This window comes from Microtus pennsylvanicus, chromosome 15 (assembly GCF_037038515.1).
Source record: "Microtus pennsylvanicus isolate mMicPen1 chromosome 15, mMicPen1.hap1, whole genome shotgun sequence".
Lineage (NCBI taxonomy): Eukaryota > Metazoa > Chordata > Mammalia > Rodentia > Cricetidae > Microtus > Microtus pennsylvanicus.
The window spans coordinates 1,850,850-1,995,028 of NC_134593.1; the positions used below are offsets into that span (position 1 = coordinate 1,850,850).

Here is a 144,179-nt window from a genome sequence, read left to right on the forward strand (position 1 = left end):
AGTGTTTACCACCTGAGGCTCGGGAAGGGAAGATACTCTGTTTCATAACGTTTGTGGTTCCCATCATATAGATATCCCCACCATTGCTGATCTCAAGTTACTAACTTGATTGCACTGAACAGACTTGTCAGGAAATGCACTAACTACACTCTTTGTGACTCAGCTGTTGTCAGCACACCAAGCTCACCTTGTATGTTCTAATATCATCAAATACCCTGAGGAGCCCGACACATTTGGGTTGTCATCCGACTCTGTACTCCCGTACACTCATTCCGACAGAAGTCCTTCCTAGGACACTGCTAGCGAGAATTTAATCAAGCAGGCACTACCCTGCAGGTTTATATGGGTATTTCCAGCTTATATTGACCATAGTCATTTCAAGGAGACAATATTGTTTTCCTTACTCCATTAAAGAGAAAACAGAGGTCCAGAGAGTTTAAATGATTTGGTGAGAGTCACACAGCATACAAGTGAAGTGTCTCTCACTTCAGCCTCAGAGATGATGAACTTTAGAGAAGGCACTGAGAGGAAATAAAGGACTGGGGAGAAGTAATTTCAGTCAAGTGATAGATGTTGGTTTCCCTATATGATAACAACAAGAAGCACTAGTTCCCTGTATTGGTGACAGCAAACATCAGGATATCTGACTGTGTTTACATTTTCAAAAAATCTGGATTTTCCGTGGGTTTAGTGACGCACACCTTTAATCTTGGCACTCTGGAAGCAGAGGCAGGCAGATCTCTGTGAGTTTGAGGCCACCTGGTCTACACAACAAGATCCAGGACAGCCAGGACTATGTAGAGAGGAATCCCACCCCCGTCTATAAATAATAAATACATAAGACAAAAATCTGTATAGTCTAGTAAAACACTTCTGATAAAGAAACAAAGATCCAGATTTTAGTTCACAGTCAGCTACCAGAAATTTCATCACTAAAACTATGTAGTTTTGAGTTTGGTGGTCTGAAAAGATAACTAAATTTATTATTATTATTTTTTAATTTTGAAATAGGCCTTGACTATGCAACTCTGGCTGTCCTGGAACTCCCTATGTAGACCAGGCTGAGCTCAAATTCACAGAGACCTACTTGCCTCTGCCTCCCAAATACTGGGAGTAAAAGCATGCACCTGTATATCCAGCTTATGATAACTGACTTTTAAAAGTGTTTTTAGACTATTTTATTTTATGTGTATGAATTTTACATATTTGTTTTCTCTCTCTCTCTCCCTCTCTCTCTCTCTCTCTCTCTCTGTGTGTGTGTGTGTGTGTGTTGCCTATGGGAATCCAGAAGCGGGAGTCTGGACTCCTGAAACTGCAGTTAGGGATGGTTATGAACTACCATGAGGATGGTGGGAACTGAATTCAGGTCCTCTGCAAGAGCAACAAGTGTTCTTAACTGTTGAGCCTTCTCTCCAGCCCTTATAACTAAACAATATTCAGAGATCTTAAGAAAAAAAGCACATCTAGGGCACGTCAAACAATCCACCTAGAAAAACAAAAAGAAAGACAGACAAACAGGTGTGATGGCATGTGATTGAAATTCCAACATTGAAAGATAGACCTTAGAGACACTCTGTCAGCCAGCCTGGCCTATGAGCTCTAGACCAGTGAGAGATCCTTTCTCGATAAAAAGAAAAAAGAGGAAAGCCACACCTACAGTCACTGTGCCCACCTCCACCTCCACCTATACATGAAGAAAAGAGAAGGAAAGAAAAGCATGCCTGCAACCTCCAAGAGTGGTGTGGAGGTGTATTCCTGTAACCACACAATTGAGAAGCTAAAAAAAAGAAGATCAAGAGTTTGAGGCTATCTTGGGCTATACAACAGGCCTTATTTGTTTGTAAAAAAAATAAAAAAAGGGGGTGAGGGATGTCCCAACTAGTTGTTCCCACGTCACTGAGAAGATGGGCCTGGCACTCCTGTCCTTCCACAGAGCTTGATCTAGTAATTTCTCCTGTTTCTTAGGCTTTTCTGATTTTTGCTGATTTTAACATTTCAACAGATGAACTAAATATAGCTCAGGCCCCTTTGTGGGGTCCTCATGTAGCATGGAATTGGGAGCATCCATAAACAGGCCTAGGGAAGTTTTTCTCCTTCATAGCTACACAGAAACCACAAGCACTCTTAGGTTAAGAATGTCTGTGCAAGAAATAAAATCCTTCTCATTTTCATCTGACCATAAAGAATGTTGAGAAAGAAGAGCCTGGTTTTGCATCCCTGTGGATGTGACTTGCAAAAGAGCTTAAGTAGTACAACTTGTGTAAGAAGAATTCTTTGGGTGTGCTTACTATAAACAAAGGGTCCTTGGCATGAATAGAGAACTGAACAGCTGCAGCTGCAAGAGATTTGCTTAGACAACCAAAACATTAAATACTCTTGAGACAGGAGACAGGAAGAGAGAGAGAGAGACATTTAGTGATCCAACCCCACATTTTCATTAGAATATACGAGAAGAACAATTGTTATTATTTTAAACCATGGAATTGTCAAAATGTGACTTTTCAACTTAAAAATAGTAAATTTATGTTCTACTAAAAATATAATAAATAGATTATTGAATAAATATTACAAAGTCACCAGAAAAAATAGATTGGATCTACTCATTCTAAAATAAAAATTTATATGAGATTATTATGAAATGATTTTTAAATATTCTCAAGTAATGTATACAGAATGCCATCACTGGAAAAAAAAACTTTTTTAAGGAGTAGATGCTACTGGGGTTAGAGTGATGGTTCAGAGGTTAAGAGCGTTTACTGCTCTTCTGGAGGACCCGAGTTGAATTCCCAGAGCACACATGGCAGCTCACAACTGTCTTACCTCCATTTTCAAGGTATCCAACTTCCTCTTCTGATCTCCAGGCACATGTGTGGTACACAAACATACATGCAAACTAAACAATCATACGCATAAAAGTAAATAAATATATATGCTTAAATATAAACTAGTGTATAAAACACAAGAGAATCTGTTAACCAGTAGCTAGAACCAGAACCTGAAAAAAAGTGGTTATGGGAAACTTGTATGTTCTATAAAATAGTTCTATAGCTTATTATCATTGGGTTATTGTCTTGTTTTTGTTTGTTTTGCTTTCTGTTTGCTTTTCGAGATAGCGTTTCTTTTGTAGCTCTGGTTGTCCTGGAACTCAAGCTATAGAACAAGCTGGCCTTTGCCTTCCAAGTGCTGGAATTGAAGGTGTGCACCACCACCACCCAGCTTTTATTTGTTTATGTAAGAAAGTGTCTCCTGAGCCAGCATGGAACTCACTGTGTAGCTCACACTGAACTCAAATTCCCAGTTCTTGGGGCTCAGCTTCCTGAGTGTTGATATTAAAGGCATAGGTTACTGACTCTAGCAATATGTTATCGTTTAATTTGTATAACAGGTATGTATCACCTTTGAAATAAAATAATCATTTTATTTTAAACATCTGTTTTAAACATCTGGATGTAGAGATAGCAAGTAGTCATATAATAATAGTCTCAACATCAATTCATCTTTAATTATTGCAATTAGAATAGTACAAGTTAAAATCACAATGCAATACTGTTCCATACCTATAATCATGACAGGAGGATAAAGTAGTGAGTACACCCAATGCTGGAGCAGATGCACCAAGAGCAAATCATGTACGCAATACTGGAGGCTGTAAAGGGGGTACAGTTACTCAGGCAAGTTTTGTTAATAATAAACATGTAGTTAGTAAATGACCCAATTCCACTTCTTGGAAAAGAGAGATACTTATTTTTCACACAAAAATCATACATAAATATTTGTAACTGATTTATTCACAAATATTGCCATCTGGGAAGCAGCTCATGTCCTTCACTGATGAACAGATAACTGTAACACATTCATGTAGTACAATACTTGGGGGCAATATAGTAAAATAAGCCACCCTTATTTGCAACCCCATGAATGAAGGACAAAGGATTATGCCAAGTGAAAAAAGCCAGATGTCAAAGACTGTATGCTCCCATTTATATGATGTTCTGGAAAAGAAAAAAACCACTGTGGAGGATTGGAGATCAGAGTCAGGATGGTGGGGTAAAAGGAAAGTTAGATACTAGTCAAATTGTTCAATCATGACTGAAATTGTTCAGTCCTTCAACTTCTTCCACCTACAAACACTCTGAAAAAAAGGCACTTCACAGCCAGAGCAAGGTACTTCTCCTCTGACAGATTTCTGGACTGAACTCAGTGTATTCTGCTTAAGCTCAAACGCATAACTGGGAGAGCCACACCAGAGTCTCTGAGAGTGATCTCCTCGGTTGTTGGCATGTCTGCAGTAAAGTGTTGTTTCGGGTTGCATTTTTCCTTTTATATTCATGTGGAGTATAGAGTGGCAAGAAGAGCAAACCAGAGCAAGGGAAAAGGAGGAAGGGAGCTCTAAATACAAAGGAAGGAAAAGGGAGAAGGAAATAGGGGGTCTCTAATAACAATACAGAGCGAGAAAAGAGAAGAGAAAAGGGGGTCCCTAGTAACAATACAGAGTGAGGAAAGAAGAGAAGAGAAAAGAGGGTCCCTAATAATAATTCAGAAGGAGGAAAAGGGAGAAGGAGGAAGAGATCCCTAGGTAACAATACAAAGGGATCTGCTGGGCCCAAGGCTCAGCATCCTTTTTTCAGACTCTCTACAGAAGAATCACATGACTTATTAAAGATTCATGCCTAAGAAATGAGGTCTTGCAAATAAAAGAGGCAGAAACCGGCTGTTCCATGTAAATATGTCTTCAAAATGGAAGCCTAAGTAATAATTATGGTATACCAGATTTTCTTAATGAATTGGCCATTTCAGACAATTACACACTCAAATTCAAAGCTAATGGAGCTATGGTTCCCAAGTGTCTCCTACCATTGTCTACCCTTGTCATAAACCACTTCTTTCTTCCTGCCAGATACCAGCAGCTGGAAGTTTGTCCTGTGTTCTGTTCCTTTGAGTCTGTAATTGCTTATCATGGTTGCCAAATGTGTCAAGGAGCTGCTGAAAGGAGTCTTTGCAATTTCAAAGAGTCATGGCTCCTATGCATCAACTACAGCCACTGACCAGCTGGGTTGCTCTGAGCATATCACCTGATGTTCCCACTGAGTTACTGATGCATATTGCTCTACAATGTTGGGATGAGTTGTGTGAAACAATACACATCAAAGTGTGCATAAAAATCACTAAGTCGGGGCTGGAGAGAAAATTCAGTAGTTAAGATCACTTACTGCTAAGTGGCCTCCCCCAAGAGACTGGGATTTGTTTTCCAGCATCTGTATGCATTACAGTTCATGATTGTCTGTAACTATAGTTTCAAGGGATCCAACACTATTTTCTGACCTCTGGGAGCACCAGGAACACATGTGGTGCAGGCTAAACACTTACACACATAAAATAAAAAGTAAATAAATCATAGATCACAAACTCCCCTACCAATGCACGAATTGTTATAATTTTATAAAATTTTGAACCAAAATCTTTGGCAGAAGTATTTCTAAAGTGAGACAGCTTGTTGTGGAATATTTGTTTACATTATAAAGATGTATCGTTGCCAATGTGCCTTCTGATTGTTTTAATAAAGACCCGAATAGCCAATAGTTAGGAAGAAAGAAGTTAAGTGGGACTTTCAGCAACAGAGAGGACTCTGGGAAGAAGAAAGGTAGAGTAGCCAGCCAAACTTGGAGAGGAGACAGGAGGTGCAAGATGGAAGAGCGGTAATGCCATGTAGCAGAGCATAGATTTAAAAATATGGGTTAAGTTATAAGAACTAGTTGCGGCAAGACTAAGTAAGCTAAAGGCCAGGCTTTCATAATTAATAAGTCTCTGAGTCATTATTTGTGGGTTGGCAGTCCAGAGATAGCTTGCTACAAGAGCAGCTGTCATGACACACTGAAACACTTTGCCTCTTAGAAGATGACTTGGCGTTGTTTTCATGCATGCCTACTAAATGTGCCCATCTGCGACATTTTGCCCTTTTAACCCTCTTTCATGTACATAACCTCCACTTCTTCCCATACTCTGAAAGCGCACAGGCCATAAACCCCACACTGACCTCGCCCTTTGTTCTTCATAGCTGTCAAAGGCTGGCCTCTGACCTCTTTTCTCCCAGACATATCCTGAATGCTAGAGCAAGGGCACCCTCAAGCAAGGCACAGGCTGAAGATCTGTAGAATGAGTGGTTAGCAGCACATGAACTCACAGAGACGGGGCCATGTGGACTTCAGGCAGACACTGTGCCTTTATGACAGGAAAGGTCCTGAGGACTCCCAGCTGTGCAGTGACAGTGAGATGGAAAGGGGTGAGAACCTTGTGGAAAGTAAGACTGACCATCATTCATTCAACATTTTTTGAGCAGTTTTTGTGTTAGAACTGGGAATGTCTCAGTGAGTAAAATAGGATAAATCTGGGTCTCTGAGTATTTAGGATCTGAAGCCCTTGTAAAGTAACTGAACACCAATGAAATGAAAAGTATGAAGTCATAACACTATTTCCAGTGGGTGCAACAGAAAACAACAAAAGGCAGGTGACGGAAGGGCAGGGAAAGTGGCCCGAACACATCAGTGATCAACACAGTGAATGTGAAGTGCCAATATCTAGTCCAAGTTTTGTTCTCAAATGGAACAAGCTCTATAGTAAACTCCTGTATGATTTATGTCAAGTTCCAGTTTCTCAAAGCCTAATTGAGGGGACACCCATTTGATTGAAACGTTCACCTAGTGCAATCCTTAATGTTTGGGAGATTTTTTCCTTTTACATTAATATGGGAATAGTCATTAAAATAGTAATGTACTTGAATATACCTTTCCAAAAAACTGTGAAATCAGTTTTCCTCATGATCTGTTATAAAGATCGAGGGCCAGCAAGTAAAGGCATTTGCTACTAAGCTTAACAACTTGAGTCGATTCCTGAACCACACATTGTAGAACAAGCCAACACCCACAGTTGTCCTTTGACGTCTTCACCTATACATGTCCACACACACACACACACACACACAAATAATTAATAAATGTAATGGAAATTTAAAATTGAAAGCTGTATTAGTGTGGTGCTTGACATGCCAGTATGAAGTGAGTCCCAACAGAGGTCACTCTGTAGGTCATAGATATGTGCTAACAGTTAAAATATTATTAGCAAAATGAAGAATCTTTTTTATTGACTTCTACAGAATCAGACCTAGGCTGAAAATCATCATATGACATATGACAAAAATCATATTTTCTTTGATCAGAAAATTTCATCAGTTCTGCTCAGATTCTTAAAGAATTAATTTAAATCTTACTGCTTTGCATCCATTATAAACTTTTAAAAAGGACTATCTTGGAAAAAATTTTGAAATTATATTCTATCAATTAATACTTTGACCAAAGAAATCCTCTATATCAGGCTTCAATATAACAGTGGCTCTCAGCTTTGGCTATACTCTGAATCATCTGGAGAATTTGAAAATCAACTGATGTCTGAAGTTCTGATGGAACCAATTTGAGCTTTGGTCTTGATTTTAGGATAAAAGTTTCACTAAATGGTTCTCATTTACACCTCTTGTCCAAGTGCAAATTGTCTTTGAGGTCTTGGTGATGAGGAGCACCTTCAACATAATAGGGAGAGCTCTTCCCCACTCACATTGGCAGTGGGAAGTGAAGCTTCTGTAACTCATAGTCTTTCTCAAGTGCATAGCTCTTTCATTTCCCACCTCAATTAACACCCAGATAATCCCTTACAGTTGACCACAGGCCAACTTAATCTAGATAATTCTTCATTAAGACCACTTTTCTAGGTGATTCTAGGTTGTGTCAAGTTAACAGTTAAAACTAACCACCACAAACTGGGTGTGGTGGTGCACATCTTTAATCCCAGCACTTGGGAGGCAGAGACAAGAGGATCTCTGTGAGTTTAAGACCAGCTTGATCTACAGAGTGAGTTCCATAATAGCCAGGACTGTTATGCAGAGAAACCCTGTTTCAAAACAAAACAAAAAAAACAATAATAAAAAAACCAAAACAAATAACAACAACAAAATTAACCATCACAATCTCCCCCTTGTCAACTTGACACACAAATATATCACCATAACCTTCCTGTATTTGTATGTGTATATGTATGTGTGTGTATTTATGTATGTATATAGTGTGTATGTATGTATTTTTTATTCCAACTCCTGGTACCAATTTCTGTTCTAGTTTCATTTATATTTCTGTGATAAAAATATTCTGACATGAAGCAGTTTAGGGAAGAAGAGATTATGATGAGAATGTCCCCCATAGGCTCATATGTTTGAATGCTCAGTCACTAGGGAGTTGAATATTTGGGAAAAATTAGGAGATGTGGCCTTGTTGGAGTAGGTATAGCCTTCTTGGAGGAAGTGTGGTCACTGGGCTTTGAGGTTTTTTTTTAAAGCCCATAGTAGACCTAGTATCTCTCTCTCCCTGCAGATCAGAAGAGAAAGCTCATAGCTACTGCTCAGTACCATACCCGTCTGATTCTCACCATGATGATCATGGGCTAACTCTCTAAAACTGTGAGCAAGCTCCCAACTGAATACTTTCTTTCACAAGAGTTACTTTTGCCATGGTGTCTCCTCACAGAAATAGAACACTAAGATAGGGTTTATTTGGCATATAATTTCTGGCAATAGTCTACCATTGTAGGAAAATCATAGAGGCAGGAACTTGAGGCACTTGGTGGAAACATATCCATAGTGAAGAGGAGAGAGAGAATATATGCATGAATCCTTGCTTGCTAGCTTTCTTTACTTTTATACAATTTTTCGAGGACCAGCCCCAACATAAAACATTTCTTACCAGTATAGAGGCATGGGAAAAAATGAAGACACAATTCAAACAACAGTATCAGGAGGGAGTTTCGGGGATTATTCAGCTGAAAACACCTCTTCCCCAGGTGACCTCATAATTACAACAGAAGGACCAGAACCACATTAGCATATCCTGACCACTTTCAGGATGGCACTGGGTTTGCTTTGTAATCAAAGGAGCTAGGTGACCACCTCCTGTGTTGGGAGGTGCTGGATGCACCAGTTAGTCTCACAACTATTCTGTCAGATGAATGTGGGAAATGGCCGGCATTCTTGGCTCCCACACAGTCTTGGGAATGATGCTGCCCACAGTGGGCTGGGTCTTCCTACTGAGCATTTAAACATAAGAACCTATGGAGACCGTTCTCATTCAAACCACCACAAGCCCTTCTTCCTTAAGTTGCTTTTGGTCAGGATATTTTATCATAGTGACATAAATGAAGCTAGAGCAGAAATTGAGACCAGGAGCAGGATAATTGTTGGGTATTGGAATAAAAAAATTAATCAAGCTTATCTCCCCCCCCCCAACAATCCTATAGTCCAACATAATCAAACCAATTCCTAACTAAGACTCTCTTTGCTGGTGATTCTCAGTTGTGTCAAAGTAACAGTTAAAACTAGCCAGCACAGTGACCAAAACAAAGAAGAAGAAAAGCAGCCTTAGAACACAGCCCCTTACTATCACTGAGATGGGTGAGAACTCACTACTACCCAGGCTAATCTCGGCAATAGTATTTCAGTAGGAAGAGACATAAAGACTGCATGATGTGACTATTCTACTACCATGGAATCTGTCTACATCAATGGAACCGAGCACCGTGGAGTGTGTGGAGCCTTAAACCACTCCTCATTTATCTATTATTTTAGGGTTTGGTGCTTTGTCAGATGTTAATGCTTGGAGGAATCCTGAGAATTTTGAACTTTGTCATCCTGAGTGGCTTACAAATCAGATTTCTGCTTCCAGATAAATGAAGGATAGCTATGTTTATGTGTGATATGGCTCTTTGTGGCCATTTAGATCCTCATTTAACTACTGCTAGTTTTTGAAGACTCAGCAAGCCATTTAAAATTTCAGAATCTCAATTTTCTTACCTCATAGGTTGTGGTGAGACATTGCAAATGTTTTGCAATGTTTATCGTATAATACATTTTCGATATTTATAACAATACATCAATAAATCTAAATTGCAGGCTTTTATTGTTTTGTTTTTTGAGACAGGGTTTCTCTGTGTAACAGTCCTAGCTGTCCTGGAACTAGCTCTTGTAGATCAGGCTGGCTTTGAACTCACGGAGACCCGCCTGCCTCTGCCTCCCAAGTGCTGGGATTAAAGGAGTGTACCACCACTGCCTGGCTGATTGTAGGCTTTTTTAAAGGACACAGTGCTATATTTCTCAGTCTCAGAATTTAGATAGTTACAGTTTTCTAATGTTTATAAGGTACATCCAGTCAAGAGAGCATAATTCTAACTTCATGACTAATAGGGAACACAAGAACATTCCTTTACAGACCAGCAGAATGAGTGGTTTTGCTGATGCCCATGTTTTTGAGGAAGGTCCCTGGCTGATCACAGCAACACAGTCAGTCTTAGGAAGTTTAGAAGTCTGAATCCTTGGAAGTTTAGACGTCTAGATCCTAGATTCAGATAAATTGGGCTTGAATTTTGCTTTTCACTCTTGCTTTTCTTGATGAAGTCACTTAATCCCTTTCTACTTCATTTCTTTATCTGAAAACTGGGCATGTTCAATGGATGAATAAAACAGCAAATAGCCCTCAGACTGAACCCTGTATATTACTGAAGGCTCAGTTAAAACTTGCTATTGTTATTGTTGGCTTCAGGAGCATAGTTCTGACTCAGGTACCAACTTCAAGAGAAAGTGCCGGTGCCCAGCGGGTCAAGTGCAACAGAAATGAGGTGATCTGATTTGGTGAGAAGTGCAGCATATCTAGGAAAGCAGCACAAAGAATCCAAGGACAATGGGAGACATAGCTGTTCTCACTCCCCAATGCAGGTTGCTCACACTGATGTCACTTTTGGACAATCACTCAACTCATCAGAAGTTGACCAGCCCTTGTTTACAGAATACTTCACAGGGTAGCTGCAAGGTCTTAAAGGAAGTGAAAAGTAAAACCTCCAAGGAACATGGAGTCCAGGACTGGACATGAAATCTATATGGAGGAGATAGAGGCTGATGTAATATGATTATGTATAATTTGTGTGTGTTTGCATATTTTTTCTTTCTTCCACAGTCCTATTTTTTTCCTCCTAATAACAATCAAGAATGTAACAGGAATGCAGAGAATCAGGGAGTGGATTATCCAGGAAAAGCTGTGGGTGTTAAGAAAGCCTTCTTTGTAGTATTTTTTCTATTTACGGCAGTAGAGCTTACTGAACAGCTCTGCTTGGCAGGTTCTGTGCTAAGTCTGTGAAACATAAGACAAAAAGATACTATGTGTCTCTGACTGTATTCCAATGACCGTGCAGCACCATTAAGGAATACATTTATAAGGCGCTTTTCTTATCCTGTAATCAGAAGAAAAAGCATTCTGAAGTAGAGATAGAAGGTAGAGAAGAGCATTAGAGAGAGGACAATGGTATAGCACTATGTGAAAACAATGAGAGAGAAGGGGGAGGAGGTAAGTGGGGGGACAACAAAGGGATATCCTTAGGTGAAAAATACACTCCAGGTCCTGTAGCCTGTGGAAATGAAACATATAACTAGAGAACTGGATATTTTATGTAGGAGGCTGAGGCAGAGATGCCCAAGTATTAGGCATTCAAAAATAGGAGATTTTTCTGTGTAACATCTGGAGGTGGGAATGGCAAAGAAGATCATCCACCAAGGCACACCAGGCCCCGGCTGTTTTGGTGGATGGGCCGAAAAGAACAGGATATGACAGAGGTGATAAATCTCTTCCTAGGACTGAAGGACAGCATCCGTTTTCCCTGAACATGCTGAAGTTTCACCCAAGCATGCAAGACAAAGATACGTCATAGACAGATTTGTTTAAAATTCACATAGAACACAGATTTAGGGGTAGAGTGTGAAAAGTGGAAACTGTTCCATGTAACAGTAGCTTAAGCCAACTGGGTGACAGAGAGTCAGTGCCTGGTTCAGATATTCTGCTTTCTGCATTTTGGCTGTGTTGTGCTCCATTCTCATAGCGACCATCTTACCAATAGAAGATGGTTGGTTGGGCTCAACACATTACATTTGTGTTAGAGCTACAAGAATGGGGAAAGAGCCAACGATTCCTTCATCATCAATTTTAAAGGCCCTTCCACAGACCAACAGACTCTCAGCAGATTTTTGGCAGTTAAATAGATACAATCCCAGATGATCTCCTTTGGCTGTAAAAGAAGCTAGGCAAGCAATAATTCTCCTTCTATGAAAGGTATGGATGTGGAAAGTTGGAAAGAAGCAATGAACAAGTCAAGCTGTCATTTATTCCACCAAAGTTAGCAGGTGAAAGACAATGAGGACCTGCAGTGGGATAATGGTAACCAAATAAATAAATAAATAAATGGCTATCGCCTTTACAGGAAACTCGGAACTTAGACACTCTGATCCAGTTCTTTCTGATGTGGTGATCAGGAGCCATCTCAGAAGACTCGGGACTGGGAGAAAGGGCCATTAGATGAGTCTGGACACTCAAGGATGGCATGAGAAGGGAAGAGTAGTAGGCTACTATAACGACATACTTCTGGACACTGAAGGCAGAAGATGAAAACCTTAAGGGATAATCTATAAGGATAAGTGAAAGAAGTCAAGGGAGCAGAGAATTTCTAGAAAGAGATCCCAGCAGGGCCAGAAATACCAACAAGGCCCCACACCAATTCTCCCTGTATTTAAAATCTACATCTTCAGTAACAGATGACAAGATTGTAAGACTCAGAGTCTTTATACACTGTACATTTACATCAAATACTTTTTTACTCCATGGTATTTCTTAAACCCAACATAATTTCCTTTGATCCCGAGTCTGGGAAAACATGGCACTTTGCCCACTTCTATTTTTTCACAAACTAGCACACCCACCTTGGAATATAATGGGTAGTAAAGTTATGCAAAGAATCCCTGACTGCTACAAGAACTGGGCTATATATAGAGTATGCTCATCTGACCATACATGGAGCATGCTCATCTGGCTATGCAGGAAGCATGCTCATCTGAGTATGCATGGTACGTGCTCATCTGACTATCTATATATAGAACATGTTTGTCTGTCTATGTGTGGAGTATGTTCATCTGACTATGCACAGAGCATGCTCATCTGACTATACATAGAACATGCTTACCTGGCTATGCATTGAGTATGCTCTTGAGTACTTGCATCTATCCGCACATTGAGGAGCGAATGTGCTTTTATTTTCCTGATCAAAATAACAGGAAGTATCATCATTCTCGAGGTCTTGATGTTCATAACAGAAATGCAACCATTAAAAAAAAAACAACTGGAAAAGTTACTGGAGATCTGTAGGGAAAGCATGGTATTAGTACAATCCCTAACTTGAAGCAGACAAAATAATCTCCATTCTTAAACAGTGTTCAGTCTACTGTAAGAATCCAACCCAACAAGGCTAAACATTTCTTTTTTTTTTTTTTTTTTTGGTTTTTCGAGACAGGGTTTCTCTGTGGTTTTAGAGCCTGTCCTGGAACTAGCTCTGTAGACCAGGCTGGTCTTGAACTCACAGAGATCCGTCTGCCTCTGCCTCCCGAGTGCTGGGATTAAAGGCGTGCACCACCACCGCCCGGCTTAAGGCTAAACATTTCTACAGGAGTTCTTTACAACTTCAGTTTGAAGGGGCCTCTACCTCTTCAGCCAGCTGGGGAGGTCATGGAAATTCTACCCTTGCAAAGGGAGTGATACAAGAGAAGCATTTTTCCTTCTTCTCTGACTAGTGAAACACTTTCTCTTTTCCCCACATACAAAGTAACCTTTTAAAAAGGGGAACCCACTCTCTTTCAGTGCCAAAGTTGTTTGAAAAAATAAATTGAATAAAAGTTCTAAGGAATGTCTGTTTAAGCACAGTTGTCCAAAACCTCATATTTTAAGAATTCAGGAAAATAGGGCTGTTCATTTCAGCCATTTCTCTCCTAGATACACTTCCTGGTACTCAGATTGCATTAGATTCAAAGCTAGTGCTATCTTTAATTTCTAAGGTCAGGTTTGCCCATATTGCTGGTGTATGCATGGAATGTTGTACTTGTGCTCTTTTTTCTGAACCTGATAATGATCATGAGCTTGTAGGGTCAAGGGCCAAGTCATGAGTGTTATGGTAAAAACAAAACACTGAGGTTCTCTGAGGAGTGCAGCAGCAGGCCACAAGGGCCAGTGGGTCCCAGGCAGGGAGCCATGTGGCAGGTGAGAGACAGAGACCTATTAGGCATGCCATGAAGAGAAAGTGGGTATTTATTTAGTGAGTTATGGAGGGGAAAGGGGGAAGGGGAGAAGAGCAGAGAAAAGGGCAGAGAGAGGGGGAGAAGAAGGGAAGTAGGAGAAAGGGGAGAAGTAAGGAGAAGGGAGAGAGGCAGAAGCTGCCTCTTCACGAGAGAGACAAAAAGGAAGAAACTCAGGAGGGAAGCAGAAGGAAGATCTACTTGTCTCAGTGCATGGGAGAGGGAGTGGGCAGGGCTTGTCTCTTACAGGGACAGGACAGATCATGACATTCTCATCTCTTTTGTATAATAAAAAGGTGAGAGGTTAGGCACAACAGGTTAAAGAAATTGGGATGGCGGATTCTCAAAACTGCTTCCTGCTTATTTGTGGGCATCATCTTTGGGGGGAACCTGAGAAAGGTGGGTGCTGGCCACAACTTGGGGTAAACCAGAGTATACCTTAGTAAATATGGCGGGACTTGGTCACCTGACCTGGCTCTCAGTTAAGATGGCAGTGAAGTCACCTGACCTCAGTTAAGATGGCAGTAAGTTCACCTGACCATAGTCAAAATAGCAGTGGCCACATGTTATATGGAAAAGCCACATTTTTTTGAGCTGCAGGAGTTGTAAACACAATAACAAGAGAGACCTAGAGGCGTGATCTGCCCTGTTGCTGACCCACCATGCCACAAGCCACGGTGGGGAACAAAGGCTAGAACTGAAAGCAGCTGCCTCATGGATCCGGCTAATCTTGTCAGTTTCTGTGAGACCAGCAGTAGCAGTGGCAGGGATAGTTTGAGGAAAAGCGGAGCCAGTGGAACACTGGCAGAACATTCACAGGTGGGTGGCTGATAGTTTGAGGGTTTATACCGTAGCTGGAAACGAAAACAGCAAACAAACCCAGCAGGGCCTACAGAAGGACATCTCCTCTCTACAGACAGGGTGTGGGTGAAGCCTAAATGGCTCCAGGTCCAGGCGACTCGGAAGCCAGAGGCTAGAGGTCACTCTGAACTGTCTCTCACAGCAGGGACCACTTACAAGTAATCAAAAAGAAGAGAAAAGAAAAAAAGAAAGGAGAAAGAAAAATCCGAGGGACCTGGGCCCCAAATCTAATGCACCACACAGCATGAGCAGTGCTAGCACAGGAGGACCAACCCGCTTAGTCCAGCCATGTTTTTAGCTATGGAAAGCAACCAGAGATGAATGTCAACGAAGGGCTCAACCATAGCTGTGAAGGTTGTGGTTGGGGGCTGGAAGGGGAAAACTCACCACGGAAGCCACTGGTGTGTATAGAGGTTGGTGTTCAGGCAGAGAGAATGCAGAGCTGTTATAAAAGAAACCTGGTTCCTGAGCCCAGGGTTCCAGGCATCCTCAGCTGGCCTGCTTGCAGGCTGGAGGAAATGTGGAAAGAGCCTGACTAAGTCACAAGCACCAAATGTTATGGTAAAAATAAAATACTGCAGGTTCCCCAGTGGCAGCCGTGGGCAGCAGTGGGCAGCAGGCATGAGACCATGGCAGGGCACAAAGGCAGCCAGGTGCCACGCAAGGAGCCAGGCAGCGGGTAAGAGACAGAGACCTATTAGGCATTTAGTGGGTTATAGATGGAAAAAGGAGAAGAGGAGAGAGAGAGAGAGAGAGAGAGAGAGAGAGAGAGAGAGAGAGAGAGAGAGAGAGAGGTGTAAGGGGAGAAGTGGGGAGAAGGGAGAGAGGCAGAAGCTGCCTCTTAAGGAGAGAGAAGGGAAGGAAGGAACTCAGGCTGAAAGCAGAAGGAAAATCTGCTTGCCTCAGTCAATGGGAAAATCTGCTTGCCTCAGTCAATGAGGGAGGAAGTGGGCAGGGCTTGTCTCTTAAAGGGACAGGACAGACCATTACAATGAGAGCCTTCATATCTTACCTGTCATGGTAAGCTCGCAGGCATATTGGATGAATGAATGAAAAAATGAAGAAAACTGGAGAACAGTGGAGCTAAGCAGCCTGGTAAAGAGGATTACAAACTAGACCTGATTAGTAAAAAAGGTGGCAGAGGGGAAAGAAAGTTCTGAGTCAGCAGACCTGGGTCCTGGTCCCAGGATGCCTTGCTTTACTTCACTCACTGTACAAAGACTTCTTGAATTTGTGTTTGTGGAGTGCATTGTTACAAGCTCTGACAAAATCCCTGCTCCCAAAACACACTGACTGTTGCTAAAGGGATCACAGCAGAGATGCATGGGATGAGATGCCACCATGTCAAGCTCAGGGCAGGTGCTATGCAAGAAGGGACCTCTAAATCAGTCTGTGTTTTCCAGGAAAGCTTCTTAAAGGATGCAAAGTGTTATTTAAAGACTGATTGGGAGGCCGGGCGGTGGTGGCGCACACCTTTAATCCCAGCACTTGGGAGGCAGAGGCAGGTGGATCTCTGTGAGTTCGAGACCAGCCTGGTCTACAAGAGCTAGTTCCAGGACAGGCTCCAAAGCCACAGAGAAACCCTGTCTCGAAAAACCAAAAAAAAAAAAAAAAACCAAAAAAACAAAAAAAAAAACTGATTGGGAAAACTCACTGTAGGGAAGGTAACTAGCATGTGAGTTATTCTATATCATGAAATATAGAAGGTGGCTGAAAGACCCTCGACGAGGACCTCTTTTCGGGAGGAGACCTCCCCAACGCCAAGGAACAGGCCGAGACCACACGGATGCAAATCGCAAGAGGTTTATTGAGTAGACACGGGTACCCGTGGGCAGCAAGATCTCTCGGAAGATTTGCGCACCTGCCAACTGGAGGGCGGGCTTTTTATAGGGAAGAGCAAAAAGCAAGTTTACAGAAGCAAAAGCGTGGTTATCGATCGACCGGAATGAGGCGGGGGCATGAATGGTTTCCCCTCTCAGCATGGGTGTCAGCAAGAAGCAAGTTTACAGAAGCAAAAGCGTGGTTATCGGAATGCGGCGGGGGGCATGAAAGGTTTCCTCTCTCAGCATGGATGCCTGGCAACAGTCATCCTGTTCCTATCTTATAACTAACCTGCTTTGTTGACATCCTATCTTATTGACATCTTGCCTTGCAGTCTTCCTATCTCTATCTCCTGCTCTCTCAGGCACCTGGGATGTTCTTACGGGAGCAGGCTGGCTGCTGATCCGGAGATTTGTTTAAAACAAACAGGACGTTCCCCCGGGAGCATGCTAGCTGCGGGTTTTGAGGAGGGGGTCTGTGGGGTCTTTCATTTCCCCCTTTTTCTTTTTTGTTAATGAGTTAAATCTTTTACTCAAAGCAATTACAGAACCTCGGTATCTTGTTGTGGTAACATGTGATACTGATGGGTCAGTACTAGGGCCTGAATGACTGACAGCCTATCTTTTATAAACTGGACCAGGCGGTTTAAGATGCAAGGCCCAAACAGGAGTAGCAGAAGGAGGATAATCAAGGGACCCATCAAAGAAGACAATAGAGTTGTAAACCAGGGAGACTTATTGAACCATCCTTCGAACCATCCTTGTTGTGATTCGAACAGTTTTTGTCTCTGTCTTAACCTTTCTCTAAGCTTTGTCATATTGTCTCTCACCAGCCCAGTGTGATCCGCATAGAAGCAGCATTCCTCTTTGAGCGCCGTACATAACCCTCCCTCTCGCAAAAACAACATGTCTAGCCCCCTCCTGTTTTGTAAGACTACCTCTGAGAGGGAGGTTAAGGACTTTTCGAGTGCGCTAACCGATTCTTCCAGTGCCTTGATATCAGTATGCATGGCTGCCTGAAGTTGTCTAAATTGGCTGGTCTCCATAAGAGCAGTGGTCCCTGTGCCCACCCCTGCCGCTATTCCCCCCATAGTGATGCCTCCCAGCAATAAGGCCAAAGTTAGGGAGGCCGGTTCTCTCCTAAATCGGGGTCTCCCTTCAAAATGACTATAGATGTATTCAGGATCATGGTATGTAACTTTGGGCCATAATTCAATTAGCACGCAGTAATCAGAGGTTTCACTGAGCACAGCAGCTGAAACGCATGGGGTTAATCCAGTACTGCATGCCCAATAGGTCCCGTTGGAGGCAGCTAGGTAATAGGTTCCTCTGGACACCTTTTGGGTAGAGTTACATAAGGCCTGGTGGGTTTTGGGAATAGTCCCTATGCAAAGTCCCTGTCCAGATACTTCAGACAGGGTCAGCTTATGCTGGGGGATGGAAGTGCAGCTGGTGGATGCAGAGGTTTGGTTGGTGTAGTTACCTAGAACGGCCACTCCTTCATAGTAAGGGGGTCTTGAGACCAGACATAGCCAGCAATCTTGGGTCTTGTTCGGATCTGTGAAATTGAGAGCCAGATAGGCCCCTTGTACCAAGTTGAGTAGTCTATCCCCTGTTCCAGGTTGACGGGGAGACAGGGTAGTGGTAGTTGTGGTGGGTGTGCTAGGGGTACTATTGCTGGCTAAGGGGGTCATTGAGGTGTTATGATGTGCTGCTGGGGGTAAGGCTTGTGCAGGCTGAGAAGGGGATTTTTGTTCTGGTAGGACTGGATTTGGCCCTATTGATAGCTGAGGGCCTGCATTCATCACCTGTCGGGTTAATGAAAATATAGTGACAGGATCATATCCAGAACGGTATAGGCGCAATCCCCATGATTTGGGTCCGTCCCAAGAGGCCTTTTTTCCTTGCATGGTGAAATCTAGGACTAAGGGGTTGCATCTACCTCCTGGGGTGGCGCCCTGGACATTGGTAGCGGTAGCAGAATCATAGCAGGGGCCACAAGCTTTTCCTCCGCAAGTCCAGGGCCCCCTTCCCGAGTACCCAGGTGTGGTTCCTCGTCTGAGCGTGATTAGATCCCAGGTGGAGGAGGGTTTCCAGTAGGCCTCCCCCGTCGTTTCGCAACCCCATTGGGCACAGTAACCGTCCCCCGGCCCTCCACACCCCTTTTGTGTGTTTTGTCCTGGACAAACATAGAAGTCTTTGTTCCTGGTCCCATGTCGCCCCCCCGGATGATGGCAGCCGTATCCCGGGAATGGATCTTGATCTGAGGGGTTCCAAGACTCTCCCACCAAATCACAAAGGTCAAAGTACAGGGTTGGGAAAGCGTCTGTCATCGTTCCCAACAGGGAGGTGGCATTGGCTACTTTTCCTGTCATGAGATTTGTAACCCTCCAGGTTACATTGAAAACCTGGTGTGGACTATTTTCTTGTGTCGCCATCCCCAGTCTCAGTAGGGCCCATATAATAGTCAAGGGGCCCCACGGGTAAGCCTTATCTTTAAGGGGTTTTGAGTGCGTTGGATTCTCCATGCTGTCTCCGCTTTCTCAGCTGTATGGGCGGCCTTTACGTGCGAGGCGTGGATCCAGGCTGCGATGCCGTCAACCTTCAGTGCCGTTGGAGTGGTCAGAAGGACAGTGTAAGGGCCTTTCCACCGAGGTTCCAAGTTTTTGGTCTGGTGTCTGCGGACCCAAACAGTATCTCCTATCTGGAAGGGATGCGGTACCACCGGCTGGTTCAGTTGGTCTCGGTAAGCAGCGGCGAGTGGCTTCCAGACCTCTCTTTGCACAATCTGTAACGCCTGTAAATGGGCTTCCAGAGAAGAACTGTGAGCAAATTCGGCAATGTTTGAACCAAAGAAATTTATAAATGGGGGAGGAGCTCCATATAGGATTTCAAAAGGTGTCAGTCCATGAGGCCCCGGAGTGTTGCGGGCTCTGTACAGGGCCAGTGGTAAGAGAAGCACCCAGTCTCTAGTGCCAGTTGCCAGCGTTAATTTGGATAAGGTCTCCTTAATTGTTCTATTCATGCGTTCTACCTGCCCTGAACTTTGGGGTCTATATGCACAATGTAATTTCCATTCGACCCCTAGGAGTTTGGCCACCAACTGACTTACCTGGGAGACGAAGGCAGGGCCATTATCGGTGCCTAAGACTTGAGGCATTCCATACCTGGGAAAGATTTCTTCCAAGAGCTTTTTGGTCACCACCTTTGCGGTTTCGTGTTTGGTGGGAAAGGCTTCCACCCATCCTGAAAAAGTGTCTATGAACACCAAGAGGTATCTGTACCCATAGAGACCTGGCTTAACCTCCGTAAAGTCGATTTCCCAATGTGCTCCGGGGCGATGTCCCCGTACCCTAACTCCTGGACCAAGCTTGGTTCTGCCTGCGTTTACCTGAGCGCAGGCTTGGCATTCATCAGTCACTTTTTGTAGGGCTCCATCCCTGTTCAGGAGGTGTTGGCCTGACTCCTGTCTGTCCAACAAGGTCTTCATCTTCTTTGGCCCCAAATGGGTCAATTTATGTAAGTAGTCTATTATTTTATAAGTATGTTTTGTTGGCATAACAATCTTTCCCTTAAAAACCCAATGTTGCTTTTTGGGGTCATATGTGGCCCCCATTTTCTTTAGGAGATCAATGTCCTCTGTACTATAGGGTAGCGAACTGGAGGCTGGGGCCTCTTTCGGGTTCATCAAGGGGAAAGCTTGGGAGGTCTTGGTTGATTTCATGGCAATCTTTCGAGCAGTGTCATCTGCCAGTCTATTTCCCTTTGCCTCAGGGCTATGGCCTTTTTGATGCCCAGGGCAGTGCATAATACTTAATTTTTGGGGCAAAAATAAGGCCTTTAGGAGTGCCAGTATTTCAAGTTTGTTCTTAATTTCCTTTCCTTCTGAGGTCAGCAGCCCACGTCTTCGATAAATTTCCCCATGTATGTGAGCCGTGGCGAAGGCATATCGGCTATCCGTATAAACATTTAGCCTCTTACCTTCTGCCATCCGGAGTGCCTGGGTCAGAGCGATGAGTTCAGCCCTCTGGGCAGAGGTGCCTGCGGGAAGGGCTTCTGCCCAAATTACCTCAGTCTCCGTTGTCACTGCCGCCCCCGCTCTTCGTTCCCCATTTGCCAGGAAACTGCTGCCATCCGTATACCAAGTATAGTCAGCATCTCGGAGGGGTTGATCCGTCAGGTCCGGCCTGGTCCCGTATATTTCCGCAAGGATCTGGAGGCAATCATGGTGTTGGGCTTCCTCCGGCAGGGGGAGCAAGGTCGCGGGATTAAGAGCGACCACAGGTCCGAAGTGCACCCGGTCCGTATCCAGGAGCATTGCTTGGTAATGAGTCATGCGGGCATTGGAGAGCCAGCGGTCTGGAGGCTGTTTGACCAGGGCCTCCACCGCATGGGGCGCCAGGATAGTCAATGGTTGGCCCAGAGTCAGTTTACCCGCGTCCTTGGTGAGGACTGCAATAGCTGCTACCATTCGCAGGCAGGGCGGCCACCCTGAAGCTACTGGGTCGAGTTTCTTTGAGAGGTAAGCTACAGGACGCCTCCAAGGGCCCAGTTTTTGAGTTAGGACCCCTTTAGCGTAACCCTGTTTTTCATCCACGAACAAATCGAAAGACTTGGTAATGTCAGGGAGGCCTAGAGCAGGGGAGGCTAACAAGGCTTTCTTAATGTTTTCGAAAGCCCTCTGTTGGTCCTCCCCCCAATCAAACATTGTTCCTTGTTTGGTTAATGGATACAAGGGTGCAGCCAGCTCTGCAAACCCTGGGATCCAGAGGCGGCAGTATCCTGCTGTTCCCAGGAACTCTCTTAGCTGGCGGGGGTTCCGGGGGGGCAGGAATGTTAGTGATGGTCTGTTTGCGCGCCTCGGTCAGCCATCTCTGTCCATCTTTTAATTGATAACCTAGGTAAATGACTTGCTTCTGGCATATCTGAGCCTTCCTGGCTGATGCCCGATAGCCTGCTTGTCCCAATGTCTGTAGGAGGGCCTTTGTACCCTCCTGACATTCTTTCTCCGAAGCAGCTGCCAGAAGGAGGTCATCTACGTATTGGAGCAATGTCAGGGCAGGGTACTGGACCCGAAAGTCTGCCAGGTCCCGGTGTAAGGCCTCATCAAAGAGGGTCGGGCTGTTCTTGAACCCCTGGGGAAGCCGTGTCCAGGTCAATTGACCCGAAAGTCCAAGATCTGGGTCCTTCCATTCAAAGGCAAAAAGGGACTGGCTCTCCGGGTGCAGCCGCAAGCAAAAGAAAGCATCCTTTAAATCTAATACGGTATACCAAACGTGGGATGGTGGCAGAGTGCTCAATAGGTTGTAGGGGTTGGGGACCGTGGGGTGTATGTCCTCCACCCTTTTGTTGACCTCCCTCAAATCCTGCACTGGCCGGTAGTCCCCAGTCCCCGGTTTCTTTACTGGTAAAAGGGGGGTATTCCATGGTGACCGGCAGGGAATGAGAATGCCCTGATCCAGCAGTCTTTTTATGTGGGGCCTTATGCCATGATATGCTTCATGGGACATGGGGTACTGCTTGATTGAAACAGGAGTAGCTGTTGCCTTCAATTGAATGATGAGTGGAGGTTGTTGTATAGCCATCCCCATTCCCCCAGTCTCTGCCCATGCCAATGGAAAGTCATTGAGCCAAGGGGCCATGTCAATTGTCTGTTGCCCCGGGGGCTCGTAAAGTCTATATTCATCCTCCAGCTGGAGGGTCAAAATTTGGAGGGGACCTCCATCTGGGCCCGTTATCTTAGCCCCTGTGTCCTCAAAATGAATTTGGGCCCTTAGCTTGGTGAGGAGGTCTCTACCCAACAAGGGATAGGGACAGTCTGGAACATGCAGAAAGGAATGCATCACCTTACCAGTAGCCAGCTGAACCTTCCGATTAGTTGTCCATCGATATCTCTTGCCACCAGTGGCTCCTTGGACCCAAGCAGATCGTTCGCTGAGTGGCCCTGAAGTCTGAGTCAAGACTGAATGCTGGGCCCCGGTGTCTACTAGGAAGGTGACTGGTTGCCCCCCGACATCAAGAGTTATCCTGGGCTCAGGGGGGGGCTCCTGGCCCTGAGTTCCCTAATCCTCTAAGGTGAGGAGGGAGGTTTGGGGCCTGGGCTTCCTAGGTCCTTTGTTCCTCCTGGGGCAATCCTTAATCCAGTGTCCTCGTTCTTTACAATAGACGCATTGGTCTCTGTTCACCTTGGCCCTACGTCGTTCTCCCTCTCTGTCTCCCTCTCTATCCTGTCCCTGAACCACGGTGGCCAACACCCTAGTTAATTCCTTGTTTCTCCTCTTGTCTCTTTCATCCTCCCGATCTTTCATTCTCTGCCATAATCTTTCCTCTTTTTCTTCTGGAGTCTCTCTCTTATTGAAAATCTTCTCCGCCTCTTTTAGTAAGTCTTGTATAGTATATCCCTGGAGACCCTCAAGCCTCTGCAATTTGCTTCTAATATCCGGACTAGACTGCCAGATGAAAGACATGGATACACTTGTAGCTTGCCCTGGATCTTCAGGGTCATAGGGGGTATACATCCTATAAGCGTCCTTGAGCCTTTCTAAGAAGGCTGAGGGCGTCTCTTCCTTTCCCTGTATTACTTGCTTAACCTGGGCCAAATTGGTGGGGCGGCGTGCTGCCCCTCGGAGACCCACGATTAGCAACTGGCGATAGAGGCGTAGGTGTCCCCTACCTGCAGCTGTAGTGAAATCCCAGTCAGGTCGTGTCAGAGGGAAGGCCTTGTCAATTACGTTAGGCAAAAGGGTTGGGCTCCCGTTGTCGCCTGGGACGTTTTTCCGAGCCTCCAAAAAGACTCTTTGCTTTTCCTCTGAGGTCAGCAGGGTTTGCAAGAGTTGCTGGCAATCATCCCAAGTGGGCTGGTGGGTGACTAAAATAGACTCAATCAGGTTAGTCAGCGTTATTGGATCTTTGGAGAATGGGGGGTTATGGTGTTTCCAATAGTATAGATCTGAGGCAGAGAATGGCCAGTATTGCTGTCGGCCGTTTGGGCCCTCTCTCAAGGGTAGGGCATGAGCAGTGGAATCAGGGGGTTGTTCGCGCCTTCCCCGGAGTCTTCCCGCCATGGGTGAAGGGGCTGAGGAGACTTGTGCAGGCTGTCCACCCGCTGCTGCAGTCCCTGGCCCATCCGGACTCTCTGGATCCTCTGGATCTGCATAAGGAGGGGGTTCTTCTGATAGAAGGTCAGTGAGGGGAGAGTCAGGGTTCGGAGGAAGGACGGGAGGGGGCACAGGGGTAGGTTTCGGAGGTTTTTCTTTGGGAACCTTCTCCTTAAGAATGGTGGGGTATAGGGAAGAAGAGGGTGGGGCAGGGGAAGGTGCAGGAGGAAGAGGCACAAGTGGTTGGCTCTCCTGGGGAGGGGGAGCCTTAGGGGCTGTAGGGGTAAGAGAAGGTTGGGGTTTGTTAGAGATGTTAGAGATGACAAAGGGCTGGACCCATAGGGGTGGGTCACGTGCCAAACTTTCCCAGGTAACAATGTAGGCGCGTTGGTCCGGATGTCCATGTGGTCCTGGGCTGAACACTTTTGCCTTAACCTGGGAAATGATATTGAGATTGAAAGTGCCGTCTCTTGGCCATTCTGATTCAACAGTAGGCCACTTGGACGAACAAAAGATCACCCATTTCTTCTTTCGAACATCGACTGACAGGTTGTCGGCTCGGGCGCGGACGTCAGGCCAGTGGTCTAAAGTAAGGCTCAATGGGGTGGTTAGGGTTTGTCCCATCTTCTCGAAGAGAAGGGAACCAAATATAAAAACAAAAAACAAAACAAGACAAACACACAGAGACAGAACAGATACTGACAGAACAGACAGAGACAGAACAGATGCACAGAGACAGAACAGATACTGACAGAACAGACAGAGACAGAACAGATGCGCAGCGCAGCAAAACTCAGACGGAGGCTCTGAGGGTCCGGATCCCTCTCTTCCAACCAGGGCCACGTATCCTTCGGATACGGGCTGAGCTCCGAAGAATCGGGCTCCAGAAGTCCTTGCGGACTGACTCCGATGTCCGTGGAACGTCTTCCACGGACTGCGGGGGAGAAGTACCAGGCTCGTCAGCCCCCTTCCCTCCGCCAGGTACAGCGCACCCAGACCTGAGTGTACAGAATTCGACAAAGAACACAGAAGACAACTAACAAAGAACACAGAAGACAACTAACAGAGCTGGCCAGCTTACCTCCCGCTGGAGTCGGTGATCCCTGGGCAGGGGGGGGTCTCTTTTCCCGGCCAACGCACCAAATGAAAGACCCTCGACGAGGACCTCTTTTCGGGAGGAGACCTCCCCAACGCCAAGGAACAGGCCGAGACCACACGGATGCAAATCGCAAGAGGTTTATTGAGTAGACACGGGTACCCGTGGGCAGCAAGATCTCTCGGAAGATTTGCGCACCTGCCAACTGGAGGGCGGGCTTTTTATAGGGAAGAGCAAAAAGCAAGTTTACAGAAGCAAAAGCGTGGTTATCGATCGACCGGAATGAGGCGGGGGCATGAATGGTTTCCCCTCTCAGCATGGGTGTCAGCAAGAAGCAAGTTTACAGAAGCAAAAGCGTGGTTATCGGAATGCGGCGGGGGGCATGAAAGGTTTCCTCTCTCAGCATGGATGCCTGGCAACAGTCATCCTGTTCCTATCTTATAACTAACCTGCTTTGTTGACATCCTATCTTATTGACATCTTGCCTTGCAGTCTTCCTATCTCTATCTCCTGCTCTCTCAGGCACCTGGGATGTTCTTACGGGAGCAGGCTGGCTGCTGATCCGGAGATTTGTTTAAAACAAACAGGACGTTCCCCCGGGAGCATGCTAGCTGCGGGTTTTGAGGAGGGGGTCTGTGGGGTCTTTCAGTGGCATTTGAGAGGTGGTGGCCATACCCAGAGATGAATCAAGAGAAGTAACCCTAGTTACTTTGCAAAAGTAATAGTGCCATTGCATCCATATGATTAGAGATTAGACAAAACTGGGTTCAAATCTAAGCTCTGATACACACCTGTCAAGTGGTAATAATCACTGTTTAAAACAACTCTCCAAGCTTAGTTTCCTCAGCACAATGTCTAGTTGATTCTGTAATCTAGTGCTGTACAGCAATCTTTCTTAAACGTAAAGGCTTGAAACAATACATATTTAGTAAGTCTCAGAGTTCTTGTGGATCAGGAATCTGGGTCAGCTTAACTGAGGCCTGTGCTTCAGGGTCTCTCACAAGGCTGTACCCAAGGCAGTAGAGGCTGCCCCAAGTTCTTTGCTTTATATTGCCTTCCGAATTCAGTATTTGGCTTCCTCAGAATCAGTGGAGACATCGGTGTTGGCTGGCAAGACAGAAGGGTCACTGAAGTGAATTCTCTCACTATGGCTACATTCTGTTGGTTAGAAGGCACAGGCTAGCCCCCCATTCCAGGAAAGGGCTTGTACAAAAGAGTGAATACTACAAAATCAGCATGTGGGGATTCCTTCTTGGAGTTTGCCTCACCGATAATTTGTAGGACAGACCACCAATCAATGTTAGCTGCTGTTATGCTGAATCAAGAGATCACAGGCCAAAGTAGGAATTTGTGGGGGATGGGAGAGTAACTGAAGGTGACCTTGGAGAAGTCAAATCATCTCACGTCTTTGATACATCATTTTATCCTCAACAAAATGTAAATACTTGATCCCAGAAAAAAATGAGAAAAAAATACGTGCAACAGTAAGTTTTGTTTTGTTTTGTTTTGTTTTGCTAAGAGCAAATATAGTCCCTCTCCAGTTTGGGAAAACAATCCGCTTTGGGGCCTTTTCTGCTGTGTTGATTCTGAGTCTTACAGTCTGTTGTCCTAACGGATTTTAGTATTTGACCCCTTGAGTCTTAAAGAATTACTTAGCTGGGATAAACACAAAAGAGAAAGCTGTTTTCTGAGAGTCCCTTAAAATATTTCTAAGGACCCCCCCCAACCTTTGTCTTTTAAACTACCTTGGCTTTTAAGGGGGCGGGGCAGAGGAGAGAGAGAGAGAGAGAGAGAGAGAGAGAGAGAGAGAGAGAGAGAGAGAGAGAGAGAGAGAGAGAGACAGACTATGTGAGAATTTTCAAGCTCCTGATAATAAAGTGGTAATAAAATCTCACCGGGCTCCCGAGGCTTCCCAGAGAGGATGTTTACAACGGGCGCAGCTGCTTCCCAGGTTTCTAGACCTGCGGTGCAGCTCGGGTTACCTATTCTGTGGCCTCCTGCTAGGACAATTCCTATACTTGGAGCCTTGGGGTGGGAGTGAGGGGACACTTAATTGACCAGCCCTGCCTGGCGCCAGGCCGCTTCACTCCAGGCAACAATTCGAGGGGTTCACAGACACAGTGGGATTTACCGTCTGCCCTGGGCAGTTTTCCCCAGGGAAGGCAAACAACTGGGGAGGACATTTCAGAGGGTGGCAGAGTCATCCCAGCGCTAGGCAGTGCTTGGATGGAACTTGGGAGTCAGCCTTTCACAAAGACACGCTTCTCAGCAGGAAGTTTGGGTGGGGCGGGGCTGTCACGGGATGGAGACAAAGCTCCTTTGAATCTTTATCCGAGGGCCTGACCTCTAGCAAGAGGGGTAACCCGGACCCTAGCACAGGGCGCGAACCCCAGCGTGTAACCCCATCAGGCTCCCTTGCTCTGCCAGTCAAGAGCGCAGAGTCGTTCCAGCCTGCAGCTGCACTAGCACCAGGGGTCCCGCCAGGGCGTGAAGTCACCTCCTGCGGAGTGGTAACCCAAACTGGAGGATGGGAGAAAGCCTAGGAGCAACGGGCCAGCAGCCTCACCTTCCCAGGCCCTCCGCTCCAGCGAACTACCGCAGTCTCAGAAAACCTAATGAGAACCAGATGTAGTGGCAGCTGGCAAACTTTCTCAGAGTTGCTGATTGGCCAATGTTCAAGAGTCATAGCCAATCAGCGCGCTGGGCGGGCCCGCAGTGCGGACTAGAGGTCCAGGTTGGAGACTGGCAAGCAGTGCGGGCCGCAGAGAAGCGGTGAGTGAAGGGCAGAGCCTGGGAGGAGCGAGCATGTCTCAGGACCCCATTGCCCGGCGGCTAGCACCGCCATCGCTGTCGTCGCTGCTGCTCTTGCTCCTGCTGTCGCGAGTCGGGGCTCTGCGTCCCGATGAGCTCTTCCCTTACGGAGAGTCGCGGGGAGACCAGCTGCTACTAGAAGGCGACGACGAAAGCTCAGCCGCCGTGAAGCTGGCAGTACCCCTACACTTCTACGATGCCCAGTTTAACGACCTCTACGTAAGTTCAGCTCCCGGAGGTGCGCGACTGGGTGTGAGTCTTGTAGCTTCTTCCCGGGGTGTCCACGAAGTGGAACAACTAGTCCATGCTCAGCTGTCGTCCCTCTGGGGACCAGACTGTCGTGGTGCTGCAGCTTCGTGACCCCTGCTGTTCATTAATAAGGATCATCTCTCAAGGGGGCGCAACGACGGCACCCTTCTGCTGTGGCATCCCACACAGAAAGGCTTCAGGGGAGTTTGGGTTTAGAGCGGTGGGAGGCTGTGCAGGCCGGTAGAGCTCAAGGACTCTAGTGGAAAGATGGACGGGTTGGAGGCCGCATCTGTTGGTCGTACTACATTGGAGAGGTGGGGTAGGAGCAGGACCGTCGCCGAAGTTGAGCTGGTTGTCCTAACTGTGTTTCCTAATCAGCTAGGAGAGGGAGGCTTCCTGGCTCCAGCAGAGCTTCTCTCCCAGGGACGGTAAGCGTAAATGACTTGAGAATGGTGGCTTTCCTTTGGGTTTGAGCGACCGCCACTATTTTGTCCTTTTTTTTTTTAATATTTATTTATTTATTATGGACACACTATTCTGTGGACACCAGACCTCATTACAGATGGTTGTGAGCCACCATGTGGTTGCTGGGAATTGAACTCGGGTCCTTTGGAAGAGCACGCAATGCTCTTAACCACTGAGCCATCTTTCCAGCCCTATTTTGTCCTTTTAAAAATGTTTATGGGGAGCGAGGCTCACTTGCCACCTCCTGCGTGTGAAGGTTAGAGAACAATCATTTTCCCCCTTCCAGCATGTGGGTTCAGGTCCTGGAACTCAACTCGTCAGGTTTGGAGGCAAGTGCCCTTACCCGGTGAACCACCTCACTTTCCTCGTGGTCCTTTTTGCAGGTGGGCACCAATGGCATCCTCTCCACCCAGGACTTCCCCAGGGAGACTCAATATGTGGATGATGATTTTCCTACTGACTTCCCAGCCATTGCCCCCTTCCTGGCTGACATCGACACAAGTAACGGCAGGGGCCGGATCCTGTACCGTGAGGACACCTCCCCTGCTGTGCTGGGTCTGGCAGCCCACTATGTGCGTACAGGCTTCCCGCTGTCTGCATTCAACTTTACCCCCACCCACGCCTTCCTGGCCACCTGGGAGCACGTGGGCGCTTACGAGGAGGTCAGGCGTGGGGCTGCACCCTCGGAAGAGGTAAGTGAGGGGAAGCCCTGCAGTTGAGCAAATTGAAGGGATGGGCTTGACTTTGAGTGGGAACTAAGGGATTGGCTTGGAGTTTCTTCCCTGCCCATTGAAGCGGATGTAGTCTAGTGGTCTAGCCAGTGCTTAGACGGTTTGGGAGTGAAGTCTGTTGACATCCATAATGTGAATAAATCGGCAAAGAAAACTGTGAAATGAAGGACTGACGTACAGATACCGAAGACCTTTGAAACCTAAGTCACTTTACAGTTTATTTCTGGAGTCACGTATAAGCATACAAATTTCTAACGATATGTTCCTTGATGAAAAACATTGGAAAATTCGGGAAATTAAAAAAGAAACAACTACCGTTAAACATTTTTGTAAGTAGATTTCCAGTCTTCCAACCCCACCACCATACCCACCACACCACACCACACCCGAGGCAGGGTTTTTCTCTGTAGTTCTGGCTGTCTTGGAACTCTTTCTGTAAATCAAGTTGGCCTCGAACTCACAGCAATCTGCCTGCCTCTGCCTCCTGGGTGCTAGGATTAAAGGTGTGTGCTACCATTACCTGACTAGATTTCCAGCGATTTCTTATAAATATCATTATTGCCATTAACAATAGTGGATTCACATTGTGAATATTGGTGCTTCAGTGCTTTTTCTGTCGAATAGTATATACTCAGTCACTGTTTTTATGTAACATTTATAATGACTATATAAGATCTCATCCAGTGCGTTTACGACAGTTCTCAGTGTTGTTTCTGTGTTTTTTTTTTATTTTATTCACATTTATATGTCTTGTGTTTGCTGGTGGCAGTAGGACCAGAAGATAGAAGTTCATGGACTCCCTGAAGCTGGAGTTACAGGCAGCTGTGAGCTGCCTGACTGACAAGGGTGCAGGCATTTGATTTAGCATCCTGAAAAGGCCTCAAGGGCTCTTGAGCCACCTCTCCAGCCCCATGTAAGCTTATATCCCAGAAAGGTTGTCCACTTTTATAAGCTCTTTATAGCCTTTGCCACATTGCCCTTAACGTAACAGTGTGCTTACTTCTGCTCTGCAGGATACTGTGTTCTGCAGTCTCACTGGAGAAAGCACCAACATCTCTGCCTCAGGCTTGGGACTTGGCATCCTGTGAAAGGGGCATGGGCGGAGCCAGGGTAGATTACCTCATTCCTGGTATACTCCTGTGAAACTCCCCCCTGGGTGTAAAACGGCATAGACCAGGAGCAAAGCCTTGTTAACTTTAACTCCTAGTGTTTCTTGGCTGCAGAAATAGAGATGTCTTCCCAAAGAGGTTAAGAGCCTGCCCACTGTCACTGATTTCTAACCAACGGGGGCTGTGTTTGTTCTGTGTTCTTTAAGGAAGAGACCTGTTTCTTAGAATCCAGCAGAGGTCTGATGTTAGAAATAAACATCATTTGAAATTATGGTTCCTTAGTTGACAGGTAACATCTAGTTTTGTTTACTAATTAACCTTGTAATGCATGGGTTTGACATTTTAATTATAATTCAACAGAGTACAATAGAACTCAAACTAAATACTGTACTTTCTTTGTGCCCACTGTGCCCTGGGCCAGCTAAAGGGCTAGACAGGCACAACTGTGAGATTTCATCACTCACTCACTTATCCATTCATTATATTGTATTTTTTAACATTTACCTAAAATCAGGAATAACAAGCTTATAATAGAAAACCAAATAAACACTTTTAATACAGGTAACTAAGTCATCAATTCTTATATTTCATTACATTTCTTATAGGATACTGTTTTCTAGATAGAGTCCTGTAAGAAATGTGCAAGTGTGCTTCTATCCCAGGTAACAGAAGAACATGATTTCCAGATCTGCCTTAAGTGAGGCAAAGGCAAGTTTTTCAACGCTGCATTTTCACTTTCTTATGCTTTTCATGCAAGACTCATTTTTTTTCTACACAAATCATGGAAATAGCATAACAGTGTCGCTTTTTTCCAGGGAGAAGTGACCCTTCAGTCTCCATTTTCTAAGCTATAGAATGAGGTGACAGTACCAACTTTATGAACTGAGGCGAAGTTTTTTTTTAAGATTTATTTATTATGTATATAGTGTTCTGTCTGTATGTATGCCTGCTGGCCAGAAGAGGGGACCAGATCTCATTACAGATGGTTGTGAGCCACCATGTGGTTGCTGGGAATTGAACTCAGGACCTCTGGAAGAGCAGTCAGTGCTCTTAACCTCTGAGCCATCTCTCCAGCCTGAGATGAAGTTTTTATGTAGCCACTATCACTGCTGAAATTTAAGACGTGCATGCAGGTACTCAGTCATGTACTTTCTCACGTTGGCTTGATAAGACCAGGTGCTGGTTGTTTGTTCCTGCCGTGTAAGTACTGTCCTACAGCTCTGTGTAAGGATTTGGTTGTTTTATTTCATTTTATCTTTTTGTGTATATGTATCTGCCCATCTGTCTGTCTGTCTGTCTGTCTGCCTGTGTATGCATGATATATGTGTCTGGGTGTAATTTGATGTGTGTCTGCATGATGTGTGTGTTGTGTTTTTGTGTGTGCATGGTGTATATATGATGTATGTGGGTATGTATGTGTATGTGATATATATATACATATATGAGTGCATGTGTGTGTGTATAAATTTGTCTGTATGATGTATGTGTCTATGTAGTGGGAGTATGATATGTGTGTATGTGCATGGTATATGTGTGTATGTGTCCATATGTATGGTGTTTGTACATGGTATGTGTATGATGTGTGTATGGTGTCTGTGCATCATACATGTGTGGATGGTGTGTGGATGATGTGTATGGTGTTTGTGTTTGTATGATGTGCATGTATACACTCCAAGGTACACATGCAAAGTTCAGAAGAAGAACCTCCTGGTGCCAGTTCTTCCCTTCCATGTGGGTTCTTAAATTGAACTTGGATTTCTAGGCCAGGGTTTCACCTTCAGAGCTGCCTTCCTCTGGCCCTCCCTCTGTTGGGACTCTGATCTTTGTCCCGACGAAGGGATTACCTCATTTCTAATTTTTTAAAATCATTTTGGTAAAGTCGGATAGGCATGTCCCTGGTGGGAAAGATGGCATCATATTGGCTGATATTTTGCTCTTGCCAAATGGTATGTTTTTTTTCTGTCAGCCTGGTTCTGCCAGTGTTGTATCAACACTGAAAGGCCATATTCTGTATCGGGAAAGGATATGCAGGCTTCTGTGTGGTTTCTGCTAAAGCTTCAGGTTTTCTGTCTCAATTGCAGCTAGGCAGCTCTGTCTTGCCTCTCTCTATACTGTTCTTGATCCTGTGGATCCCGGGAAAGCTGAAAGCCAGTGACCCTTGCGTAGCCTTTGCCAGTCCATCTGAGGGTTTCCCTTCAGAACCTGTGTGGAGGGCTCTTAGAAAGGTTGTCTCTGGGAATGTGAGGACCTTTGCCTTTGGAAACCAGTCAAAGGGTATCTGTGAGGAGGGCCCTTCAGGACCTGTGAAGTGGCCTCTTAGCGGTTCTGTGTGGAAGTCTATAGCCTGGCAAGGGGTCTGTTCACGTGTAGAGTAGTTTCCAAGCAACTCAACTCTTTTGGAATGTACTTTGGGATCATGAATTTTATTAAAAGGAGTTTTGTTTTGTTTGCCTGTTTTAGTGAAGACAAGGAAATTAAGCCTTTGAATGCTTGTTGAAAAGGTGACATAGAAAAGACACGGAAGGCATTTTAGTTGACATGAATAAGCAAAGCACCAGTTGTACAGATTCCTTACTTAAAAGCCAGCCTCTCCCATCACAACCAGCCTTTCTTCTCCACAGGGCTTCCTCCCCGCCCCTTCAGTTCTCCAAATGTAGACAACCCTTATCTTACACAATTTCTCTAAATTTAGAACCTGGGTTCTCCCTTATCTTGTGAAGTTGACTGTGGCCACCATACCAGGAACCTCCACAGTTGGTTATTTAAGGATGGGATTCTCAGCTCCAGCTCCACTCCTTCTATTTCCTGAGTTGTGACAGAAATAAAACTTATGCAGTGACTGGCCCTGAAATAGATTAAAAATGCTGCAGATCCCCAAGTAGCTGCAGTGGCAGAAACACTGCAGGTCCCCAAGCTGCAGCAGGCAGCTGGCCATGTGGTGGCAGGTAGGGGGCAGAGGTCCTGAAAGCAGCCAGTCCCAGGCAGGGACAGTGTACCAGACCATGCCACAGGTCTCTGAAGGTGGCTGGTCCCGGGCGGCAGCCATGTGGTGGTGTTGGGCAAGAGACAGACAGATAGGCACGCCATGCAGAGTGAGGTTGGATATTTATTAAGTGGGTTATGCAAGGGAAGGGAGAGAAGGAGAAGAGCAGAAAGGGGCAGACAGAGAGAGAGAGAGAGAAAGAGAGAGAAGGGGGAAGGGGAGAAGTGGGGAGAGGCAGAAGCTGTCTCTTCAAGAGGAAGATGGAAAAGGGAGAGAGACTAAGGCTCCAAGCAGGAAGGAAGATCTGCCTGCCTCAGTGGACGGTGTATGTGTGTGTGTGTGCATGTGTATCCCCACCCTGACTGGTGGCATGCGTTAGGAATCTACCTGAAATAGAAACGTGGGGAGATTCTGGCCTTCTGAGGAAGAGTCAATTTCTGTTCATGGGATGTAGTAGGGAGGAACTGAATAAACAAACTTTTCTTAAAATCAGGGCAGGCAAACAGACTCTTCCAGTTAGAGAGCACATAGATTTGGTGTTTCCCATATTAATATCTGCATTTCCTTGTCCAATCAGCCCAACCTCAGTCTAATCAATAGCAATAGATGTTGAAAAGGTAAAATTAACATTTGAGAAATTCTAGAATAAGACGGAAAAGAAAAACCACAAGGACACATTCCTTCCTTGTATTCAAGTCTGAAGTTCTTCCCTGTGCCCAGTTTTGTCATTTTTAGCAAAATGGCAAGGTAATGGTGCCAATAAGTGATTTTTCTATCACTCATCTTCTTTATAAAGCATATATTAAAAAAAATCCTTTCCCAGTTTCCCTATTAAATTGCAAATTCTTATATGAGAGAAGCAGACTGTAGTCTCTAAGACAGTTGAATATCCCTTAAACTAATTGTTTGGTGGAAGGAAGTGCTGAAGGCAGGAAGGTCCTGTTGAAACCGAGTAAATGAAATACCAGGAGTTATTCCGGAGTCAGCCGGTATTAATTCAGCTTCTTCTCTCCTCTGTCTGCTTTTGACTCCTGCAGTGTTTATCTAAATTCACTGGCTGCCACTGTGACGCCACCCCACCCCCACTCTGAAATCCCAAACACCCTCCTCTGTGACCTCTGCCACCATGCCTGTCCCCAGTAACTCTCCAGAAATTCCAATCATGGCTGTTTCCTTCTCCTTCCTTAGCCTGCAGCATCAAACATAATGTTTTGGCTCAGCAGGTACTGTTGAATTAATATTCAAATGATTCAGTGAGTGGGATTTAAAACCGAACCAGGCAACCTGAGCTGAATGCATACCAGAAGCCAGCAAAGAGGGTGCTGGAGAATTAGAAGGAGTTCCATATAGAATCACACTGCTAAGCCCCTCAGGGGCCAGGACTTGGAGGGTAGAGTTTTCTAGGTGCTGGGAAATAAGAACACAACGTCAAAGCGCATAGTGGGAGTGGGGACACTGTGTTGAGGGTGTAGTGAAGCCGACCGTGGGAGAGGAGTTCAGATGGCTGACCATTGCAGGGCATGAGCTCTGGAGTGGCTGGCTGCCACCACTACTCATTTCCTAACCTCAAGCACATTTGCAAGTCACTAGGTCTCTTTCTGTAAATGCAGTGTGACAAGATAAGAAGAGGACTTGGCTGTGAGAGCAGTAAGGAGACCTTTTGACCAGGTCCTGACGGAGGCTTGCCTGCAGTGGGCATTGAATAAATTGATGAATGAGTGGATGGATGGATGGATGGATGGATGGATGGATGGATGGATGGATGATCCAAATGAGAGATGCTGAGGCACAAGATTACAAACTAGGACTAGGGGTATGGGAATGAACAAGTTAATTTTGCTCCTTGTTCCACCTCTCAAAAGAGTTTGGACTGCAGCACTAGGCTGAGCTCCTAAAGTCCAGATGAAGAGAGGGAGAGTTTGTTCAAGACCATGATTGGGAAAACCACAAAGACAGCTGACCTGAACTAGTGGGAGCTCACGAACTCTGGACTGACACCTGGGGAACCTTCATGGTTCTGAATATGGGTGACAATTATATGACTTGATCTGTTTGGGGGAGGGTTCCTGGCAGTGGGACCAGAACTTTCCCTGGTACATGAGCTGGTGGCTCTTTGGAGCCCATAACCTAAGGTGGGATACCTTGGCCAGCCTGATTCTGGCGGGGCGGGGGGGGGGGGAGGGGGAGCAGGGGAGGGTTGGACCTGCTTCAACTTGGTATCCCAGACTTTGGTTTCTCCCCAGGTGAGGCCTTATCTGTTCTGAGGAGTGAATGGGGGGAGAGGGGGATGGTAGAGGTGGAGAGGAAGGAGAGGGAACTGGAGTTGGAATGTAAAATGGAAAATAATTAATTAAATTTAAAACAAAGGAAAAAAAGATTGGACTGGAGAAACTTGCAACCTTAAAATTTTTAAGTATACTATTTTAAAGTTATTTGAGAATTTCATACATTCATACAATGTTTTTTCAATATATTCCTCTACTCCTGTCCATTCTCAACTTTATGTCCTTTATTTGACCCAGTAAGTACAATTAGTGCAGCCCATATGGGCATGGGTGAGGGGCTACCCACGGTAGCCTGGTCTTCTCACCCACAGGGACCACACCCTTTAAGAAAACTGACTCTTCCTCCCCTAGCAGTCATCAGCTGTCAGTATCCGCTCAACTGTGAGTGCAGGCTTCTGGGCCCCTTCCTCATCCATGCTGGAAAACTGAGTGGTTAGATCTTGAGCTTGTGCTGTGCATTCATGAGTTTGGTAGCTCCATCGTGTCCACAGTTCATTGTTTTGACCCGTTCCTTCTGACCTCTGGCTTTTAAACTCCTTCCACCTCTTTTTCTATGATGTTCCCTGAACTTTGAGGGAAATAGATATTGTAGATGGGACCACCTGTGGCTGAGCACTCCACAGTTCTCTGTACTTTGACTAGTTTTGAGTCTATACATGAAATACCATCCAGTTTATACATGATGCTCCCATGTACTGAGAGATGGGTTTAAAAGTATAGGTATTTAGAAGGCAATTTGATATTATATCCATTTAACAAAATAATTGCCATAGGTTTGTCCACAAGGCTTATGAGCATCCCCAGCCATGAGTTCTTGGCCAGATTTCCAGTACCAAGCAGAAGTTGTCTCTTGTTGAGAAGGCCTTAAATCTACCCAGAGAGAAGTTGATTATCCTCATAACACTCATGCCACTTATTATACCCATGTGTATCTCTTTCCCCACCCCCCAGACAGGGTTTCATTGTGTAACAGTGCTGGCTGTTCTGAAACTCACTTTGTAGACCAGGCCAGCCTCAAACTCACAGAAATCCATCTACCTCTGTCTCCCAAGTGCTGGGAATAAAGGTGTGCGCCACAACTGCCCAGTCCACGAGTACATCTTGTCAGAGCCTTTGTTTTGTAGTATCTCAGTGGTCTCAGTAGGGTGAGACTGTTGATGTCTTTTCTCCCTCAGTAGCCTGTGCTAACAGGTGGGAGCTTGTGGTTAGTACCAGGTTGATGTCCCCAAGTTCTTTGGCCTACATGTGTAGTATCATCACTTATAGGACCTTCTTTTTGTCACTTTTTGGTAGGGAACCCGAGCAATGACCAGAACCAGCGCTGATATGGGTGACACCCTTGACCAACTTGTTGGGGAGGTATCTTACACCTGGCACTAAGCTCTCTATTTTTGTTTGTCTTTTTGAGACAGGGTTTCTGTGTATTTCTGGAACTTACTCAATGGATCAGACTGGCCTCGAACTCACAGAGATCTACCTTGCCTCTGCTTCACAAGTGCTGGGGTGTAGCAGTGACGACACCAATGGTTGGTTCCTGGCCGCTTAGCCTCTTACGAGAGCCACACATACGGCCCCACTTCCAGGCACACACTCAGTCCACGTTGCCATCAAGCGAGCCACAGCAGGCTTCTCACAAACACCATCCAAATATTCGGTCTCCTGAAAGAGCTAGAGGCCGCACTGGCAGCATGGCCCAGGAAGCCAGCATTTCAAAATGGCACGTTTTTATTTTCCTGCTAACACTGAGTCAGGAAAACTTCTCTTAAAGGAGCTGCAACGTTAAAGCCTGCTTAACTCTGTTTTATTATTTGTTGTTTTGTTTTGTTTTCCCTAGAATTTCTTCCCAAACTCTCTCAGGTTTTAAGTGGATTTTAATTGGTCATGTGGGCACCGGTTTGTAGCAGCAGGGAGGCTGCTTGTTGGTTCCTGGCTGCTTAGCCTCAAAATAATCACAGAGAAACTGTATTCGTTAAATCACTGCGTGGCCCATTAGCTTTAGCTTCTTATTGGCTAACTATTACATATTAATTTAACTCATTTCTATTAATCTGTATATTGCCACATTTTCTTTATTAATTAACCAATCATATTCACAGCATACAAATGGGAATCACACATCACTGGGGTAAAAGGCATTCCCCACCACTGCCCAGCCTTCACTGGGCTTTTTATTTGACAACTTGTGGCTGATGGGAGGAGCATTACCCCCATGTAAAGTAATTCCCTTTAAACAATTCATGTTCCTAGAGAAGCTAAATAAGAAGGTGAATCCAAAGACAAACACATAGGCATCCTCATGAATATTAACCTTCATCAGGCGATGAAAGGAGACAGAGACAGAGACCCACATTGGAGCACCGGACAGAAATCTCAAGGTCCAAATCAGGAGCAGGAGAGAGAGCACGAGCAAGGAACTCAGGACCGCGAGGGGTGCACCCACACACTGAGACAATGGGGATGTTCTATCGGGAACTCACCAAGGCCAGCTGGCCTGGGTCTGAAAAAGCATGGGATAAAACTGGACTCGCTGAACATAGTGGACAATGAGGAATACTGAGAACTCAAGAACAATGGCAATGGGTTTTTGATCCTACTGCACTTACTGCCTTTGGGGGAGCCTAGGCAGTTTGGATGCTCACCTTACTAGACCTGGATAGAGGTGGGTGGTCCTTGGGCTTCCCACAGGTCAGGGAACCCTGATTGCTCTTCGAGCAGATGAGGGAGGGGGACTTGATCGGGGGAGGGGGAGGGAAATGGGAGGCGGTTGCGGGGAGGAGGCAGAAATGCTTAATAAATAAATAAATTAAAAAAAATAAAATAAAAAAAATAAACTTTTGTTGTGTGTATGTTTTGACAAGTAGGGTTCCCTGTGGCTTTTCCAAGCATCCCTAGTGTTAATTTTCCCTTCCTAATCCCCTCTTCTTCCCTACAACCCTGGAGTTTTTTAACCCGTGTTTTACTTGTGAATAATCCAACTGTTGATCTAAATCGGTAGAAGAGGTTTAGAATAGCAACTTGCATAGCTGAAAAATTATATTTGTAGTTTGGAGAGAAAATTCTAAAAGAGAATGTTTTAAACCAGTATGTAGAAATCCTAAAAAGGATTTTGGACTCTGGCATCTTGCCTACATACTGTTTTCTTCTTTTGTTTATTTGTTTGTTTGTTTAAGGATGTTTAAAATTCCCGTTTGTCCACAGCGGAACACTTTCCAGGCAGTTCTGGCATCTGACGGATCTGATACCTACGCCCTCTTCCTCTATCCTGCCAACGGCCTTCAGTTCTTTGGAACCCGCCCCAAAGAGTCCTACAATGTCCAGTTGCAGCTTCCCGCTAGGGTGGGCTTCTGCCGAGGGGAGGCCGATGACCTGAAGAGAGAAGTGCCATATTTCAGCCTGACGAACAGTGAGCAGTCTGTGAAAAATCTCTACCAGTAAGTTATGTGGAGTGTGTGCCTGTGCTATTTCATTTGAAGGACATTTAGAAGGGACACAATCGCAAATGGCCAGAGATCATTTAATAACGAGCTTGGTGGCTTCTAAAAAAGGCATTGGGTCAAATCCAGATGCTAAGCTTGACCCTGGAGCTTCAGGCTCTCCAAGATATTCTTTATTTTCCTGTGCGGTTAGGCATATGAACCAGAACCAGCAGCGATTATGTGTGTGCTTGCAGAACCACTGGGGCTTGCTAGGAAAAACATTATTCTTGGAGCCACATAAAAATATTCAGTAATAATTGTCTCAGCGGAGGCTTTCCAGATTAATTATTACTCAGGAGGAAGCATCGTGATTTGGTGTTTCAAATAAGTATTGTTGAAGATTAAATTATGAGTAATATAATTTGCGGGAAGAGTGAATGGGGCTTTTGGAAATCTCAGGATTTCTCCTCTGACTTCATTGCCCAAAGTCATGGTGATAGGTTTGCCCACAGCATTGCCAGAAGCAAGCCTGCTTCTTAACAATTCCCAATGGCTTATTCTGTTAGCAGGGCACTAGGTCATTTTGCATTTGTCTGTCCAATTAGTGCTCAAATAAATTTATTGAGTCCAGGTGGGCTCTTTTGGTCTTTGCTTTTTGAAACACTGGCTTAGCCCACAGTAGTTATCTCATTGTCTCCCTTAGCTGCTTCTCAGTCACACTGAATCCTCACTTACAGGAAAACCTTATTCTTGTGCATGTATCTCTTGTTCTTAGCAACTAGAGAGAATTGGAAAGAACTCAGCAGAAATTTATTGGTCACTTATTATCTGCTAAGCATTGTGACAAAACATTTGCAGATGTTATCTTAATTAAATCTCACTTGACTTATAGGCAGTAAGTAGAGCTATTTTCTCAATTTTTGAATCACCTCACAGAAATTTAGTTAAGGTAGCTGTGTCAGAGTATAATGGCCCAGATCTGAAGCACTGAAATACGGATTAAATTTTATACAGAGCCTGTGTGTCCTTCTGTGACCCATGAGGGGCTTGTGCAGGTCTCCTCACCTGCTGTATAGTCTAGACTCTAGAACAAACTTAGCTACATGCCATTTGCCCTCTCTTTCCATCTCCTAACCAGGAGCTCACTCCCAAGGTTGTGTGTACAGCCCTTGGAAGGAGGGTGGAGCACATTACTATGATTTTTTTTCTTTTTTCTTAATTTATTAGTTTTTTTTTTCTAAAAAAAATAGCAATCCAAGTTCCCACTCCCTCCTCTCCTCCCATTCCCTTCACACACCCTTCCACTCCACTCCCTTCCAGTCCTCAGAGAGCATAAGCATGGCTGCGGCAGACTGCAGGGCCACTGGCAGTGGCACCAGGGTTTGTCCTTACCACATGTACTAGCTTTTTGGGAGCCTATTCTCTTTGGATGGATACCTTGCTCAGCCTAGATATAGTAGGGAGGCTTTGGACCTTTCCACAAAGCTGTGTGCATTAGTACAGTTTTTAAGGCACAGGCCCTACAAATCAACGAAACCTGGGAAAGAGGGCCAGGAATCACAGAATCCTGGAAAGAGACTTGGCATCTGCATGGCCACAGGAAGCAGGTGCATGTGTGTGAGAGAGTGTATGTGCGCACGTGTCTGTGTGTACAAAGAGCCTATGAGGAAAAGCAGTTGTGTTTTCCCTAGCAGAGCTCTAAAGGCCCTCTCACATGGGTGTCATTCCCATGCATGCACATGGACACACTCCCGATATTTCGTTCCTTTCTTTGATACTTTGCAGAAATAACCAGAGCTGCCAGAGAAGGGCAGAGTGAGATGTGACCAGAATTACTAATAGGTTTGGTGTACTTCATGCTTAATAAAAATGAAACAAAATACAAACAACAGAATAACATGAAATCAATGTCAGAATTGCCTATCACCTCTTCGAGTGACAGCAATGCTACCTGCTCTTCCAGAATGGGGTTTGCCTCCTCTTCAGTATTTTCATGCCTGATGCTATCTTCTAGGCCTCTTTACTCCAGACTCCATCTATATTATCATTGTGTGGGTTTAAACATTGTATCATATATGCCCAGTACTGTGGGGATACCATTTGTAGTTCCCAAGCACAATCCTGGTTCTCTCTGAACTCTGCTGTGCCTCTCCAAAGAGAAGATCCTTGTCCTAGTCCTAGAATCTCCTCCTCGAATGGAGGTTATACATTATTCATGTTTTCAGTGCTCCTTTGAATATCTAGCTATCTGCATTTAAGAAGGGAAAAGAGGGTAGTTATTAAGTGTTGCCCTCAGGGCCTGTGCTGGGCCTTTAATGTGGGTTTTCTAATGTGTTCTTCCGAAGAACTCAGGCAGGAAAGTGCAGTCATCCCATTCACAATCCAGTTTTCTTTCTAGGAGACAGATTCCATCAGGAAGCATTCCAAACAACCTCAAAGTGTAGGATAAACTAATTGTTTAGTTTCCCATCAGGCACTGGGGCAAACTGCAAGATGTTGATTTATGTCTCATTAGAAGGCATTTATTTAGCTTTCTCTTCCATAATTTGTATTTTCTACTCCTTGAAGCTTTTATAGCTGTCCATTCCCAATTTCGAGAGGTTTCCCATGCAGCACCTTGGGGGGTGAACTCCAGCTCTAGCGATTTCTCTTACTGATGGTTTTCAGTTTTTAAAATTACACTTACTGTGTGCTTGGGGGGTGCTTGGGGGAGTATCTCTGTTGGAGAGCAGTTTGTGGGAGTTTTTGCTGCTCTTTCACCATGTGGAATCTGGGTATAGCTCTCAGCTTTTGTTGACAAGCAGGTTTCCCCGCTGAGCCATTTTATGAGCCCGGATTTCTGTCTTCTTTGGTGTTGTTTATTTACAACGCTGATTTCTCTAAACCTGCCGTGAGGGCAGGAGGGAAGTCTGTTGGTAGAACACTTGCCTGGTGGACATAAAGCCCTGGTGTGATCTTCAGTACCACATAAACTGGTACAGTGGCTCGGTCTGTTCTCTGCTGCTGTGATAAAACCATGACCAAAAGCAACCTGTGGGGGAATGGGTTTATTTGGCTTGTTTATCCTGGGTCACAGTACATTGATAGAAGCCAACACAGGAACTCAGGCAGGACAAGGACCTGGAGCGAAACAGGAACTGAAGCAGAACCTATGGGAAAACATCACCATTGGCTTGGTTCCCATATCTTGCTCAGCTTGCTATGTATTGCTCAGATTGGTACCCTAGGGTGGTACCTCCCACAGTGATCACCCCTTCAGTCATTAACCAAGGAAATGTCCCACAGACTTACCCACAGGCCAGTGTGATTGAAGGGATTCCTTAATCGACATTTCCTCTTCTCAGATATGGCTAGGTTTGCATCAAGCTGGCAATAAACAGTCAGCACAGCAGTAATAACACATGTGCACTTGGGCACAGGATGAAAAGACACAGAAATAAAAAGAGCCTCAAACTGTACCAAACATTACTGCTGTGAGTGATGAATACCTGCCCAAAAGGACAAAGATTTCTTGTGCAATTTAGTGAATTTTTAATTTCCTTATTAGCTGTTCGTTCTTACTGCTCATTGTTCATTTTTGAGGATGTTCTGTGGCGTGGGAGATCTCCGGGCAAACACGGCACTAATGTAACAAGCTAATTCAAACTTCCCAGCTTTCTCTTCGGGTTAGGAGTCTCCCACGTAGCTGTCCTCTTCACCATGTCCCCATGAGCTGGCAAGGATGTCGTGTACTCATAATCCCAGCGGAGTATCTCATGTTCGAGTCCAGCTTGGGCTCTCTGGTGAAACTCCTGAAAAAACAGCAATGATTCTTGGATCTGAGAAGGTTCATGGTCCTCTCTACTGGATAAATTGTAACTCATTTTGATAAATACATTTCACTTATTGCGTTAGACTTGGACTTAAAAAACACTCCTGTATCATCCTCTATCATTAGTAGATTAGTTCTTATGAATAACCTCTTCTTATCCACCAGATATTGGTTTCCAGTGTAATTTAACGTAGATGTTTGGAATGCAGGCTTTGTAGTTAACAGTCTGCCAGCTATTAGATGTATGATTTTAAGATTAGTTAATCTCTCTAAAGCTACGTAAGTTTTCCTCAGTAAAACTGGGCATAGCAACTACCTCTAACTTGCAGAAGACAGTGAAGTCTTGCAGAGCACTTGGTGCAGGCTGGACCAAAACATGTAGGAATCAATATTATTTAAGTGGTTGGAGAAGCTTACACTTAAGTGGTTTAGGGTATCTTTTAAAGTTTTCATTCAAGTAGAGAAAGCATAAAATGTTCTTGCTTTTCCTGTTTGTTTTCAGATAGCCAGATTTTAGAAAAAACATTTGGTTTTTGGTTGTAGAGCAGATTTATATGATGGTTTAGAGTTGCATGCATGATGCCAAACAAAAGGCAACTTATATCAAAATTCCAGTATCATGTTTTAGTTACTTACCTAGAAGGTTTGTTTCTGTTTGACATACATTAGGGAAAATCTCACTTTTGTCTTTATAGTCTTGGTTTCAAAATGAACTGTGAAGGAGGGTGAGTGAGTGGACATGTCACAATCAGCTCTTTCCTTTGTTCTTAGACTAAGTAACCTGGGGATTCCTGGAGCATGGGCTTTTCATATCGGCAGCAGGGTTCCCCTGGACAGTGTCAGGCCAGCAACAGTTGAAGGCGACCTTTCTGCAGCCCACTCTTCAGCTTCTCTGGAGCACTCCTTCAGCCAAGCTGCAGCCCTGGAGAGCTATTCTGAGGACAATTTTGATTACTACGATGAGAATGAAGAGGACGTTGAATACCCACCAGTTGAACCAGGGGAGGCTTTGGATAGCCACAGCAGAATTGATGTATCTTTCAATTCAAAGTCTGATCCAGGCCCTGTCAAGAGTGGGACCTTGTCTCCAGATCCTAGTCAGGCTTCTCCTTTGCCACGCCGTGGTGACTGGTCACCCTATTGGGAAACAGAATCAGCTTCCTTGGACCTTCAGACTAAACAGGGAGCATCTGTGGGAGAGGTAGAGGTCCTGGATTTCAAGGACCCAGTGAAGCTTTTGGATCATATGGGTACCAGAACCCTGGCTCCTGGGAAGGCAGATGCAGCTTTCCTGACTCCAGGCAAGGAAGATCTTGGGAACAGAAGCAGTCAGCCTTACCCCGATGCAGGGCTGGATGTTCCTGTCCCTCCTCTGGAACGAGAAGGTCTTCCAGATTACCCAGTGTCTGGTCATGTGCCTACCCTTGGAGGGAGGTATGTGGTAGGAGTGGAGGACCGGCTTGGTTCTAATGATCAGGGTAAGTGCATTGGAAAACCAAATGTTTGAAGTTTTCATTTAAAAAAAAAATGTAGAATTGTCAAGCTCGATGTGGTCCCTCACATATGGTAATCCCAGCACAGGGGAGGCTGAGACCAAGGGCTAGCCTGAGCTATATAGAGAATTCTAGGCCACCCTGGATTATAGAGTGAGACCTTTTCCAAAACAAAACTAAAATAGAGTTGTGATTTTCCTCCTAAGTGAATAGGTGAAAAATTTAGCAAGAAGATGGAACTGATTTTTTTTCTCCTTGTGTTTAAGGAGATAAATTCCCTCTTCCAAGTAAATCTTGGCAGGAGAGTTCTTCTTGGAGTCTCCTGACTGTTAATAATGTGTTCTAAAAATTAAGCCTCATGGAGTGGGGAAAGAACGGGGCCGCTGTGCCAGCTATCCTCTCAAGTGTAATGAAATATTTTAGTTTGCAAGTTCAGGGAAGGTGAGCCATTTGGAGGCCTAGTAGGCGATAAAGGACTAGGCATTTGGCCTTGACCATGGTGAGTTGTGCAGGCTTAGACAAACATGCTGAAGAGCCCATAGGGAGGACATGGTAGACACCTGTGTCTGCTGTTTTGTTTTTTGGTGTTTTTTTCTTTTTCTGGTTCTGGCCCCTTCGGCTGTGGCCTTTGGCTCCCTGAGCCCTATTCTCATTGCATGACTCACTGGCCAGAGCTGGAGGGAGGTGGAAATGCCCAGAGGGGACAGCACTTCACCCACACTGATGAACTGGGAAACTCCATGGCCTGTTCACTGATCTTTGCCAGGAGGAAAGGGTCAGAGGTGACAGGCTTCTCCATTCTGTTTCACCTTTTCGGTTGTTCCACCAATGTTTTGACAAAAACATACTAATCTAACAAAGAGGACCTTCTGGGTGCTGCTAGGACATTTTTTTTTCCAGGAAGTTGTTTGGAGAAATATTTCATGAAGAAAGAAAGCCACTTTGTGTTTAACAGAGCATTAAGCGATAGTTAGTGGAAGAGACCTGATGTCATTTTTGAATCTTGGCTATATTGGGGCAACTTATTTCACCCCTAAGCTTCTGATTTCTTGTAGATAAATTGCCAGGATTTGATGTCAATATATGTGAAGTTCTCAGAAAATAGTGGCTGCCGTTACTAATTTTTGAGGATTTTAGACATTGGAAGAAGGATGGAGGACAGGTGAGGGGTGGACGACAGGATGGAAACAGAAAGGACGGATTGAAAAGTTTCTGGCCCTGACTCCCTTCTCCGTGATGGAGTCCATGATTTCCGACTTTTCTGGTTTACAGACTTCTGTAAATCCAACAACAGATTTTTTGAAGGTTCTAGAATTTACAGATCCTTCTAACAGTCTCCAAAAGTTTCCGTGTTACTTCTTTCTGCCTAAAGAGACTTACAGATACGAATGAATCAAAGGTTTTCTCAAAGGGATTTTGTTGTACAGATATGTTTCTGCGTGGCCTTTTGTTGGGGGCTGGTTCTTCTGGCCCAAAAAGAGCGCACAGTTACTGAAAAGCCGGTCTGTGTGCAGTCGCCTGCTCCCGAGGTGGATGTGGATATGGCCCAACACAAAACTGAAAACATTTTGAGATTTCTCTGCTTTTGTAACTCAGTTGTGGTTCTCAAAATGAGAACTTTGTAGGTAACAGGGAGTCAAATGTCAAAGGTCGGCCATGGCTCCTCAGAAGGGCCTGAAATGGAACTGGCTGTTGGGAACTGAGGCAATGGCATAACCCAGGGGGAGCATGAACTGTGCTGTTTACCAGCCGCCAAATGTAGCCAACTATTGACATTTTAAATGACAGAATGTTCATGGAAGATGCATTCAGGGGAAGAATGTCTAATTAGAAGTATTTAAATCTCAGAGGAAACAAAATCTTTTAAATTTCATTTTTAAAATGTGTGCTCATATGTGTGGAAACTTAGCACTTAAAAAGAAGAATGTTGTGAACTGTATGAAGTACAGAAGCATGTGCTTGTTATTATTTGTTTGAAAGGAAGCCCTAGCATCCCAGAGGTTTATCTGTGGGGCTAACTCTGGAACGCTGGTGACATGAGGGTCACTGAGACCTGGCAAGAAGCAGCTCTGGAGTAGAAAGTCCTTGGATCCTGGTGGTGGATGGTCTCAAGCTCCCCGCAGCTCTGTTATGTACTTGGAGGAAAGACACTGTCTGAACCTTGTTTTCTGAATAGAAAACACCATTCCCAATACATTTTAGCATCCCCTTTAAGTGTGTAGCATTCAGTTTGCTGAACCAGGGAATTAGGATTTTGTTAAAGGCCCAGAAAATCTTTCCTTTTAGTGTTGCTTTCAATAGGACGCACATGTGTGCACAGGTGCATATGTTTGCAAGTGTGTCGAGGATGGAGGACAACCTTGAATGTGTGTCATTCTCAGGAGTGCATCAACACTGGCCCTAGCTGGCCTAGAACTTGACACATCATCTAGACTGGTGGCCAGGAAGCCCTAGGGAACTGCCTCTCTGTTTTATTTTTGTAACAGGTTCTGGAAAATAACCTTGGGTCCTAATGTTTACAAGGCAAATACTTTCGTGATTAAACCATTTCCCCAGTCCTATAGATGTAGTGATGAGGTGGGCCGCTTCCTGCCACCCGTCTCCCAGCCGCCTGGCTAGCTTATGCCCCCAAATAACAACACACAAACTGTATTCTTTTAAACACTGCTTGGCCCATTAGTTCTAGCCTCTTATTGGCTAATTCTCACATCTTGATTAACCCATTTCTAATAATCTGGGTAGCACCACGAGATTACCATGAAAGATTCAGCATGTCTGACCTGGTGGCTGGCTCTATGCATACTGCTCACTAGAGGTTCATTCTTGAAGAAATTCTAGCAGACTGTACACTCAACCCAGCTCACCAGGCCCCAAAGCCTCACACTCATGGCTACCTCCAGGTTGCCAAGACAGTAGAGGCTCCCATACCTCTGAGAACACCTGTGTGTAGAGATTCCTTGATGGGTCCTGTCCCTTGTCCAGAAGGTGAGAGGGAGCCTATTAGCGTCCTGATAGCTGAGCTGATGTAAGCAACCACAACGAAGTCTTAGAGGCAGTTTGCCACCGACATTGTCACACACTCTGTATATACTTAATGACGTGGAGACCGGAAGGGAGTGCTTGCCGCTGCTGCAGCGAAAGAGGATATGCTGTTCCTGTATAGTCATTCTGGGGGGTGAGAAAATCCGGGGGGCAAAGATCTGTTCTGTAGTGAAAACATTGATTCTGGTTCTTACGGTGTTTTTAAAGGTACACGTGTGCCCAGCTGCCCTGGGACAAACTCGAGAAACCCTGTGTCCTATGATGCGCACTGCCGGTCCTCCTCTCCCGAGGCTGCCCTCTGTAAGGAGGGCAGGCAAGCCAAGGGCTGAAGACAAGCGCGTAAACCTTTCTGGGGGAAAAAACCCACACAGATTGAAAGATGGATCGGAACAAGTAAAGAAGAGAAATTTCTATTTTTGTTAAAAACTCCCAGTTAGAATAAGGCTCAAGTGCTCTGGCAGCGTCCCTGCTTCATTTTCTTAGATATCCCCACTCCATTTTTTTTCTGTTAAAGGATATGAAAAAGTTTTTTTTTTTTGGTGTTGTTTTTGTTGTTGTTTAGTTAAGTGGGGGGGGGGGGTGAGACTTACACATCCCTAACACTAAGCTGCCTTTGCCATTATCCAACCTCAGATGGCAAGTCTATGACAAATGGATATTATTTAAACCTGGCAGCCTCTGCCCACTGCCCACCCAGATTCAGTGGCATAATGTTTTAATCATCTGTAGTTGATGGAGGCTGAAGCATTGATTCTTGGCAATTCAATCCCATGGAGAGTTGTGAAGGAATTGGTGGGTTTAAGGTGGGCCTCAGAATTCATCTTTTTAACAATTACCTCAGTGTTTCTAATGTACTAACCCTCGCTGTAAGGGGAAGATGGTGCCATGCTGAGGGTGGCTGATGCTGTCAGGGTGGAGATGGGTTTCCCCAAGCAACCCTCAGCAGTTGTCAAAGCTGCCAGTCACCTGAGCACAGCTCTCGGTTTCCCACACTGACTCATGTTGCGCTCTCTCCCTTTTCTTGCACCTCACATTCATCAGCAGGACCCTGTTGGTTCTGCCTCCGGCGTCTCCTAGATCAGAGTCTCCTAGATCACTTCTTTTTGCTACTCTTCCTTAGCATTTTTTACTACCAAGGTCCCAGCTCACTGAAGTCAGCCATGTTTGTTTATTGGCTGCTGCCCAGCCGAATGCAAGCTCCGAAGCAGCTGTTTGCTTGACTTCTAGATTCATGGCTCAGGCGGGGTGTTTAGTAAATACTTATTTAACTGGTGGCTAAAAGAAAGGAAGAACATTGTGTGAGATGTTTGCTATCACCGGCACATTTCCATTTTAGGTGTTGAGTGTGCAAGTGCATGTGGCTGTGGAAGAGGGTGTAAGCGAAGTAAATCTTCCTGAGTTTGGGGTTGCCATGTGTGTGCTTGGTTCAAGTTCCATTCTCATAAAACAAATTTTCATAAAAAAATCTGAGGAGAGTCTCAGGTTAGCTTACCAATAAGTACTTGACCCATTGTAGTTGTGGTTTTAGTCTTCTCATAGCTTTTATAAGGAAACCTTTTTCTATTCTGGTTTCTCGTTAACTTTAGAACCCTTGTCTGGGACCTGAGAGATGGACACCAGGCCTGATGACCTGAGTTTGACCCCTGGCACCCATGTGGTAGAAAGAGAGAGCTGATTCCCATGGGTTGTCCTCTGTCCATCACAGACACTCTCGCCCTTTCTAATACATAAATTAATATTAAAACAACCCTTTTGCGTGTAGTCTCTTGTGAGTTACTCAGCAGGTGTTATGACTCACGCTATGATCACACCTAATGTATTAGTTAAATTAACCTAGCTCTCCCATCTCTAGTTCCTCTTCATCCTCAGTCTTCATCTCCTGATGAGGCTTAGAATGACTGGGGCTATAAGTCTTCACAAAATAACAAACATCAGGGATACAGCACAAACCCATCCATTGCTTACTTAATTTGCAATCCAAACCGTGAGTGGAAACGGGTTTTCTTTTGATCGGCCATAGCTGAAAATGGCTCCACAGGATGCTTACATTGCCTCACATCTTGGAGAATTCTTAGGTGAAGGAGTGCAGATGGCGCTTGCCTGTGGTCTCCCAGAGGGACTGACTATGACCCAGCTTGTGCCCTTCCGAAGCTCCACCTGTGCTGACTCAGGAGCACACCTCTTTACATGTGCAGCAGCTTGAGCAGGAGAAACTTTGTTCTTTGACACACTTGAGTTACACTAACATCTTTTTATTTACCCTGTTTTTTGTTGAGATAGGGGCGTAACGTGTTGAGAAAGTTCATGCTCAGTGTATACATGAGACCCTGGGATCCATGTCCCAACCCCTCCACACACACACATTCCTCACTCCTAAACCACTGATAACAATAAGTAGTTTTCTACATAGAAAAGGCCATGCTATCTTGTCACAATCCATTCTTCCCCTTTTCCCCCTGCAGTGAATTTTGTTGCTATTAAAAGAAAGTTATGCAAAAAGTTTTTTTCTTGTCAAAGAAGTTGAGTTATGCCTAATTTTCCGTTTTTATAAAGCTGTAATTTCTCAGACAAGTCACTGACTCCATTCTTCAGCTCCTCACCAACTCTTCCCTTTAACTAAGGTGTTCTGACCCGATGACCCCCTCAACTTGCAGCAGCTACTCTCAGTATTTCTCTGTAACGGTCTGTGCTTGGGAATGTGCACGTGGGTGTAGATGCCCAAAGAGTCCAGAAGTGGGCATAAGATCCTGTGTGGCTGGAGTTACTGGTGACTATGTTGTCACCCATGATGAATGCTGGGAACTGAACTCTGGTCCTTACTGTTCCTCACTGCTGCTTTCACCCTCTTCTTACCTGTGTGTTCTTCTCAACATGCTGCAAGCATCCAATCCCACCCTTAGCCTTAGTTGGGTACCACTGGGGAGTAGTAAGGACCCAGAGCCTTCAGAATTCCATCCCAGCTGCTCACAGCCCTTGTGACTTCAGGTGAGTCATCTTAGTCCTCTTTGTTTCCATTTCTTACTCTGGAAAACAGATGAAAATGGTACTTGCTACCCAGGGATCTGGTGCAGATGGAGGGTTAATGTTAAAACTGGCGGAAGAGTGCCTCGTCTATATCAAGCCAGCTTAAACTTTATCTCTCTTATCCTTGTGTTTGCTGATGTAAGTGGTTATGCCGGTTACATTGTTACACACGGGGAGCTAGATCTTTTCACTGTCTTGGTTTTTTATTCTCACCTGGAATACTCTAAGTAAATATTGAATTTTTGATTCCTTCCACCCATTCCTCATTTTCAGACTTATTCCTGGAAGGCCACCACAGTCTGTTTTTTCCTATGAGTAGCCAGAGCTCATACTTACAGCACCAGTGGCTAGGATGCACTAGAAATTTTGCCCTTCTTGCTTTATCCGAAATCTCTTTGTATCTCTCTCTAGCCTTCTGACTCCAGTGGCTGGGAGGTAGAGCATGCACAGCCACAGCCAGCCACCCTGCCTCCTGGTGGCCGTACTTAGAATTGGTGTATAGCTCAGCATCCTGGTAAAAAGAATTTATCAAGCCAGGCGGTGGTGGTGGTGCGCACCTTCAATCCCAGCCCTCAGTAGGCAGAGGCAGGAGGATCCCTGTGAGTTCAAGGCCAGCCTGGTCTACAAGAGCTAGTTCCAGGATAGGCTTGATAGCTACATTGAAACTCTGTCTCAAAAAACCAAGAAAAAAAAAACTGTGCCCAAATTTCAAGACACACTTTGGTCATTTCTTTTATAAACAATGACATGGTGACATTGGCTCCAGGCTCCTCTCTTTCTTATGTTCCTCCCTCCTTCCCTTATCTCTCTTGCACAAATATCTCTCTGTAATAGGTAGAGTATGTGGGAAGCTTGGACAACAATCCCTGGAACATCAAGCTTCCTCTGGTTTACTGTGGCTTTGTAGAGCATCTATGACTATAGCCTACGTTGTTTCTGCTGCATGGAAATCATACTCATGTTTGAAAGGACAAAAGCTCCTTAACCCTGTTCCTTGTTCTCTCTTTCCTCCCCAACCCTTCTACATGTGAAGGCAAGTGTATTTGCATCCTTTACGTTAGGGTTCCTTAAGAGTTAGCTGTAGACCCTGGATCTTAGCTCCCTGAAGATCATTGCTCTTACATACAGAATTGCTAGTGTTTGGTCATTTTCTTTTACTAACCAAATGGTGATTTCATTCTCTAATCTGCAAGAATGGTTTGCCTTCACGACTGCTCTCAGCCAAGCTCACCCGTGTTGTAATCAGACCCAGTTGGCAGCAATGACCTGAGCTTCTTGCCAGATTTATAAAGCAAATTAATCCCCCAAGCTGCATGTTATTCCTGTACCCTCAGCATCAAATCCTATTTGTTTACGACAGTCCAAGCTGACTTTGCAGAGCAGATGTGGTGTCTGATGCAGTTTAGTGGTGACAATGCTGGAATCCTTTGGCCTTTCTAATGCTTGTTTGTTTAATTTTGCAGTCTTCACGTATAATAGTGCCAACAGGGAAACCTGTGAACACAGCCATGGCCAGTGCTCCCAACATGCCTTCTGCACCGACTATGCCACTGGCTTCTGCTGCTACTGCCAGTCCAGGTTTTATGGAAATGGGAAGCACTGTCTGCCAGAAGGTGATTGACAAACTGGGGCTGCTGTGTGAACAGCGTCACCACTTGCCTGTTTCTAGTTACTGTGTGGGCTGTGATTGGTAATCCTTATGTCTGTACTATGTGAATCATAGCACTAATGATTGGATGCCTAAATAACAATTACTTATTTATATATTTATTTATTCTCAATTTGAGAAATAACTAGAAAGGATTCCACTTGCCCATTCCTAACTCTGTAGAGCTACAGGGGAGGGAAAAGAAGGAGGATAGGAGATATTACAAACAGGCTGGGTCATTAAGTGAGTAGTTGATTGGTTAGAGCATCATCAAAGGTTCTTGCTAAGCTAGATATGGCGGTACATGCCCATAATCCTAACACTCTGGAGGGAGGCTGATGCAGGAGGGTCGAGAGTTGAAGGCTAGCCTGGATTTCATAGTGAGCATCCATAGAGATCTTATTTCAAGAAAACTAACATCAATAATGATAATAATACTATTAAAGTGATTTTTCCAAAGAATGACCATTAGATGCAGTCAGGGGAGTTCTTTTATCTCTGTACACCTGTCCTGATCTTGATGCGGGCAAAAATTGGGAAGATTCTCTTTGCCTTTCAGGAGTACCTCACCGAGTCAATGGGAAAGTGAGTGGCCACCTCCGAGTGGGTCACACTCCTGTGCACTTCACTGATGTGGATCTCCATGCTTACATCGTGGGCAATGATGGCAGAGCCTACACTGCCATCAGCCACATCCCACAGCTGGCAGCCCAGGCCCTTCTCCCTGTCATCCCAATCGGAGGCCTGTTTGGCTGGCTCTTTGCTTTGGAGAAGCCGGGCTCTGAGAATGGCTTCAGCCTCACAGGTGAGTAGAGCTCAAATTTGGCAAATGAGAATTCAAAAGTGGTACCTGTGGAATACCTACAGATCCTTTCCTAACTCTCCCTGCCCACCCTTGACATACATAGGTCATAGTTTTTAAGTTGAGTCATGGCTACAGAGGAGGCCATGTAACTGAATATGGAACTTGCTAAAAAGGTTTCTGGTTGCTCAAAAAAATGTATAAGCCTACAATGAATACAGGTGTTTCCGACAGCACTTGCCTGTAGTGTGACTCCAAAGCAGCCCTGGCTCTGAGCACACAATGCACACAGTTTGTAAAAGGTTGCCTGGGCGCCTGTGCTCAGACTCCAGTCCATTGGAGGTTTTGAATTGCAGCGTTCCTGCTGTACATACAAAGCTTTCTACTCTACAGAAATATGCTGCTTTGGTGGCTGGTAACGTTCTCTTGTCTTCTACTGTCATCCCTTAGCAAGTAGGTATCAAGTTAATGTAGCTTTGGATCGTTCTCTGTTAATATTTAGATTAAAAAAAACCCAATATTTTCTATTCTTGAAAATTGCTTACTAATTTGTAGGTTGTAAGGATTAGGGTGCACTTTCCAACAATTGCTGAGGTGTCCCCAAACATACTTCTGCCATTCTGTGACATTTTCAGCATCAGTGATTCCAAACTCAAAGCCAGTTGACTCTGAAAAGACTAAAGATATTCGTTCTCCTGCAGTGTGAAATCTTCAGCTAAGAGATGATTCTTTGTATAAAATAACAAGCTAAATAAATAAATATAAAATGAATAAAACAAGCAAGTCCATCTCAGTAAAATGCAAGCTTTCTTTCATTTTTAATAAGTGATAAATTTATATCAATACCAGAGCATTGCTTTAAAATACATTTCTTTATGGACTGTTATCTGTAAATGTGTCCATATCTTACACATATATATCCAGGCAGAGTAAGAAGGTCTTGGTAAAAGTCATGAGTGGAAGAGTTTAAAGGCTCTGGGAGATCGCTACTGTCCAGACTTAACTGCACACAGATCACCTGGGTGGCTGTGAGACCATAGAGGGCCAGGGTGAAGCTGTGACTTGCCAATGAGTCCTCAGTAGATGTCAGCAGGGAGCATGGGGGAGGGAGTGGCTTCTCGTATACCTGCTAGCAACACGCATTTCCTTTCTTGCACACAAAGGCCTGTACTGTGAGACAAGTTCTTTCCCCACCTCTGGCTGCACGGCTCAGCTGCCATTTAAAGGATATATAGTATGTCTCCTTTACTCAAGATTTAAATGAAACCATGTGTCAAAAGTAGTTAAAACATAGTATGCAAAGTTAAACTTGAATTTCGGGAAAAAGAAGTTTTAAAATATAAGTATGCCCATATATATTACATAGGATATATGTGACCAAAGTATTAATGATTTATCTGAATTTTAAATTCACTAAATATCCTGGTTTATGTGGGATTTGCTAACCTGGCAAGCTGAGAAAGAAAGTCCCGCATTATCTCTTACAAAATATAAAAAAAAATTATCTCCCATAAAGAAAACAGGGCAGGGGCAATTGAAATTCTTTGAGTGATGCTGAAAGTGTCAAATAGGGGTAAACGCGAACCAAATAATGGCAAGCTAACTCTAAATAGAGTATTCTAAGTTTTTTCTTTATTAAAAGGGAAAACTCATGGAACAGGAATGGGGGTACAACATCAAGGTATGGAGCATGGGAAGAACAGGCTAAGTTGGGTGAGATTGTGATTTTTGGTACCCTAAATCATGCCCCAACCAGGTCCAACCTCTTAAAGGTTCCCCATTACCTCCCTCTTTTGTCTAAATAAAAACCAATACAAAACTATGATACACTAAGAACAGATATGATATCAAGTATAAAAAATAGAATTACAATCAACATAAACAATATTAAGCAAGGAATATATGCTAAATGTTTTAATAATCATTCTATCCTAAGGAGTTTAAGTCATGTGTTAGAAATGGCTTGGCTAGATCATAAGAAGAAGGTAACTAGGACTATATAATCTTCAAACCTATCAAAAGCCTGAGAAGGAAGATAATAATATTACTTGAATAGGCAGGAAGTGCAATCAAGCAGCTTCCAGATGTGCAGTAGATACCAGACAACTGGCTATCTGGGCAATCCCCCAAAGTCTCATTTGCAATGTTGAAGCAACCAACTTTGGCTAAGGCCTAGAGTAACTAACAGACCCTTTTCTGAAGCAGGAAAATTTCCATAACCATCTGACCTTGTCTTAGCAAGGTTTAGCAGTCCTTTTTCCTATATCCTGCTTGTCCTGTTCAGATATCATGTATTTTCTCAGTGGTCAAGGCATGCGCAGTTCCTTGCACAAAGGCCAGTTTTGCCAAGAAGAAAACAAGCTCCAAGTGAAGTGTCTTTAGTGCTCAACATTCTCTCAGGAATAGATTTGTGCTGCCAGGAGCAATCATGTCTGATGTCAACAGAACCCTAAGTTATTTAAATGCCATGTTCTACAGGTCTTTGAAGTGGTTGAAGTTCACATATCTATTCAGAAATCTCTGTATCTAAAGAACCTATTAGTCTGACTATAAGTATGACAAACATGAATGACTATTGACTTATAATACTTAATACCTATATAACTTAAAGACTAAGACTTCATATTACTCAACAGTCTTTAAACAACTGTGGAGTAAATAAGGACAATGACCTCAAAATGTAAACAGTGTATAAGAATCTTGATCAGAAGTAGAAATATATAATGCAATATGGTAAATCCTAAAATTGTATCAATATACAAAATGTCTTAAGCAGAGATAGAAACATGCTTGTGTACAATCTGACAAAATAACTTTGCATAGTTATTTCTAAAATAACTTTATAAATATTGTAAACAGAAATAGGAGCATATTCAATATAACAAATATAATTTGAACTTATATCAATATACAAGAATCTGTACAAATATAAATTGTCCATAAATAGTAACTCACAATATTCACTCTTACTCACTATTATTATATTATATTATATTATATTATATTATATTATATTATATTATATTAGTGTGGGTAAACTCACACTAATCATCCTCCATGTCATCCAGAACAGTATGTTTGTTTGTTTTTTTTTACAGTAGGCAATGGATTTTTAATTTTTCTCGTGAAACATGTTCTCCACCATGACTGGGAATGACTTGACCATGTTTGACATGGGGGCCTGTGAAAGGTCCCCCAAAAAGTTTTCCAATGGTATCAGGTTGTCTTGTCTGTCTTTTGTTGATCTACATTTATTGGCCCAATGTCAGCATTTACCACACCGCCTACATATCCCAGAATGCTGAGACCAGCTATTCTTGTCATTTCCATAGGAGACATTATTCCTAGGAATTTCTTGTCTACAATCCCTTCTCAGATGTCCTATTCTACCACAATTAAAACATTTGGCATCATGGTGTGTCCTCATACCATTGGAAATGGCTTCTCTTACCCAAGCCTCAGTATTATAGTCAAATGTCTCAACATTTGTTGTTTGCAAGATCCATTCATCTATTGGTGCTGATCTAACCTTTAAAGGCCCAAGGATCTTTCTGTATTCTAAGTTGGAATTTTTAAAAGCAAGAGATTTAATAAGTACTCATCTAGCTTCTGACTCTGTTACACCTACTTGTATAACCTTAGTTAATCTTTGTAAAAAGTCACTAAAGGGTTTTCTCTGGCCCTGTTTAACCCTAGTATATGATTTAATTCTCCTTTCTGGTTCCTGAATACTGTCACAAACATTAAAAGCTGCTGGGCTACAAGGGACAAGGTGTGTTTGTTATAGAGAGCCTGGTCCTGAGGATCAGAGTAATCGTCCTCGCCAAGAATTTGATCTTGGGAAGCCTCAAATCCTTTTGCTTTTCCCTGTTGTTCTAAAATTTTTGTCTCTTTTCACCAATAACACTTTCAAAGCAGCTGAGGTCCATCTTCTAGGACAGCTGAGATTATTGAAGTCAATTGTGTGGGGTAGCCTTATTGTTTGAAGCCCGCATTTTCACCATTTCCCTAACAAATGGCGAATGTGGGTCATAAGATACTATTGCTTGTTTAATTTCTTTTAGATTGCTCATACCTGTACGTTGCCATGTATATTTTTGACTACCTTAGGGTGTTTTGTGCCAGATGGTTTCTCAGATGAAATTACTAGATAGGCAGCTAAAACTCTGGGAAAGTCACCCTGGAGTCCGGCACATACTAAAGCCAGATCCTGTCCTTGTGCCTTCTGTCCCTGCTCATCAGTCTTGATGATTTCCTCAATCTTTTTAAATCTCTTTACCACTGCCTTTTGCAAAGTCTAAATCTCCTGGCCAGTGTTTCATTTTAATGTCCTTATTGAGGATTCCCAGGTATGAAATTTGTTCAGTAAAGATACATCTTATCTTTGGACATAATTTTGATGGCATACATAGTAACCTCATGGAGAGATACCTTATCCATTAATATATCAGAACTTTTTATAGATTTCGATTAAATTCAGCAGCATGAATTCTTTCAGATAATGTCTCAGCACCCTTCAACATTGACTGGATTTTGTCTGTCAAATTAATGCTATCCCTCTCCATATTGTTAAGTTTTCCAACTAGCTGTTCATTATTAGTCTGTAAAGACTGTATCATTTTTAAAAGTGCCTCATTCTTGGTTCTGTTATCAAACCATTTTCTAAACAAGCTAATATTAAAAGTAAAACTAGTTTCCAAAATTAAATAAATGGATGCATAAGGAAAACCATATAAGCCTTGCAGAATACCATCTATGGCATAAGCAAAATGATTATCAAATTCTTAAGTGGTAATATTATTAGTCATCTTGTAATTTTTCTGATCTTACCTGTTGTAGGGCAATTACAATAAATTGGAGTAGGTGTAATAATCTTTTTGTTTGTTTGTTTGTTTGTTTTTTTGAGACAGGGTTTCTCTGTAGCTTTGGTTCCTATCCTGGAACTAGCTCTTGTAGACCAGGCTGGCCTTGAACTCACAGAGTAGGTGTAATAATCTTAAAGGCCATTGGCTAAAGGAGGATTCGAGAACTTTGGGAGAGCAGGAGGTCTGCAGTTAGGACTGAGCACAAGCTGGCATGTTCTCCTTAGGTACTGTCTCCATCAGAGACCAGAAGAGGACATACACACTAGTGACTAGCTGCTTGAAGCCATGCCTCTTCTACGATAGGGAGGTAGTCTACCACCCAAGCCCCAGCCAATCCTCAGAATGATTTATTTAAACAAGACCTCTTGTCACCCACTTGCTGAGCTTTTGTTTTCTGCAGGTGCTACTTTTGTGCATGAGGTGGAAGTTACTTTTTACCCCGGAGAAGAGAGGGTTCGTATCACTCAGACTGCTGAGGGGCTTGACCCAGAGAACTATCTGAGCATTAAGACCAACATTGAGGGTCAGGTGCCCTTCATTCCGGCGAATTCCACAGTTCTCATTGCTCCATACAAAGAGCTTTATCGTCACGGGGACTCAGGTATGTGTGAGTTTCCACAGCTGTAAAGTGGACATGGTATCTGCCTCAACGAGATAGTGACAAGGCTTAAAACACAGGAACGTCCTGGAACACAAAGTGACACTGATATAATTTTGCTCTTGTTTTTTAGAAAGTATTCACCATGTAGGCAAGCAGAGAAATGACTCCTGAACATAAGGATGTCAATATCTTTGCACATTATTTTCTGGAGGCAATAACTGATAAAATACTGTCCTCTCAGGCATGGACTGTATTGACAATTAAGATTCATGATTGCCCTGTAACTGTTTCAGCTGATGATTTTAGTTTACTTTGAACTAAATACAATGATTCTTTTACAGTGCTATGAAATGAACCCGGGATTTGGAGTCAACACAAAATTTATTCACATCCTAGGTTTGCCATTTAAAGTCTATGGAGAAAAAAATCAACAGAAAGCTTACTTTCTTCTCTTTTAGCATGAGAATAAAAACATCTTTTCTGATTGCCTAACACAGTTGGTAAATTTCATAAGGTGTAATAAGCTGTATGTGTGTCCAGCCTGCAGCCTGGAGGCTACATCCATCCCAGAATAGCTAGCTATAAATACAGTCCAACACATTTGTAGATGATAGTGTTGTGTCACAATGTCAAAAGCCTGACACATTTATATGCAGTACTAGCCACATGCAAGATGCCCAGCGGTCACTGTTGTCATCTTGAATTTGGTCTGGCCTCCAGCTTCCAGCATGAGAGCTGGGTACGGGGAAAAGTCTAGAACATAGACCCTGACTGTGACCAGAATATACTGGGGCCAATCCTGGCATGACTCCCAGCCAGAGAGGAACAACTTTTTCCTCAGCTGGTGTCTTGCCAGCTAACCAAAGTACAGAGCATTTGGAGTATTCCTTTTGTGGAATGTGTCTCAGATCTTGAGACATACTGAGTTACAGTTCTACCACATCCAAGCCCCGCTTCTTGGGCTGTTCATCTAAACTCTGTGGTCTCTGCACACACTGTCAGTGCCTGTCTTGCACAGCTACGAGGAACAAAGTAGGTAGTGTGAAGATAGCTCTCAGCACACCAGTGGCTATCAACACACCAGCACATCATAATGCTTGTTCTTAGTGTAACGGTTGTTGTTTCTCCTCCTCAGCAGTATGGCTTTGTCTCCACTCAGGTTCAAGGGGGTTCTAGGTCTTTCCTTCCAAGCTTCCTGTAGAGCTCAGGAAGTTCTCAGTGGAACCTGCTCCAGGAATGGGGTGAAAAACGGTAGAAAAAAAATTACTTCTAATATGAACATTTTTGGTTTTGGTATTATAAAAGTTTACCAGTTTGCTTGTAAAATGTTCATTACAGCTGTGACCTCTTCCAGTTCCAGAAGTTTCTCTCTCACTTCTGGTTCTATCAACCAAACATGGTCCTACCACATAGACCAGAACATCACTTATAAGGCATGCCGGCATGCCCCCAGACACTTGGCCATCCCTGCCACCCAGCAGCTGACTGTGGACCGGGCTTTTGCTTTATACAGTGAGGAGGAGGGTGTGCTGAGATTTGCTGTGACCAATCAGATTGGCCCTGTGGAAGGTATGTATATTATTTTTGTTGGGCAAAATTCATATCCTTTCTTAGAAGCCATCAAACAGTTTTGTTGCAATTAAAGTTCTGTGAGTTCCAGATAAAAAAGTCAATAAAGTGTGGCCCTGTGTAGACAGGCAAGTGTAGAACTTCGAGAACATAGCCCTGCCAAATGTCAGAAACTGAAGTATGGCACCTGGGCCTGGGTGGTACCAGTCAGCCTTTTCCCTTGATATGTGAATAGGGATTTAAATCAGTGGAATTTAAGTGAGAATCTAAAAGTTAAATGCTCTTGTTTGCAGTCAGTTCAACACAAATTTTAGTTATTATTGTGTATAATGGGGTAGGTGTATGTGTATTGTGTTATGTATGCGTTGGTGTTCACAGCAAGTTCGTGGAATCCATTCTCTTCTGCTTTTACATGAGTTCTGGGGATTGGACTCAGATTTCCAGACTTTCTCAGCATGGCCTTGACCTACTGAGCCAGCCTCAGATGGTTTTTTTATTTGACAAAGACATCAAAATAGTTCAATAGGAGAATAAGTCTTTTAAACAGGTGATGTTGAAACAACTTTCCAAATGCAAGATAGGGACCCCTATCTTGCCTCAGGTGTCAACAAAACCCAGCTCAAAGTGGGCCAGAGACCTAAATGTAAGACCTAAACTTATATGTACTAAAGGCTTGTCTTCAGATGTCCATGCTATTTGGGAGGTTCCGGAAACCTTAGGAGAAGGGCACCAGCTGGAAGAAGTAGATCGTGGGGTCATAACCTCATGGGTTATATCTTGTCCTATCTTCCGCAGTCATGAGTGGCCTCTGCCACATACTACTGCTGTCATGGTCTCCCTTACCACAATCAGAAGCAATGGAGTCAGACTGTAGACTAAAACCTGAGCTAGCATAAGTGATGATAATACTAACACAGCAGCATTGTTCAAAATAGCCAACAGGTAGATGCAACCTAGATGAATATCAACCAGTGAACACATACAAAATAGTCCTAAAGCCAAACAATAAAATATTACTCAGTCATTAAAAGAAATGGAGTACTCGTTCATCCTACAGCTTGGGTTGCACTTGATAGCATTGTGCTAAGTGAAAGAAGCCACAATGCATGATTCCATGGACATAGAATGTCCAAATCTAGAGAGATAACCAAGTAGACTAACAGTTGTTAATGGACAAGAGAGGATAGACAAGGTCACTTAAGAGTGTAGGGTTTCTTCTAAGATGATAAATGCCCTAGTAATCAACCATCATGGTAATTGTGCAGCCTAGAAACATCTCTCTGTATATCGGCAGGAATCCGCCATGCTCTCCCACCTGCCCAAGCCTAGTAGACCTGATCCCACCACCTGCCCAGGCAGGAAGAGCCGAGCCACTTGGCATGGTCTTGGCTACTTTCCTCCCAACCCCAAGTGGGCACACAAACACCCGGACCCACAAATGCTCCATAGCCAGAGTTTGCACCAGTGGCAGGGCCCACGAAGCCTTATTTTAAAATGGCGCAGCTTTTTTTCCTGTTGCTGCTGCTGAGTCAGGAAAATCTCTCTGTGGCATGCTGCCAGCAAAAAGCTGTGTTAAACTGTCTTTTTTTTTTTTTTTTTGGCGTGTCTAGAATTAAGCTCTCTCAGGTTTTTAAGTGGATTTAGTCCATCACGTTGGCGCCAGTTGTTACAAGGAGAAGGTCCCTTGTTTGTTCTGGCCACCCAGCTAGCTTACACCTGAAATAACTACACAGAAAACTGTATTAATTAAAACACTGCTTGGCCATTAGCTCTAATTTTTTATTGGCTAACTCTTACATATTAGTTTAACCCATCTCCTTTAATCTGTGTATCATCACGTGGCTGTGGCTTGCCGGAGATTCTAACCAGCGTCCATCTCAGGCAGAGGATCCATGGCTTCTCCCACTCTGCCCTTCTTCCCAGCCTTCAGTTCTGTCTTCTCCACCTACCTAAGTTCTGCCCTATCAGGCCCAAAGCAGTTTCTTTATTCATTAACCAGTGAAAACAACACATGAACAGAAGAACCTTCTACATCGTGTCCTAGGCAAGCTGGGATGGGCCTGCAAAGGAAGTCGACAAAAAAGTCAAGATGATAATTGAATTTTCTAAACCAATCACCGTGCTTTCCCCTAGGAGAAGAGGTTTGTGAAGATAAAGGGACTGGCTCCTGCACTCAGTTTGTTGTTAACACTGCGAGCCCAGAGTCAGCATCTGTAAGAGGTGACTGAGAAATCTGTGTTGTCGTTGGAGCTCAAGGCCCCTTACGCCTCCAGAGATTAAGTATGGGTGTTGGCTCAGCCATACGTTAGCAACAGAGGAAGCTGATGGGATCTTGGTTGAAAGGAGAAGCCTGAGTTTATTAGTTTGGTTGCTTTGGATATAGGAAACTGATCCAACTATATAGAATGAAATAGGATGCCAATCTAAGCATTGGGCAGTCAAAGATGATATTACAATGTAGTAAATTAATGCATGAAGATGCCACTTGATTTTTTTCTTGTGGAATATTACTCTACCTATGTAAAAGTGTGTTACATTTGCTTATGCTGCATTTGTTTAATTATGCAAAGGTGTGTTGCTTTTGTTTATGCTGAATTTGTTTAATTATGTAAAGATGTGTTGCCTGTCACCTTGCCTGTCTAAGGCACCTAATTGATCTAATAAAAAGCTGAATGGCAAATAGCTGGGCAATAGAGGAATAGGCGGGGCTGGTGGAACACAGAATAAGTGGGAGAAATCTAGACTTGAGAGAAGAGGAGAGAATGAAGGAGAAAGAGTGGGAGATGCCCCTGGCCAGCCAGTCAGACACAGTAAGACATACCAAATGAAAGGTAAAAAGATTCAAGGCAAAACATAGATAAAGAGAAATGGGTTAATACAACTTATAAGAGCTAGAAAGAAATGAGCATATCAAATAATAAGCTGAGCTTATTAGTTATATAAATAACTAAGAAGTCCCCATGTCATGATTTGGGAGCTGGTTGTTGGCCCAAAAGAAAGCCTGTAAATCAAGAAGGAAGAGCACAACTGTATTTCATAAGGAGAGAGAAAAGCACCTGTGGAACACAGCCGCGCCCCTCATATCTGCCCTTGCAGATGGAGGCATCAAGACTATAAGAAGAACCATTAGAGTAGCAGTTCTCCACCCCATAGGGGTCACGTATCAAGTATCCTGCATATCAGGTACTTACATTACGATTTGTAACAGTAGCAAAATTACCGTTATGAAGTAGCAATGAAATAATGTTATGGTTGGAGGTAACCACCAGATGAGGAATTGTCACAGCATTAGCAAGGTTGAAAACCACTGTATTAGAGGAGGAACCACCAACACCATCGAGTCCTTTGGAATCATTTAGGGAAGCAGTTTATCTTTGGGTCTCTTTTTACAAAAGGAGAGTAAGCCAGCAAAAAAAGTACCAGTTGCTAGTTAGTTTTATGAGCTTCTTTCTCACCCAGACAAATAATATTTAATAAATAGCATGGTATATTGCCATGCATTGTCCTTAGTACCTTACATGAATTATCTATTCCCCACAGCAACCTCTACTCAACCAGGACTGTATTGTTATCACCCCTTTATAGATGTAAAACTTGAGGTGTTGAGGGAGGTAAAACACTCAAAAACGCAGCTAGTAAGCACCAGGCTGGGACTCAAACCCTGGCTCTGGGCACCACACAATGCAGCTGCAGCTTGTGGGCTCTGTCAGCTTCACAGAAGCCTCATAGGATAGTCGGAGATTTCATCAGAGTGTGGGGTTCAACCTTTTGTGACTGAACCATGTTTTACCCACAGAGGTACCATTCATTATTCCTGAAATGGAACAATAGAAAAGCACACACAAGGCACCAGAAGTAAACCCTCTTCCTCTTCTGTCACTGCATAGGAGCATGTGAAGTAAACCCTCTTCCTCCCCTGTCACTGCATAGGAGCATTTGAAGGCACCAGCAGTAAACCCTCTTCCTCCTCTGTCACTGCATAGGAGCATGTGAAGTAAACCCTCTTCCTCCTCTGTCACTGCATAGGAGCATTTGAAGGCTTAGGCTTTTCTAAGAAAAGGGACTGCTGACAGGCTGGAAGGCATGCTAAGCCATAACCTTGCAGCAATGTGGGCACTGTGTGGTTTTGCAAGGTGCAGATACAGTTAGTGTGATTTCCCGGCGAAGAAGAGAAGGCTGTAATCCTTGCTGTCCTCCAGCCACAGTTGTCTGTTCCTTGTAGTATGTTTGTGGTGTTGTCACAGAACAGGACCCAAGTTGCCATCCTTCCTCTCCAGGGATACTTGGGGAAATGTTTGGGCAGAGGGCCATTGAATTCGCATCAGTGAATTCAGCCGTTAGGGATGGCTCCTTTAAGGAAACCATTTTTCCCATTCTAATTGAGTCAATGGTTCCAGCTCCCCTGTCAGAGAGTCTCTAGTTTAAGTGGATGAAATATGAATGGCTTAAGACTATCCTTAACTGCAAGAGGAGAGAGCCAGCAGACTTAGAAATTATGAATAGTAAAGTGGTTTTAGGAATGTTTTCTCAAGATGTTACTGGAAGCCACACTTAGTGGCTGTGTGCAGAAGGGCTCACTGAAATAGCTGATTTTTAAGTTTTTGTCTTTTTTGCCATTTTTCTTAATAACGGGCTCTGCATTTTCCCTTTGCACTGGATTCTGAATTATATTACTAACTGAATTGCTTGTGATTATGGACATATTTGTGTTGGTGTAAGTACAGTAGTTTAAGAGTGCAGGTGGCCCACACCCTTAATCCCAGCACTCGGGAGGCAGAGTCAGGCGGATCTCTGTGAGCTCGAGGCCAGCCTGGTCTACAAGAGCTAGTTCCAGGACAGGCTCCAAAGCTACAGAGAAACCCTGTCTCAAAAAAACAAACAAACAAAAAATGGAGGTCAACTCTGGTCTGCTTCTAAAATTCTCGCTTTATTTAATGCCTAGCGGGGAGATAAACTCTAACGTACATACACACTTATGAATCTTTCCTGGATTATGCTGTGGTCAAAGTTTAATGTTGGAAAAGACTGCTGTATAAGAAGGTTAAGTATCAGCATTTATAAATTAAAGCATTTTGAAGATGACTATTCCCTTTGGAATGTATTTTAATATGAGGAAATGATTGTGGGGAGAATGGGGTTCTTGTTTTTCATGGGGCCTTCATATGACCCTGTTCTTAGTGAAAATCTGGCTGGAGACTGACTTCAGGAACTCTTGTCTGTGTGCCCAAGTTAACTGAGCGCTGCTTCACTAAGGCTGGGTTTTCCTCCCTGGGCCAGGAGGTCGAGAAGGAGGCATTCCCAGGATAGCTGTCCCACTCTTTTGTTTGTCAGAGATTCCCTTCCCTCTGCCAGCACTGAGGTGAACTGAGGACAAACTCAGCCAATCTCATATTCAGGTCCTGCTGGGGAAACTGATAATGAATGTTCTGCAGTGGAAATGCGCCATGCTGTTTGTTATAGTGTGCATGGGAGGAGTTTACCGAGAGTGGAGCCATCTCAGTCAAGGCACCACAGTTTACAACAGACTATTAAAGAAAACCAGAAAAATCTAACTTTTGTAGCAGGAAGGTGAGAGTGCTAGGGAGACAAAGACGCAAAGGCCTAGGAGGAAGCTCAGCCCCGGAAACAGAGGCCTGGGAAGAAGCTCAGCAAAGGCCTGGGAGGAAGCTCAGCCCCGGAAGCAGAGGCCTGCGGGGGAAGCTCAGCCCCGGAAGCAGAGGCCTGCGGAGGAAGCTCAGCCTCGGAAGCAGAGGCCTGTGGGGGGAAGCTCAGCCCCGGAAGCAGAGGCCTCGGAGGAAGCTCAGCCCCGGAAGCAGGCTGCAGAAACAAGCACACAGGGTACAACTAGCAACTACTTTGAACAAGTTCCAGCTGTAGACGGTGGCTGGCGAGTCACGAATGAGAGAGAAGTGACAGGGAATCCTGGTGCTAAGTGCAGGCAGAGGTCCTGCTACGGTGTGTCTGTAACTGCTAGGATTCTGGCGTCTACCAGTGAGAGAACCATTGAGCTGGTTGCACTTGGCATATACTGGGGTGTAATAACCTGCCCACCGAGGCAGAGTTCTGACACAGACTTCAGAGGCACAGGCCCCAGTTACTATATTTTGCATGGAGTATTGTAGTAGTCAACAGCTCCACAGACTGAGGAAAAGCAAACACTTCAGGCAGGGAAAAAGAGCTGTCCAGTGGAGGAGGAAGGAGGGAACTATTCCTTGAGATGGCCAGGCCTGCCAGTGAAAACACTAACTTTGGAAATACTTCATGTTGCATTTTTAAAAGCAAATCCAGCAGATATAAATAATTTTATTTGGATTTTGCACTGAGGAATTGGGAGTCACTGTGCATCTGAACCTCATCCCTGTTGTCTGTGCCTTTGCCTTAGATAGAAACTTTATGAGGTTCCTCTGGTGACAGCTGCAGCAGAGTGGTGGGTGGCATGGACCCTGGCCCGGGTTGTTTGGGTTTTTATCTCATTCTGACTCTACCACTTCTCACTGTAACCTTGAGTATGTTACTTGGTTTTCATAGCTATTGCTATAGTCTGCAGGCTGCACGTGTCCTTGTGTGAATTGAGTGGGGTTTTGGATGTAGACCGCTGCCTGGGAGGGGATGCTCAACAAGTGGCAACGACGACTGCATGACACTCTCTACAACTTATTAGAGATGGATCCACAAGATTAGGAAGTGTAGGGGACTGGAGAGATGGCTCAGTCGTTAAAGGCTAGGTACAGGACCAAAAATATAATAAGTGTAGACAGACATTGGGAAGCCATTTCTATTTATTTGGTTCTATCTTTACCAAGGAAGTTTTGAGGACCAGCAAGATGACTCAGTGGGTAAAGGAGTTTGTCATATGTATCAGTTTACTTTCTGTTGCTGTGATAAACACCATGACTGAAAGCAATTTGGGGAGGAAAATGTTTATTTCACTTTATAGGTCTGTAAAAGGAAGTCAGGGTAGGAACTCGAGGCAGGAGTCAGAGATAGGAACTGAAGCAGAGGCCACAGAGGAGTGCCGCTTGCTGGCTTATTCCTCCTGGCCTGCTCAGTTTGCTTTCTTGTACACCCCAGGACCACCTGCCCAAGAGTGGTACCACCCACTGTCAGTTGGGCCTCCTTACATCAATCATTAATCAAGAAAAGAATCTCAGACTTGCCTGTAGGCCAGTCTGATGAAGGCATTTTACCAGTTAAGTTTCCCCCTTCCCAGATGATCTGGGACTGTGTCAGGCCAATAAAACTAACCAGTACACTGCACAAACTCAGTTACCAGAGGTCAGCCCCTGCAACCCATATAAGTGTGGAAGGAGTGGACGCACTCCATGAAACTATCCTCTGACAAGTGCACCGTGGCATGCACATATGCTCACATGTATGAACACACACACATTTACATTAATAATAGAGTCTTCATTTTTTTTCTAAAAGAGACTTAGGATTCCAAACTTATTCCCCTGGTAGAACACTCCAGTCTTCAGTAAGACAATGAAATAGCAATGGCAATAGAAACTGTATGTGTCTATCTGTCGAGGACATGCATTGATCTGGGGGAATAAAAGCTTTTTCCAAGGTCTGTTTGGATGACTTACTGTTGTGCCTAACACACTAGCACTTACTAGCACTTCTCAACTGTAACACACATATGAACTCTTGAGCTAGGACTCTTGCTGAAATTGAGATTCTGACCCTGCGCGGTGTTAAGTCAGATTTAACCCACAGAAATGGTGACTTTGAAATGGAAGACTGACAAACGCAGAGCCAGAAATTTGGAGTTTGAGTCTTTGCCAATACACTTGCTGACCCTGTATTCAAGTAATTTATCCCTTGTCTTGCTCACTTTTCTTATGGGGACAGCAGTGTGGCCCAGAGTTACCCTGAGAATCCAAGGAGAAGCTAGATGCTTTCTTCCCCTAGAGGCAAACCTACTGAAAGCCAGAATTCTGCTCTACAGAGTAGGCACAAGGAAGCTGTTGAAATTAACCTTGAGATGCAAGCAATCCACCTTAGCTTTGAATGCCTAACATAGCAAGGACTCCTGTCTCCTTCCTGTTCTTCATATTCTCTCTGTGACCGTCACTCTGTCCCCTTTGCTGTTTCCCGTACATGCACAGTGGACTCAGCCCCTGCACCAGTGAGCCCTTGCTATGATGGGAGCCACACCTGTGACAGGACAGCCAAGTGCCGCCCAGGGGCAGGTAGAGACTACACCTGTGAGTGCGCCCCTGGGTTCCAGGGAGACGGACGGAGCTGTGTGGGTAAGAGACATGTCTGTTTCGTCACGTACCCCTTGCTCTCTCCAGCACCAAGTCTGTGGAGGACAAGTATGTGTAGTATTTGTGGTCTTTTTCAGGCAATGATTTTAACCTCTGTATATCTAGACACAGTTATATGAAAACTGAGGCCAAGTCTGGCTAAATTTGAGAAGATAGATTGGAGATGGGTATTTGGGGTTAGGGTTATAAAGAGAAGTCATCTTTTGAAAATTGATTGTTTACTTTTTAAAGAATTCTTGAAGTAGCCAAAAATTATCTTCTTGGCCAGGTGGTGGTGGGGCACACGCCTTTAATCCCAGCACTCGGGAGACAGGCAGATGGATCTCTGTGAGTTCGAGGCCAGCCTGGTCTACAAGAGCTACTTCCAGGAAAGGAATCAAAACAACACAGAGAAACCCTGTCTCAAAAAGAAAGAAAAAGAAAAAAATACCTTATTATGACTTAACTGGAAAGATTTGAACATGTTTTTCCTTATTTCTGATGAACTGCAACTTGGAATTTTACCCAAAATTTCACATGTCCATGGTTTCCATCAGTTAACCATTAGTTCCTCTGAAGCATCGTAGTGGTGGGAAGACTGAGTTGTCAGGTCTCCCATTTCCAGAATCCTCTGTTTCATCCGTGCTTTTGTGTCCCCATTTTTCTTAGATGTCAATGAATGCGCCACTGGTTTTCATCACTGTGGTCCCAATTCCGTGTGTGTCAACGTGCCTGGAAGTTACAGATGCGAGTGCCGCGGTGGCTATGAGTTTGCAGATGACCAGCACACTTGTGTCTGTAAGTATCAAGGGAAAAATTCCGTGTGTGTCAACGTGCCTGGAAGTTACAGATGCGAGTGCCGCGGTGGCTATGAGTTTGCAGATGACCAGCACACTTGTGTCTGTAAGGATCAAGGGAAAGTGTCTCTTTCCCTGTCACTAGAAAGATGCTGAACCCTACTTTGGGATTCCCTTACATCTCTACACTTGCTGTCCAGAGGCTCTGTTCTGTGTCTTTCTGAACGCTGTAACCCTCTGCTGCAGTTCAGTTCAGGCCTGTCCTGATGGTAGGTTACCACTGGGTTTTTCCCAGCTAGATCATATTGAGTTACTGGAGAATGTTCTCAGTTGGGATTCCTGGCCTTATCACATACCCAGACGGTGACTTGTAACACCTCAGCTTTATAAAGAATTCATGTTGAAAGGTGCCTGTCTCATGCAGTGGGCCAAAGACCCCACTCAAAATAAATATACCCTCTAGGGTTCTAAAACACACTAACTTAATCGATTGAAAAGACCTAGAATTCCAAATTTATCCCACTGATGGATCTAGCTGATAATAGAGAATTACACAGTCCAATCTCCAGTAAGATGACAAACTAGCAATGGTTAGTAGGAACTCTGTGTGTGTGTGCGTGTGCGCACACATGCATGCACACGTGCTTATTATACCTGTTGTGTGTACACAGTACTCTGAGGAATTACAAGCTACAACCAGAATCTGTTTTAATGACTTATTGTCATGCCTACTATTTTAGCACAAACACACACTAACACGTTTCAACTCTAATATGCATATAAATCTTGAGATACAAGATTGAGATTCTGAGACCCCCTACATTCCTTAAGATCCTCAGGTGTGCTGCTGATGTTAGTCTTTGGGTGGGGCTGGGAAAAGAAAGGCTCACGCACACACATTTCAGCACTTGGGACACTTTCATTTTTTTTTTTCAGTGATCGCCCCACCTTCCAATCCTTGTCTTGACGGTAGTCACACCTGTGCTCCTGAGGGGCAGGCCCGGTGTATTCACCAGGGAGGCAGTTCATTCAGCTGTGCTTGCCTGCCAGGCTTTGTTGGCACGGGACATGAGTGTTCTGGTGAGTGCCTGTGGGTAAGTCCTGACTGTTCCCTTTGGGTATGCATCCTCGTAGAGACACAGCCTCTCCCCTCCTGTTACTCACACAGCCTTGGAGTTGCCAAGAAAGCGGGCACCTTTAGAATCAGAAAGGCCAAGGGTGGTCCCTGGCACTGGAATGGTGGCACCCGTGGTCCTGGAGTGTGGTGCCAGCATGTGTAGACTGGAGGGACTCAGGCTACAGTGTCTTCCTACATTCTCCCACCCTCATAAAACACTTGGTGAGACAGAATCTGGTGTCTGTGTAGCCCTGGCTAGCCTGGAACGCAGTCACCGGCCTGTGCCTCAGGGATCTAGGGGTGTGTCACCGTATGTGACAGTTTTACTGTCTTCTTGTCATAACCTGTTAAGTTACCTGGGAGGAGAAAACCTCAGTCAAGGAACCACCTAGATCAGATTTTCACTTGGGGCATTTTATTGATTGCTAATTGATGTAGGATGGCCCAGTCTTCTGGGATGTACTGCTGGACTGTATAAGTTAACTAGCTAATTGCGAGCCCGAGAGCAAACCGTCAGCAGCATTCATCTCCAGGGTCTGCGTCTGTTCCTGTGTAAGATTCTATGACTGTCCTCAGTGATGGATTGTAGTCTAGAAGTGTAAACTCTGAAATAAACTCGTTCCTAAATTACTTTTGGTCATAGTGTTTTTTCTCAGCAACAGGAAGGCAAATGGGGTTTGGAGTGAAGGAGCATGCTGTTTAGGTAATGAAGTCCCAGGGAGTTGCAAGGCTGCCCTAGCACGTTACCTTAGAAGGCCCAGGTATGTGGGGGCAAAGGAGAAAAGAGTGCCCTTTACATTTTAATTTCCAAAGCAGGCTTTTTCCATTTCAAATACTTTCTATTCTTTATTTTCTCACTGTTTCATTTTACAATAACTAAGACAATGTAGAAGTTCATATAACTTCCCTGAATAACCTTTATATTGATGCATTCTACAGGTTCCTAGACATTCATGCTATTGAGTGTGGGTCTGATCTTTAAATAACCTCACAAGGCCCAGCTGCTCCCTGTGGGTCTGATGTCTGGGCATGGTTCAGTAGATACGATGGCATAGGATGCCCGGTGGGGCTGAAGACAAGGGTCACCAGAAACCTTTGCCACTTAGTATGGACAGGTGCAAGAACTGTTGGATGCAGTCTCAGTTCCATGATAGCCTGTTGTGCCCTTTGGTTTCTTTTCATGTGGGCCTCTCATTAGACAAGGCTGTTCTGAGTCACAAAACAGCTTGCTTTATTACAGCCTACCAGCAAGATGGAAGTCATCATCTCAGAGATGCTTGCAGTGCTGTTCTACTGCATTTGTTATGAGCATGTCTGTAAGGAGAGGACTCTTTGAGATGATGCCTATTCTGAGACAGGGGTCATTGAGAGCCATTTTGGAGACTCCCTATCATAACCACAGCCTGTAGTGTGTGGTAGTCTTCCAGGGTTAAGATAGAGGGCATTTTCCTAAAGGTTCCACACAAGTTAGGCTATGCTAATCATGAAATAAATAAAACTACAGCATGGTAGCTATGTGTATACATTCTTATTTAGAGGTGTTTCAAGTGTTCATTATGTCTGTGAGTGAAAGATCCTTGCCAAGAGGCTCTGTGTTGTGCGAACTGTGTGATCTTGAGGTGCACACATTTTTACCCTCTCAGATGAAATGGGGATTTGTGGATTTTCCTCCAGCCACCATTTGTTGAGAACCAGCCATCCTGGAAACTGCACTTGGATTTGGGTTCTCAGTCTGGTTTGAGTCACTAGGCTTTGGTTCAGAAAGAGTCTTCTCCACTTTCCCTCTGGAGTGGTTTCAGTCTTGTAATAGTGTGAGCTAAATAGTTCCCAGGCATGTTGTCATTAAGAATCTGGGTAACTTTGCAGGAAGAACAGATTGTCTTGAGGAGTTCAAGTGTGAGCTGAGGGAGCCAGGATAGAGAGGGTCTGTTCTGTCTTTGCTCAGGAGGCAAACATCATGGTGCAGACATTAGAGTCAAGATGTGTGTGCTCAGAGATGCGGGGTAAAGCATGCACAAGAGGGTGTGGGCGTAGAAGCAACAATGTTTAGTATTACACTTACAGATTCCAGGGAAGCTCACCACATGCCACACAGACACAAACAGCAGACATTTGCTTGTGACTGGACAGGGAACAGAGAGACAGCAAGGGCATATGGACCAAAGCATAGTGTTCTGGATAGCATAGAGGTTAATTGGCATCATTGGGTCAGAAAGCAAGTCAATCATTCAGTGGTTGAATTTACCTCCAGCTGCTTCTATTCAGAATTAGGGCAGGAAGGGACTTCAAAGTCCAAAGCATGAGCTTCAAACAGAGGGTTCCAGACATGGTTTCCTAACAGGTTTTTGACTTTAGTAGATGAATGGTAGAGGTGTCCATTGTGCTAGAATGAGTTGCCATTTTTCTGTTGTCTTTGTGACAAGGGGCTGTCCTGCTGTCTCTGCCCCCCTGTCCCCAGTCTTCCGGCCACCCCCTGTACAAGCCTCCCACTGGTCAATTGTTATTAGCATCCTCATATCAGTGGGGATTACAAACAGAGTTCCTGCCTTGAGAAGAGGCCAAAGTCCTTCCCCATCTTCTGTCTGAACACTTGCTGTCCAGGGAAATGAACTCTGACTTCTGCAAACCCCATGGTGGTGTTTGTGCTCCTGAGGGAGAGGCTGAAGCCAACTCTGAGCTCAGGCCCTGGAGCTGCTGACTGGCCTGTCTTTCATGAAGGCCCGCCAAGAATGAGTTGGATTACAATTCTGGGATCCTGCAATTCTCCAGTTTCAGGTCCCGGGATTCATCAGGTGTGATGTGTTATTTTTCCAGGGCTTTTTTCTACTTACTGATCATTCCTAACAGCTCCTGTCTGCCATAACCATGGCACCCACAAAGAGGAGCAGGGGAAAGTGGTTGTTTCGGGTTTGGTCACCGCTTTAATAATGCCAGAGGTTTGTCAACCTTGGGGAATTCCTTTTTTGCCATTGCTTGCTTGGGGTTCTTGTCCCCACTGGAAGTACTTTTTGGGTGAGTTTGGCTGGGTGCTCACTTTTACAGCTCCTCTAGCCCCAGTCAGCTTCCTACTTAGCTGTGCCCTGGAGCTTTAAAAAGACAGAATGTGCTACTCAGATGAAGAGGATGGTTCTGTAGTGGCTATCTTTCTAGGATGCTCTTTAAATAGCTCCTTTCTTAGTGTTGGGAGGTGAAGGTAACCAGAAAATCAGCTGCTTGCCCAGGAGAGCCGCTCAGGGTGGAATTAAGCTTGATTTCATTAAGCATGCAGGGGGTTTCAGACTCAAAGGCACTGTGTTCTCCGAATGCAGAGGATAAGCATACTGCTCACTAGGTGAGTATAAGGGATTCCTGTCAAGGGAACAGAATGCCTGTGTGAGAGGCACAGTGGCCTGACAACCCAGAAAACAGCCAAACTGGGGGAGGATCCCCTGGAGAATGTGGGCTGCGTGAAGGCTTGGTAGAGTCTCACTCTGATCCCTGCCCATTCAAGTCTAACCCTGGTTATAAACTTTTCTAAGCTGCTGTGTGCCTGCCATGGGTTGCACCATGGACACAGCTCCTTCTTTTCTAGGCTTCGTGCCATTGCTCGGTCACACATTTCTTCTACTCACACATCAAAAAAAAACTCTGGCTGTTATGATGGCTGTGACTCACGTTTCCTTTTGTTTTTGGTTGAGCCTAGCTCTGACCTGTATCTTTTGTTTTCCCATTTTTCCTCTGGAAGACTTCCTGTTGTCTCGGAGTTACCTCACCCCCTGGCATCAGCTTTAGCAGTTCTACTGCTGAAGTTCCTTGGGGGTCTTTTGAGTGTCGGGGTGGGGAAAGAGGTAACTTGCTCTTGACAGCATGGGCCAACTTTAATAAGCAAAATAGAAAGGCACATTAATTGGCTTTTGCTCAAACTGTGGGAATTGGCAATTTTGAGTATGAACTCCTCAGAGAAGCATGTGCTGAGTGCAGGGGCCTGAGCTGTTCCTGTTATTTCAGAAGTCCTCATAACATTCTTCTCTTTGAGTTAATGAGAAGTAAGTTTGGGTATGACAATCTCTAATTGGAGGTCCTTCTAAAAAGAAAATGTGTTCGGGGCTTCATCGGATCCCTGTATCTCTACAAGAATAGAGAGGAAACTGGTGCCAAACTAACATGGAAAAACTATTGTTACCTATATTTATCTTTGTTTGTAACATCACTGACAGAAAATTAATGAAAAGGTTAGTAGTTGAAAGGAAATAGTGTCTAGGATTCAGTGTAGCAGAAAGATGCTCCAGAAGCACACAGCGGGATATTCTTCTCTGGGTGCGCACACATTTCCACTCTGATTAACACACATGTTCCTGGATTTGTTTTTGTCTTTGTTACGATTACTGTGGCTGTGATGAAACACCACGACCAAAAGCAACCTGTGGAGGAATGGAGGAAAGGGTTTATTTCACTCAGAGTTCCATTTAACAGTTTATCATCAGAATTAGCGGGGGCAGGAACTCAAGCAGGGTTCAAGCAGGCTCCTGGAGGCAGGAGCTGATGCAGAAACTATGGAGGGGAGTTGCTTACTGGCTTGCTCCCCATGGCTTTGCTCAGCTTGCTTTATTAGAACCCAGGACCACCAGCCCAGGGATGGCACCGCCCACAATGGGCTGGGTCCTTCCCCATTGATCACTAATTAAGAAAATGCCCCACAAGCCGGACAGTGGTGGCGCACGCCTTTAATCCCAGCACTGGGGAGGCAGAGGCAGGCAGATCTCTGTGAGTTTGAGGCAAGCCTGATCTGTAAGACCTAGTTCCAGGATAGAGTCCAAAGCTATAGAGAAGCCCTGTCTCAAAAAACCAGAGAGAGGGAAAGAGGGAAGAGAGGGAGAGCGGGAGAGAGGGAGAAAGGGAGAAAAGAAAATGCCCCACAGCGTGGTCTTACGAAAGCCGTTTATCAGTTGAAGCTCCTTTCTTTTCCTGATGATTCTAGCTTGTGTCAAGTTGACCTAAAACTAGCTAGTACGTGTTTTTTCCTTTCTTTTTTTTCCTTTCTGTTAATGTTTACTCCTAGCTCAGCTCTAGGGATGTTCTAAAGTTTGTAACTTGTTGAGCCATGTGCACTGGGGCCTTGCAGTCGCACAGCTGTTTGTGATGAAGTCATGGTCTTCCTTCCTTTCCTAACCTCTCTGCGCCTGTCCCTGACCTCTGCAGATGTTGATGAATGTGCGGAAAACAGATGTCATGAGGCAGCTACCTGCTACAATACCCCTGGGTCCTTCTCTTGTCGTTGCCAGCCTGGGTATCACGGGGACGGGTTTCACTGCACATCCGGTAAGTGATGGAAGACCAGCTTAAACACAGGGATCTCCCTGCGCCTTCCCGCTTATTTTCCTCCTAGCCCTCTCTTGATGGAAGCTGGTCTGGGGGCCTGGTGGAGGGATTTTCCAAGCTCTGGATTCTTCTAGTAGCCTCCTGATGTTCACTCACTGCTCATTGGTATGCAAGCTTGTTAGAGTCTGCCATTCACTCTGTGGCTGCTCTGACTCACCACCTAGGGATCTGCTTTGCTACATTTGTTTAAACTATTGAGGGGCTTATTAGGTAGGAGCCTCATGCACCAATGAGCCAGTAGTCAACACTCGTGGTGCATGCGTTAGGGGAACTTGGCCAACACATAGCAGTGTGGCTATATTGACTTGGGCTTCTCACACTTAAACTCTGGGTTCCATAGAATGGATGGAGTTAACTTGTCCTCTTTGAAGTTTCCAGAATGTTGGGCAAATGCCAATGGTTATTCTTCATTTTGCCCAGGTGGTAATTGGCCCCCAAGGACTGAGGAGCATACTGGACTGGCTTACATTTATATTCACCTGGGTGTACAGGGCGAATGGGGGGAATTAGGGACAGCTAGGTAGATGGTAGCAAAGCTAAAATAAGAACTCGAGACTCTAAAATCTTAGTGTCTTGCTATTTCTCCATGTCATGGTAACTTGCAATTGTAGGGAAGAAATTCTCAGTACAGAAGACTTTATGTGAACTGCTAAGTATGAATGGGTTGTGAAATAAGAAATTTATTTCTTATTTCTCTTTTGTCTCACTCGGCCATGGTTCCGGAAGATTCCATCTCAAGCCTGAAGCCCTGCGAACACCAACAGCGCTATGCCCAGGCACAGCATGCCTACCCTGGGTCACGAGTCCACATCCCCCAATGTGATGACCAGGGCAACTTCATGCCGCTGCAGTGCCATGGCAGCACTGGCTTCTGTTGGTGTGTGGACCAGAATGGCCATGAAGTCCCTGGCACCCAGACTCCACCTGGCTCCACCCCTCCTCACTGTGGACCACCATCAGGTGAGTTCACTTGCCCCGAAGAAAGACTTTGCGCCAGGGTCTGGAGTCAAAAATAGAATGGCTCTGGCAGTGGGATAACACAGCTCAGATGTAGGTGTGACTGGCTGCTATGTTTTCATAGCTTTTTTTTTCCTCCAACGAACACTTGGAAGATATAGGCACACACATGTGCGTGTTAATGTCATTGGATCCTTTATGCATTAGATTCCATTTGTTGAAAGGTGACTGAAAGTTGAATTTTCACATCAGGCTGTGACCCATTGTGAAAGGTTTGAGGGCTAAAGAATTTTGCCAGTGTAATATTTTATCTACTCCTTCGTATGTAACCATGTCACTTTCCTGTAAAAGGCAGGCTGAAGACTGCTAATGTTAACAGGAAAAAATAGGTATGAAACTCAGAACAATCCACTGAGTTCCCTTTAACCCAGTGATGCCTATCCCTCTCTAGCCGATCAAGCATGGTGATGGGAAACCCTTCTTTGCGCAGCTGCCTTCATAGGAAGTATAGGAATCCATCCATCCGATCTGAGGTGCTCATGGCAAGCATGGCCATTGTTATCTGCTTTCTTCCTGCCAAGGTTTTGGAGTGTGGTCGGCAGAGTCTCACTGGCAGTGTGAGCAGCAGGCATCTTACCCTGGGCAGCTTTCCAGCCCCTTGCTGAATTATTCACAAGTGGGCAACGCATGCTGCTGCTTTAGCCCAAATACTTCCTGACCTGGGAGCTAGTATCTAAAGAGCCACTTCTAAAGTTACTTAAAAATAAATAAATAAAACCTAAAAAATTTTATAGAATCAGCCGGGTGGTGGTGGGGTGTGCCTTTAGTTCCAGCACTCAGGAGGCAGAGACTGGAGGATCTCTGTGAGTTCAAAGCCAGCCTGGGCTACAGAGCAAGTTACAAGACAGGCTCCAAGACAGAGAAACCCTGTTTTGAAAAACAAAACAAAAGACAAAAACAAGGCAAAACAGAAATTTACAGAATCACTTATCTCAGCCTTTAACGTGTGAGGGAGATAGAGCTGGGCAATTTCCAACAGTTTTGATTCTATAACATTCATAACATGGCCAGGGCTTTAGTGTTTCCAAGAATATGTACATAGAAATTAGTGCATGAATCTGGGAAGAGTTGGGAAAGAGAGGGTGAATACCATCAAAATACATTGTACAAAATTCTCAATAAACAAGTTGAAAGATTCACACAGGTAAATTGGTAACGGACTGCTCCACATTGATCCTCTTTACTCCCCCCGCCCCCATTACTTATGAACAAGGCTACAGACCTTAGAAACTAAGATGCCTTAGAGAAGTCCTGTTTCTGCTGTGGTTTCTCTCAAAAAACTTCAGCTATGTTTGGAAGTCAGTGGTGAGGTGGGGCCTTGGAGGGATGGCTTGGCATTCTGTTAAATTGATTAAAACAAACATGTGTTAAGGATAGTGACTTAGGCTGAGATGTTAATGACACTTTAATAATGTTAAAATAAGAACCACGTTCTTTTGTGCAGAATCTCATGGCCCAGACTTCTTTCTTGTCACTCTGTGGCCCACCTGCCATCTCTGACTAATCTCATTTGTGTAATCAGGTCAGTGGGAGGGAGGCTAGCATGTGTGCACTCTGGACTTGAACCCTTACCAACCAGAAGCAGGGAAGAAGTAAACCCATGGTTGGATATTGCTTAAAGCAGTAAGGAGATGAAAGAGGCGCCTGTCTGTGAGTGATCTGAGACCCAGTTGACATGACCCATCCGGACACGTCGGCATGTTGGATGGTCCCCAGAAACAAGAGCGGCTCTTGGGGGTGTTCACTGTGGATGTTTGAGAGAGTAGCAGTCCCTTCTTTGGTCCTGGAACACTTAGGGCTGAGCAGATCAGAGTCTTGCCTTTATCGTCTTTGCTTCCTGTGAGTCATGAGCTCTAACAACCTGAGGGAGCAGCCACTTCCCAAGATGGAAGTCTTGAGAGGGCTTGTGGAGCTTGAGATTGGGGTCTTCATTTGTATATCCCCACCTTCTCAGGGCCCTTGCAGCCTGTTTTGATACCTCCAGCTTTGTTCTTTGAAGTGTCTGGAAGGTTTTGAACAGAATATACTAAGATGCCCTGGGTTTTAAGCAGCTGCTGGCTGAGTGTACGCTGGTTTGGTGGTGTGAAAGCATGGGAACATGGAAACGGAAAAGCCAGATAAAAGGCTGTTGCCATGGTCCCGGTGTGAGATGATGCCCCTGGGTTTAAACATGCCACTGTGGCTGCTGACTGAGTGTACACTGGTTTGGTTGGGGCGGGGGGGGGGGGGGATGGGGACAGGAAATTCAGCCAGAATACTGTTGCCATGATCCCAGTGTGAAATGTCTGTGACCAGGGTGACACACTCAGGAAAAGTGACAAGAAGTCAAAATGGGTTTTTGTTGTTGTTTGGGTGTTTTTGAAACAGGGCTCACTATGTAGCAATGGCTGTCCTGGAATTATGTAGAACAAGCTGGCCTTCAACTTGCAGAAATCCACCTGCCTCTGTGTCCTGTGTGCTAGGATTAAAATCATGCACCACTGTGTCTGCCTCTAGTCAAAATGCTTTTGAGGGTAAAATTGATGAGGCATTTTTTACTTGATGTGTGAGAGAAAGAGGTAATCTGGTGATTGTGTCTGAGCAATAGAAAATGTAGTTGCTGTTTAGTGGAGCTAAGGGCACAGGAGCCAGATTGGGGAAAAGCAGGAGCTCAGCATTTACTTCTGTGCTGAGAGTTCGTTTGTGCATCCAGATGGTGATAGCAAGGAGATAACTGGCTGTGTGATTCTGTAGACCATAGGCTTTGAGTTGCAGGAATTAAGACAGAACCAGAAATGCCTTTAGGATAATCCAAGCTCAGTGAGCAACTGATTTCAACAAGTGGAGCCTTTGTAGATAGAATGTGTAGGGGAGAGCCTCCATGGCCCTGGGGCAGCCGCCTAACAGGGAACTGGCATATGTCAGAAGCCAGCTGGGCTTTCTTTAATCATGGTGTGCACCAAGAGTCTGAGGATAGGAGGAGGATTTGGGGGAAAGGGTACAGGAGAAAACAGGACAGCATTGTGGCAGAAGGCTGGAGCTTGGAGAAAAGGGTCAGCTTTGAGATAGCTCCCAGCAATGTGATACGGTTTTCTTGAAACTGGATAGTCCAAGAATCAGCTTCACATTGCTCAGAGTCACCTCTGCTGTGCTGTGTACACCACCCTGTCTCTCTTGCTCCATGTAACTTTCCGGTGAAACTGAGAGCTCCGTGTAGCATAGCATGGTTTTCAGCCTTTTCTTCTAGACACACAGGCCAGCCTGGAGATGGATCTTGTGGTAATAGGTTCAAGAACTTGAAACAAGTGGGGAAGAATAATTGTTTTTAAGTGTCATGTGCATCATTGAGTCCCCAAAGAGTCTCTCCAGTGTTGTGTCGTCATCAGAGGATCCCTGGGCACAGACCAGGTCCATGTGCATCTCCACTGGACTGAGTGAGGAATATTGATGAACTTGTCTCCTTGTTATTTTCTGAAGTGACTGGGCCTCCATGGAAAGTCCCCCTAGCCTCAGGAGATAGGAACATCAGGGTGATTCCTTTTCTGGTTTCCACAGAGATCTTCTGAGAACACGTGTGCTTCCCTGGCCCAGTGTCCAGGGGCGTGTCCAAGAAGGCCAAGAGAATAGGGATTGGGACCTGAAGTTGTACTGACCTTGGTTGGCCATCTAAGGGTTTGTTTCCCCATCTTAGAGCCCACCCAGAGGCCTCGGACAGTCTGTGAGCGCTGGAGGGAAAATCTGCTGGAACACTATGGGGGCACACCCAGGGATGACCAGTATGTACCCCAGTGTGACGACCTGGGCCACTTCATACCCCTACAGTGCCATGGGAAGAGTGACTTCTGTTGGTGTGTGGACAAGGACGGCAGAGAACTGCAGGGCACACGCTCACAACCAGGCACCATGCCTGCATGTAAGCATGGAATGGCTTAGTCTTCCCTCTGCGCCGCTGGGGGCTTTCTGTCGGGATTTTGCTTCCCATGGTGGGCAGGGTAGGGAGGATAAGGGTTACGAGTCTGATGAATAAAGTCACTCATTGATACGCTGTGTTGATGTATCATCAGAATGTCTCAGAATCTCAATCTGGATTTAATGTTGGCTTTGCCACGAGCAGTGTCTGCTGTAAGAACAACTGATCTCAATCCAGCATGTAATTATTCTGCCTTCCCACCCCAGCGTGAAAGGGGCAATGTCACCCTGGGGCCCCAGGAAGCTTTTGGCCCTCCAAAAAAAGACAACAAAAACCCTCTACTTTGTTTGGAGACAAGTGTGTTGTTGTCTTTATGTCCTGAGTATTGTCAGCAATTTAAATAGCTTTGAAAAACACCTAGAAACCAGAATTTCTTTAAAGAAATCTGTCCCATGAAAACACTGGGTAGTTTTGAAGGTTCTTGTGTACAAAAGTAACTTTTTTCTCTCTCCACCTTGTTTCCACAAACAGGTATCCCTACTGTCACTCCACCTATAGTCCGACCCACACCCCGCCCTGATGTGACTCCTCCGTCTGTGGGCACCTTCCTGCTCTATGCCCAGGGCCAGCAGATTGGCCACTTGCCTCTCAACGGCAGCAGGCTTCAGAAGGATGCAGCCAGGACTCTGCTGTCACTGCATGTAAACTGGATTTCTCCCGAGGGCTGGGCTACATGAGAAAAATGGGGCTTGGAATGGGGGTGGGCATGCATGTTAGCTAGGTTAATGGGTTGTTGCTGTGAGGAGCTGTGCTTTGTGGTTTTCAGAAGCCTCTGCTGGGTGCCACAGGGTAAGGAATGCAGTGCAGGGAATTCCAGCATGCTTCTGGGCTGCAGTCTACTTAAGGGAGTGCAGTTGTTGGAAGTCATACCTGGCCCATTCTCGCCGCTTTGTCCTGAGGGCTCATGGAAGTTCAGATAGACAGTAAGGAATTTCAGAGTCATCGGGTGTTTATGGGAAGATCATTGTAGTTCCTGGGGGTTCTGTTCAGGTTATAGACATCTTGGAAGTCTAAAAAGCAGGAGGTGACCCCTGTGGTCATTTGAGACAGTAGGGTGGAAATCCATGCAGGACCACTTGTCAGCCTGTCCCCTTTCGTTTGGGTTCTGTCACTTTGATGCACTTCTTAGCCTTCTTCCATGTCCATCGTGACTTTGGGGAGTGTGACTGCTATTGCACCCCTCCCTAGAAGACAAGTTTACTTCTTGAACTAGCACAACACCTACTTGTGGAAGGAGGGGTTTCTCCTTCACAGTGGGGAGGAAGGAGGCATCACCATTTACTGTGAGAACTGCTCTGACCCTTTCTTCGCTGCACAGAGCAGACTGCATACAGGGCAGGGTTCACTGTATGTACTTCCGTTGATGAACTGCATACAGGGCAGGGTTCACTGTATGTACTTCCATTGATGAACTGCTGTTTCATTCCAAGGAAGCTTAAAAGCAGCCACTGTCTTTTTTTCTTTTTCTTCTTTTTAAGATTCAAGGCTCCATGCCCACTCTCGATCTGAGTGTACTGCTTTAGAAGGTTCCTCGTGCTAACCATCTTGTATTCTAGGTATACTGGATGGCTTGCTTGCATTTCTGAACATGTCTAATGGGCAGGGTGGAGATGGCTATAGCGAAACTGAAGGAGGAAGGAGACATGAATTAAAGCACACTTTAGAGCAATTTACCTAAAATGTGACCTTTCTACCAAGAAGCTTAGTTTATGAATCCCATGAGCCCCTGGGTTCATTGCTGTCTATATGAATGTGTACTCTTGCCTCAGATAGAGGGCCTTTTAATTTTGATTTTCAAATAAAAGTACTGAGACCTTAGATTCCCCCTCCCGCTCCCGCAAATAAATGCCAGCTTTTCTGCAGGCACCAAATCCTGCTTCATACAGTGTCTCCTGGTGACCACTGCTTCAGGCACAAGCCAAGCTTTGCTAGACGAGGTGGGGACAGGCGTGGCCTGTGTCAGTCTCTGCTGGGGGTTCTCATAGCAGGAATCTGGGTTAGAAATGGAAAGTCCTGTGTGAAGTTCAAACAGGAACAACCCAGATTTGGGGTTTTCAATAAGACTGTGACTCAGAAGAAAGGGGAGAGGCTATGCTAGCCAAAGGCCAGGTGACCACAGTTCCTTAATCTGTAAAATTATAGGCTTTCTTCTATACCACACAGCTGAATGCTTGTATTAAGAGGCAGGGGTGATTGCACCTCAGGTTGGGGAGGATTTCAGTCTATTCACCCAGCAGAGAAAGTTTTGTTGGCATGTGTTGTCAGATTTTAGAAAGACTCTTTGAGAAAATACCAGTCATACTTGGAAGCAGTCATCTTTCACCATTGAGCACTAAGGACGTATTTTGAGGAGATGATCCTCTCAATAGTGAAAGGGCTGTTTTCCTCATGAAATTACTGTTTTTACAGCCAAATAGTGCTGAAGGAGCTTGCTGTATGGTAGTTGCCACTAAGACTATTTTATGAACGTATTACTGTTTGAAATATTGAAGGAAACAGGCATAGAGGTTAAGTGGCCTCCCTGGCTTTGACCTTGGGGAGGAGTCACTACCTCCCTTGTCTAACCACTGGGCTCCACACCCTGCACCACAGTACAGACTGCTCAGAGTAACGCTGGTAGCCATGAATTCAGTGTTAGGGATTGAAGGGAATCCTAATGCTTCTGATGTCATGATTGGTTCTGAAGGGCTCCATAGTTGTGGGGATTGACTATGACTGCCGGGAGAGGATGGTCTACTGGACAGATGTTGCTGGCCGGACCATCAGCCGTGCCAGCCTGGAAGCAGGAGCAGAACCCGAGACCATCCTTACCTCAGGTCAGCAGCTTCGTTCCATGGACACTTGGCAATGCGTTTTATTTTACTGTCATTGGCGTGTTTCTTCCTCGTTTCTCCTGTTTTTAGCCAAAGGGGAAGGTTAAGTTCTATTACTTTTGAGCTGTACAAGCCTTACACCTCTGTTAACAAACGATTTTATACAGCAGAAACAGGTGATTCTAGGATAAGGCGAACTGTCCTCAAAAGATGTGGGTGGCAGTAAGAGTCCAGGGAAGCTAGGGACTCACGCCTTTAATCCCAGTACCCAGGAGGCAGAAGCAGGTGGATCTTTGTGAGTTCAGGATCAGACTGGGCTACAAAGTGAGTTCCAGGACAGCTAGGGCTACACAGAGAAACCCCATCTTGAAAGATTTAAAAACAAACAAACAAAGAATCCAAGGTCTGGCAGTTTTGGCAGTTTATATTGCCTGTCCCCAGCATCATGGATGCGAGGAGCCACCAGGGTGGGAAGGTCTAGTACAGAAGACACCAGGGTGGTAAAGTCTAGTACAGCAGACACCAGGTAGGGTTGACAAGGCAACAGAAGATCAATTCTACAAGCCTGTTTTGGGATCTTCAAGGCTCTTTTATGCATTGGCTCTATAAGCGGCTTAGTTATACCTTTCACACCCTGCTGATGCTCTCCCCCACTTTGATTTCCAGGTCTGATAAGCCCTGAAGGACTTGCCATCGACCATGTTCGCCGAAGGATGTACTGGACAGATAGTGGCCTGGATAAGATAGAGCGGGCAGGACTGGATGGTTCCGAGCGGAAGGTCCTCTTTCACACAGATTTGGTGAATCCACGAGCCATCACTGTGGATCCAATCCAAGGGTTAGCTGGCTTCCTTTGTTCTCAGTCCATCTGTAGATTTGTTTCGGAGCCCTTAGCTCTTATATATGGCATGGGAAAGTCAAGACCAGAATAAAAACTCAAATACCTAATTTACTGGATATATGTCAAGGCGCTGCTAGGTATCAGGCATCTTTGAAGGCAGAAGCCGGGGTTTTGTTGTTTTGTTTTTCGAGACAGTTTCTCTGTGTTCAGGACAGTCCTACCTGTCTTGGAACTCTGTCTAGACCAGATGGCCTCGAATGCAGAGATCCATCTGTCTTTGCCTCTCCCATTCTGGGATTAAAGGTGTGTGCCACCACTGGTCAGCACAGGTTTGGTTTTGCTTTTAAGGAGCTCGCATTGTATGAGGCAGGAAGTAAGGTGACAGGCAAGTATGAGCTAAGGTGTTAGGTTGGAATGTAGTGTTCTGCAGAATCTGGGAACTGCCTGGATCAGACGATCACAAGGCAGGACTTTGAGAAAGACTTGTTAAGGTCACAGCGGTGTTTTGTTTTGTTTCTCTGCTCCCCCTCCTGGATGGGGAGTGTACAATCTAGGTTAAAATGTTCCCTCTCCATGACAACTACTCTGTCACCTGTGGGGTACAGGTCTGGGCAGGGATCTCTGGGATTACTGACGTGCAGCTTCCACCAAACTTACAAAGAAGCCCTTTAAGGCAGTGAAGAAAGCCTCAAAGGTGGTTTGGACTTTACACATGAAGGAACCTTATCTGCAGGACTAAGTATCTCCTACGGCCACTCCTCATAGTCCTTGGTGCTTAGTCTGAAAGGGTGGGAATTGAACAACAGCACCTTGTTCAGTCATTATGCTTCAGGATTTAGATTCCAGAGGAAAATGCAGACAAGCACCCTGACACCAAAGTGCGATACACAAAACTAAGTCTTCGCAGCTTCTCAGAGGCTTAGTTGGTCACTGTCTGCATCTCAGCCTTCTCACGGACTGGACTCTGGCTCTTATTGTCACCCATAAGGAGTGACGTTCACAGCAGAGAAGACTGACATTTCTCTCCCTTTTGCTGTGCTCTTCTAGGTTCAACTGACTAGTATCTATAGCTTTCATGGAAGTTTCAGTATTTCTGCTCTTTTTGCAGATTTTAACAAGATACTGTTTAACTATTTTTTTCATGTTAGGAGTGTCTCTGTCCTGGTAGCCAAGTGTAGGACAATTAAGCGTCCCGGACCTTCAACACTTGGGTACTTTTCCAAGAAACTCTCCCTCTATTCCTCAAATCCCACGTAGTTCTTTATAACAGGACTCATTTTCTACCACACAAATGCCTCTAACAAATATATTTCTTTGGATTCTAGGCCCAAGATCCAGTTTAAGATTTCAACAAATTAAGGGTTTCTGGTCAACTACATCAAATGTCTGAGAGGCAAGGGTCTAGACAGTTAATGACTCCCCACAGTTGCAGTTGTCAGAAGGCCTTGGCGGCCCAAGACATTTATTAACCATAAGGTATCTGGGTGAAGCTACACAAGTTGGTAATGAATGTCAAGATGCAGAAACCAAGGTACTGGCCAGGCCCCCATGATCAAGGCTTGGCTGAAAAGGTCTCTAAGTTCTCACGTGGACTGCCGGCAGGCTTATGCCATTGCTGGCTGATGGGCACATGGAGCTCTTCATGGGGTAGCTTGCAGTAAAGTATCTAGCTTCCCCTGTGAAGCAAGAAAAGGCACCAACAGAAGCCACTTTTAAAAAACTGATAGTAAAAGTAATATCATGACTTCTACTATACTGTTCGCCAGGAGCAAGACACTAAACTCGGATAACCAAGATTAAGGCTGTGAAAACCAGGAGGTGGTGATCAGTGGTGGTCACTGTGGCTGCTACATACCCTAAGCTGCATGGCTGTCCTTTTGGGGTGTTGTCAGGGGGAGGGGCTTGTATATGCTAAGCTATGTACCTCAACCCCTGCACAACTGTTTATAACTACCCATTTAACATTTATCCACAGCAACTTGTACTGGACAGACTGGAATAGAGAAGCTCCTAAAATTGAAACATCGTCTTTAGATGGAGAAAACAGAAGAATTCTGATCAACAAAGATATTGGATTACCCAATGGATTAACCTTTGATCCCTTCTCCAAACTGCTGTGTTGGGCAGATGCAGGTAATACTGGTGACCTTGAGAATGATGGCCTTCCTCACAGCAGTGCAAGCGCTCTGGGGATTTGCCCATCTTTTAGATCTTTTGGTATAAATTTCTAACATACTTGCCAGATCTGTAAGCTTTAAAAGAACCTGGTGCAGTGATTCTTACAGTGGAGTTCAAAGGGGAGCCTGACTGCAGCAAGTCTGTCCTGCCCCCTGCCCCTGCTGTGAACACCTGAAAAACTTTTAAATTTGCATGAACTCAGGTTGGTCTACCTTCTGGGCCATTATTACAGTTTAACTCTTAAGATTTTTCTCACTTTGTGTGCTATGACCCTTTGCCACGTGCTGTAAGAGAATGGCCTCCTTCAGGAAAGCATCAACGCCAGGTTGTCTATTGTGGCATCCTGTGCATTACTGGAAAACTCAGATACCGTATCTCATTCTACTAAAGAAAATCAAAGATACCGTATCTCATTCTACTAGAGAATCAAAGATACCATATCTCATTCTACTAAAGAAAATCAAAGATACCGTATCTCATTCTACTAAAGAAAATAAAAGATACCGTATCTCATTCTACTAAAGAAAATAAAGGTTCTTCAATTTGCAGAATATGCAGCTGGGTGTTTTACAATCCAGTTGTCTAAACATTACGTTTTTTAAAAGGTATATGAAATTTAGACTTCTTAATAAGAAATCTGGAACATGAAAATTCTTTTTTTCCACTGAACTCGTTTCCATATAAAACTACCCACTACTATTTTCATTTTCTTATGTAGAATTTATAAATATGTAAGGATTTTGGTCAAACTGGATGTTATGTTTCAACCTATAAGTGTAGATTTATCCCTCCCCCTCTTTCTTCTTGGGAAGAAACTGGAAGATTTCAATAGATTGCATTGTTTCTTCCATAAAAGGATTTAGGTTTGAAACTCTACTCAGAACTAGAGTTCTGCTGCACCAAGTAGACATGAATTTACAGTTGCAAACGTGGACTATAGTGGGAGTAAAATGCCCCATTTTTAAATTCTGCCTCTGTTCTCCTTGAAGACTCTATCTGGCATCTCATTTTCCCCCTTGGATATCTTAAAAGGAACCAAGAAACTGGAATGTACACTACCTGATGGAACCGGACGGCGTGTCATCCAAAATCATCTCAATTACCCCTTCAGCATTGTCGGCTATGCAGATCACTTTTATCATACAGACTGGCGGAGGTGAGCCCCACTCTGGAGAGCAGAGCATGCTGTTTTACCAGTCAGCAACTCTAGTTGGCAAGTCCTGTTGAGCTGTCTGTCCTTCAAAATAGACACCTATTTTTGAAGTCATCCTTCCACATCGTCCTGAAGTTTACTAGTGATGCTTGCAGGGAGCATATAAGTCTAAGATATTTGGTAATATACTACTTAAAAAGAAACATTTATTTAAACCTGTTCTTAGAGAATGAATACTTTTAAGTGGCATAAAGTTTAAGTTTTCCTTTTAAAAAATTACATTAACAAGATGAGCGTGGTGGTACATGCCTTTAATCCTAACACCAGGAAGCTGAGACGGGTGAATCTCTTTGGCTAGCCTGGTCTACAGGACAGTAAAGGCTACACAGAGAAACCGTGTCTTGAAAAAACAAAAAATAAGAAAAATAACATCAACTGTCTACCTTAAAGACCGAGAAATACTGTTTGGCTCTGAGCTTAGAAGACCTTGAAAAGAAAACAAAGTTGCATGTCTGAGTACTTTCCTCACCTCCCTACTATTTCACTGTGAGATTTAAGTGCTGTACTTTAGACCTCTGGGACGTAGCCATCAGCTCTTATGGCTACAAAATGTTAAAAAATACATTTTGCATGCTGTTCCAGGGTTTTGACTTAGAAGGGCCAGGGAGGGTAAACAACATTTGCATTTCATGGAAGTTCCCAGGATACTGGTGTAGGAGCTATGTCCGGAGTCACTGGTTTTAGACAAACTGAACCAAAACTCATTTAGCTGAATTGTTTGCTTTTAGTAGGCAAATTGTTGCTTACTAAAAGATTATCATGTGACTGGCCCTGACTGCCTCTCCTCTTACCAGGGATGGTGTCATATCAGTGAATAAAGACAGTGGTCAATTTACTGATGAGTATCTCCCCGAGCAGCGGTCTCACCTCTATGGGATCACTGCAGTCTACCCCTACTGTCCAACAGGTAAGGTCATCAGGGTACATCATGATGTCCTTCGTCCAGCGGGTGGAGGAGGGATGGGAGAGGGCAATGGTAACTCTGCCAGCATTGCCTTCCTATGCTGCTTAACTAACGAAATGTTCACTGCTGTCCACTCCCTCACAGGAAGAAAATGAATACAAATGTATAGGAGGATTTCAAGTTTACAACAAGACTCTTTACCTAAGAACATTTACTACAAAGGCAAAGGCAGCGGAAAAGGAATTGGTCGTTATGAGATCTAGGCACACAAGATGAGCATTTTTAGTGTAGCGAGACTAAGTATATTTTGTGAAGTGTATACCTCAATCATTACTACTGTATTTTTTAAAAACAAAGGTTATCAGAAGTTTAAAGAATTTTAGTCATTGCTTATTAAAGCAACTTTTTGTAAACACTTATTTAAAAGATCAAATTTATTCAACAAAGACCTAGCAAGAGCTTAAGACACTAAATCTGATTTTTGCCATGGATTCTACCTATCCAAGAAAAGTAAAAACACATGGCTGGTTATGAAAATGTACTCCTAAAGTCGTCTGAGAGCCCTGTAACAGACTGATGATCACCACGATGGCCCAGGCTGCTCATACTTCCCAGCAGAAGTCCTCACTTTATTTATATTAAAGGTGCTAATTGATCCCCTAAGTGCCTCGACAGAAGCATTCCTCGAAGTATTCCATGTAAAACACCAAAGATGTAGCAGTTCTTAAATTTTCTATATAAATCCAATAAAATATTTTAAAGATTTCTAATGGTCTAAAGAGCGATACTGTCTCCAGGACAAAGTCATGGTTGGGATGAATCTCTAACCATAAAGGAGGATGCACGAGAATTACAGAAACAGGGTACATTATTTCAAAGCAAAACAAAAAGTTACTTTCCCCAACTTTATTAAAGAAAAAAAAAGCAATGGTGGTAAATCTCTAGAACATGGCCAATTTCCTGGGATTCCTCCCTCGAAAATGTGACATTTGATTTCCAAACACATGCCGATGCACATGGTTCCCATCACACTAGGCAGGCGAGAAGCTGAAATCCTGATGTGCTCATCTTCCGACTTTCCCCAGTCTGTGGTCTGTCTTTGGGTCAGCAATGATTGCCTGAACAGCTACTATGGCTTCATTAATTTTCGTCTGTAGCTCTCTGAGCTCTTCTATGTGCAGCAATCGCAAGATCTGAGCAGCTTCGTTCAGAACTGCATCTGTTATAAGACAAGAACACTGCATCTGTGTGTGTGTGTGTGTGTGTGTGTGTGTGTGTGTGGTTTCTGTGCTTCCAGCCACCCCCGTACACCTCAGAACAAGCCCCTCAATATAGCTTGACTTGAAGCAAAATAACTTACCTCCTGTGTCAAAGCCAAGAATATGTTTGTCTAAAGCAACAGGTAAGCCCTTTTAAAAAATAATGACAAAAAAAGACTATTTAGTTAAGAGTCACTTTTCTCATTTGAAATTAAAGAGTTGCTTGCTATTCAGGGACTGTTACAAGTTACCCTGTGAAGAACTGGCTTTCCGTGTTACAACCACCCAGGAAAGAGTGCTCTTCAAATGTACCAGAGACACTAAAGTCCACCCAACTTTTTAAGCCAGGCCTGTAAGGGTCCTTAACTGCAAAAGGCACTTGATGCTACTCAGGAAAGAGGACCAAGAGCTAAGCAAGTACTACACAAATTAGATTACAAATGATACTACAAAATATACAAACATATATAAAACATACAGTTTTCTTCAGTCAACTTGTTTAACAGAATATATATTTAATGTTTTATTACAAGAAGTTACTTTGATATGATCTTAGTCAAACAGCTTAATTTTCCAATTCATTAGCACCTGCATCCAGTAACAGGGCTAATAACTTATATAATGAATGTAGGAGTAGACTTGTCCTGATTGGCTGTGTTATCACCTGGTACCACAGACTGGCGTTCTTTACCTGCCAACAGACTATCAAGGGACAGCTACCCTTGACATCAACTATAGCCCTCAAATATTAGTCAGGAATGGCTACCCAGACCAGTTTGTGATTTGAAGTTACAAACTGTAGCACTCAAGATGAAGCTAGATTCTACTTTGCAACAGAAGCAGAATTGAGGCTCAGCACTGTTTCGCACTGCCATCATTTTGGTGAATGAATGACTATTATGCCAGAACAATTTGCTGCTTGTTCTATAGTGTGGGTGAAATTGGCTGGTCTTTGATCCAATTTACAGTGGCCAATTTATACATAGTTAAACTAGTAAGAACCTTTAGTAGGAAGTGGAGTGTCTTTCAGAGGCACCTACACTGCACTGCCCGGGATCAGCAGCCCTTCATTACTGCTGCACTTGCTAAAGGGGTCAGAGGACAAAGGGCATTGCAGGACTTGAGAGAGGGAATGGGGGTGGGGGCAGGCACAGAGCATTCATTTCAACATCTGTGTAGTAAGAAAGGACCATTATTGGCAACTGCAGCTCCTATCCCTTACCCAAGAACATTCTCTGCATTGTCACTTTGAGAGATTTCCCTTTTTTTTCTTTATTTTGAGAGAAGGTCTTACTACGTAGTCGAGGCTGGCCCTGAGTCACAGAGATCTCTTGTCTCCCTAGTGCTAGGATTAAATGCTTACACCTACACCTCTGGCATTATCAGGAATTTCTGAATTGACAACATGGTTAAAAAATATTCCAGTAGCATTCTTCAAGGGGAGGTTGTCATGCTGAACAAAGTGAGTTAAATGACAAGTGTGAGGATGGGATCTAGACTTGACAGGACAGTGGTGTGTCCTGCCTTTCTTACCACACATCCAAACAATCCAATCCATTTCACAAGGCACATTTCTAGTGGGCACATGTCTCAGTTTGCAGACTGTGAATGGATGACTGGGCTTCTCTAGAATGTGAAATGTGAACAGACAAATTCTCTGCTCACCCATCTGTCTGAACCTCAGTCACTGAATACACTGAATTTGCTTAAGAATCAAATTCAATTCACACATAAGTCAGCTACTCTTTCTCCTGTTCCAACAGAATGAATATCTTTTTCTTTTGGTTTTTCAAGATAGGGTTTCTCTATGTAGCTCTGGCTGTCCTGGAACTTACTCTATAGACCAGGCTGGCCTCAAATTCAGAGATCTGCTTGCCTCTGCCTCCTGCATGCTAGGATTAAAGGTGTGCGCTACCATACCTGGCCCAGTCATCTTAAGAAAACACTAAGTGTGAATGCACCGCAATACCTGAAGGAATTTCCATTAGATGGCTTAGTATCTTAGAAACACACATACCTCTTTCGTTTGATTTGCTTTAGCAACTGCATCCTGTGTTAGACGCTCCTGAACCAAAATGCGAATTGCCTAGAAAGCCCAAAAACACCTTGCTTACTATTTTACCAGACCACTAATACACAAACGCTCACCCCTGCCCCAATGCTGGGATTGGATCCAAACTCTAATGCAGACCAAGCAAGCACTCTACCACTGAACTACATCAGCCCTTAATATGCTGACTTTTGTGCCTGGTAAATCTAAGAAAACTTCTATAGTATCACAACTATGTGAATGCCTAACAAGATAAATATGTATCTAGACCTAGGACTTCACAAAACTTTGTTATAGCCACATACACCTGGATTTTCAAAGTTTGGCGAAAGTACCCAAATACACTGCATTATCTGCTTCTCCCTTAGTTTATGACTAAAGCTGAGGTGACCACTGTAGGGCTGCCCCAATGAGATTTGCATACTGGACTAAGCAATAAAACTTTGAAACAGCTAAATTTAACTAGCAACAACTTGATGTCTTCCATTCAAATACAACATAAATATTCTAATAAGCTAAGAATACTAATTTCTTTGTGGAAACTGTCTACGTAGCCCACATAATTCTAATAAGTAGGATAAATAATAATCCCTTCTGCATAGAGGGAAGTCTATTCAACTTACTACAAAGTGATTTATAGTGACCTTCACTCTCAAAGCCTTCCATCTCCTACATCAGCAGTTATCCAACAGCATCTGATCACCATCTGCATCTTCCTGCCCCACTCCACTCCATGTTTACAGCAGTAACTTTAAGGAATGCTTTTCCTTTCTCAAAAATAACGCTCTTTCAGGGAGCTGTGGTTCTTGATGGAGGAGTATAAATTGCATAGTTTATCTAGAAGTGGAAAATGCTGAAGACGAGAGCATTGTTTCCCAAAGAGGTCTTGTTGTGTGGCTAAGTTCACTACTAGTGATTTGGCATTTCCCCCTTCCTCAACAACATACACTCTCACCCAACTGAAACTGAACAAAGATGGCCCTACAACCATTTATGTCTTGGATGTTTGTTATCTTCTTCTAGGTCTTAGTTCCTTTTATTCTTTTTCGAGACAGGGTTTCTCTGTAGCTTTGGTTCCTGACCTGGAACTAGCTCTGTAGACCAGGCTGGTCTTGAACTCACAGAGATCCACCTGCCTCTGCTTCCCGAGTGCTGGGATTAAAGGCATGTGCCACCACTGTCCAGCAGTCTTAGTTTTTTAATAAGCTTTTTTTTTCTTTTGCTGTGAGGTACATGTGTGTACACACTCATGTGTACTTGTACATATGGGTGAACATCACGTGGAGATTGAAGGCTGGTGCTGGGTGTCTCCCAGTTGTTCTCACCCTTTTTCAGACTAGCCTTTCTCTACTAAATTGCCTTTATATATCTGTCAAAAGTAAAAGTAGGGCAATGCCCAGTGTGAGATGGCTCACACTGATATGGCTCAAATGGCTGGCCAGCATGCCCCAGGGATCCACCTGTCTCTGCCTTCCCAGAAGAGATTTTTGTGTTTGTTTATTAATGTGTGTATTGAGTTCCAAAATCAGTCCTTACGCTTCCGTGGTAAGCACTCTACCAGCCGAGCCAACTCTCACTGTTTTTTGTTTTCTTGGTTTCTTTTTTTAAGTATTTCTCAGCAAGATTATTACTAGGACTGAGTGAAATTTTATTTCTGCAAAGACAAAACACATTGGTGTGCATACATCTAATGCTGGGATACCAGCTTCCTACCAGACAATGTGAAACAGATAAAATAATGATGTGTGCTCTCGGTCCCACATTCTTTTGAATTTCTATTTATCAGCCCATCATAAACTTAGGTGAAAACAGACAGCTTTCAGAAAAGTGAAGATTCTTCTACATATGTAGTTTCTGTCAAGAATAACATGGGCACCTTACCTTAAGCATTACCAAGTAATCATCATGACGCTGAATCTGAAGGAGGTTAGCCAGAGCCATGACACCAGCCTTAAAATCAGGATTATTTACTATAAAAGATTAAAAATGAATAAACATAAACCTTACAGCTCTGCAAACATCATAATTACTTATCTGAACATATGAGCTTACAAAAATACCAACTTTCTGGGACAGACTCATCCCCAGTCTTTTTGCTGCTTTCAAGGAAAGCCACAAAGCAGTGCACCACGCCAACAGTCAGGAAAACGGGTGCAAAGTCTCCTTACCAACCGCACTAGCCTGATCAAGCCAAGTTAACAAATGGCCAATCTAACACTAAGCCTGCCCTGGAGTGGTCTGCAAGGCCCATTTACAGACACTTTTAATTAATGTTTCTTCCCAAAGCTATTAATTTTAATATAGATGCCTTCAGCCAGGTGGTGGCGGCTCACACCTTTAATCCCAGCACTCAGGAGGCAGTGGCAGGCGGATCTCTGAGATGGGGGCCAGCCTGGTCTACAAGGGTTAGTTTCAGGACAGGCTCCAAAGCTATAGAAAAACTCTGTCTCAAAAAACAAACAAATACAAATACAAAAACAAAAGTAGATGCTTCAGTGGGTAGTTTTCCCAATGCTTTTCTGTGTACAGTGGCTCTGGAGTGTGTAAGAAGCTCGTTCACTCTAAGAATAACTTATATCACGGGTCACAGTCAATATGACGATGAAAGCATATTCAACACACCACACTCTAGGGAATTTTTTAAATGTAACACCTTAAAAGGGAATTACTAAAAGTGCACGTGGGACTTGAAATAATGAAACATTTTATCATTTGTCACTGGATTAAAAAAAATAAATTATATAATCAGGAAAGTGACCAATAACTGGCACAATGAATAAGAAATCAAAATCCAAAATATTTGGAGCAAAAAGCCACCTGCATTTTAACATTCAAATATTCAATGGTGAGGGGATTGGGGGAGAAAAAAGCATACTAGAACTGACAATAAAATACAGGAAAGAACAGTTAGTGCCGTTCATCTCAAGCACCGACTTAAGTTACACCAGTCTTCATTCTAGAAGTAGAAAGCATTTACAAAACCAAGACTGTCGCCTGTGGGTATCACATACTCACCGTCCAGGTTGATCAATGGCTCTGCATTTTTAGCTGTGTTGTCAGTATTTTTCTTGTTATCGGGTACTAAGTCCTTGTATTTTTCAGCTATAAAAAACAGGCAACTTAAGGTTAAAATAACTATTGTTTACTGAATTTAGCTAAACCATTGTGACATCCACTCAAAATTATACTTTATATACAAAAACTAAAGAAAGAGAAGTAACTTTTTGATTCACATAAAATACTTGCTTTTACTTGATACAAGTTTCTGAGCTAAAGCTGGCCCTGAACCCTGACCCTCTCAAACGCTTGGATTACAGGCATAAGCTTTGCGAAATACATTTCAACATCTAACATTTAGGAAATAAAGTCTTTTATACCTTGCTGTTAAATTTAGGACAGAAGAATGGACGGGGACACACATACACATGAATTACCTAAAATTAAACAGAAGCAGGGCGAGGTGGCAATATACCTGTGGCCCCAGTCACAGAGGTCAAGCAGGAGGGTCACAAATTGTAGGACTGCCTGAACTACATATCAAATTCAGTGATACTATGGGCAACTTGGCCAAAATCTGTCCCAAGCTTTAAAAAAGAACATTAGGTGGAAAGTAAAAATTTCCCCCAAATCTTTTCAAAACTGAAATACTGCTTTCAACTCAAAACCATGTAAAGTGTAGTATCATACACAAATTAGAACATATCATGGAAATTAAAAATTCTAAAGGCATTTTGTTTTCACTTCAAAATATTTAAAAGAAATAATGAATAAACTTAATGCCAAAAATGGCTTCTCAGATCTTCATATAAGAAAACTCTCTGTACTGTTATAATTTTCCCATGAATCTAAACTTTAAAAAGTAGTGAAATTGAAAAGATTTTAATCACTTTGGCATGTGATTGCAAGGGTTTTTAGTAATGGCAAGGCACACAAAAAATGGCAATGATTCAACAGATTTAAGTTCTAAGTCAAGAACACCAATGCCTCCTGCTGATGAAGGCCAGTATTGCTGCCTTAGTTAGCTTGGAGTTCCTGTTCCTGCAATGCTGAAAACTGGAAATTAAACATAGCCTGTTGTGTAGTTTAGATGTTTAATACACTTTTGATACTATTTGTCTTTCAACTCTTTCCTTTTTGCAATATAAAACTATCATATTTCATACGTAAGCTTTTGAGAAATGAATGCATATGCTAATCAACTGTGGGGATACAGCACAAGCCACCAACACTGAAGGCAAGTATAAACGGAACAAACGCAATGAGAAAAGGCAAGGCGAATGAATAAGAATCTACGTGGGAGCAGCCGAAGATCAGCTTTGATAAGGTCTAAGATCCCAAGGATAATCTATAGCTAATGACCTCCCACACAGTTGCTACCAACCCAGAAAAGGAAACAGAAAACACTCTAAAGACCCTAAACATTAGCAAGATTGAGGTTGCACGGTTTATAGTTCCAAGGAAGGGAAACTGACAATGCTTGAGAAGTGTGACTAGAGCTGGTGGTTAGATAGAAGCTGCATTCTAAAGCCCATTTCAGAAATTAGTCAACGGACCATGCCGCTGAGAACAGAAGGCAGGACCCTTTAACACACCCACACTCACATTCCCCACAAAACATACCATTATCTCCATATTCAAGTCTAACAGCTAAACCAAGAAGCCAGTCAATTGCTTCCTGTCGCTCCTGAATCTTGAAAGGACAGTTAACATCTTTGAGATACTGCGAAGGGAAGGGGGAAAAAATGGATTTCATTATCATACAGCCACAGAACTAAAGAATAGCAGATTTGACACAGGCCTCAATATGGATCTTTAGGAATTTCTTATAACATCTATATCATTAATTTTTTGAGAGAGTGCCTTATGCAGCCCAGATACACATGACTGTTGGGACCCCTGATTCTCTCCACCTCCCAGATACGAGGGTTACAGTGTGCATCCCCACTTCTATTACTATTAAACCTCTGATGTGATTACACAGCTCGGAAGAAAACATTGAAGAGTATCATTTTAAGTGAAACAATGAAATACTCCCTTAAAAAAAAAGTTTGTATTGGGAGATCGCAGGAAGGACAGCTGGATTCAAGAATAACATCATTTAGATAAGAAACCTGCGGTCTAGAAAAATCTGATACTCAACAGTGACTATACAACTTAGATGTGAGGCCAAAGCCTTAGCTTTGATTCCAGGCCAGTACACAAGGCAATTAGATAAAATGATAAAAATCCGTTAAAAGAAGGACAGACAATTCAGTCACTTATTAGAACTTTAACTTTCATATATAAACGTCATAACTAATGCTTAACAGAGCAAGTTATGGAACATGTGTGTTGGCTATAGCCAAGTATTTGCTAGGCAAATGAGAGGACCCTTCAGACTCTTAGAAGCTGAAAATGCATCCTAGCAACAAAGTTTTCAGTCAAAACTTCAGGGATAATTTATGAATTGATACTTTTTAGTCACAACTCATTTTCTAACCAAAGATTTTATTTCTTTAATAAACCAACTAACTCTCATTCACAAGATTTGACCAAGATCAAAAAACACTTGTTAGAGTTGGGCGGGGTAGTGCACACCTTTAATCCCAGCACTAGCGGCAGGCAGATCTCTCTGAGTTGAGGCCAGCCTGGTCTAAAAAGAGAGTTCCAGAACAGCTAAGGCTATTACACAGAGAAACCCTGTCTTAAAAACCAAAATCAAAATAAAACGAACTTGTCAGTACTAAAATATTTTAAAAATACAAGTTGCAACTTAAAATCTAGAGGTTAACCACCCAATAGAGATGTTTTCAAATATGTCTTAAACAATGAGGTTCCTGATAGTCTTTCAGTGAATAATGATTTATCTTTATCTTACTATGAGTCTGGGTCTTTTATAGAAGCAACTATCTTTAATCCCTGCATACTTTCCATCATTTGTACATTTTACATGAAGGAACAGGTGCATAGGGCAAGTGAATAAACAGAAAACACTAGTATTATATTTTAAAATCTTTTTAAAAAATTGAAAAAAAAGTTTAATGTGAAACAAAAACAAACCAACAGAAGCAGTGGCAGTGACAATATGCGTGTGGGCCCTGCTGTGGGTGAGCACCTGTGGGGACAGGCCTGTCAGGTATATTGCTCATGAACAATACAAGGAGGCTAGTGCCAATGTCACTCCCATTCGCTGGCATTATAATGAGGTGATTTTTTATTGAGTTTTCAAAACAATTTTTTCTGCAAAAATATTACTAAAATTAAAATAAATCAACAGAAAATCTAATTCTAGTCACAAAAACGTCCATACAGAGCTTTTTAAAACCACTTCTATCAAATACGGGGACTTCTATATACTAACTATAATAAGCAAGACAGTTTCAAGTGTTCAGGCATGTCAATTACATCTTTTAATAAGAGTACTGTGGCAGTTTGAATGAGAATGACCCCACAGGCGCGTATATTTGAATGCTTGGTCCACAGGTGATGGAACTGGTTTGGGAAGGATTTATTAGGCCACACCTTGTTGGAGGAGTTATGTCACTGGGGGTGGGCTTTGAGGTCTCAAAAGTTACTCTACCCCACAATTCCCAGGTAGCTCTGTCTGTCTCCTACTCGAGGATAAGGAGATGAGTTCTCAGTTACTGCTCCAGTGTCATGGCTGACCGCCTGCTAGCATGTTTCCCATTCTCCAAAACTGTAGGCAAGTCCCCAAATAAATGCTTTATTTTATAAGTTGCCTCAGTCACGATGTCTCTTCATAGCAACAGAAAAGTAACTCAGACAAGTTCTCAAAAGTACATGCTTATCGCGGGCAGGGGTGGGGGCACTTGCCTTTAATCCCAGCACTTGGAAGGCAGAGGCAGGTGGATCTCTGTGAGTTCAAGGCCAGCCTGGTCTTCAAGAGCTAGTTCCAGAACAGGCTCTAAAGCTAGAAAGAAGCCAAAAAAAAAAAAAAAGTACATTCCTGCATTTTTGTGTCTAATATAACTCCAGCTCCAGGAGATCTGATGCACTCTTCTGGTCTCTGTGGATACCCAACAAACACATACATACGCATACATAAAAATTAGAGTAGGTAGCCCTATTAAGGAATATCTTCCCACCAAGTTTAGTACTTAGGTTAAACATGGTGAGAGATAATATAATTTGCTTTCAAAATCAAAAGAGCAAAATTTGAAATCCATGAAATTCGCTTTACTGATACTGATCACTATTATATCTTGAAAGAATATAAGGATTTTCAACTCAACTTCATGCCCTCTTTTTCTTCCTGGTTCATTACCTTTTCAAAGAACTTGGGCCAGTCACTGCTGTGGATATTTCTCAGGTTACCTCTGTCTTCAATCTTGTAGTGTCTAATTTTCTGGTCTTCAAGCCAAACAATGAAGTTTCTAAATTCTGTTTCATCTGCAACAAAAACATCACATATTAAACTCACGAGTCCTAGCGATCCTCCGTGACTTTCCCACCTGCAAACACTAAGTCAACTGACCTGACCCATCCCACTCCACCCCATCCCCTACCCCCAGTAGAAGTAAGCAAGTGTTCAAAGTTCAGACTCTGGAGCCACAGATTCACTGCAATACACTCAAATTCTGGGTGTACCTCAGAAAACTGGGTACACTTTCTAAGTTTCAGATTGTTCAGATAAAAGATGAGGATAGTAATGGGGCTTATTGCATGGGGCTGTTTTTAGTATTAAATGAACTAAACATGCATGAAACAGTGTACCTTAGTTCCTTCAGAGTATGAGGGGCACTGGACAGGTAAAAAGTTAGAAGCAAGTCAACAGAGTAAACAAGAAATAAACATTACAGCACCCCGAACACAAATATTTAAAAATTGAAAGCTAGGAGACAGTATACTATTTCTAGGATGCCTTTGCTTCCTTAGATTTTCCCTAACACACTCAGGAAAGATTCTCATTTCACATGTCAGAGAGCTGAGATTCAAACCCTAATTTCGGACCTATCACCACACCGCCCATTAAACTTTGCGTCAAAAACCAAGTACAAAACCAGAATAGACCCTGATATGCTTCCAGAGACCAAACGTTGACCCGGCTTAGAAACTGCCTTCTACCTATACGTCCTGTACAGCGAAATAAGGCCCTGGTCCATGCCACACTCGTCTCCCACTGGCCGGCAGGACTTTAAAACCAAGTGTCTTTTTCTGGACCAACCCTCCCCCCGCCACCCCGGCAGCCGGCCACTAACTTTCTGCTCGCCCCATAGGTCTCCCCGGCCCCCCGGCCCTGCCCTGCTGCCCCAAAAGGTGCCCGCCGAGCAGCCGTCGGGCCGGGAAGCGTGCCGCGGTCGGCGGGGTAGCGGCCGCCGGATCCGGGCGGGCTGGGAAGGCAGCGTCTCCGGGCCCCGCGGCCGCCGCCCACCTTTGCAGTTGAAGCCTGCAGGGTTGTGGTAGTCCAGGGCCGTGAGCTTGCGTCGGAACATGGTCGCCGGTGCTCGTGCTGGCCGCCCGGGCCTCTGCCGGGACACAAGGGAGTGAGGCGGGCGGCGCAGGCACCGGCGACGCGGCGAGAGGGCGGGGCGGCGCCCGACGCTCCGGACGGACGGCAGCTGGCGCCAATCGCGGCTTAGGAACGCCTGAGGCCTGCAAGCTCTCGCCAATCAGCGCTGCTGCTGGGAAGGCGGGGCCACGTCGGGGCACGTCGACGCTCAAATAAACTTTATTGTCAGCTTCCTAGTTGTACAATGGAGCGAAAGCAAGTTGGGAGTAGCGCTTTTTGGTCTAACTCCTTTTCTTGTTACTGGAGGCAAAACCAAAACTAAAATAATAAACAAACAAGAAATGGTGTCTGTAGGCTTTCTGAGATTGGCTATAGCTCTCATTGGCTCAGAGTTGCTGCTTAGAATTTTGAACGTATTAATTTTAATTGCTCCTCTTTGAACGCTGATAAAGACCTAAAGGAAAGATCCCTGAAGGAGATCTTTCGGACTAGTTGGAGGATACACAGATAACAGACAACCCCAATGCCGTCCTTCGGTTTGTCACCAGCCAGAGTGAAGTCAGAAATCAGGAACCAGCCTTTCCTTCACCCAAACTCTCAGTCACTGCCTCCAGTAGGCTGCTTACTCCTGACGCCTCTTCTGTGCCACGTCCTTGAAGTCCTTTCTAGTCCCACAGCTATGACCTCAAATCAGGTCTGCATCACTTCTACTGATTCTAAATACCTAACTAATTGCCTAGAGTCAGTTTTGTCTTTTCTTCGTTTGATTTATGTGCATTGGTGGTTTTGCCTGTGTGTATGTTTGTGAGGGTGTTGGATTCCCTGGATATGGAGTGACAGACAGCCATTTCTAATCTACTTCCTCACTCTGCAATGCAACTGATTGTCTAAAATGTTTATTTAAAACTTCCCACTTTTAGCAGAGCTCAGTGGTTGTGGTCTGAGCTGGGTATTTCTTGGCCCTCTTATCCAAAGAATTGGAAATATGGCTCATGCAAATTTGCAAAAGCCAAATAGTTTTATTTTGGAGCAAAGCTATAGTGCAACTTGCAGGGGGATAGTAGGCCACATGAGTGAGAGTACCGAGGACCTCAGTCTACAGTATGGGTCTCTGATTTCAAAAGGTCCAAAGATAGGAGGGGCTGGTTACTAGTATGGGTGATTCTGTATTTTAATTGATAGGTGACCTCATCATATCTCTACTGCTCATGTCCCTTCCTGTAATGCATCTGGTTTAAAATTATATGCACAGGCATAAAATACGAGATTCTCGGGTTTTCCCTTACCTGTGCCAGCACCCCAAACCAGTTCAGGCTGGCTTGGCCCTTCTAATTCTTATACCCCAAACACTGGGAATATACTTGAATAGGAACAGTTTAAATGTGATTGTTACTAAGGCTGAAAAGATATTATGATTTACAGATGGAAGTACATATGACTTGATGTAAGCTAGGGGGCAGGTTAAAGGGGTTCTGAAGTGCTAGGTGAATTACTTTGAGCATTTATGTGTTTCCGTGTGGGTGTGTGTATGTGTGTATTTGTGTACATGTATGTGTATGTGTGTGTGCTAATGCAGGAAAGGAACAAAGCTGCCAAGTGCACTATTGTAAGAGGAGATATGTATATAACCCCAAACCAAATTGGGATTCTAACATAAATATTGTACGAGGAGCCCAGCACCTTGTTCCGTCCCGCCCTGCTAGCGTACACCCGAAATAACAACACAGAAATTGTATTAATTAAAACACTGCCTGGCCCATTAGTTCTAGCCTCTTATTGGCTAACTCTCACATCTTGATTAACCCATCTCCATTAATGTGTATCGCCACTCAACTGTGGCTTACCGGCATGAGTCTAACCAGTGTTCGTCTAGGGCAGGAGAACCATGGTGTCTGCCTGTGTCCATGAAGCAGGAAAATTCAAAGACAGTTCAGTCACTTTCTTCTGTATCCTGCAGATTGTCTCACAGACTCTTTCAAGAGTCAGGAACCCCGAAGGACCATCTCACCTTTAGGCAAGTTCAGCAGTCCTCTCTCTGTGGGTTCTTTATGTCCAATTTATGCAACAGTCCAGGAAAGAGCAGTTTCTTGCCCAAATGGCTAACCAACTCCATAAGGAGCCTCTTCGATGCCCATCTTCCTCTTGAAGTAGATTGGTGTTGCCAGGAGCAGATGTGTCTCATTGTCACGAAAAGCCCTAAATTATTAAAACATCTTAAATACCATATTCTGTAGTCTTTGAAAGATATGAAGAATGCCTATCAAACTGAAATATATCTCTATATATCTAGAAAATCTAACTAACATGACTTCAAGTTTGACTATTATCGATGATTATCCATAACCTATATTTCCTAATTGTACATTACATTTTTAAATGAACTACACAATCACAATACCTTCATCAAGATCAGAAATACATATACATATAACAAAATTGACCTTAAATTTATATCAACAAACCAAGATTCATACCAATGCAAATTAATCACATCTATGTCATCTCCCCCTTTAAATGTAAAAGAACATTTATAAACAATATTTGGGAACATGGGCATGTTTTTTTCTCTCCAAACTGCTTCATGCTGTTTGGGGATGCTGTTAATCAGGTTTTTCATGGTATATCCTGTATGCTAGGTTCATCTCGGTCGGCAGTTGAGAAAAGTAAGTTTTTGAGGGTATTTACTGCAACCTTTCAGAAGGGCGTGGTTTATCATACCATATTGGTCTAGAAGTAATCCACAAGGTCTCATCCTCTGTGAAAACAAAAGAAGACCTTCTTTTCCAAAGCATCATATCCTTAGACCCAAATTCTGAAGTCAAGATACCTTTATAATATACGTGCTGGTTTAGCTTGGCAGCCTATATAATGAGATGTCTCTCTGTACTTAGCTCCTTCACAGTCAAAAATTTTAAAGAAAACACAATAATACACATAACCCAGACTCTCTGTGAATTTTCCATTTTTATGTAGCTTATTTTTCTTTACTTCTTTTAATCTATGACTATCTGTACTCTGTCTCTTTAAAGACTTTACCCCCTTTTTAAGGCATTAACTTTGTTTTATGACTCTCTATACTCTTTTTCTTCTCTCTCCCAAGCCTATGTACAGCCATCCAACAGTGTGACCCACTTAGAGGTCTTTTATGTCTGAATCTGTCCTATTGTGAATCTGTAATTCTTTACTATCCAGGAGCACTTCTTAAAATGCTAAGCAGTTCTAAAAACTTTAGCTTGCGCCATGTAGGGGTAACATGGTACTGCCTTATTCCTGCCCTATCTAAACCTTAACTGTGCTGTTATTATGACAATTATGATAGTTCCTGCCTGAGGTCAGCACAGTTCAGCATGGCAGAGCCGCTCGTGCCTCAGAGCCATTTGGTGCATCTAAGATGTGCACAGTTCCAGGCACACAGCAGTCCACATTGCCATCAAGCAAGCCGTAGCACTTTACTCACGAAACCCCATCCAAATTCTCTGTCTCCCATAAGAGACAGAGGTTGTGCAAGGAGCATAGCCCAGAAAGCCGGCATTTTAAAACTGCATGGCTTTTTTTCCCCACTACAACTGAATCAGGAAAATCTCCCTTCGGCATGCCGCCAGCAAACAGCAAAAAGCATTATATGTGTCTAGAATTCCTTTTCAAACCCTCTCAGGTTTTACGTGGAGTTAGTCGACCACATTGGGCAGCCAATCTGTTGTACAAGGAGTGCGGCACCTTGTTCCATCCCACCTGGCTAGTGTACACCTGAAATAACCACACAGAAATTATATTAATTAAAACACTGCCTGGCCCATTAGTTCTAGCCTCTTATTGGCTAACTCTCACATCTTGATTAACCCATCTCCATTAATGTGTATCACCACTTGACTGTGGCTTACGGGCATGAGTCTAACCAGCATCCATCTTGGGCAGAGAACCATGGCATCTTCATGTCTCTGCTTTCTTCCTCCCAGAATTCTGTTCTGTCTTCTCCGCCTACCTGAGATCTGCCCTATCACCTAGGCCAAGGCAGTTTCTTTAATAACCAATGAAAGCAACACAAATACAAAAGGTCCTCCTACACCAGATAAACTCTCTCCTAATCTTGCCTGTCTCAATAGTCACCCATGTGTTCTAGAGAAAATTATCTGTTCTTACTAAATTTAAGATCCTTGTCATCCAGGTTGCAAATTAAGATAGACTCAATTTAAATGGCAAAAAGAGTGGGGTGGGGAGAGAAATGTATTAATTGTGGCTTAAAGATAGTGAGGAGTTCACTTGCAGTCAAAATGATAACTTATTTTGCTGGAAGAGGATGTGCAAAGGCAAAAAACGAACAACAATGGGGTTGAGATGGGAAAATACAGAAACTGGAGGAAGGCAGTGACAGCTGTTGAGACTGTGGACAAAGGCAGGGACTTCATCAAGAAAGGCCTTTCATGGCAAGCTGATGGGTGCCATTGAAGCTCTTGGAGCTAAGCCAACTATGTATATCACTTTAGTTTAGGAGCAGATAATTAAACAATGATTGCATCTGTGGAGCATACAAATGAAGAAGCTGTAGTTTTCTAGTCTCAGAAACTTTAAATGTAATAATAAACACAGATAAGTAAATAAATGCTTCTAATCTAGAGTCAGAAAGTGATAAGTGAATAATGAAAGTATCAAGTATACCATAAGGCCAGAATTAACTTTTGATTTGTTTTTTTTTTCTAGACTGAGTTTCTCTGTAGCTTTGGAGCCTATTCTGGAACTAGCCCTTGTAGACCAGGCTGGTCTCAGACTCACAGAGATCCTCCTGCCTCTTCCTTCTGAGTGTTGGGACTAAAGGCATGCACCACCACAACTTGGCCAGAGTTCAGTTTTAACGAGGCTTAGCAAGACAATTCCTATTTTCCCAGTTAAGTGACATACCAAGCAAATCAAGAAAAGCAATACAAGGAGTTTTGCAACCAATGCATACTATGGCTCACTGAATAATTTATGATATTTTAGAAAACAAAAAACAAAAATAATAAACTTGAAGAAAAAATATTTTCGCATATCTGTAAATAATGTATTTCTTTAAAAAAAGATTTATTCACTTTTCACATATATGTGTGTGAGCCTGTTTGAGTTTAAATGTGCTGTGTGAGTGCAAGATTCTGCAAAGACCAGAAAAGATCATCAGATCATTTACAACTGAAGTTACAGGCATTTCTGAATGACCCATAGGGTGCTGCAAACCAAACTCATGTCCTCAGCAAGAGCAGTAAGTACTCTCAACTGCTGAGCCATCCCTCCAGCCCCACAGTACATTTATTAAGGGGACATAGTTTGTACCATTTGCTTTCTGAAACTGACTCTTTAGAACAAAACTCCAAGCTGTTTGCTTCTGGTCTAATTATGTTTCACGTTCCCAAGCTGGTGTTAATTGAGACTGTAGCCAGTCATCAGCCCTGGCCACTGCAGGGGAAAGGAGACTGGAGAAAGAGCCATAGTGAAGGCCAAAGGGAGCTACCCTTTTGAGCAGGGGATAAAGCTAATCATGGGAAAGACCCATAACAGATTATAAATATGTAATATTTTATATTTAAATTACTATTTGTCTTTTTATTTCTTCTAAATTTAAAGAGACCTGTTTTAGTCACTCTTCTATGAAGAGACACCATGACCAAGGCAACTCTTACAAAAGAAAGCATTTAATTGGAGGTTTGCTTACAGTTTCAGAGGCAGCAGACAGACAGACAAAAAAAGCTTAGGGTTTTGAAACCCCAAAGCTCACCCCCATCGACACACCTCTTCCAATAAGAATACAAACCTAGTCTTTCAAAACAGTCACTGGGAACTAAGCATGCAGATATATGAGTTTATGGGGCAGAGGGGTAGCGGGCATTCTCATTCAAGTCACCACAGAGCCTTTAAAATTAGACAACCTCATTTCTGAAGACTAAGGCCTCTAAACATTTCCAAGGAAAACATAAAGAGCATAAAGAGAAACATTTCATTATCGAATGACCTGAACCCCAATTCAGGAGTTGGTTGAGAGTTTCATAAGCCACTAACCCAACTGTTGAATCCTTCAACTAAGTTTTTACATGTCATCTGTGAGTCAGTAAATCGTCTGGACCCTTTGGAGGCCTCTGTGAAGTTATAAACAACAGACTCTGTAATTGAAAACTTTACTGTCTAGCAAGGGAAGGCAAACAGTGTAAAGATACAAATGCAAATGGCACATTATTTTAGAAGGCCATAAGTGCTATGGGCAAATCACAAGATGATAAGGAAGGTAAAAGTGGACGAGGTCAGTGGGAAGGGGGGGTATTGTAGTAATAGGGGGAGCGGCGGGATTGCGTCCCCCAAACCCAAGCCACCTGCCCGGCTAGCTTATGCCCCAAAATAATTACACAGACACTGTGTTCTTTTAAACACTGCTCTGGCCCATTTCTAATAATCTATGTAGCGCCCCTAGGTGCGCTTACCGGGAAGATTCTAGCCTAAGTCCATCCTGGGTAGGAGCTTCATAGCGTGCGTCTTCCCTGGAGCAGGTAGCATGGCGTCTCTCTCTTGCGTCTGCTCCCGAGAGCGGAGCTGTGGAGTCTGACCTCACTTCCTCTTCCTCCCGGCATTCTGTTCTGTTTACTCCACCCACCTAAGGGTGGGCCTATCCAATGGGCCTAGCAGTTTCTTTATTGCTTAACCAAGGAAATCAACAGATTGATATGACACTCCCCCATCACTTCCCCTTTTTCTGTTTAAACAAAAAAAGGAAGGCTTTAACCTTAACATAGCAAAATTACATATAACAAAACAGTTATCAAGTAAAAGTTACATCGGAAACATTTATACATATAACAAAATTGACCTTAAATCTCTATCAATGCAAATTATTCATACCTATATCATTTCCCCCTTTAAATGTAAAAAGAACATTTATAAACAATATTTTGGGAACATGGGCGCAGTTTTTTCTCTCCAAACTGCTTCCTGCTGAATGGGGGCGTCGTTAATTAGATCATTTAGGGTGTAACCTGTGTGCCAGGTTTATCTCAGTTGGCAGTTGAGTGACGTAATTTTTTGAGGGCGTTCACAGGAACATTTCAGGAGGTCGTGGTCTATCATACCAAATCGGGATAGAAGAAATCCAAAGGGTCTGGTCCTCTGTGAAAACAAAAGAAGACTCTCTCCAAAGCATCATATCCTTAGACCCAAATTCTGAAATCATACCCTCATGATATCCATTCTGGTTCCACTTGGCAGCCCATATAATGAAATGTCTGTCTGTACTTAGCTCCTTCACAGTCAAAAATTTTAAAGAAAACACAATGTACATAATCCAGACTCTCTGTGAATTTTCCATCTTTACGCGGCTTATTTTTATTTATATCTATAACTATCTGTACTCTGTCTCTTTAAAGACTTTACTTTTACTTTTTTCTTTTTAAACCATTAACTTTATTCTCTATATTCTTTTTCTTCTCTCTCCCAAGCCAACGTACATTCATCCAACAGTGTGACTCGTTTAGCAGTCTGAATCTGTCCTATTGTGAATCTGCAATTTTTTACTATCCAGGAGCACTTTTGATTTGCGCCTTTAAATCACTAGACGCTTAAGAATCTATCCTGTGACATTCCTAGGTTAACTTTTTGCTTTTTGAGCGTATATCTGTAGACCAGGCTGTCTTTGAACTCTCGGAGATCCGCCTGTCTCTGCCTCCCAGGCATTGGGATTAAAGGCTTACACTACTTCACCTTGAACTCACAGAGATCTGTCTCCCTCTGCCTCCCAAGTGTTGGGATTAAAGGTGTGTACACACAACAACTCTCTTCCTTTTTTTTGTTTTTTGCTTTAAGAACTTCAACTTTCAGCTTGCATATATTTTTAACACACTTTAAACCATTCAGAAATTTTCTCTGTCTTTGAATCTCTCTTTACTGTATATCTCTCTTTTTCTGACCACAAGAGCCTTTAATTTACCAAGCAATATCAGTAGGACTAAAGGCGTGGCTTTGCCAGCTAGATCCAGTCCATTCCTTAGCTTTCCAGCCTCATGGCGGATATACAGGCTGCAGCCATGTTTATAGCATTTCAAGGTCCCTGCCAGCCAGCAAGCTACAACAGACAACACTCAAAATCTCTCTCGGTAGCCGGCCCTCCTGCCTCAAACAGTCAGATTCCTGGCAGGATGGCCCAGAAAGCCGGCATTTTTAAACAGTGCAGCTTTTTTCCTGCTACGGCTGAAAACCGAAAAGCATGCGTTCAGCTTTTCGTCAACACCGTTTAAGTGTTTCGTGGCAGGGCCTCTTAATGAGCTGCAGGGTTTTGCAGCTGAAGCTGAGTCAGGAAGCCTCTTGGGGCTACCAGGTAGGAGCGGCACTCAGCACTTTAATTCTGAGACTGAGCATGCAGCACAGAAATTCTTTTCATCCAAGTTACATCCAAATCTGACACGCAGAGCACTACGCAGTCTGAAAACATGTCTCTGTATGGCAGCAGGAATCCGCTTGCTCTTCCGCCTGCCTAAGCCTGATTCTGCCTTCTGCCCAGGAGTAGGCGGGGAGCTCTGAGTCATCGTCAAGGTCTCAGAGCACTCTCCTTCTGATCCCAAGCGGGAACACAAACATAAAGCCAGAGTTTGCACTGGCGGCACAGCCCCGGGAAGCCACACTTTAAAATAACGCAGCTTTTTTTCTGCTGCTGTTGCTGAATCAGGAAATCTCTCTACAGCACGCCACCAACAAACAGCAAAAATCTGTGTTAAATGCTCTCTCCCTTATTTTTAAGCCTTCTCAGGTTTTTTAAGTGGGTTTAGTTAGCCACACGTCTGGGCGTCATCTGTAGTAATAGGGGCGGCGGCGGGATTGCGTCCCCCAAACCCAAGCCACCTGCCCGGCTAGCTTATGCCCCAAAATAATTACACAGACACTGTGTTCTTTTAAACACTGCTCTGGCCCATTTCTAATAATCTATGTAGCGCCCCTAGGTGCGCTTACCGGGAAGATTCTAGCCTAAGTCCATCCTGGGTAGGAGCTTCATAGCGTGCGTCTTCCCTGGAGCAGGTAGCATGGCGTCTCTCTCTTGCGTCTGCTCCCGAGAGCGGAGCTGTGGAGTCTGACCTCACTTCCTCTTCCTCCCGGCATTCTGTTCTGTTTACTCCACCCACCTAAGGGTGGGCCTATCCAATGGGCCTAGCAGTTTCTTTATTGCTTAACCAAGGAAATCAACAGATTGATATGACACTCCCCCATCAGGGTATGGTGTCACTTGCAATTTTAGGGGGATGGTATTTTTGGGTAGGGCCTCACTGAGAAGGTGAAATGTTGAGAAAGGCTTGAAGGAGCTAAGGGGTTAGCCACATGAGTGTCTCAGAAGACAGAAACGATGACAAGTGAAATGTGTTTGCAATTCAAATCTTACCATCTCTAAATAAAGTCATATTTCAGCACAGCCTTGTCTGTTTGCTTACCAACTGCCTTGATTGCTTCAGTGGACAAGTTGAATAGATTCAATGTATGTAACTTACAAAATCTAAAGTATCTTCAAGGGTATGTAGGGGTTCAGTCTTACGGGTGTGGTAATATCGGCATCATCAGAGACAACTCATATTAAGTAAGATAACTATCAGAGGTACAAACTGTACTTTAAAGTTTGTCAAATTTTCTTTTCTTTCTGTCTTTTTTATTTTTCTTTCTTTTTTCTTTTTTCTATTTTTTTTCCCCTGAGACAGGCTTGTAGAGGAGAGTTGAGGGCACAGAAACAGAGATCAATGCTTCATGCATAGATTTCTATGAAGTCTTCCAAATATTAAAGAAGCCACTTCTGATGATGCAAAAGGCACTCAACGAATAATGTAGAGATGATGACATCCTATAACACTGACCAGCATGCAGTCGGTCTTCTTCTGCATGCTTTGCACTCCTCCTGTGTACATTCCTATTCTCTCTTCCCTTTCCCCAGTGCTGCTGTGTTGTCCTTAGGTGGGTTTTCTAGCTCTGAGTCTTTCAGAGGCTAGCATATATGTAGGCTAGGCTACTGATAATTAATAATGTGGAACAGTCCTGCCCTCCAGAGGACCTCTGACTAGCTTGCAAAGGGCCGAATTTGGAGAGCTGAGCTCCATATGCAGGCTTTACTTTGGGACGAGGCTTCCTGGGGCAGCTCCGTATGAACCCATAGCTGCAAGTGACAAGAAGTTGAGGGACAGTGCCCACGTTGCCTCTTAGACTGGTGGACATTGAGTGCAAATGTTTATGTGAATATGGATATGTCTGGGTGAGAGGCATCTAACAGTTGAGATGGATGTTCTCTACCTTCTTCAATCACTTTCCATATTTGTTTTTGAGACAGTTTTCAGATCTTTGGGAAGTTTTAAGAATTTGCATATTCAAAAGAAGTACCTTAAGATGGAATCAAGCCTAAACATGCAATTCACTTGTGTTTCAACATATACCTTACACGCACAGCCTGAAGGTATGTGTACTTAGAATATCTGTATTTTCACTGCAGCCTGTTCTATGTATGTAATTCCCCAATAGTGTGATGTCAAGTTAGTGTCCCATAAGTTTCAGTTTTTGAGCATTTCAAGCTTTATCTATTTGTTTGCTTTTAGATTAGGGATTCCCACCCACAGTGAAAGGAAAGATGAGGGAGGTCCTGTGTTTACAGTGTTCAGCCTGAATTCTCTGCTGGACCTTCTCTCTATGCACAGCCACAGGATCAGTCATCTTCTTAGTGTTATTATGCTAATTTCATGATCTATTTTTCTATCAGTCACAAGTAAATTTGGTGAAACTTCTAAAATACCAAGAAGTTAGAAGAGGTAATAGAGTCTGTAGTTTATAGTCTGCATAGACCCTCTCTACTATCACCTGGGACATTTTTCCTTCTGTGTAGTTCACGGTTATTGGGACACAGGTCACTGTCATCAATTTCACAGGAACATAGAGCTGTTCCTACACCATCCAGGTAATAGGAATTCCATACCTGTGGTCTCCAAGGCCAGGTAACATTGATTCCGGTGACATGTGACTCTGAGGAGCTCAGACCTAGCTGATTGCCTTAAAGATTGTAAGGGGGTTACCCATGTGTGTTATATGTTTGATCTGTGCTAGTTGGGGGGGAAAGTGAAAATGGGAATCTGTATTCATAACCCAGATTCCACACTGCATCCTTCCATCTTCTCCCATAACTTCTTTGATGTCTCTGAAACCATAATAAGCTAATATCACATTTATCTTTACCCCCACACTACAAAATTTGTCTCAATCTACCATTTCAAGTGTGTTCCAGCTCTGCATAACCTCCTACACTGTGTGGAGCAAGAGTATATTTCCTCGTCTGTGGTGTTTCTCAGACCTTCCGGGATGAAGAACCAATTTTAAACTTGTCACTCTATCACAGGTAAATATTTTGTAAAACACAGAAGTCCCTCTTTATCCATGAAAAATACATTTCAGTCCCACCACTGCCTCCACCACCACCATCCCAGTAGATATCTGAACACACACACACACACACGCTTTATTTATTTATATTATTATTATATTTGTATGTATGTGATGATGAGGGCACTTATATGCTGGGGCTCATATGTGGAGGTCATTTCTCTCCTCCCTTTTTTCAATGAGTTCTGGGTTCATTTCAGGTGATGAGGCTTGCATGGCAAATACTTTTACCTGCTGAACCATTTTGCTGACCCTATACATTTTCCTATCTGCCCTACATCATTGTCACATGGAACCAAAATTAATCTGTCCAAATTTCATGCCCTGGTGTCTCTCTTGCTCTGTGGGGACTTCATTAAGTAAAATGGGGGTTACTTGAATATGAGCATTGTGATAGCCAGTTATTAATCTAATGACTAAGGCATAACTTGATGCACGATTAATAAAAACTCAGAGGTGGAAATTGGGGTTCAATCTGAAGACCAGAAAAGCAAAGCATCCAGCCACTGACTCTTACCTTGACCTCAGTCTGAAATGGTGACCCTGCTTCCAGGAATCTCACAATAAGACTGTGACTGAGAGCTGTCTCCTCCCGTTTTATAATCCTCTCTAGTTCTGGGATTAAGGGTGTGTACCACTACTTCCTGGTTTCTATGGATTTATTTATTCATTTATTTAATTTACTTTATTTTAATTTTTAAAAAGGAAAACAAACTATCTTTTTTTTTCATTTTACATACAAATCCCACTCCCAATCCCTCTACTACTCGCATTCCCTCCACCTTCCCTACCCATCATCCCCATCCACTCCTCAGAGAGGGTAAGGCACATTGCTATGGGGAAGGTCCCAGGCCCTCCCTACTATATCTAGGCTGAGCAAGGTATCCATCCAAAGAGAATGGGTTCCCCAAAAGCTAGAACAAGCAGTAGGAATAAATCCTGGTGCCACTGCCAGTGACCCTACAGTCTGCCACAGCCATGCAACTGTCACCCACATTCAGAGGGTCTAGTTTGGTCCTATGCTGGTACCTTCCCTGTCTGACTGGAGTTAGTAAGCTCCCATTAGCTCAGGTAATGGTGTAGGAGGTTCTTCTGCCTACGTGTTGCTTTCATTGGTTGAATAAAGAAACTGCCTTGACCTTTTGATAGGGCAGAACTTAGATAGGCAGGGAAGACAGAACTGGATGCTGGGAGAAGGACAATGTGACAGACACCATGAAGCTCCTGCCTGAGACTGCCGCTGGTTAGACTCTTTCCTGGTAAACCACTACCTCGTAGTAATACATAAATTACTAGAAATGGGTTAGATCAAGATGTGAGAGTTGGCTAAGAAGAGGCTAGATATAATGGACCAGGCAGTAATTTAATGAATACAGTTTCTGTGTGGTTATTTCAGGGGTTAAGCTAGCTGGGCGGTGGGATGCAGCCTGTTCCTCCATACTACAAGGTAAACTGATTCAGTGGGTGTAACTTTCGTGGTCTTGACCCCTTTGCTCATATTCTCACTCCTCCCACTCTTCTCCTGGACTTTGGGAGTTCAGCCCGGTGCTCTGCTGCAGGTCTCTGCCTCTGTTTCCAACAGTTGCTGGATGAAGGTTCTATGGTGATATTTAAGATAGTCATCATTCTGACTACAGGGGAAGGCCAGTTCAGACACCCTCTCCTCTACTGCTTAGGGTCTTAGCTGAGGTCAGCCTTGTGGATTCCTTGGAATTTCTATAGTGTCAGGTTTCTTGACAGCCCCACAAGCTATGTTTATTAAAATACAAATGAGCTGGGCAGTGGCGGCATACACCTTTAATCTCAGCACTCAGGAGGCAGAGGCAGGCATATCTCTGTGAGTTTGAGGCCAGCTTGATCTAGTTCCAGGACAGGCTCCAAAGCTACCTAGAAACTGGAGAGATGGCTCAAAGGTTAAGAGCATTGCCTGCTCTACCAAAGGTCCTGAGTTCAATTCCCAGCAACCACATGGTGACTCACAACCATCTGTAATGGGGTCTGGTGTCCTCTTCTGGCCAGCAGGCATACACACAGACAGAATATTGTATACATAATAAATAAATAAATAAATATTTTTTAAAAAAGAAACCATGTCTCAACCCCCCACACACACACCCAAATATAAATGAAATGCCACTACAGTTACTAATGAAGTAGGCAGCAGTGTACACAGAGCATGGATAACTGGGTAAAAGATGAGGGATGAGTCATGTACTGTGTGGGACAGAGAAGAGCAATATGAGATAATCATACTACTTGGAAACACATACAATTTGAAAGTTACGATTGCTTATTTCTGGAACTTTCCATTTAATATTGTCAAACCACATTTGACTGTATGTAATTAAAACTTCAGAAAGTAAAAATACAGATAAAGGCAGAGGTGGGGCAGAGTGGGATGGGGGAATTCATATAAAATAAAATGTAACACTGGAAAACAAAAATAAACACACAAATACAAGCTCAACTTCATATTAGTTTCAAAAGAAATATAATGACTCCGTTGAATCACTGCATGATTCCTTTTAATGCTTGTCAGTTTCTGCACTTATCTCATGGATCAGTAATGACCATGACCATGGCCCTAAATAACTCCCAGACCTCTCCACTTCGGTGTCTTTTTGTTTTGTTTTGTTTTGTTTCTTCAAGACAGGGTTTCTCTGTAGCTTTGGAGCCTGTCCTGGAACTAGCTCTTGTAAACCAGGATGGCCTCGAACTCACAGAGATCTGCTTGCCTCTGCCTCCCAAGAGCTGGGATTAAAGGCCTGTGCCACTACCCACTGCCGCCCTGGCTGATTTCTGTGTCTTTGCTTGTGCCATTCCCATCTCTATCCACCACCCTCTTTTCCCTCTCCTCCCTTGTTATCACGCTTATCTTCCTTAGACCTCTGGAACCTTCAAGGCTCTTTCAAATGCTGCTTTTGTTAGGAGGCATCCTTCCTTATGCTTATACTGGCTGTGTTGAATCCCATAGATGATCATCATCCTTTTGGCATCTTGCTATGATCACTTTTCACTTGGAGTTATTGCACCTCTTTCTGATACTACCTGAGTGTGGAGACACTTTGCCATGTGATACCCATGCAATGCCTATGTGTAGTGTGATGATGAGGCCTAACTGACAACTTGATACAATCTAAAATCATCTAGGAAGAGGGATTGTCTAGATAAGGTTGCCCCTGACTGTGTTATCTTGATTACATTAATTGAGGTGGGAAGTCTCTCCCGACATGGCAGGAGTGTTTCAAGGGCTGGGCCTTAGACAGTATAGGAGTAGAGAAAATGAGATGGGGACAAGGGTGGACACATTTGTCCCTTCTCTGCTCTTGACAGTGGATGCCTTGAGACCAGCTCTTTCAAGTTTTTGCTTCCTTGAATCCATGAAATGAGGCACTATGACCTGGAATTGTGGGCCAAGTAGAACTTTCACCCTTTTAATTTGCCCTAGACAATGTTTATCACAGCAACAGGGAATAACACTAAGTCATGTAGCTGTACTACTGAATTCTTGTTCAATAAAGAAGTTCAAAGATACCACTGGGCTCAGTTCTGAGTTCCACTCTACAAATCCCCACTAATTTAGCCTTAAAACTTGAGCTGTGTACTATAAGGAACTTCACACACTCAGCTCTGTTTACTGTTGCCAAGTGAAAACATCTTACTCCATTCTGAGCGGATGGCTCACATGCATCTTGAATAAGCACACAAAATTATCTAGGATGAGAATCCATGTTTGGACATGAGGCATCTTCACCACAAACTTGAAAATTCCTGGTTTTCTTATCTTAAAAAAGGGAAAACTCTTTGGAGATCCCAAAAGGATGTTACTAAGAGAATGTTAAAGACATTTTAATCCAAAGACCATCCTTGGAAAAGAACGACTTGAAAAACGTCAACGTGTACATCCCAGCCAGCTAATCAGGGACTTCGAGGATTCATGTAAGAGTTTAGAGAAGAAGTCAAAAGTCAGACTATTACTATTTCTACTTTTTAAGATTTCAGGTTTGGGGCTGGAGAGATGGCTCAGTAGTTAAGAAAAGTTACTGCTCTTCCACAGGTTCTGAGTTCACTTCCCAGCATGGTGTCTCACAACTGTCTCTAGTGGGATCTGATGCCCTCTTTTGTTTTTCAGGCTTATATGCAAACAGAACATTACTCACACACATACAAAAGATTTCAGGTTTGTTTTTGAAATGGAGGAACATTAAGCCTTGTGAAAAGGTTGTTGTATGAGGTGCTTGCAGTGTAGCTCAGTTGATCAGAGAGCTTGCATAGCATGCACAAAGCTCAGGGCTTGATCCCTAGTATCTCATAAACTAAGTGTGGTGGCACATACTGGTGATCCTTGGACTCAGGAAGTGAAGGCAGACAGATCCATAGTGTAAGGCCATCTCCTGCTACATAGCAAGTTCAAAGCCATCCTGGGATGCATAACCTCAAAACAATTTGTGGTTTATATTAAATGCTTACTAGCAAATGGACACTTTTATAACAAGGATACACAGACTCCACACAAGTGCACATGTTTGGTGAATGCATTGGAATGTATACGCACACGTGCATACACATTACCACTGCCTTACACAGAAGTCAACAGCCTATGCATCAGGCTCTTTGTGAATGAGAAATGAGATTCAGTCAGCATGTGGAAGTGATTGGTGTAGGGGTGTCCCACAATTGGCAGTTTATAGCTGGTATTTCCTTTTCTGCTCCAAAGATTTCAAATCCTAAGCCAGCTTTGATTTTTAAAGGAGTTTATACCTCCACTGTGTATTAAATATATATATATATATATATATACTTATATATACATACATATGTACAGGGAATGTACATATAAAATTCTTCCCTGCAGATGACCTGTCCTCATAAGTCATATTTCTCTTTGTTTGTTGATCCTTTCTGGACAGTTATCTTTTCCTCTTTAGGCATCCAAACATCCAGGGTCACTTGACTTTTTGAATATGTGTATTTTTCTGAAAAGACAAGAACAGAACCCTGCCCCAACCCTTATGAGGTTTCCTTACCACCTGCATGATTGTCACCTCTGTGGATGATCTGCCATTTCTCTTTCTCAAGAGGTTTCTCCTTTTCAAATCGAATCTTTATTAATTTTGATGGTGTCTACAGCTTTTCTTCTCCTGTGGAAACAAGAACAAAACCCCTTCCCCAAGATAGCATATCTCCTGGTTTCCATTGTGAGGTCAACACATCCTTGAAATACACCGGCTGATTTAATTCAGAATTTTTTTTTTGTTCTTTAAAATCCCTTAGTATCATGAAAATAGCATATAACTCTGCCTTTTGGACAGAATTATAAGGGCTTTGGTCCACCTTACTTAAATCTTCTGATTTGTAACCTCCCTTTCCTGATTTATTTGCATCAGTATAAAATGTATGGGCTCCAGCTATTGGTGTGCCACATACAATTGGTGAAAGAATCCAAGTAGTTCTCTTTATAAGGTTAATTTTATCACTTTTTTGCCTTGTTTGTCTTTTGTTGATGTACATTCATTGGTCCAATGTTGGCCTTTGCCACACCTCCTATAAATTCCAGAAGGTTGAGACCGCCTATTCTTGCCATTCTTAGAGGAGACACGATTCCTAGGAATTCCTTGTCTACAATCCCTTCTCAGATGTCCTATTCTGCCACAATTAAAACATTTGGCATTTTGATTTCTCCTACCTTTAGAAATTGCTTCTTCTACCCAAGCTTCAGTATGTCTAATGTCTCAACATTTGTTGTATTCAGGATCCGTATATCCCTGTGCTGATCTAACCTTTAAAGGCCCAGGTATCTTTTTGCAATCTAAGTTGGCATTTTCAAAAGCCAAAGATTCAATAATTACACATCTAGCTTCTGGGGCTGTTACTACTACTTATACAGCCTTAATTTGGAAAAAAAAATCACTAACGGGTTCTCTCTGGCCATGTTTAACCCTGATATATGATTCAATTCTCTTTTCTGGTTCCAAGCATTTAAAGCTGCTATGCTACATAGGGACAAAGTGTATTCGTCATAGAGAGCCTGTCCTGAGGCCAAATACTGGCCCTTGCCAAGTATTTGGTCTTGGGAAGCCTCAAATCCTTTTGCTTTTTCCTGTTGCTCTAAAATTTTTTCTTCTTTTCACCAATAGCATTCCATATCAGCTGGGGTCCATTTTCTAGAACCACTGAGATTAACTGAAGCCAATTGTGTGGAGTTGCCTTGTTGCTTGAAGCTCACCATCCCCCTAACAAACAGTGAATGCAGGTCATAAAATACTACTGCTTGCTTAATTTCTTTTACATCGCTCACCCCTATAAGTTGCCATGTATATTCTTTGACTACCTTAGGGTGTTTTGTGCCAGACGGTTTCTCAGAGGATATTACCAGATAGGCAGCTAACACTCTGGATGAGTCATCCCAGGCTCTGGCATGTACTGAGGAGGTTAAACCCTGTCCTTGTACCTTTAACCCCTGCTCATTGGTTTCAATAATTTCCTCAATCTTTTCAAACCTCTTTACCACTGACTTTTGTAAAGTCTGAATCTCCTGGCCAGTGTTCCATTCTAATGCGCTCACTGATGATTCCAAGGTTTGAAATTTGTCCAGTAATGATAACATCTCATCCGTGTACATAATTTTGATGGTGTGCATATTACCTTCCTGGAGAGATACCTTATCTACTAACCTATCATAACGTTTTAACAGATTTCGGTTGTTAAGTTCAACAGCACAAATTATTTCAGATAATGTCTCAGCACCCTTCAACATTGATTGGATTTTGTCTGTCAAATCAATGTTATCCTTTTCAATAGTTTTAATTTTTTCAACTAGTTGTTCATTATTAGTCTCTAAAGACTGTATCATTTTTTTTAAAGTGCCTTATTCTTGGCTCTTTAATCAAGCCATTCTCTTAACAATATAATATGAAAAACAAAAACTAATTCCCAAAATCAAATAAATGGATGTATAAGGAAAATCACATAAGCCTTGCAGAATACCACCCATAGTATAAGCAAAAAGGGTATTAAATTCCCGAGTGGTAATATTGTCTGCTATCATATAACTTTCAAATTTATTAATTTACTTACCACCGTTAGAGTTCAGTAAATTGTTGTAGGTGTAATAATCTTTATTGACCAGCAGGTGTCACTGTTGAAACCACGTGGGGGGAGACTCAACTAATGGAGGCGTGGGACCATTTGCACCACTTGGGTTCTGCATGTTGGTGCCTGGATAAATACTGACAAATATGCTTTGCTTGACAAATTTAGAGCAATTAGTTAAATTCAGTACATGGAGCAAGGAGCCCAGAGATTGTGAGCAGGGAACACAAACCAGAAACTGAGCAAGTCACTGAGCAGCAGGGAAAGTGACAGGTGTGAGGGAGGGGACCGTGCACAAGCCTGGAAAATTGCCAAGTCACCACATGGTAGCTCCACTGTGGTTGTGGCAGGGTTTGACAAAAAGGTGCTTAGTAGGTGAAATCAAGCCAGGTGGGCAGAGGTGGGAGACCTTCAGGGTCTTTGGGTCTTTTTTGGCCTACTCCATAGGTGTGGAATTGGTATTCACATGGGTGCCAGATGAAGATGGAAGTTACAAAATAATCCAACACTAGCTCAGAATCACATATAATAAAGGATTATTTATTTAGGGTCCTCTACATGAATGGGGGGGGGAGCTTAATCCACGGCCAGGAAAGAGAGAGAGCAAGTGTGTACTTCGCATCAGCATTTATAGTCTAAGAGGCCAAGCCCAAGTGGACTGGTACCTTAAAGGAACTTCTACAGTACCACAGCCTCTTCCAACTGATTGGCACACCAATGTGATCTGAAACATTTGGGGCTAATGCCCATCACCCACTTTGGGTCCAGACGCTTTTGTGCCCACCTGGGATCAGGAGAAAAGTAGCTGAGACCATGCCCATGGCTCAGTGCTCCCCTCCTGGGCAGATGGTGGGATCAGGTCTGCTGGAAGTGCACAGGCAGAAGAGCATGGCAGATTCCCACCACCATACACAGAGATCTTTCCGGGCACTACATGACAGATTTAACTTTTACTCAGATAAAATGGGTTTATGTGCTGCACATTCCTTCTCAGAGTTAAAGTGTTGAGAATGGCTTCTACCTGGAGGTCCCAGAACTGGCGGTAATGGTCTTCCACCATACTGAAAGCCAGAGAGAAGTGGAGCTAGCATCCAGGGCTGCTGCAACCACACTGCTTACCATTTTAAAGTGCTCCTGGTCAGAAAATAATTACAAATATGCAATAAAGACAGATTCCGAGATAAAAGATCTCTAAATGGGTCACAGTGTTGAATAAAGTTATGTAGACTTGAGAGAGAAGAAAAAGAGTATAGACAGTTATAAATAGAAATGAATAGTTTTTTAAAAAATAAAACAAAGCCTTTAAAGAGACAGAATACAGACAGTCAGAGATTAAAGGAATTAAGAAATATAAACTACATAAAGATAGAATACACACAGACAATGTTATGATTGATTGTCACTTTAAGAGACAAGCCACGCCCACTCCGGGAGGCCCCTGTCACCACCTCGGCTTCTGTGTGTCCCTTTTGCCATGTGCGCTCCCCTTCTCCCACTCCCTTCTCTTACTATCTCTGTCTTCTTCTCTCTTCCCTTTCTCCCTCTCTCTCTCCTCCCTCCTCTAAGTAATAAATATCCAATTCTATTCTGTACGATGTGTCTGTCCATGCACTACCCACCCGCCGCCTGCTCACACTGCCGGGCTCGCTGGGACCAGCCCGCCCACCATGTATCTCCCTGCCTAAGACCAGCCACTGCTCAGGGACCGGCAGCCATCTCTGCTTGGGACTGGCTGCTCCCTGAGCCCTCTGCCTGCCTACTGCAGTATTTTAAAAAAATCATAACAGAGAGTCTGTATACTATTGTGTTTTCTTTAAATTTTTAGACTATGAAGGAGCTAAGTACAGAGAGACATTTCATTGTACGGGCTGCTAAGCTAAACCAACATATATACTTTAAAGTTATCTTGAGTTCAAAATTTGGATCTAAGGATATGTTGCTTTGGGAAAAAAAGGTTCTACTTTTGCTTCCACAGAAGGTGAGAACCTGTGGGTTCCTTCCAGAGTAATGTGGTTTTATTTAACAAGACCCCCTGAAACAATGATCCAGATGGTCCAACATCCATGACTTCAGGACATTCAGCTTCAGGACTGCTGACTGAGATGGACCTACCACACAGGATACCCCATGACAGACCTAATTAATAGCACCCCCAATCAGCAGGAAGTAGTCCAGACAACAATGCTGAATTTCCCTAAATGATTGTTTATATATGTTTGTTTACATCTAAAGGGGGTATGCTATAAATATGACTACTTTGCCTTCGTATAGATCTTGGTCTATTGATACAAATTTAAGGTCAATTTTGTTATACTGTGTATATATATTTCTGCTCTTGATTAAGGTATTGTGTTTGTGCAGCTCATTTAAAGATGGAATGTATAATTAAGAAATATAGGTTAATAGAGAGTCATCTATAATAGCCAAGCTTATAGTCATGTTAGTTAGGTTTTCTAGATGTACAGAGATATATTTTAGATGGACAGATATTCTTCGGATCTTTTAAAGGCTACAGAATTTAAAATGTTTTATTTACTTAGGACTTTTCATGACAGTAAGACACATCTGCTCCCGGCAGCACTAATCTACTTCAAGAGGACGATGGGCATCAAAGGGACCCCTTATTGAGTTTGTTAGCCATTTGGGCAAGAAACTGCTCTTGCCTAAACTACTTGACTGGACTTGCAGGACCCACAGAAAAATGACTGCTGAATCTGCCTAAAGAAGATGAGACAGTCTTTCAGTGTTTCTGCTTCATGAAAGAGTCTGCCAGACATTCTGCAGGACACAGAAAAAAGTGACTGACAAACTGCCAATATAGGTAAAACTGTCTTTGAAATTTCCTGCTTTGTGGAAAAGTCTGCTGGATACTTTGGGCCAGTAGGCTGAAGATTGGTACCCACAACATTACAGAAAAACTTTGAGTGACTGTTCAGGCAGTGAGATGTCTCTGTCAATTCTAGAGTTTTGTAGGTTGCTTACAATGCATTTCCTGCTTATTTAGATAATATTATATCCTTCTGGAATATTTGATTGAGTTGAAAAATAGATAGTTATAATAGTTTTCCTTAGATATGATAAAAGATAAAGTAGATATAAATATTGTAACTATAATTCTTGCTTGATAACTGTTTTGTTATATGTAATTTTACTATGTTAAAGTTAAAAACCTTCCTTTTTATTTAAACAGAAAAGGGGAAATGGTGTGGGAAGTCCTTCTGTATATGTGTTACTTTTATTGGTTAATGAATAAAGCTGTTTGGCCAGTGGCTTAGGAGAATAGAGTAAGGTGGGGGTTCCAAGCAGATAGAGGAGGAGAGAGAAGGCGGAGTCAGGGAGATGTCATGTAGCTGCCAGAAGAGAAAGATACAAGCTGCCAGCCAGAACCTTGCTGGTAGGCCACAAACCTTGTAGTAAAATATAAAATAATTGAAATGGGTTAATTTAAGATATAAGAGTTATAACCAGAAATATGCTTAAGCTACTGGACAAACAATATTGCAATTAATAAAGTTTCTGTGTGATTATTTTGAGTCAGAGCAGTCAGGAAACAAACCAACTCCTTCAACACATACACGTGTCACAGTGAGTTGTGTGTACATATAAACAACAAATACAGTTATTGGTTCACATATATATGAAACCATGCTTATGAATTCAGTGAATTAATAACCAATGCATGTGTATATGTTACACACATTCCTTGTATTGTGTTTGTGTCCATCACTGGGCTGAAAGCCTTGTGGCTCAAGCTATGACGTAGTTCCTGATCCCAATCCTCTCTGGCTGTTAATTTTAGAATCCACTTCTGTCTACCAGTTTTGTTAGTAGAGGAATCCTTCTTACTCATTTATGGCATATTTTGGCGCTGGGTATGAACCCAGGTTTCACGTATTCTAACCCATTGTGCTATACCCCAATTCTTCTCATTTTTACTTTACTTTCATAAGTAACTAAATGTTAGTAACTTGTGTAGCTCAGAATTTCCTTTATCCACATAGTTTTTGAGACCATTTCTTTATGCACCCCTGGCTAGCCTGAAAATCCATATGTAGATCAAGCTGGCCTGGAACTTACACAGATCTGCCTGCCTCTGTCTCCCAAGTATTTGGGTTTAAAAGCATGCAGCACCATCTCCAGCTATGTCCACATTGTATCTGCACGAATACTTAATATCTTTTGTTTAAATTAGCTCTCTTTTATTTATACCTACTTTGCATATATTCCAAAGAGTCTCAAAATTATGATTTTTTTTATATAACTAACACTTTGCACAGAACCTGACGACAGATGCATAACTGACATATAAGGGTGAGCTGGGTCGTAGTGATTCTCAACCTATGGGTCAGGACCTCTTTACCAAACCTCTATCTTCAAGAAATGTTTGCGTCACATTTTATAACAATAGCAAAATTGCAGTTACAAAGTAACAGCAAAAATAATTTTATGATTGGAAGTCACCACAACTTGAGGAACTGTATTAAAGAATGCCAGCATTAGGAAGGTTGAGAACCACTGGTGTAGACAGTTCTCAAACCTTATCCAACTCCCCATAGCAGTCAAGGTCTGTGTTGGCAACAAATTTGAGATTTCCATTGTGTTGACTATTGTCCAGATATACTAACCAAAAATAATTGTCAAATTATGTCTAAAGTAACTACTAGTCTCTGCCAGAAATGAACTTTTTAAGGTTACTCTGAGCCTCATCTAACTTTAATATATCTTGTGGGGTTTGCCTTTCAAAATGTTGCATCCCTGAACTCAGAAAACAGAGACATTTTAGAGGCTCAAGCCTGCTTTTGGTCTGGCCATCAATAGAAAGGACTTGAAATTCTTAATTGGCTTAGTCATCAAGATTGTCAACAACTGTCTCACGTGGGTCATTACCCTAGAGCCACGGGGAGATCCACACCTAGCTCCATAAGACTCAGGCTCGCTTCCCCCTTTCCTGGCCAGGAAGAGGTTGCAGCGGAGAAGTCCTCCTGATAAATGTTCCAGGCTCCACGCCTTTCGCTGAAGCAGAAGAGGTCTGGACTGACTCCTGTGTCCCCAGCATCAAGACAGAGTCCTTTGGACACTTCTAGGAGGAGTGTCTGTATGCTGAATTAATTGAGGAGAACGAGCCCCACGGAACCTTCTGGATAAGAGGGATAGGCCCGAAGGGAGAGGCTCTTCTCCTGGATAAGAGGGTCGGCTATCCAAGGTCTTTGTCCTGGTTTAGGAAGAGCATTTCTGACAGGAAACTCTTTCCTAATCCATCCTCCACCCTAAGCTGGAAGGCCCAAGATGGGGGACCCTGTACCCTGGTTGTGCCTTTTGTGAGAGATCTTCTTTCGGTTTTGCTTGGATGGATGAATGAATGGGCCAACTGTGTGAATGCTGATTGCATGAAGAGCAAGGTTAGTTCAGAGTCGATTGAATGCGTGACAGGCAAGTTTGGCCCAGAGAGTTGATTGAACATGTGATGGGCAAGTTCAGCTTTGGGAACTGTTGAACTGATTTCTTGCTTTTGCTGCTGGTATTTCTGTTTGGTCTCAAAAGGAATCTGATTAAAATTCTGTGTGTTTTATACATGGATCTCCATAAAATGGTAAAAAAGACAAAAAAAAACAACTCCTGAGTGAATTGGGAGCATGGGGGTCATAAAGAGGGCAGAAGGGGAGAGAGGAGGAAAGGAAGGGAGTAGAGAAAAGTGTATAGCTCAATAAAAACAATTTTTTAAAAAAGCAAATTAAAAAAAAAAACCTGTTGGTTTTTCCGGATTCTGTCAGTAGGTGGCGCCCCCTGCTGTTGTTGGCCATTGGTCATTTTGTCTGCACCCAGCGCTTCTCCCATCGCAGGCATTATGGTAACAAGGCTGGGTGCGCACTGAGAACCCTTTTTGTACAGATCCAGCCCCGGCTTACTTCACCTGGCAAGGTCCCTGCGACTTGGATAAGCTATGTTCTCTATGGGCGTCCGCGAGGGTGCTGGTCGGGACCTGCCGCTCCTCTCGGCTCTGCGAGGAGCGTGGGTGGGCGGCGTCAATGCTCCCGGGAGGGGGAGAGCTGGAGAGCTGGCGAGCCAGTTTAGGGCGGCGGCTGCTCCACTTAGCTTATTGTCCTGCTGGGTTCCGAAGCACCTTTGACTTCCAGCTTGAGGCACCGCCATACACCATACTGGATTCAGATCCCAACCGCTGTATTTCTATCAAACCAGACACCGCTCCCTACAGACCATGGGGGGGGGGGGGCAACGATTTAAAGAAAGAGCGTTGCCCTTTACCCGATCTGTGTTTCTTTATCTACTTCTGATCCGTAAAATCGGAAGATCCAGAGCCCCCTTTTCTGATAAGCCCCAAGCCCCCTAAAGGCTCTCCTGGAGTCTGTCTCCCTTATCCATCACCCTACCAGGGGTGTTTGTCAGCAATTCCTTCTCTGTTTACTTCAGAGGAGAGGGAATGTATAGGGGGGAGGCAAGGAAGGTTTTTTTTCGGGGGGGGGGGACTCAGTCATTGATACAAATGCTGAAAAGCCACTCGATTTGAGGTAGCGCCCCAATACATATGCAGGCTGCCAGGTCCTGGATGCCTGTCACCAGCTCCTAATCCTAGAATCCAGGGTGCAGCTTGAAACAACTAATTTGTCTAAAACTACTGAGGTTCTTCAGGGCAAAAAGAGTCTCTTGGAACATTTCTCAAGGGAGAAAGGGCCTTCAGATTTGCTATCCCATTTGATCCACTGGCTCCAAGAACTGCTAGAGCATTCATTACATTTGGCTCTTGTCACTCAATCAGCTCAACCCATAAAAAACTTCAAAAGCTAGAGCCCCAAAAGTTTACAATTACTGAGACACCTCAAGACAGAGGCAAGATACGTTGGCTGCTGACAGAGCAAAATGTAAGCAAGCAAGGTTTATGCTGGCTGTGTTCCAGTCAGCTCACTCTGCCCCTATAGTTAACCCTGTACTGTTTGTGTCCAAGGGAGAGAAATGCAAAAATAAATAAATAAAAGTTGACACTATGCACTATGGGGGAGAGGTACCATTAAGGAAGATCACTTAAAAGAACAGTTAGTCTGTACCGGAAACAGGTCACTCACTCACTCCTCTTTCATGATGGTCCTAGATTGCCCTTTCCTCCTCTGGACAAAGATGTTTTTTGAAAATTACACACCACTGTGATGGCCAAAGAAATTCCATTTTGTGCTGGGCATCCATCTTGGAACCTAATATCGGTTTGTCTCTGACTCAAGTTCCTGAAGGTAGGGTTCCTCCCAACCCTGACTCCTTGCCCCCAGAAATGTATAACCATGACCATCTGCTTATTACAATATTACTAGTTGCTGATTTTGGAATCTGTAACTTGTTTATTCAGACATCCAGGGACTATTTTTGAAGTCACCTTGACTGTCTAATCTTGGCAGAGACCAACAGCTCTTGTGGGTTTCATCTTTAAAAGCCCTTCCTTCGCCTGCTTCTGGGCAGCAAATCTCTAACTTGAGCTAAAGACTGTAGCCCTGAGAGCAGCTTTAATAAATTTGCTAAATTGGAATCTGGGTTGAGTCTGGTGGTCTTTTCTGTGTGTTCTGGAACTCCGTAACATCACTATCATCTTTCCTCTACAAGAAACTAAAATTTCCTTTACCCTTGCCCTACTTGCTCAGCTTAACTGCCCTCTGTCTGAAGAACATTTTCTAACTCCCCCACTCACAGCAGAAACAAATTCAGACTCTGGGCCACTGCTTCAGGACTTACAACAACCGCTACCTAAGGTATGGGCACCCACCAGCTGCAGTAAGTCTCTTGGTTACAGATGTACCGACAGGGGTCTGTTGATATCCCTTGAACCAAAAGGCTAGACTAAAAATTGTTCCCCATATTGTGAGTACCTGACTTTGCAAACTCCATTTTAAAGAAGGGACTTTATCTTAAGCCAGATAATGAGCAGGGGCTGATCTCAGCTCCAGAAAAGTGCTGCAATCTCAGAACTTGAACAGATCCCGTGAAAACAGCCAATTAAGAAGCTAGGGAGCAGGGCCATAAAATTTAACGAGGTCCAGATGTTCCTGGGAAGCCTCCTGTTCTTGAAGACACCTTGTCAGGTATTAATGGCTCTTTGTTAGGTTTCCGCACCCAAAAGCTGACCAATGGTTTCAGAAACTACCTTACCCTATACCCTCCTTACCCAATCCCAAGACGACAGGACATGAACTCTTTTGATTATGATCTTTCCCCTTTAAAACTTCTCCCCTTCCCCAGGCTTGACCCTGCATTTGCCTCACCCACTGCCTCAGTGTGCAGGAGGTGTATTCCAAACTTGAGTTTATGTATTCAAAACCCTCTTGTGCTTTACATCAGAATCAGGTTCTATCAAGTTTCCTTTTTGGGGATCGGTAACTTGGGTATAACAATATCAAGAGGATGTTTAGAGCTAATATCCTCACCCCATGCCATGTAGCTTGGACTATGCCGTTAGTGCCTCTGCATAAGCCAGGGATCTCGGGTTATCAGCCGTCCAGAGCCTACAAGAGGCAAATAAATGAACTGAAATCTTACGGTTCCAAGTCCGTACACTTTGTTCAGTCTCCTCTCACCGAGTCACCAGGTCTGCACAGTCCTGGACCTTGAGGATGCTTGCTTCTCTATTTCTCTTATTTCTCTGGTGCCAGCTAGCCTGCCCATGTTTGTCTTTGAATGAACTGATCCAATGTGCAGTAAAGCTAGTTAGTTAACCTGGGCACATCTACCCCAAGGGCTCAAAACTTTCCCTACACTCTTTGAGAAGGTGTTGCAAAAAGTCTGAACAGGATTCTGTGTCACACCCCAATTCTACTCTGCTCCGACATGTAGATGATTGACAGCAGCCAACACTGCTACCTGTTTGAAAGTCACAAAGGACTTTTTCTTGCTGCTCTGACATTTCACAGCTGAGAAAAAAACTCAACTCTGTCAAACAAGGTCTCCTGTTTGTGGTACGTGCCCACTCAAGATAGGAGAACTCTCAGGGCTACAGGGAAGAAGCCCCATCCCCAAACCAAGAAACGGGCATGAGACTTCCTGGGGACAGTGGGGATATTGCAGGCTCTGGACTCCTGAGTTTGCTGAGATAGCTCAGTCCATTAGTCTATCACTGCAGAGACCAGCCTTTAAAGCAGACTGAAACAGAAAAACAAGCTTTCTAGGAACTAAAGGAGACTCTAATCTGAGCTTTAGGTACCAGATACCACTAAACTGGTTTATCTTTTTGTCTCAGGCCCTAGCTGAGAGGCCTGTAACTCTGTGCAAGAGTCTGGATGTGGTGACCTCCCTTTGGCCACCCTGACTGTGTGCCACAACCACAACCTCTATAATAGTGAGAGAAGCTGACAAACTCACCTGGGCCAGAACCCGACTTTATGTGATCCCCCACTGTGCAAGCCCTCGTAAGAAGGACAAATACCCATATGACTCAGTATTGGGGTCTGTTGCTTGAGCTCACTTTTGCTATTGTACAGTCTCAGTCTTGCGACCTTGATGCTGATGACAACCCTGAGGTCCCCTCCATGACTGTGGGGACTGGATGAACATATCTCAGACCGTCTGCCAGATATTCCCCTTCCTGAGGCAGAGACCTATGGACTGACTACTGAAGGAAGGACTGTTAAAAACAAAGGGGGAATTATTGCTCCCCTTAAAGAGATCTGGTTCCCCAAGGACATGATTATTATACATTGCAAGGGGCATCAACCAGCCAACACACCCAAAGCCCAAGGAAATCATAGGGCAGATCAGGCAGCCCAATAAGCAGCAGGGATTCCTGCAGAGCCCCATTCTGCCTTGACCATGCTTTCCCTGATCCCCAGCTCCCTCCCCAGCCTACCTACTCCCAGGAAGAAAAGAACAAGGCTTCCAGGACACTAAACAGGATCCAACTGGACGGTGGATCTTAGCAGACTGAGTTGTTATCTTCCGGGTACCAGATTCTGTGTCTCTGAGAGATGGCCATCAGGCTGCCTCTAAATATCTCTCCTGTGTATCGGTCTACCTAAGGCAAGGGCCCAAGGGCCTACAATTCCTCTGACCAGCCCCTGATGAGAATTGGAAAGTCAGCTTCACAGAAATGAAGTCCACTCATGGCAGGTACCTGATAACATCTGTAAAAACCGTCTCAGGATGGGGAAAAGCCATTGTTACCTGGAGGGAGACTGCTCCTTGGTGCCTCATCACTCATTCTGACCCAAGGGCCAAGCGTACATCAAGAAATTTCAGAGACTGGGAAGTGGTGTACACTTCTTTAATCCTAGCACTTTGGAGGCAGAGGCAAGCAGATCTCTGTGAGTTAGAGGCCAGCTTGGTCTACAGAGAGAGTTCCAGGACATCCAGGGCCACACAGAGAAATAACATCTTAAAAACAAACAAAAAGCCCCACCGAAAGAAACCAAAAAGGACAACAGGAGTGTAAATCAAATAGTCTCTGATACCATAACATGTTGGGTTAAAGCCATGGCTCTCAACCCTTCTCACTGGCCCTGCAGACAGACCCTTATGCCTGCTTTTATTTTATTTTTTTTTTATTAAAAATTTCTGCCTCCTCCCTGCCTCCCATTTCCCTCCCCCTCCCCCCACCCCTCTTCCCCTCCCTCTCCAGTCCGAAGAGCAGTCAGGGTTCCCTGCCCTGTGGGAAGTCCAAGGTCCTCCCCCCTCCATCCAGGTCTAGGAAGGTGAGCATCCAAACAGGCTAGGACCCACAAAGCCAGTACATGCAGTAGGATCAAAACCCAGTGCCATTGTCCTCGGCTTCTCATCAGCCCTCATTGTCTGCCATGTTCAGAGAGTCCGGTTTTATCCCTTGCTTTTTCAGACCCAGTCCAGCTGGCCTTGGTGAGCTCCAAATAGATCAGCCCCACTGTCTCAGTGGGTGGGTGCACCCCTCATGGTCCTGACTTCCTTGCTCATGTTCTCCCTTCTTCTGCTCCTCATTTGGACCTTGGGAGCTCAGTCCGGTGCTCCAGTGTGGGTCTCTGTCTCTATCTCCATCCATCACCAGATGAAGGTTCGATGGTGATATGCTACATATTCATCAGTATTGCTATAGGATAGGGCCATTTCAGACTCCTTCTCCTCAGCTGTTCAAGGACTAGCTGGGGACATCTCCCTGGACACCTGGAAACCCCTCTAGAGTCAAGTCTCTTGCCAACCCTGAAATGGCTCCCTTAATTAAGATATATACTTCCCTGCTTCCATATCCACCCTTCCTTTATCCCAACCATCCCATTCCCCCAAGCTCTCGTCCTCTGTAACACCCAATTCTGTGTTACACCCTCGGGTACAGTTCACACGCCACTGTACCCTACGCCAGTCGGGCAAGGGCCTGGAGATTGAAAGAACACAAAAATAGACCTGGGTCATTCGAAAGGAGACCAGCCAAATGTTGTTTATTCAGACTTGGGGAAGTCCTTATCTACCTCACTGCTGCTCAAGGACCTCCGCCCAGGCAGGTGGGAAATCACCATACTAACAATGGAGTCAATACTCTACAGCTAATCACCAGGCGGGGCAGGGAGAGCACAGGAACAAACAGGATGCTTAGTTAGCTGACCAGAAACTGTCCTCGAGATTCACCCCAGAAACAAGGGCAGACCGAGATTCACCCCAGAAACAAGGGCAGACCGGGGCCCTACACCCATCCTCCCCTTCTCGCTTTTCTCTCCCCATTTCCCCTTACCCCCATCACACCCCACCCCCAAGTTCCCAATTTTTGCCCGGAAATCTTGTCTACTTCCAATATCCAGGAGGCTAACTATATGTTTTTCTTTGGGTTCACCTTCTTATTTAGCTTCTCTAGGATCACAAATTATAGGCTCAATGTCCTTTATGGCTAGAAACCAATTATGAGTGAGTACATCCCATGTTCATCTTTTTGGGTCTGGGTTACCTCACTCAGGATAGTGTTTTCTATTTCCATCCATTTGCATGCAAAATTTAAGATATAATTGTTTTTTACCGCTGAGTAGTACTCTAAAATGTATATATTCCACACTTTCTTCATGCATTCTTCCATTGAAGGGCATCTAGGTTGTTTCCAGGTTCTGGCTATTACAAATAGTGCTGCTATGAACATAGTTGAACAAATGCTTTTGTCATATGATAGGGCATCTCTTGGGTATATTCCCAAGAGTGGTATTGCTGGGTCCTGGGGTAGGTTGATCCTGAATTTCCTGAGAAACCGCCACACTGCTTTCCAAAGTGGTTGCACAAGTTTGCATTCCCACCAGCAATGGATGAGTGTTCTCCTTACTCCACAACCTCTCCAGCAAAGGCTATCATTGGTGTTTTTGATTTTAGCCATTCTGACAGGTGTAAGATGGTATCTCAGAGTTGTTTTGATTTGCATTTCCCTGATCACTTAGGAGGTTGAGCATGACCGTAAGTGTCTTTTGGCCATTTGAACTTCTTCTGTTGAGAATTCTCTGTTCAGTTCAGTGCCCCATTTTTTAATTGGGTTAATTAGCATTTTAAAGTCTAGTTTCTTGAGTTCTTTATATATTTTGGAGATCAGACCTTTGTCTGTTGTGGGGTTGGTGAAGATCTTCTCCCAGTCAGTCTGTTGCCTTTTTGTCTTAGTGACAGTGTCCTTTGCTTTACAGAAGCTTCTCAGTTTCAGGAGGTCCCATTTCAATGTTGCCCATAATGTCTGTGCTGCTGGGGTTATATGTAGGAAGCAGTCTCCTGTGCCCATATGTTTCTTCTTTCTCTTCTATCAGGTTCAGTGTGTTCAGATTGAAATTGAGGTCTTTAATCCATTTGGACTTGAGTTTTGTGCATGGTGATAGATATGGATCTATTTTCATTCTTCTACAGGTTGACATCCAGTTATGCCAGCACCATTTGTTGAAGATACTTTCTTTCTTCCATTGTATACTTTTAGCTCCTTTGTTGAAAATCAGGTGTTCATAGGTTTGTGGGTTAAAATTCAGGTCTTCTATTTGATTCCATTGGTCAACTTCTCTGTTTTTATGCCAATACCAAGCTGTTTTCAATAATGTAGCTCTGTAATAGAGTTTGAAGTCAGGGATGGTAATGCCTCCAGAAGTTCCTTTATTGTGTAAGATTGTTTTGGTTATCCTGGTTTTTTGGTTTTTCCATATAAAGTTGATTATTGTCCTCTCAAGATCTGTGAAGAATTTTGATGGGACCTTGATGGGGATTGCATTGAATCTATAGATTGCCTTTGGTAGAATTGCCATTTTTACTATGTTGATCTTCCCAATCCAAAAGCAAGGGAGATCCTTCCATTTTCTGGTGTCCTCTTCAATTTCTTTCTTCAGAGACTTAAAGTTCTTGTCAAATAGATCTTTCACTTCCTTGGTTAGAGTTACCCCCAAGATATTTGATGCTATTTGTGGCTATGGTGAAAGGTGAAGCTTCTCTGATTTCCCTCTCTGCTTCCTTATGTCAGTAACTATCTTACGTGGATCATTACACTGCTATCCTCTCCTCCAGGAATTTCCAGTTCCGGCCCCTTATTGGGCCTCTCTTCTACCCTGCCTCCTTTCAGGACCCAATAGACTCATTTTTGTTCAATGGTTGAACCATGAGCCTTAGCCCAGACATTGGCTTGCTTTACCTTCGGGGCTGTTTAGATCCCTGGAGAGGCAGCCTTTATTTGTAACAATTTTTTTCTTCTAACTTCTGTTGTTCCCAATCTTTCAGGCATTAAGTTGATTAAATTCAGAGTAAGAAATAGGCCAACTCTTCTGTTCCACAAAAACTAATTTTCTTCCCTGCCACCCTGTTCTTTCCTGGGGGCAGAGTCCTTCCCTTGAGGGACATTCCTGTTTGCATTTTGCAGGTGGCTCGGGCCCCCAGATGTCAGTGATGGTTCAGGTCCTAAGACACTTGCCCCTATGTTGGTGGAGGGAGCAGCAGCAGAGCTCAGTCAGCAGAGGCTCTGCTCAGCCTCTGACATGTCGGTGGAAATGGCTGTTTCCTCCAGGGGCTGTCTTAATTTCTACTTAATTTCTACACTGTCTCATTTGGTGATTCCATCTCTACTGTGGCTTTTTCTTCCTACCTGCAGAGAGACTAGAGCTGTGTATTCATTCTCTGCCTCACAGGGGAGCTCCAAGTTAGCATTTCTTGGGATAGCCCCATCCTCTGGACTCAGTCAATATGTCCATATCCACTTATTCCATTTGGTTTCCTATTTCAGTTAACTGAGCCGAAATCTAGTGCACCATCAAAGTGGAGACTTGTTCTTGTCTTTGTGATCAGTGGCCTTAGTTACAGTTTAAGGAGCTGTGTTTAGGTAGCAAGTTGAGAATGAGTTGTGTTGGTGAATTTTGGTTGTTAGCCTGGCTGAACTGAGAAACACCTAGGATGTAAATGAAATATGCCCTCCAGGAATATCTGGGAGAGTGTTTTCACAGAGGATTAGCTAAAGGCATGGCATCTATCCTGAACACGGGTGGTATCATTCCATAGTCTTGGGACCCCAATGTAATAAAAATGGAGCAAAGGAGAAAATCAGGACACACAGGGTTCTCTTACCCTCTCTGCTACCTAGCTGCTATGACGGAAGTCACTTGGGTAGCCCAAGCTCTCTTCCTGCCATGATAAAAACCTCTGAAAATGTGGGCCAGAATAAACCTTTGCCCCTTGAGCTGTTTATGCCAGATATTTTGTCACAACAACAACACGTCTGACTAATGCAGCCAGGAAGGCAAGTCAGTCTCCTCTCCATCCACAAAGCCATTTTCTTAGAGAAGGTCATTGATCTCTGTTATCGCAAGCGAAATTTTCCAGCTATTGGTCCTGTTTTGCATCCACTTATCCCCATGCAGCTGGGGTGATATTCTAAGGAACAGGTCAAACCTCAGCATTGTTCAGGGACTCGGTAGCACCTCTGGGATGATGTATAATTGTATCATGGAAAATCTTGGCCAAGAAGAGCAAGCTACAGATTGTTTCTTTTTTTTTCAGAAACTTACGGAACATTTCTTAAAGTTACCAACAATTTATACTTCTAGACTCCTGTGACCTTGCTTCGTCCATCAGTCATAACATGTCATAGCACAGTCCTTATTCAGTCCCATTCAGTCCTCCCTCTCCCACATTAGAAGGGCTGCCTCCAACCTAAGCAGCCTTAATAAAGCAGGCATCACTTCTCCTGCCTACACATGATCATCCTTCCCAAGGGGTGAGCAATAAGAGCAGCTGTGTATCATTAGCAAGGTGCTTGAAGAGCCTGTTTTCAGGAAGACATTGCTTTATATACATTTTTAAAAGATTTATTTATTTATTATGTATACAGTCCCTGCATGCCAAAAGAGGGCACCAGATCTCATTATAGATGATTGTGAGCCACCATGTGGTTGCAGGGAATTGAACTCAGGACCTCTGGAAGAGCAGCCAGTGCTCTTAACCTCTGAGGCATCTCTCCAGTCCCTATATATGCATTTTAAGTAAACATAATAATACGTTGTTCTAACCCCATGGCAGGGCATAGAAATTTTTCCTTTTAGTTGTTGCTCAAAAGATTCCAAGAGACACCCGATGTACAAACAATATAAGGTATGGCTATAGCCCTTAGTTATCACCAAAAGGTTGGTAGGTAAAATCTTATTGCTGAAGATACCACACTTCAAATGCAGAACTTGGAGGAATCAAGCTGGAACTGACCTGGAAGCCTCCTCCCTGAGGGACTAGCTTTCATAGTTTAGGAAGATTCTTTGCAAGCTGCCAAGAGACAGGAGCAATTGATAGTTCTACGTAAAGTCAATGAACCACAACAATGTCTAAATTGACAAGACTCCACAATGACTAAATTGCAACCAATGGTGCAATGGTGACACTTTTATTGTGAGTGGAGGGTCACCAACACTTTTTTATCGTGTGTGGAGGGTCACCAACAGTCACTTAATTGGACTTAAGGCCTGCATAACAGGAGGGAATTTATGCCAGAAACCATGAAATTAGCCAACTGCCCATGGCTGGAGAGATCATAGAGACCCAAGAGAAGAACCCACTACTGCCATTTTCCTAAACATTTATGATTTCTAACTATATTTTAAATACATATTCTATATGCAATCAAGTGTAGCTCTTAGTCCTCATCAAAGAAACTTCTTTTATTTTCCTGGTTTTTCGAGACAAGGTTTCACTGTAGTTTTGGAGCCTATCCTAGAACCAGCTCTTGTAGACCAGGCTGACCTCAAACTCTTGTAGGCTGCCTGCCTCTGCCTCCCAAGTGCTGGGCTTAAAGGCATGTGCCACCGCCACCGGGCCAAAGAAACTTCTTTTTTGTTTGTTTGTTTGTTTGTTTTTTGAGACAGGGTTTCTCTGTAGTTTTGGAGCCTGTCCTGTAACAAACTTTTTTTGGTGACATACGAGGGCTATTATAAAGACCTACAACTTGTAAAAAGGCAGAGAATAAGTGAGTGTGGGTTGCACAACTCTATTTGATAGATTTGTAATGCAGCACCTACACCCAAGGCTCAGGGAAAAATTGTGGAACAGGGTGATAAAAGATTGGAAAGAGTCAGAAGACCAGGGTATCTATTGTGAGATAACGTATTCTACATGTGACAAAGAAGTTGCTCACAGGAGATCTCAATGATATGGTTGCCTGAGCAAGGCCAGTGTAATGCTATCACCAGCTGCATGCCAATGTGGATAAGGGAAATTCCACATATCCCATCCTTAGATGAAGAGTTACTGAGAGAAGGATAAACAGTCTTTCCAGGAGGAGTTTCACATAGGTTGTCCAACCCTAAGTAGTCAACTGGGATGCATGTACATATAAGCAAAACCAAATGGACTTAGTAGGTCAGACATATATATGTGATGTGGGATGTCCTTCTGTATATGTGTTGCTTTTATTGGTTGATAAATAAAGTTGTTTGGCCAATGGCTTAGCAGAGAAAAGCCAGGCAAGAAACCTGAACAGAGATATATATATAGAGAGAGTAGGCGGAGTCAAGAAGGCGCTATGTAGATCCCAAAGGAGGACACACTGGAACTTTACAGGTAGGTTATAGCCTCATGGTGATACACAGATTAATAGAAATGGGCTAATTCAAGATGTAAGAGCTAGCTAAGAATACTCCTAAGTCATTGACTAAACAGTGTTGTAATTAATATTATTTCTGTGTGGTTATTTGGGTCTGGGCAAGCAGGAAACAAATGAACAGTCTGCACTTACAAATGGTGCACATACATTTGGGGCTAGCCCATGTGACCAGCCACACACTTCAACTGCAGGTGGTTTTATGCCCTCTTGGAGTTAGGAGGAAGGTAGCCGAGAACATGCCTGCTGCTCAGCATGCCCACCTTGGCAAGAAGCTGGATCAGGTCTGTTAGGTGTGCACAGTCAGGAAAGCATGGAGGAGACATTTCCAGGGTGCATAGCATGCTGCATGGAAGATTTAGCTTTAACAAAAGGTGTTTATGTACTGCACGGTGCTTCCCAGAATTGAGATGTGAGCACTGCTCCCACCCAGCAGTCTCCAAGCTGGTGGTATATGTACCTTTGCCATATTGAAAGGGCAAGAGAGGTGGAGCCAGCATCTAGGGCTGCTATGACCATACTGCTTACCATTGTAAAAGCACTTCTGGTTAGAAAATGATTACAGCTATACAATAAAGACAAATTCAGACAGAAATAAACCTCTGAATGGGTCATAGTATGATTTAAAAATGTACATAGGCTTGGGAGAGAGAAGAAAAAGAATATAGACAGTTAATATAAAAGAATACAGACAGTCATGGATTAAAGGAGTAAAGAAAAAAGCCACATAAAGCTGGAATATATAAAGAGTGTGGATTATGTATATTATTGTGTTTTCTTTTAATTTTTTGACTGCAGAGATATATTTGATTCTGGGGGCTGCTAAGCTAAACCAACATATACATTTTAAAGGTATCTTGACTTCAAAATTTGGGTCTAAGGATGTGCTACTTTGGAATAGAGGTTTTACTTTTATTTCCACAGAATATAAGAACCTGTGGATTCTTTCCAGACTAAGACCGCCCCCCCTGAAAGGTTTTTATAAACCCTAAAAATACTTTGCTCAACAAACAGCAGGAAACACTTTGGAGATGACAACGCCCAAATTCTCAAAATGATTATTTATAAATGTTTTCTGGTGCAGGAGAATTGTCTGTATTCTGTCAATTGTGTTTTAAGTAAATGCTGATTGGCCGGGCAGGAAGTATAGGCGGGTAAACCAGACAGGAAGTAGAACAGGAGAATGCTGGAAGGAGGAAGCCCAGTCCTCGCCATTCCCGCCCAGACCACGGAAGAAGCAAGATGTAATCTACCTGGCTGAGAAAGGTACCAAGCCATGTGGCTAACATAGATATGAACAATGGGTTAATATAAGCTTCAAGAGCTAATAAGTAGCCTGAGCTAATGGGTCAATCAGTTTTATAACTTATGAAGATCTTTGTGTGATTTTCTTTGGGGCTTGCCAGCTGTGGGGAACTGGGCAGGACACAAACCCCAATAAGCCAGCCCTCATGTTACAGTTTTTATTTATGGGAGATATGATATAGAAATGAATGCTTTATATTGGTGTTTATTTGGGTCTATTGATACAAATTTAAGATCAATTTGTTACACTGTATATATGTATTTCTGCTTTATTTAAGGTATTGTATTTGCACAGCCCATTTAAAAATGTAATGTATAATTAAGAAATACAGATTAATAGATATTTATCTATAATAGTCAAACTGTAGTCGTGTTAATGAGGTTTTCTAAATGTATAGAGATATATTTCAGATGAATAGGTATTCTTCAAACCTTTCAAAGACCTACAGAATAGGCAATTAATGTGTTTTAAGAACTTAGTCTTTTCACAATTGTGAGACATGTCTGCTTTTGGCAGCACCAATTACTTCAGAGATGTTGACAGGCTTTGAAGAAACTTGTTACAGAATTTGCCTTCAATGTGACAAGGCTAGCCATTTGGGAAAGAAACTGCTCTTGCCTGGACTGCTTGATGGTATACTGTATAAACTGGACATGAAGGACCCAAAGAAAAATGACTGCTGAACTTACCTAAAGAAAGTGAGACAGCCAAGCAGTGGTGGTGCATGCCTTTAATCCCAGTACTCGGGAGGCAGAGGCAGGCAGATCTTTATGAGTTTGAGGCCAGCCTGGTCTACAAGAGCTAGTTCCAGGACAGGCTCCAAAGGCTACAGAGAAACCCTTTCTCGAAAAAAAAAAAAAGAAATACACACAGACAAAACACTAATACACATAAAAATAAATCATTTAAAAACAAAGAAAGTGAGACAGTTCTTCAGGGTTTCTGCTGCATGAAAGAGTCTGCCAGACATTCTGAAGGACATAGAAGAAAGCAACTACTGATGAATTTTGCCATTACAAGATAGAACAGATCTTCAAATTTCCTGCTTCATGAAAAATCTGCAGGGTACTATGGGCCTATAGGCTGAAGATGGATGTCCCAACATTACAGAAGAGCTTTGGGTAGCTGTTCAGGCAGCAAGATGTCTCTGTCAATTTTAGAGCTTTGGAAGTTGCCTACAATGTACTTCCTGTTTACTTAGGTAGTATTATATCCTTCTGGGATCTTTGAAGAGTTGAAGACAGATAGTTATAGTTTTCCTTAGTTATGATAAAAGGTAAATTAGATATAAAACTTTAGACTCACAAAGATAAGACATTATTTTTCTTAATTTACCAAATGTAAATGCTAAATATTGTAACTATAATTCTTGCTTGATAACTGTTTTGTTATATTGTTAAAGTTAAAACTTTCCTTTTATTTAGACAGAAAAGGGAAGAAGATGTGTGATGTCCTTCTGTATATGTGTTGCTTTTATTAGTTGATGAATAAAGTTTTTTTGGCCAATAGTTTAGCAGAGCAAAGCCAGGAAGGAAATCTGAACAGAGATATATAGAGTGAGTAGGTGAAGTTAAGGAGACACCATGAAGCTTCCAAAAAAGAAGAGCATGCTGGAACTTTACTGGTAGGGCACAGCCTCATAGTGATGCACAGTTTAATAGAAATGGGTTAATTCAAGATGTAAGAGCTAGCTAAGAATACAGTGTTGTAATTAATATAGTTTCTGTGTGATTATTTGGGTCTGGGCAGCTGGGAAACAAATGCACAGTCTCGGCTTACACATATATGCACATATATATATATGTATATATATATATATATATATATATATATATATATCTGTAACAATAATAATGAAAGAGATCATGAGCTTGACTGATGAGATCATGAATTGATAGCTGGGGACACAGGAAGAGTTGGGGTAAGGAGAAGGAAGAGCTGGGATGATATAGACATAGTGCCTATGTACAACATTTCTAAAAAAATATTAAATAAAAATTTATATACTCAGATGTTGATGTTCACACACTGTGAAAAAGTTGACTAGGACTGGAAATAATACCCCCAAATAACCCTTTTCTATAGATCTATGGCTTTGGCTTCTTTCTGGTCTCATTTCCATCTGCAGTTAAATGTCGTTCTGAGAACTCAGTCAGTAGAGGGAGCTTTGGGGAAAGAAATGTGAGGGAACACTTCAGTCCCGGAGTTGGAGAAGTTGGCTCTGTGACTTTAGTAATTCAAGCAAACTGCCACAGAACACGAACCAGAACAGCCATGAACTGACTGAGATGCCAAGGGCAGGAAACACAGAAGAGAACCTTCAAACATGCTTGCTAAGCTCAGAGTTCCAGGCCTCATTCCCCATTACATAACTTAAAAACCTATGGCATTTAGGACATGCAGTGTTTAGGTTCTTCAGAGCTACTGACTCTGGGGTTTCTAAGAAATTATTCCCAAACAGAAAGTCACTGTTGACTGGGAGTTGTAGAGAGGCTGCAGTTCCCTGGCCTTTAGCTTTCTTGCAGCTTGAAGGCAGGTAGCAAGAACAAAGCACTGACGGATAGGTTATATTCTAATGAAGGCACAGAAACTGCGATTTGAATGCCAAGTAATGTCCATATGGCAAAACTTCTATTTTGATTTTTTAATTTTAAATTTATGTATTTAATTTTTAAGAAATTATTTATATATTTTGGCTTTTTTTTTTGAGACAAGATTTCTCTGTGTAACAGCTCTGGTTGTCCTGGAACTCGCTCTATAGACCAGGCTGGCCTCCAACTCATAGAGATCCACCTGCCTTTTCCTCCCAAGTGCTGAGATTAAAAGTGTGTGTCACTTCTATCTGACAATTTTTTTTTTGCTTTATGGAAAATTTATTGCAATATTCCAAAAGCACATCACTTTTTCTTCTCAACATCTTGCTCTGCAGCTTCCTTTGCCCTCTTTGCTCGGATGCCAAAGAGCCGGGCATTGGCCCGGGCCATGCGAAGACTGGCAAAAGCCTTGAAGTTCTTCTCTTCTTCTGTGATGACTCTGGCTTTCTCCTTTTTATAAACATTCCGGATGGGCATCACAGGTCCTGTTAGCTGAGTGGCCAATTTAAGTTCTTCAGCCGAACTATCTCCCTTCTTTGGAGCGGAAGGCTTCCTGGGGAAGAGGATGAGCTTGGAGCGGTACTCCTTCAGGCGCTGCACGTTGGCCTGCAGGGACTCGGTGGACTTGTTTCGCCTCCTTGGATCCACGGAGATGCCGATGGTGCGAGCCACCTTCTTATGGATACCAGCCACCCTGAGTTCCTCCAGGCTGAAGCCCCGGCCAGCTCGGACCTTGGTGTGGTAGCGCACTGTGGGGCACCTCACGATAGGCCTGATGGGTCCAGACGCGGGGCGCGGGGCAATGCGGCGCGCTTTCGCCTGCCGGGCCTTGCGCCTGCGGATCTTGCGTGCCGGCTGGTTGAACCAAGTGTCCACTCGCCGCTGCCAGTCCTTGTGGAAGTGGGGCTTCAAGATCATGCCATTCCGGCTGGGCGCCATGGCTGCCTCCCGTGCAGGGGAACGGCCGAGCGGAAAGGCCTATCTGACAATTTTTAAACTCTTTTATTTAACTTTTTGTTTTGTTTTTCAAGACAAGGTTTTTTTTTTTTTTTTTTTTTTAGTCCTGGATGTCCTGGTATTTACTCTGCAAATGAGGCTAGCCTGCAACTCAAGGAGAGATCTCCCTGTCTCTATCTGCCCTCATACTTGAGTGCTTGGATTATAGGCATGTATCATCATCCTGAAGCTCTTTTGAGAGTTTTTAATCATTAAAGTGAAAGCATTCTTAATGTGTAGGCTACAAATAGCAGCTAGACTTGGTTTATAGCTTCGATTACTAACTTCTGATCTAAGCCAACTCTCAGCCCAGCCTCTGAACTTTATCTGTATCTATGTTTTCCTTCAGGAATACTTATATAAATGTCTTATTCCCGGACCCATGTAGAGGTAGTCGCCTCAAAAACAAACAAATGAAGAAACAAAAAAAACAAAGCAAAACCCCTTTGAGCAATCTTGAGAAAGACGCAGGTGGATCTCTGTGAGTTGGAGGCCAGATTGGTCTACATAGTGAGTTCCAGAACACCCAGGGATATATAGAGAGATCTTGCCTCAAAGAACAAAACAAACTATCAAAAAAAGAAAAATTCTCTTTCAGGTGCTACTGTGTATTGCTGAGCAGAGAAGGCATTTAAAAACTGGGACCAAGGAGCTGGAGAGGTAGTTCAGCACTTAAGGGCTCAGTAGTCCTTCGTAAGGCCAAGTGTTCAGTTCCCAGCACCCACGTGACAGTTTACAACACTCTGTAATTCCAGTTCCAGGAAGATCCGACACTTTTTTCTGGCTTCTGCAGGCACTGCACATGCATGATTCGCATTCACATGTCCAGGCAAAACACTCATACATATAAAATACAAATAGATAAAAAACTGAGACAGAGCTCAGGGATTGATTGAAACATGATTCTCAGAATAAGCAGAGATTACCGCTCTTCTTTCATGAATAACCTACCGTAGGATGTGCTTCTTGTCAAGCAGGCCCTCTGGTGGCCTAGTGTAGAACGAAGGGGCAAAAGAAAAGGTGCAATTTGATGCACTGAGATTTGAACCCAAACGAAGCCTTATTGATGGAGGTTTTATCGAGTGACTCAGTTTCTCTAGCTTGTTTATTATGCTGTAAGGAAAGATTATCTGGTGAGACTTTGTGGAGGCTGTCAAGAACCTGAAGCATAATATATATGTTAGTTACTTTTCACTCTGACAAAGCATCTCACAGAAGCAGTGTAAAGGGGCAATGCTCTATTTCTGCTCATGGTTGCAGAGAATTGAGCTCACATACTCTATGTTGGCTCTGTGGCCAGCTAGTGGGAGTGTGCTCAGGCAGAAAGCAGAAAGTCAGTCCAGGCAGGAACAGGCACAGCCTTCAAAGATAACCTCTCAGTGACCTACTTCCTCATCCAAAGTTTCCACATCCTTCCAAAATGGTGTCACTAACTAGAAACCATGAACCTGTGGGCACTTCCTATTATAATCTTAAAGCTGACAGTTAATTCATACTAACTTTTAGCACTAAGAGATAGATGCAGGGACACTCCAAGAAATGCCCATGTATGAGAAGCTGGATAAGGGCTATGGATTAGAATGAACCTGCAATCCAAGTCTCTCTCTCTCTCTCTCTCTCTCTCTCTCTCTCTCTCTCTCTCTCTCTCTCTCTCTCTCTCTCTCAGTTACGGGGAGGGGAAAATTCTAGGCTTTAATAGAAAACAGTCTAGGCAGGAGTACTTTGTTATGTCCAGTCTGTGGAATCCCAAAAGACCACCAGGAAGACCGATTCACCAAAATACAAAAGCAAGGTTATTGTGTACATGATACAAGCTGTCAGGGACCTCGTTGGTGCAGCAGCAAGAGGAGGTACCCCAACCATCTAGAGTACATTATTTTAAGGCAAAACCCAGAAAAGTTACATTAGCAGAGTGTGGGGTGACAGGTTCAATCCTGATTGATTCATATCTAGGGACTTTTCAGAAGTTTTATTTTCGAACCTTGCCTGTTGCTTGCCAAGTTTTCTTGTTAACTGACCTTCGGGTGGGAACCTTCTGTAGCTGTTTGTACTTTTCAGGCAACTACCCTATTACTTTTGCCCCTAGCCATTTCTGGGACTGGAATGTTTTACAGGAAATAGCTTACACAAGACACAAGACAGAGGCAGAGGACAAAATGGAGGAACTTTGATTCTTCATGCCTGATTTTTGATGCCATGACATGGCAATTACAAACATCACACCAGAGAACTATACAACCTAGTTACAGATAAATGAGCAAATTACAATATCCTTTGACTATTTTAAATGAGTATACTATTTAGTGTTGGACCTTATTCTTAATTCTCCTTGGCTTCATGTGGACCATAAGGCCACGGGTTGTACAGCCTGGCTCTTGGATTACCTGATTCTGATTATAGGATCTCTGTACCTTCCCTTGCCTTTGAAGTTTTTGCTAGCACTAGATGTTGTAGGTCACTGACAACAACTTGAAATATCTCTTGCTTTAGAAGAACCAAATTCTGCCCCATAGAAGCTCGGTTGATTGTTTCCTCTTTATGAACAAAGCCAATTTTGCCTTCTCATCTCCCTCAAGAAACAGCTGTCTGAGGTCTCCAGGATGACAGTGAACTGGATGCCTCTCCAGCCACACCTCTCACTGAGCATGAGCCCACCAATTCCCAGCTCTCCCCTCTCCCATGTCATCCCATGCCCACAGGAAGTAGCCAGACTTGAGCCAGTGCCCCTTTATCCAAGGGGTCTAAAATGTTTGGTTGAAGGGCTTCACCTCTGCATGCTGGCACCCCTTTATCCAAAAAGTCTGGAATGTTGGTCAAAAGCATCACCTCAGTTCCTTGGCACCCTTTTGTACAAAAAGTCTGGAATATTTGACTGGAAGTTTCACCCCAGCTTCTGGCATAAGCTCCCTCCCCTGGGAGTTGTTTCAGTTTCCTAATCTATAAATGCCTCTGATTTTTGACTTCCATTTTGAATTCATTATGACATTTGCATAATTTACTTATTAATGAGTTAAATAAAATCTTTGATATGTGTTCTTTCAATACTTATGTCAGTCGTGATTTTGTATTTTGCATGAAAAATTATCCCTTAATTGCCTGCTTAATTATGAACATAAAATTAGAAATGTCTTCCTAGAAAGTCTCTTTCTCTCTTTCTCCTTTAATCATCTACTCTTTGAGCTGGATGCTAGTGGCACACTCTCTTAATCTCAGCACTCGGGAGGTAGAGGCACATGAACCTTTGTGAGTTTAAGACCCACCTAATCTACATAGTGTTTTCCACAGCAGCCAGAGCTGTATAGTGAGACCCTGTCCCCCACCAAAAAAATCATCTTCTCTTTCTGCTTACATTTGCTCGTGACTCTTCCTCAATAGTTTCAAGGACTTTGAATGATGCCTAAAGTTTTCATCCACAAAATAGAAGAGAAAGCATTCTATCAACAGCAAGAAGCTGTCCTCAAACTCAATGACCTATGGACTCTTTTGTTGGAGCCCACAAGACTATACATGGAATGCACAGCTGACATACCAATAGACAGATTTACGGGAAGTGTATACATGCACATCCACATGGAAGGGAAGTGTATAGT

At 43.6% G+C, this 144,179-nt stretch overlaps 3 protein-coding genes across 8 annotated transcripts; 1 reads left to right on the forward strand and 2 right to left on the reverse strand.

Annotated features, from left to right (window-relative positions):
* The first annotated feature begins 27,798 nt into the window (after nt 1-27,798).
* On the forward strand, nt 27,799-89,177 carry Nid2 (nidogen 2). Of its 3 annotated transcripts, none has more exons than XM_075950022.1 (21): nt 27,799-28,098; nt 28,977-29,285; nt 38,900-39,132; nt 43,700-44,406; nt 51,951-52,100; nt 52,695-52,940; nt 58,203-58,403; nt 59,742-59,972; nt 68,084-68,227; nt 68,894-69,022; nt 69,958-70,101; nt 75,317-75,436; nt 76,223-76,456; nt 80,184-80,405; nt 80,934-81,103; nt 83,149-83,278; nt 83,942-84,113; nt 86,092-86,249; nt 87,327-87,450; nt 88,302-88,414; nt 88,556-89,177. In XM_075950022.1, exons 1-21 carry the CDS (start codon nt 27,874-27,876, stop codon nt 88,564-88,566), a joined length of 4,173 nt encoding a protein of 1,390 aa, XP_075806137.1. In that variant the 5' UTR covers nt 27,799-27,873; the 3' UTR covers nt 88,567-89,177. The 3 variants fall into 3 exon arrangements, with proteins under 3 accessions (XP_075806137.1, XP_075806136.1, XP_075806135.1); XM_075950021.1 differs by having other exon boundaries at nt 27,802-28,098; nt 68,894-69,127; XM_075950020.1 differs by having other exon boundaries at nt 27,802-28,098; nt 68,894-69,127; nt 75,317-75,435; nt 76,207-76,456.
* Nucleotides 89,178-89,302: 125 nt separating this feature from the next.
* Nucleotides 89,303-100,244, reverse strand: Rtraf (RNA transcription, translation and transport factor). 4 transcript variants are annotated; one of them, XM_075950023.1, is made up of 8 exons: nt 100,092-100,244; nt 98,985-99,109; nt 96,341-96,440; nt 94,736-94,822; nt 93,602-93,690; nt 91,688-91,756; nt 89,772-89,820; nt 89,303-89,630 (listed from the first exon to the last, which is right to left on the reverse strand). In XM_075950023.1, the coding sequence occupies exons 1-8, from the start codon at nt 100,150-100,152 to the stop codon at nt 89,476-89,478; spliced, it is 735 nt and encodes a 244-aa protein (XP_075806138.1). In that variant the 5' UTR covers nt 100,153-100,244; the 3' UTR covers nt 89,303-89,475. The 4 variants fall into 4 exon arrangements, with proteins under 4 accessions (XP_075806138.1, XP_075806139.1, XP_075806140.1 ...); XM_075950024.1 differs by having other exon boundaries at nt 89,303-89,649; XM_075950025.1 differs by lacking the exon at nt 91,688-91,756.
* A 39,611-nt stretch (nt 100,245-139,855) lies between these two features.
* Nucleotides 139,856-140,567, reverse strand: LOC142835974 (large ribosomal subunit protein eL13). Its single transcript, XM_075949860.1, has one exon. The coding sequence runs from the start codon at nt 140,530-140,532 to the stop codon at nt 139,897-139,899; it is 636 nt and encodes a 211-aa protein (XP_075805975.1). The 5' UTR covers nt 140,533-140,567; the 3' UTR covers nt 139,856-139,896.
* Between the last annotated feature and the right edge of the window lie 3,612 nt (nt 140,568-144,179).

Excerpts from the sequence above, each read along its gene's own strand:
- Nid2 (XM_075950020.1), top strand. The coding sequence starts at position 27,874 with ATGTCTCAGGACCCCATTGCCCGGCGGCTAGCACCGCCATCGCTGTCG. Across the intron at positions 28,099-28,976 it reads CCCAGTTTAACGACCTCTAC|GTGGGCACCAATGGCATCCT; the intron begins GTAAGTTCAGCT and ends TCCTTTTTGCAG. Across the intron at positions 44,407-51,950 it reads GCTTGGTTCTAATGATCAGG|TCTTCACGTATAATAGTGCC; the intron begins GTAAGTGCATTG and ends TTAATTTTGCAG.
- Rtraf (XM_075950023.1), bottom strand. The coding sequence starts at position 100,152 with ATGTTCCGACGCAAGCTCACGGCCCTGGACTACCACAACCCTGCAGGC. Across the intron at positions 96,441-98,984 it reads GGCCCAAGTTCTTTGAAAAG|TATCTCAAAGATGTTAACTG; the intron begins GTAATGAACCAG and ends TTCCCTTCGCAG. Across the intron at positions 89,631-89,771 it reads TCTTGGCTTTGACACAGGAG|ATGCAGTTCTGAACGAAGCT; the intron begins GTAAGTTATTTT and ends GTCTTATAACAG.
- LOC142835974 (XM_075949860.1), bottom strand. The coding sequence starts at position 140,532 with ATGGCGCCCAGCCGGAATGGCATGATCTTGAAGCCCCACTTCCACAAG.